This window comes from Raphanus sativus, chromosome 9 (genome assembly GCF_000801105.2).
Source record: "Raphanus sativus cultivar WK10039 chromosome 9, ASM80110v3, whole genome shotgun sequence".
NCBI lineage: Eukaryota > Viridiplantae > Streptophyta > Magnoliopsida > Brassicales > Brassicaceae > Raphanus > Raphanus sativus.
The window spans coordinates 34,459,942-34,600,855 of record NC_079519.1 but is presented as its reverse complement, the minus strand read 5'-3'; the positions used below and the strand labels follow the sequence as shown (position 1 = coordinate 34,600,855).

Genomic DNA, 140,914 nt, shown 5'->3' with positions numbered 1-140,914 from the left:
GCGTAGTAAGATTCTTATCAGACGAAAGACAAAACAGATAAACTATAAGTACTAGGTTTGACACATTTGTTATTTCAGTAATTCCACTCGCAAACAACACAAGAACCATAGAAGATAGCAGAGAGTGTCATGCTTTGTTATGTAGGTTCTGGACCACTGCTCGTTTTTTTTTTAATCTGTCGACAACCGCCGTTGTTTTATATGAATCGGACAGTCAATTTCATTTTGAAAAATTTCCATGTTACTATAGGATGCTGACTTCCGTTTTCAAACCATATTAGTGCTAGATGTTTCTATTCGTTCCTTCTACAGAGATTTGGTAAACTCAAGCATAAATATTAGATTGTTTTTTAAAACACTTTTGTGGAAGCACCGTGGCCTAGTGGTCAAGGTTTAAAGGCTTCTACACCCAAGTCTGGAGTTGGAATCCCAGGCGATGCAATTTCTATACCGACACCGCGAATTATGCAGAATATTGGAGACAAGTATTACAAAGGATTCTTATAAGGCAGGTAGAATGGTCAGCTGTAATATCATCTATGTAATGTTTCTTGTTGTTTCTAATAGCATAATAAACCCGACAAAAAAAAAATATTAGATTGTAGAAGCACACACCCTCTACATTCTCTCCAGCGAATACTGATGTGTTCCAGCATCATTCTGTTGAGGAGTTTAATCACAAGTTGTCTAGTCTTTCTTTCTCCTCTTGTTCCCTTAGTTGTGTTTATGAATTTGGATTCATGTAGCATCCTTTTATGGCTGTAACTTACGATTGGTGGATCTTGTCCAGGGATAACAGCTGATTTTGATTGAAATATTTTCTACATCTTCGTTTCTCTGCGTCTTTTGAAATTTGATCAAAATCTGAACGATGTGTTGGAGCTTCGGAAGAAATATGAGCACTGTTGCAAGTTTGCAACCATAGGCAAATGGGATAGTTTTTGATGTAATTATCAGCTTGATTTCTAACGCACAATGAGGGATCTCAATAGAGCCACTTAACATAGTTTCATTGAAGAAGTTCATTCAAGTTAGAAAGGAAGTTGGCCATCAAATGAACTTTTACTAGAATAAGAACATATATTGCAAAAAAAGAAAAAACATGTTCCCAAATACAATTTTCATCAAATCTCCAAGGTTGCTCTAGAGAGAACAAAAGCAGAAACAGTTAATTCAAGGTGTGAGACATTTCAGATGTCTACATAATCATCCATACAAAAGACAGATAGAAAGAAAGAAAAAGGGTTTGAGGCCACAAGGAATCCCAATATCAGTTACTATCAGTCTCTGGGGAAATTATATAAAACCTCATTTTTATTTATGATGTTTGGTCATATTACCATCATGCCTTGTCGTCATGGAACCACCATCTTGTATCTTTAGGAGACCTCCCGTTCTTGCAGTTCTTTACATATCGGTCATTATCAGCCGGACGTTGCTGAGACATATAAGGACTTAGTAAGATTTTGTGTGGCTTTCTGATTAATACAAAGTATGGGAGTTAATAAAAAGTAGAAACCTTTTCCGGTGAACTCGATAGCATGGAGAGAATGCTGATGCATACTGAACTAACCGTCATGGCTGGAGACCACGAGTCATACAGAATATCTGCAAATCCACAAAACAATTAGACCTTATTTTAGGTGCATTGAGGTCAGATTTATGAATTTCCCAAAACATTTCAATTTCAAATTGCTTTGTGAAAACAGAAAACAAAAAAAAGTGTAATCTATCTCTATATATGCATCAAATTCGTTTCCTGGTTTTACAAGAAAATTATTTTGATTTAACTTATAAGAAAATGTTGATGGGGAAAAAATCATACAGCAGAAAGAAGCATCCAAAAAAACAAAGAGCATAATGCAGAGAGTGAAGAAACAAGAGGAGATTGACTAAGAGATACCTAAACAAATATGTCCATTGCTGTAGATATGGGGATGTAGCGGTGCCGGTGGAACAAAAACTACCTGCTCAACATCCAACACACACAAGAAATTACCAACAGAAATCACTCTAAATCCACTGGTTAAGTTTACAAAGCCAACACTAAGCCCTTAATCACACAATTAAGAAACTTGGAGAAGAGGCCCGCCCTTAAGGTAGAAACTACAAAACACTAATTACGACATAAAAAGAGATGAGAAAAAATTGCCTGAGGAGATTCCATGGGGTAATGTTCAGGAAAATCAACCTGAAGCTTGTAAGTTTCATTCGCATAGAGCGTACCTGGTGCTCCTGTTACCTCTATTATCCATCTTTACAATCACACAAAACAAACAAACACAAAAGTCCATCAAAAGACGAAAACATTGATGAGATTTTTTTTTGTAATTTATTATATACTTTTGGAGATTATCGGTAACTTTGTGCTTAAACCCAGTGGGAGGATTGACTTGCCACTCTGATAACTCTTTCTGCAGCCTATTACACGCGATCTTGCTTAACGCCTACGCCATCACAAACCATTTTTTCTAAAAACTCCAAAAAAAAACAAAAACAAAATTGACAACCAAAATCAAAGAATACGAAATCAAAGAGAGACCTTGCGTGAAGGAGATGAAGAGCTGGTCATGGTCGTGGAGACAGGCGTAGAATCAGACACAGACAGAAGAACTTTGCTTCTTCTGCTTTTGTCTGAATTTTTCGAATTAAAAAAAAAGTGTTAAGAGAAAAAGGAACTTTCTCGGGAGTAAGTAAAGTCCCCAGACGAAAAGACACGTGAAAGAGTCATAAATTACGGAATAGCCATTTTCGATCGGACGGTTCTAACTCCTTCTCCGTGTCAGATATCGTTCATTGTCTTCAGCTTTAGTTGACCTTAATATACAATTTTTTTTTTTGTCAACGACCTTCATATACAATTTATACATTATTAAAGTTATATACCGGTTAGATGAAATGTTAGTTCCGGTTTAGTATGGTTAAGTTTCCTTTTGCTTAACCAGCTACATATATATATAGAAACTTGTACTGTAACAAACTTTGAGCTGAATAATACAAGTTTACACTTTCATCTTCATCGTTTTCTCTGAGATCGATTCATCACCTTCATCATCTAATATGGTATCAGAGACATTCTGATCTTCTTCCGCTTCGTCACTCCGATTACTCAGCTCCGACGATCTCGTTTTTCATTTCGATCATGAGTGTTTTCGTTCATCCGTTGATTTGCGATGTTCTTGAGCTCCTTTCTTCATTCATCATCGCGGTTCATCGTCTCGTTCTCCTCGTTTTGATCCTTTTGGTTCAGTAACCGTTCGTCGTTCTCTTCGATTCATCGTCTTCTTGATTTCACGATGCCTCCACTGGATCCGATTCCTCCTTCCTCTGCTTCAACACCATCTCTGACCGATCCTAATTCAAATCCTCTGTTCGTACACAATGCAGATCACGCTGGTATCTCTCTTGTTTCTGAGAAACTTACTGGCCTTGGGAACTTTAATAGCTGGCGTCGATCAATGCTTTTGGCTTTAGGTGCTAGAAATAAAGCTGTGTTAGTGACTGGTGCTTATCCGGATCTTGATGAGAATCATCCTGATTTTGGATCTTGGTCGAGGTGCAATAACATTGTGTGTACATGGATCGTCAATGCGGTTGATAAGCCGATTGCGAAGAGTATCATGTATCTTGATACTGCTAGGCAAATGTGGGAGGATATTCATGATCAGTTCAAACAAAGTGATGGTCCTCGTAATGCAGAGATCAAACAGCAAATCTATGCAGAAGTGCAAGGCTCTCATACCGTCAGTGAATATTACACTCGTCTCAAACAGCTTTGGGAAGAACTGAAGAATCATGAAGTTCCGTATACGTGTTGTTGTGGCCAGATGAATTGTGCGAGTCATCAACAACTTTCGAAGAGAGATGAGCAAGATCGAGTTCTTAAATTTCTTATGGGATTGAATGATACCTTTACTGCTACAAGGGGACAAATCTTGATGATGGATCCGAAACCTTTGTTAGCCAGAGTGTTCAACATGGTATCTCAGGAAGAACGTCAGCGTGCTATGAAGTCTACTAGCAATCTCACCTTTCAGGCGTCTTCTATACCTGTTGCTCCATCTTCTGAGTCTGTAGCTGCCGCTTCTGTTGGTGGTTATAATAGACAGAGGCCTCGTCCTATTTGCTCCCACTGTGGTCTTGCTGGTCATACTGTGAACCGTTGTTACAAACTCCATGGCTATCCTCAGGGTTATAGGACTTCTTCATCTTCTGCTCCTGGTTCTAAGCCATTACAACAACAGTCTCAACAATCTAAGGAACCAGCATCCTCACAATCTTGGAGCAAAGGCACTAATGTGGCAAATATGATTACTCAGGATTTTGGAAGTATTTCTATGCATAATCAACAGGGTACTCACTTGGGGACAGTCACAATGGATCAAGTGCAACACTTCTTAAGTGCTCTCCAAGCTCAACCAAGTCGTAACGAGAGTAATCAATCTCAGATTTCTGGTAGTACCCTTACACTTGCAGATGGCTCTACTTCTATCATCAAACCTCAACCCCACCTTATTCCCATTACATCCTCTGATCCTGCTACATCAGGTACTCCTCTCAATAAATCAAACTTTATTTGTACCGCTGGAATTAAAGAAAGCCTTACTTTTACGCCTTATTCATGGGTCATAGATACAGGAGCCAGTTGCCATGTGTGTTCTGACTTGAATCTTTTCTCACACACGCAGTCGATTACTGATACTACTGTTACTTTACCTGATGGTTCTAGGATTCCTGTTACTATGGCTGGTTCGATAGTCTTATCTGATAAATTGACTCTTGACTTTGTTCTCTATGTTCCGGTTTTCAAATTTCATCTCTTGAGCATTAGTGCATTGACTAGGAACACTTCTATTTCTGTGCTCTTTTCATCACATTCATGTCACATTCTATCTTACAATCCTATTGCATTTCTTCAGGAGCATACTCCGGATTACATGATTGGGAAGGGTAACCTTAACCAAAATCTCTATATCTTGGAATCGTGTGCTCCTGCTCATCATTCTTTGGCTCAACTGCATCAAGTTTCTCAAATCTCTTCTGAAATTTGGCACCAGCGCTTAGGACATCCGTCTCAAAACAAGATTCAGCTGCTTTCAAAATGTTTAGATATTTCAAAAGAAAAATTTACTCATGATCATTTGTGTAAAGTGTGCCCTCTTGCAAAACAAAAACGTTTGTCTTTTACTTCTTTGAATAATATTTCTGCTGCGGCTTTTGATCTCTTACATTTAGACATTTGGGGTCCTTTTCATGTTCCAACTATTGATGGTTATAGATATTTCTTGACCATTGTTGATGATTGTACTAGAGTTACATGGATATATCTTTTGAAGAATAAAAGCTTTGTTTCCTCTGTTTTTCCCGAGTTTCTTACGTTCATTGAGAATCAATTCCATACTTCTGTGAAAGCCATTAGAACTGACAATGCTCCTGAACTGCTTTTTACTTCTCTATTACGTTCTAAAGGCATTCAGCATTATTTTTCATGTGCATATACTCCACAACAGAACTCTGTTGTGGAACGCAAACATCAACATATATTGAATGTTGCTCGTGCTCTTCTCATTCAATCTCATGTTCTGCCTTTACCTGTTCCTGATTCACCATTTCCTGCTTATTTTGATCTTGGTGATAATTCTTCTGTGTTTCCTAATCCTGTGTCTGACTTTACTGATGATTGTTCTCATGCTTCTACTTCCCAAGATGTTTCTTCTCGTGTGGATAATGATAGTCAGAACACTAGAGTTCGAAGGCAAACTAAGGCTCCTGCATATCTAGACCAATATCATTGCTATCTTCTTAACCAAACCCCTACCTTTCCTGCCCATTCTTCCCATACAACCTCTTATCCCATCTCTGCTTTTTTATCCTATGACAAACTAGACCCTTCTTACCGGAATTTCCTCTTATCCATTACCACTGTCACTGCTCCCAAAACCTTTCAAGAAGCCATGTTACTTGATGAGTTTAAGGGCTCAATGAAATCTGAGATGAATTCTCTTGAAGCGACTGGTACTTGGTCCATCTGTCCTCTGCCTCCAGGGAAGCATCCTGTTGGTTGTAAGTGGGTTAATACTTACAAATTCAATCCTGATGGAACGGTTGAACGTCCTAAATCTCGGTTAGTTGCCAAAGGATACACTCAACTTGAAGGCTTGGATTATCTTGACACTTTTTCTCCAGTTGCCAAACTGGGTACGTTTCGGACACTCATGGGTCTTGCTGCTGCTAAGAACTGGGATATTCAACAGCTCGACATCAGCAATGCCTTTCTCAATGGTGACTTAGATGAAGAAATCTACATGGTCATTCCTCAAGGCTACACTGAGTTAACTGGCAAGACTTATCCTCCGAACTCTGTGTGTCGTCTTCATAAATCCCTTTATGGCCTCAAGCAAGCTTCAAGACAATGGAATCAGAAGCTCACTTCAGTCATATCTGCAGCAGGATTTGTTCAAGCCCCGTCTGATCATTCCTTATTTGTTCGATGTTCTGATTCTATCTTCATTGCGGCACTCGTCTATGTGGATGACATTCTTATTGTTGGCAATGATAAGTTGGCTATTGATTCTTTCAAGACATCTCTCAAGCAGGCTTTTAAACTTCGAGATCTTGGTGATGCGAAATATTTTCTTGGTTTTGAAATTGCCAGAAATGAAACTGGAATTTCGATCAATCAAAGGAAATATACTCTAGAGTTGCTACAGGAATTTGGATATCTTGGATGCAAACCAGTTTCTGTTCCCATGGAGCCTAATACGAAGCTTTCTGATACATCAGGCGACCTCCTTTCCGATGCTTCCGTGTTCTGCAAGATTGTTGGAAAGCTCCTGTATTTGACTCACACACGGCCTGATATTACCTATGCCGTTCACAAACTGAGCCAGTTTATGTCAGCTCCCCGCATGGATCATCTTAAAGCTGCTCACCGAGTTCTGAGATACCTAAAGAATGATCCTGCTCAAGGTCTTTTCTATTCTGCTTCTTCCTCAGTTACCTTGAAGGCATTTTGTGATGCAGACTGGGCGTCCTGCCCTGATTCTCGACGTTCCACTACTGGGTATTGTGTCTTCTTGGGTGACTCCTTGATCTCTTGGCGAGCTAAGAAGCAGCAGACTGTCTCTCGCAGTAGCTCGGAAGCAGAATATCGATCTATGGCTGATACGACATGTGAGCTGATATGGTTGGCTGCTCTGTTGCGTGACTTGCATTGTCCTTTGACTAGTCCTGCTACTCTCTACTGTGACAACCTCTCTGCTCTCCACATCGCTTCGAATCCAGTTTATCACGAGCGGACGAAGCATATTGAAATCGACTGTCATGTGGTTCGCGAGAAGTTGCAGAGTGGATTCTTGAAGACTATGCATGTACGTTCTGCACATCAGCTTGCGGATGTGTTTACCAAAGCTGTCCAACCTTCTCTTTTTCATCAGTTGATACTCAAGATGGGTCTTCACCATTTGTTTGTTCCATCTTGAGGGAGGGATATTAAAGTTATATACCGGTTAGATGAAATGTTAGTTCCGGTTTAGTATGGTTAAGTTTCCTTTTGCTTAACCAGCTACATATATATATAGAAACTTGTACTGTAACAAACTTTGAGCTGAATAATACAAGTTTACACTTTCATCTTCATCGTTTTCTCTGAGATCGATTCATCACCTTCATCATCTAATATACATCAAAGAGTCGGTTACATTTTTAAAATACGTATTTTTCTTATTTTGTATTCCAAACAAATAATCAGACATTCTCCCTACATTACCAATTCCACGTCCAACTCGATTGTCTCTCTGATTATAATCGTACAACGATTATAATCGTACAACTCAATCGTCTTTCAAAAAGGAAAAATAGTACAATGACAAGTACATAACAATATCATATGGTGTTGTTTCAGACAGCTGAGTACTTTATGGGCCACCCGTCATCAGGCCCAACATAGTAAGTTCACGTCTATACCAACTCCATCGCCTTGCTTCCAGTCCACTACCACCTCATTTTGTAAACTTCTTGCAGTGAAAATGGTCTAAGCCCATGGTTATGAGACACAGAAAAGTAAAATATGTTATCCAAATGTTACGCCCACATACAATAATGTTCGTTTTCTTAAATCCTACCAAAACCCAATTACAAAAATGGGCTTGATATTCAAGTGGGCCTTACCTTCTTCTCCTCTTTCCTCCCCTCTCCTCTCCTCATCTTCTTCTCGCGCTCTGATCTCTGTTTCCTCCATTAAATTTCTCGCTTCCTCTATCCTCATCCAAGCTGGTAAATTACATTTTCAAGTCCTTTGTCGATTTCATAATACATACATTGAAAATTAACTTTGTTTTAGAGACACTACTTGTTTAGTAAGTCGAATCCCTAATTTCAATTTGCGATTATCGATTACTATGTTCGAATTAAGATCTTTGTTTCTCTCCGTAGATAGATTGGATGGCTCATTCCCTGACCTTCAACACTCTACTCCTCAACCATCACCATCAGAGTCTCGGATCCTTTGCCTCGCCATCTAGATCCAAAAGGAGAATCTCGAGAGTCGTTAGAGCTGTGCAAGAAGAGGCTCAAGGAGGAGGAGGAGGAGGAGGCCCAAGAAGACTGATCGACATCATCAGAACGGTTCCCGACATCTCCAGGAACTACTTCAAGAAACCGTCGAGAAGGACGCTTTTCGGAGGGATCTCGCTGCTGGGTGGGTTCTACGTCGCGCAGACCATCTCCCTTTCGTTTGGAGCATTGGGAGTGAACGACGTTATCGCAGCGGTTCTGTGTGTTCTTTTGACGGAGTATGTGACGAGGTTCTACTACAGCCGCACCACCGTGACGTTCCCCATCGCTCTTCTCAATAATTTCAAGATGGGTTTCACTTATGGTCTCTTCATTGATGCCTTCAAGCTCGCTAGCTAGTGTAAAGATTTTAAAGTTACATTTAGTGTTATTAGTAAATGATTTTTTCACATCAGCTCTGATTGTTTGTTTGTGTTTGCTTCAATCATGTGAGATATCATTGAGACAAATGTACCATAACCGAAATGAGATTAAAAAGTCTAAAATTGAGGTTACACACTATTGAGTTTCGGATAGATTCATAACCAAAATGAAATTCACTGTGAATGGGGTTGATTGGTGGATCAGTTCGTCTCTAGACATCTTCAGGTACGGACCTTCACTAGATGAAGAATATGATATGAAAGTGAAATTGACTTTTAGAAAGGAAAAGTATAATTTATCCATAATAATAAACTGATAAATTACCAATGTTTTGAGATAAAAATTAACCAAAACCCATTTGCATGAGTTTGTTAATTTGACAGTGATGAAACTGAATGAAACTTAGGGAAGAGGTTTTATATGTACAGAAAACCCCCCAAACAGCAGAATCAGCAATTTTAAAATAATTAGAACAACAACAATAATGAGAAAGCTTTTTGATGTCTCATTGTCTTTCCTCTGTCAAGAGGAATGAATCTCTTCAGTGTTCTCTTAAGCAATGTTCTTTCTGCTATGTGCCCAGAACGGTTTTGCCGGTGTGCGCTTCAAGGCCTTAACGCTAAACGGACTGTTCTTGCTCTGCAAAAAAAAAACACAACATTTCCAAATCAGTAAAATTTTAAGTCAGTGCTTTTGAATCCCAAAAGATGTTAAGAAACTCACCATCAAACAGGTATCGCCATTGCAAACCGGGTACTCATGAGGACAGCAACTAGTGTTATCATCGCAGCAAGTAGCGGCTTCCAGAGGGCAACATCCCCAACCGAAGCAGTACTTACCGTACTTGAAGAGACAACAGCAAGTGTTCCCTTCGGGGCAAGAGTAGTATTTGTCACACTTGGTCGGTGGCTTGATGGGAGACGGTGGTGACGGTCCAGGGTGTGGCGGGTTCTGCCCCTTCTTGATCGGATACGAAGCCTCCATGGCGATTCCACACTTTCCAGTTGCCTCCGCAATGTTACGTGCCATCTTTATGTATCCGCTCTCTCCCCAGCTTCCTCCCCATGAGTTCCTCACAATCCAGTAGTCCTTTCCGTTCTCAGTTCCGTAACCAACCGCTACAACTCCGTGGTCTAGCTCCGTACCGCATGTTCCATCAAATACACCCTGCAAGAGGAAAGGCAAATTAACATTTTAAACTAGTTATCTAGGTAATATTAGTTTCGTTCCATTGGTAATAGTTATCTAATTTTTGTTATGATTTTATACACAAATGGGTATAGTTCATACCGAAGAATAGAGCTGGAAAGCGCGACCACCAGCTTCAATGGCAACACTAATAGGCTGGTTAGCCAAAGCTTTCTTAAGCGCAGCCTCGTTGTTCTCAGGCACATCTTCATACGCATCAATTGTGACAACCTTTGCGTTTTTCTGCAAAATTAAATAAAACAGAAGCATTAAAAAAACCATTGTTTTCAGATTTTTCATTACAGAACATAAATGCACTAGTTAACTAAAACTAAACTAACCCTGTTCTGATCACAACGACCATCAGCAGCTTTGTATGGGTAATCCTCTTCGGTATCAATACCGCCATTTTTGATGATGAACTCAAACGCATAATCCATCAAACCTCCATTACAACCTTGGTTGTAAGATGTATCACAGTCTACCAGTTCTTGTTCAGACAAAGAGATCAAGTCTCCTGTCACAATCTTATTTATTCCTTCCACTGCTCCAATCGTTGAAAATGCCCAACAGCTCCCTAATAAAACAAAAGATTTTATTTATAGCCCCACAACTTGCTTTAATCCTTGAAAAAGTTAAAAATATCATATGCGTCCATACTCCACAATAATAGGTCCAATTGTCCCACTATACCACTTTGAAGTTAATATGATAAGACCCCACTTAATTCATCTCTATAGATTTACCCAAACGTACACCTACCAGTCAAGTCTCGACTTTTAGACCAAACATCACCATTACACAAAACACAAGTACAGAAGAACAAGTACCACAAAGCTCGAGATTTTGTAAATCTATCCAGCATTATTTTGTTTTATTTTATTCATTGTAAAAAATAGAAACAAGGAAATAAATATTATTATCAGATTCGAAAATATATGCTTTATTTGATTTTTAATAACCGGAGATCGGAAAGAGAGCTTACCGCAGCTACCCTGATCTTTAACGGCGGCGACGGCACCTTCTTTCCTCCAGTCAACGGACTCCGGGAGCGCGTCACCAACACGCGGCTGATAACGATCGCTGGTTTTGAGGACTCTTTTCCTCGGTTTAGCACCGAGGTAGATAGATCGGTACTCTTCGTTGGTTAGATCAGCGAACCGGGTTAAACCGAGTTTGTAACTGAGGTTTTTGGTGTTGTGTTCGTCGATGAAACGGAGGTTGTCTCTGAAGATCTCGAACCTCTGGTCGGTGACAAGACCGTTGCTCTGCGTCGTCATCATCTTCTTCTTACCGTGTTTCTCCATCCACGCCTCGTAGAGTTTCGCGACCTCGGCGTCGCTCCGGCCGTTGACGGCGGACATGTGGTGTTTCTCGTCGTATGAGATGATCGACATGTCTACGGCATACGAAACGCCGATCATCATCGCTAGGAGGAGAAGGACAGTTGCTTTTATGAGACTCATTTTTTTGGTTTTCGAAAGGAAGAAGAAGACAATTGAAGGATTGACGAAGAGATTGATCGGGGGTGGTGCATATAAAGGAGAAAATCCAGTAAAGCATTACGATTTAATTATTCATATTAACTACTTTTCTCCCCTTTTGTAAAAAGAAAGAAATAATAAAGAAATATAGCTAGAATAGAAAAATTGCATAACAAATCTTGATACAAGATTATCCCTCTATTAAGAAAACACATTTCATTTTTAATAATAGAAAAGGTCCAAAATACATTATATATCACTTTATAAAGCGTAAAAATTTAATGATTTTTTTATATGGGTAAAGACATTGAAAAAATCATGTATCTATAATATGATAATACTTTTATTTTCTTAAAATGTAAGTTTTAGCAAATTTTATACATATATTAGTAAAGGTAAACCTTTCAAAAGGCTTAAAAATTAATTTTGACCAAGAAAACATGCAAATAAAAAAATACTAAACATGTTTCAAATGATAATTATATCCTTAGTCTATAGATATATAAATATAAATAATTATTTTAATAAATAATAACTTTTTGGACAAATCTTTATTCAATCTGATTTTTTCGATTTAACAAAATATATTTTGAAATCTGGATTACTTTTAAAAGATATTTAAAATTATTATTCTAAATTTTAATTATATTTTCTTAAGAAAATCCTAAACTCCACCCTAATCCCATCTAACTTATTGTGATTTTTTTCTTTAATTGTAGAATTCTCGTTTAATGAGGCTGTGGAGTAAATAAAATTTGGAAACCCCCCCCCCAACAAAAAAAAAATGGAATAGCTTCGCCAACATTCAAGTTCATCGTCCAGCATTTAGCATTAATGAAAAAAAATTGTGTGGAAATAAGATATTTTGCAAAATGAATCATTATCCTTTTTCATAAAAATGTTATATAATGCTCATTACTTACTGGTTTCTTATAAATATGTATAGTTTAAGTATTTCTAATTTTTATCTAAAAAGGATTTGTATCATTTTATTAAAATATATAACTTAGTTCTAATGAATAAATTTTAACAAAGAAGAAAATTAATATGTAAGTCAAATATGATTTGGATTGTATAGTTTTAGAACTTAACTTTTGAATTTGTTTATGCGATATTTGACTTTTTAACAAGTGGATTTGGTTTTACAAATTTGCAAAATAATTTTTAATATATTTCATTGGAATATACTTATTTTGTATACACTGTGTTCAAACCATAAAACACATAAAATTTATAAAAAATATATATATATATATATATATAATCTTTTAAAAAATATTGTTTACTAAATACAAATTTGTTAACAAATATATATACCCACCTTTTGAAAACACATACTAAAACCAACAGTATATATATTTTTAAAAGATAACCAATTTTAAATTTGAACTATATAAATGAAACAAACATTCATTTTTTTTTTTTTGAAACAAACATTCATGCAGTCGCATGGATCAAATATGTGACCAAACAAAGTGAGTACGAGTATCATAACGTCTCACTTGGCTAATACAAGCGAAGCGATGATGCAAGAACGTGTCACTATAATTCTGATTCCAGCACCGAAAAACTTATCACTTGATTTGGATTCAAGATTCTGTGAGATTGATTTTTATTGATCATAGCACAGTCCAAGTCACATTAGTTTCACACACACATCGATCAGTCTTCCAAGTTCCAACCATGTACATATCATATAAATCTGTAAGTTATGCACCTCAGCTTATTCATGATTAGAAATTTGATTGTTTCGTTGGTTCATTCGGCCGTGTCCCCTTGGATGGTTTGCAACTGTTTCCTAGTTGTCCCTTGGGTTCATCTATCACCTCTGCCTGTTCGTGCTTGCTCACTCATCTGGCTCCATTTATAGCTCATGCGCACCCAATCTTGGCTCGCGATCGTTCACATGCCTAAGCACAGCTCGCGATCGTTCACATTAATTATCTCTTCCTTCCATATGAAACTGTTCTAAAACTGTTCAAATATGTTTTATAGAAACTAAACACGGTCCTTTTGGTTCGTTAAGTTAGACATATACTGAGAAAAAAAATTGTACAGTATTGTCAAATCATTTTCCAAGGTATCAAAAAGGTTTCAGAAGTTTTAATTTCGAAGATACAAATAGAGTAGACCATGTTCGTGTGACGTCACGCAATAACGTGTTTGCGTAAATGCCTAGTCCCAACTCAATTCCAGACTTTTTTTTATTAACTTGAAGTATGCTAGACTTCTAAAATGCAGGAAATGCAGGATAATTCTTTTTGAGAATAGTGTTGATGCTGTAAATAATTAGAAGCATAGAAGCATAGTTGCATTTGATGTAAAAAAAGTTTTTGCTTGAATAAAATTTAACATTTATTCAAAAAAAAAAAGGGTTCACAATAATCTTCAAAGTGAGATACAGTCCAAAATAGAAATTCTCTTGAGATATTCATATAAATTGTAAGTAATGAAACCATATCTGCATGATAACATTATAGTTTTACATTTGAGAGAAATCGATTCATAATCTGAACCAACAAGACAACTTTTCATCCGATAAAAACCACTAAAACATTAGAATGTGATTAACTTTCTTTTGTTTGTTAAACGTTTTTAAAGTCAATCTCCGGCTTGTACAAGAAAAGTAGAATCAATTTGCATAATTTACGTTTCATCAACCAAGTGATAAAAGTCTCATGAAAAAACCAATCAATATACACAAAAATAAAATATATAATAAGAAAAATCATGTACAAAATCCGCCTTTTCACCACAAAATTGACAAGAAAAAATCTCCTAAATAGTTAAAAAAATTATTCTATAAATATCTCTTAAAGATCAAATTGACCAAATTAAGGTTCACTAAATGGGTAAATAATAATTATATCTTCACTTTTAAATTTATAAAATAAATAAATATTAAAATAGAAAATAATAAAATAAACGATAGAAATAAATATTAAAAATATAAAAATTAAATAAAATACAAATGTTAAAATATATAGAATAAAAATTTGCTTCCTTTTCCTAATTTTTGGGAAACATTTTTTTTTTATGAAAACCTTCTTGAACATATATGATATGAGAATTCTGAAATATCTTCATAAATGTGTATGTATATTAAGAAGATCTTCCTAAGTGTGTATGATATTTTATTGAATTTGACTTATATTCATATTTAAATATGTATAATGAATTTATAAAATTTAGATATTAAATTCAGGAAGATCTACTTAAAAACTGTACAAATATATTATATATATCGAAAATATTCATGAATATATTTATGAAACTCTTTCTAAATATACACTAAAACGTATTTTTAATACATATATACAAAATTTCCTAAATTTTGTGAAGAAATTATATATATATATATATATATATATCAATATCTTCCTAAATTTAAGAAGATATTATACTTATTCACAACGTTTTCCTAAATATATATTTAACTCAAATTCAGAAAGATGTTATGCATATTCTATAATATCTTCCTAAATTTTATAAAGAAAAATTGTTTGGCAAAAGATTATTTTTAAATGAATTATTTTTTTGAATTTAAATATTTAATTATTGAATATATTTGTAGGAAATGATACAATTTTCATTTAATATTTAAATAAAAATATTTTAGTCACTTTAACCCTTATGGATTAGCTTGGAAAAAAACACATTTGGAATTATTTGAAGCTATTTCTTAATCGATGATGCTCATTATATTTTAGAATGTAAATTGTTTTATTTAAAGTAAAAAAATAATAAAATATTTCTTTTTAAAATTTATATATAATGTTAAATATAACTTAGCAAAATATCAAAATATTTAAGTTATATAACAGATTTAAATACACAATATGTAATAAATATTTATATATAGAAACAATTTATATTTTGAAACAAAAATAGTTATAATAAATTATATTATGAAACAAAGGAATTATATAATAGGACAAACAATAAACGTTGAGGGAATTATTTGGTTGTGTTGATCAAAAACTATAAACAATTGCATATATACTGAAACTCCCCCCCCCCCCCCCCCCCCCCCCACATACTATAACTGTCAGATCCAAAGAGATATGCAAAATTAGAACTTACAAGTGGTACTGTTTTCTTTCTTTCTTTTCTGGTCGAAATTGGTAGGTTGAATGACAAGACGTTGTAGCCCAATGGTTAGGACGGGTCCCCGCCTGCACCCAGGTAGGGGGTTCGATCCACGCCGGAGGGAACTACCTTGCAACGCTCTTGTCACCCACACGGATATGGGCCATGCTTTCGGCCCATTTGAAAAACTGGGAGGGGCGTCTATCCGTGGGCATTCCTTCCCCTTGGGGATTAGTCTGGGCCTTCTGGGCCTGGGATACCCCCAGGTTAAACAAAAAAAAAAAAAAATTGGTAGGTTGAATAAACTGTTGGATCACGTTCATGCCCATCTCATTATTTATTCATATGATCCAACAAATTGCAGATATGCCCATCAACAAATTTAGTTGCGTGTTATAGATCACAAACCATGTGCAACTTTCAAGTTGCCATGTGTTAGAAAAAATAACTGCATATACATCTGTATCTATAAATTAATTATAAATGAAATTTATCTTATGATAATAGCACTTAATTCAAATGCAAACATAACTAATGGCCATATTCGTTTTTGTATTCAGCTGTACCATCTAAATACAGCATTTGAATATTACATTGAATGTTCAATCCAACTGTATTCCTTTTTATAATTTTTATTTGCATATAGATATAACATTTAGATGCTAAATTGTTCGTTTATAATAGCATGTGAAAGTACTATTAAAAAGATATGAAAGACACCACTTATACAATTGATGATTAATTAATTATTATATTTGAATAAATATGTCTAAATTATATTTGTAAAAAGGTAATTACTATAGTTAAATAATTTTGGGAAATTTTATTTTATGGTTCTGGCATAAAATCTGATTTTACAGTTTTGAATATCTGATTTTATGGTTTTGATGAAAAATATGATTCTATGGTTTCCGTTGGAAAATTCAGTTTACTGATTTAAGCAGAATTTTTTTTCTGGTTTTAGCAAAAATATGATTTAGTGTTTTAGCGAGAAAAAAATGATTTTTATAAATTCGGAAGTATTCTCTCGGATTTGAGTCTTTATATATTTTAACAAAGAAATTAATACAAAATCGATTCAAATCCATTATAAAATCAAATCTATTAATAAATTCGTATGATTATTGAACACTTGATTTGAATTAGAATTTATAAATCGTTAAACCAATAACACATGATTTTAATATGAATCGTAAAATCGTAGATTTAATAACACTAGATTTAATTTAAATTATTTAAATTCATTAAAATACACTAACTAATAATTCCCGCTAATACAATTTTCTCGCACCGCGCACCCTTTGAACTAGTGAAGACAGATACAAATATTAGGTAGAATGGACATGTCGATGGCAAATAATGAAACACACTTGTCTAATTTCAAGGGAAAATCCTGTAACATTCCGCCTACTAAAAACAAGATTGATTTGCATTTTACTTTCACGTGGAAAAAGTATTTATAAGAAATTGGTGTTTTCCACAGTTATTGTAGACCTTTGACATTTCGGAAAGATGTGTGTTAACTATTTAGTATTTTCTAGTTTCTGCCGTTGTTTTTTTTCTTTTCGGCTCAGCATCGAATTTTGACGTTAATCGGTGAAACACAACAATTTGACACTAAAATTCAAGGGTCAAAATTCAATTATAGAGACAAAGAAACATTCTAGTATCACCCATAAACACATCTATCTTATTAAAACAGAAACATTCTGTTGGACCTAACATTTATTTTGTAAGTTTTTAAATTAAATACACATCTATACTTTATAGTTAAACCTACATTAAATCACTAATGTTCCTTTCTTTATACTACTATCCATGTTTCCAAACAATATACTTATTTCTTTATACTACTATCAATGTTTCCAAACAATATATTTTTATACTACTATCAATGTTTCCAAACAATACAATAATTAATCTTAGTTATTTTATATCTATCATTTTCTCTTTAAAATTTTGTAGAAACGTTATAATTTCATAAATTGCAAAATAATGAACTTTAAACTTTGGATTATAAGACTACAAAATATGAAACTATTTCAATTTAAATCCAATTAGATTACATATCGGTCATCCATCAGTTCAATCGGTTAGTCTCGGGTTTTAGTGATTTTCTTTAATATGAATATTTTAAAAACCTAAATTGAATTGTCAGATCTCCGGATTAACTGGTATAATCACAATCGGGTTGAATTTAAAAACACTGATTTAAATGCAAAAATATTTTAAATACACACTCTTTAAAAATTACCAAAATATTTGTTAAGTTATTAGTGAAATTTTTCATCGTAAAATATTCCGCGCTTCCAAAGCGCGGGTCAAAATCTAGTTTATGGATTATACGCTATCCGTTCAACTTCCTTGTACCCGTAGGATCACAACAAAAACAAGATCATTATATGATCCATCATATTGACTAGTCTCTTAAACCATATAATTCCATATCACTTAACAAAATATTGCAAAAACTAGTTCTAAGCCTTCGACCTATAATAACTTGAAAATTCCAGCTGCATATCGTAGTAGTTTTTTTTTTTCATAATCCAGGGGTTTCCCGCTTTGCGGGTCATTTCCCTGAACCCGGTCAGGCAGCGGTCCACTTTACCCGGAAGGGCTATACCTGGACTAGAGCCCAGTACCACTTTGGTGTCCAGAAGAAGCAGGGCAGTTTCCGCATGGGGGGAGAATCAAACCCGGATGGTGATTGCCACCACAGGCCCGTCCTGCCACTTGGACTACCTCGTCCGGACAAAGATAGGAGTGATGAACGTGACCAACTGCATCAACACCAACATGTGCTTATTCTCAGTCCAGACATTCCGAGAAGCAAGGAACATGAGTTTCGAATCTTGCAGATGAACTGTACATCATAAAAGAAGACGTACCCAAGGCTCATGGTCTCTGCTTGATCAATGAAACTCACCAATAAAAGTGGGGTTGAGGTTTTGGCACCAACCACGATCGAGATTGAGAGCCTACCACATCACAGTAGAAACAAATGCATCGAATCTGACTATCATTTCGGTACTGTGAATGATTTGCTTCCAAACGTGAAACCACTGAGAATTAAAGGGCTCCCATCGACCAACTGAAAGGCTTGAACCTTTTCAAGTCCTGTCTCCGAGAACCAGAGAATTAGCTTTTTCTGCATGAAGCTATCTTGATACTGTTTATATGTTCAAGTTTATTCTTTGAGTTATTCTTCAATTTTATAGTGCTACATCGTACTTAGGAATCAAATCCACAAAGAGATTCGGATCACACAATAGACTATTGGTTTTCAATTAAGCTAGACAAATAATAGAGAACAGTAGATCATAGAAAGTAAATAAAGTTGTGAAACGGATGAAAAAACGCTAGAGCCAGAGAAATTCACATGAAATCAGTTGCAAATCAAACAATGTCATGGGTTTATGAATAATGGTTATAGAACTCAAAGCACAACAATCAGATCAGTCAATTTTATCGTAGAGATAATTTATGTTTAATTTGTAGATCAATTTCAAATTTCTTTGTAAATTCAGTCTGTTCAGGCAAGCATTAAAAACAAATTTGATAAGTTCACTAAATACAGAAGGGTGTCAAAATGATCTATAGCTCATGAGTTGGTTCAGCTCAGCTTGATTTTTTATGAGCACGATTTCTATTTTTAGCCTCATTCAATAAATGAACTTAACGATCGAGCATAAATTAGATCACAAGTTATATGAGCAATCTTTAGTGAACATGAGCTAATTTATGAACTTAGTCGTTTTTATACTATACATATATATATATATATATAGGATGACTTCTATTTTTCTTATGTAAGAAAATATAATTTCTATATCAATCATATTTATCTTCTAAAATTAAAATGTAAAAAAGTGTTATATATATATGTATATGTAAAAGAATATTGATGTGAATCCTCATATCATATATCTTTAAAATTAAAATGTAAAATAAAATATCTCTAACTCTCATGTGGAATATTTCTTTATGATTTGAATAGATGAAAACTTTGAAGATAGATCATCTCAAAACTCTTATGTAGAATATATTTTTGGATTATTGATTTAACTTTGATTTAATTTATTATTAGGTATTGATTTTATTCAGTATTTGATACTATTTTTTCGAATTCCAATATTTACATTTTAAAGTATATTATGAAAATTATTCACTTTATTTTTATTTTATAATTTTTAATTTTTTTATTTGATCGTGAATTGCCTCATTTAACCTCATGATCTATATGAATTGAATCCGATTATATATATTAAAACTCATATAATCAATAAGTATTATATATATCCACCTATGCCACATTTAGGTGTCCGCGTATACATCTATGCGATTATAAGTATTATATATATCCACCTATGCCACATTTAAGTGTCCGCGTATACATCTATGCGTTGGACAGAGAAAGAGAGCATAGCGTATTTCAGAACATTAGTTAATAGTAAGATTGTTGTTTCAATACCAAACCATATTGGCCACCTACTAACCAATAAAAACTCCATTTCTTACAAAATTTGCTAACTATTTTAATTCCTACTTTTTATTACTTTTAACTTTTTTACAAAAGGCTTTTTATTTCTTTTAAACAAATATTTTTTTCCAACCTTGTTAAGAAAGTCATAGAGTACAACATCATGTGTTGTGTAGAGTCTGGAAAAACTCAATTCATTATATGAATGCACATCGATTATTTTGACTCGCGCTTATAAATATTAAAAGCTTGAACTTGAAGAATTCAACTGAATATATGTAAAAACGTGATAACAAAATGAGATAGTCCAACATTCTTGGTCAAGAATGAATGCCCATTGGTTACACACGCACACACAAATGCATATATAAGCAAAAATCAAGGAACGATTCTCTTAAATCTGAAAAGAAAGAAAACAAGAAATAGAAGAAAAAGATAGAAGTAATTTAAAAAATAGCTATAACAATGGGGAAGAAGATTAATGTGTTTGTGTTATGTATGATCTTTTTACTGGTGTGCCCGTCTTTGATGGTTCGGATGGTTGATTGCCGAGCCTTACGATCGATGCAATTAAAAGATATCAACTGCCAAGATCAATCCACCGCGGCGGCCATAAAGGTGAAGAAAAGCTGGAGCAGTGAACGTCCTTTGGTGAGGAGCTATGGTTTCCGGTTAGTGTCTGGGCCGAACAGAGCAGGAGTTGGCCACTGATCTGACAATTACCACTTCCTTTATTTTGATCTTTTTCGGAATCACTTTTGGTTTTCTTCTATTTAATTCAAATGTGTGTAACTCGAAAGTTTTTGTTGAATGATTCTTTCAAGGAGTTGTAACATCCATCCCTCCATTGGACTATTTTTTTGCACGTATTAACTTATACATGAAGCAAAACCTAAACTAAAAAGAGAGAATTCTCTCTCGTTTTACTTTTTCCCCAAACCTTTAATCTAGCCGTCACCTTTTGTTCCTCCGACCTCCTACATCCTCCTTGCTTCAACTTCTGTGGTTTGGTTGGATTGCGGCCGGATATGTCAGATCTAAATGAATCTCGGGTGTGTGCTTGACTTCTCCCGAGGGTTGGAGATGTGGTGTTCGGTCGTATTCCAACAGGAAGCGCTGTCTCTCTAGAGGTAGATCTAGGTTCGGTTTGGGTTGCATCTAGGTTAGATTCATGCAAAGCGTTGCTGCCTTTACTCCTCCAGTCAGTTTTCTGCCTCCTCTTGCAACAGCTTACAATGGCTGCGTTTTGGAGATGGATATGTCTCTTCTGGTGCCTCTAGGTGGCTCAGAGTTTCCGTGCTTTTTGCTATGTCTTTAGCATTTGCACCCTTTGAAGGCTCCTTCTCTCCTTCGCAGCCTGCTGGTTGGAGTCTTTGACCCTCGGCTCTTTATAGTTCCAGAAGGATTACGACGAACAATTATGCCTTGCCTCTTAGATGTTTTGATGCCGAAATATTTTTTTGAGACGTGTACTTGTGAGAAGGGACCCGATTTGAGAGCCAAAATACTCCCGCCTGCTTCCACCAGTGTCGCTCCATTGTTCCACTGTTGGCTTCATCGTGTCTGATTTGGATTCTCAAATAAATTACTCCCTCTGTTTCGTTATAAGTGTCGTTTTAGATTTGTGCACACGGATTAAAAAAGCATTTAATTTTGCATATTTTCAATATAAAAACATCATTACCGATACAATTCAACCAATAGAAAAATAAAATGGAGAATAAAGTTAATAAATTTTGCATTGAAACTCTAAAACGACACTTATTTTGCAACGAAAAAAATTCTCTAAAACGACACTTAATATGAAACGGAGGGAGTAATATCTAACAATTTTTTTGGCAATTAATTACATTAGTTAATCTGATATCTCAAACAAATAAAATCCCTGGATATTCTCATAATTTTAAAAAAATACTAAAAGCAAAAAATTGTTAATCCAGTATATCAACCAATTTAAACTCCAAATTCAAATGAAATTAATTATTTTAACACGATGGTAACCATTTAACATTATAAAAATGAATATGTATCTTAATCATGTTTACGATTTGAAAGAACTCAATTAGTTAAGCCTAGTAATAATACTTTATAAAAATATTGAAAAATTTACCAATATAGAATATATTTATTAGAGACCAATTATTCAAGAACCAGACCAGAACCAAATTGAACTCAAAATTTTAATGGTTTTTAACATTAGTATCCAAATTGACCAAACCAAATTCATCTCTTATGAGGGTCTCTCATGAATAAATGTGTGAACTCAGAATATAATACATATGGGTGTCAATTCGGGCTGGTCCGGTCCTGCCTAAACCCGATAAACCCGTAAATATCTGATCCCAACCCGATCCGGTCCGGAAATATTTTAGGCCTATAATTCAAACCCCGGTCCAGCCCTTATAGGATTTTTCGGTTTTTTTTGCTTTTCGACAAATAATATGTGTTGTCGTTTCTAGCGTTTTAATACATATGAATTTTATAAAAAATCATTTTTAACATTTTAAAAAAATGTAAAGCGAGTTTAAACTTTTCTTCTTTATCAAAAATATTTTACTTTTTCGTATGCTTTTAAAAATATTATAAACTAACCAAATTTAATAAGATTTAAATTACCAAATATAAATTTAAACTAAACATATAAGAGAACAAAATTTATGATAAATAAGATCAAACGTTTCGGACTTTGTATGTTGAAAAAAACAATGTTATCAAAGAAGAAGTTACAATTGCAAATTTGATCAAATAGTAAGGTGCATTAACAACTTTTATATTTTTATTAGAGTTTAGATTAAAATTATTAAAATAATATATTAATACTAATTAAAGATTTTGATTACAAAAATGATAATACTTAAATTAAAATACAAAGTTTTGGGTTTTCGGGCCGGTTAATCCGAAGAGCTTAAATCCAAAATATCCAAAGTTCGAATATACTTATCTCGAAAAGCCCGATTTTTTGGGTTTATAAAACTAAGCCCAAACCTGTTAACTTTTAGGGCCATGCGGGTTCGAGCTGCGGATTTCGACCTAGTTGACATGTCTACTAATACATACTTCAAAATATCACTATCTTAAAAATTTAAAATTTGATAAATTTCAACACTAATGATTGATTTAAATCATTGATTGAATAACACATCATATTTGTATCACATGTCTCATTGTCTTGATAATGAAAACTCACATATTTATAAAAACCTTAAAATAAATATTTAAAAAATTATATTCTTTTGATATAAGTGAATGGTAACAAGAAAAAAATTTCTGATTACTTTATTTAGCTGATAATATTTCAAGATTTTAATAATTAACTCAAGATCATATGTAAACACTAAAACATTTCAAAGATGTAATTATTTACAACAATATATTTTTAATGTAAATCTAAACTACTTTAGTCTTTACCAATCGATGTACATAACTATACAAGATTATATTAATCTGTTACGTCAATCATTTGATTTAGATACTTAGAAGTTAATCTTTTCTAATTGTATTTAATATAATATAAACTAAGATTTTTTTTACCACATAATATAAACTAAGATTATATTTAGCTGATGATAATTTTTCAATATCTTTAATAATTATCTTTTTGAAATTATATACCTAGATCGCATAATTATCTACAAAAAATATTATAAAATAAGTTTATGGGAACTTCGATATTTCTCTGATTATTTAATGTGCATTGCATAGACAAAAACCTAGAGACGAGAGAGAAAAGCCAGAGCTAGAGAGAGACGGGGAAAAGAGTAAAAGAGATTTACAGAATTCAAAACGTATTTGGTTCAATCTTCTTAGATTTTTCTTGTAGATTTTGTTGTTCGTTCTTAGAAATCTCTCTTTACTTTACCTAAATCAGTATTTTTCCATTTATATCTTAAAATCTTTCTCTCTCTTTCCGTTATATTCTCTTACTTTTTTTTCTTTGTGTTTTTCTTGTTCAGCTATCATGGATTCGTCTCAAGGAAAGGGAGAGGGAGACAAAACAAAGAAAAAGGAGAATCCAACAACTCAGGCGAATCAACGTGGTGCATCTCAGCCGCAACCTCCTCAAACCCTCAACGAGATGTCTAGATACTACAGTGATGCTAATCTGCCAACCCTAGAATCTTATTTCTGTTCTCTCTCCGTTGCCGATTCAAGTGCTCGTCAGCAGAATCCGTTTCCTGATAACCGTTGGACCAATGGATCGTCTTCATCGTCGTCAATCAATGGCGGCGCTGGTGATGGGCCATGGAATAGTAACAATGGTGTTTTCCTAAACGGAAACTCGCAAAACGTTCCTTACTACTCAAGAGGTCGTTATTGGGCTTCCACCAATGGGTACAACAGTTCGTGGAGGAGGAGGAGCAACCAAGGCTCCTTGAACAGCCATGTGTCTTTTGGGAACCCTAGAATGAGATCGATTGCTTCGCTTGCTAAAGATCGGAGTTCGAGTGCTGAGTTACAAAGGAAGATCTCTGAGGGTTCCAAGGAGACCATTGATGTGATCTTCGAGGGTGTTATCTTTCACGTCTGTGACTTGATGGTTGACCCTTATGGTCATCACGTTATCATGAAGCTTATGGAGAGATGCAACTCTGAACAGATCAGTCGGATTGTTGATGTGATCACTCAGCAACAGTTTCGATTTGTTGACATTTGCATCGATTCTTTCGGGTACACACCTCTTATCAACCTTTGTTGAGTTGTCTAAAAGCATTAGGGTCAGTTTTATTATGTGTTCTTAGTTTGGATCTTTTTTCGTTGTTTTGGTATTATCAGAGCCCTTTCGGTAAGGTCGCTGTTGAAGTGGCTTCGATCTGAGGAACAAATTGTGCGAATAGTGCGAGCTATCAGCTTGGGAGCACTTGCATTTACAAGTAGCGGCAATTCATTTGCGATGATTCTCCAATGCTTCAAGCAGTTTCATCCCTTGCTCACTGAGGTAAGCATCTCATCCACAGTACTCTACCTTCTTGATATATTTTTTATGATATGGTTGGTTCTTTTTAGTCAATTTTTCATGTCTTTCTCAAACTTGAAGTCACTTCCTTGTATATATATATATAGTTGAAGTAATATACCGTAGCAACTCAAATTAGTTAAAATAGTTAGATGGACCAATTTAGTGTTCACTTTTGCTTCTTGTCAGTTAATTTTGTAATACGGTCTGTATTCTTCACTTCATGATTTTTTAATCAAGTCATGACCAAAAACACAATTCTAGAATATCTGTATGGTATGTTATGTAGCAGTTCTAAACTATCTACCCTTCTTACTTGTGGTACAAGTAAAATTAGCAATCATACAGGTTTGGTCTTGGAATATGACACTCCCTTGCGTTTTGTCTTCTGTTCTTTACAGGAACTTCTTGAGGTTATCGCTCAAAACTGTTTGCGGATAGCAACTGATGAATACGGCTGCCGCATGCTTCAACAATGTCTTGGCATTGGTTGTAACGTTGTAAAGCAACGATTGATTCAGGAGATAATCGCTAACGCGTTCAGACTCTGCGCTGACTCCTTCGGGTAAACATGAGATCGATGAATGATCATACATGCAATCGTATTCTTGTGATCTCATATCCTCTTTTGTTTACTCACAAGTACTATGTTCTCCTTCAGAAACTACGTGGTCCAGTATCTACTGGAGCTCGGTGATCCAAATGTGACATTTTCGCTCATAAATCAGCTGCTAGGGAACTTTGCGCACCTCTCCCGTAACAAATTTGCAAGTCATGTTGTGCAAAAGTTCTTGAATATAAAGTATATCGACCCTAGCTCGATCGTACTCGACTTGCTTAGGGATATTGATACACTTCTTTGTGACCCGTTTGGAAACTATGTCATTCAAACGGCATGGTCTGTCTGTACGGTAAGAATATCAAGGCCGTACTTTGATTAATACTGTGGTATATATTTATGCGTAGAGATTATGTTCGGAGATCATGCAAATTTTGTTTGGTGTTTGCAGGGCGAGTTGCGCATGATCTTGATGAGGCATATTGATCGTAATAAACCATTGATGAGGTGCAACATGTATGGGAATAAAATTCTGCAGAAACTCGATCTCTAGAGGAAAAAGAAAGAATGTGCTTGCTTCAGGTTTTCTTTAATGTCATTGGTTTGTATTTTTGACTTAATCGTCGTTGGTTTTTTTAGGTGAGGTTTTTGTTGTTTTGTGAAATCATACACCAGTATGTGTGTCCTGTATTGGGAGATTTGTGTTGGTGTGTTGTCTTCTTTAGCAACTGTCTGTAAAAGACTCCGACTGTTTTCTACATGTATCATGTGTTTGTTGTCTTTTATTCTTCTTATTTTCCATCATTGCTTATTTCATTCAACCTATTATTCATCGATTATTGTTTCTCTTTGTTTCTTTTACGATACGTACGTTATTGCTTTTGATGAAATTTATTTGTGAATGATTGAGCTTTTGTTTTTTTATTGTTATAAACAATATTGTTACTACTTACCAGAGATGGTTTGATAACAAACCCAAAGTCGTTTGTTAAAAAGGAGGTTCTTGTATTTTTTTTTCTTTTCAATGTTTTTTTTTTGTAACTGTTCTTTTCAATGTTTGAACAATCATTTAATACATTAATAAGTTCTCTTACAACTATAAGGTGCAGATGATCTCCTAGACTCGGCAGATACGTTTTTTGAGATGCACACAAATAAAGCGAATGAAAGCTTTCTTTATGTAGCGTCGGTTAGACACTAGTAAATCTGATGGATATCTATCTTATTAAAACAGAAACATTCTGTTGGACCTAACATTTATTTTGTAAGTTTTTAAATTAAATACACCTTTATACTTTATAGTTAAACCTACATTAAATCACTAATGTTCTTTTCTTTATACTACTATCCATGTTTCCAAACAATATACTTATTTCTTTATACTACTATCAATGTTTCCAAACAATATATTTTTATACTACTATCAATGTTTCCAAACAATACAATAATTAATCTTAGTTATTTTATATATATCATTTTCTCTTTAAAATTTTGTAGAAACGTTATAATTTCATAAATTGCAAAATAATGAACTTTAAAATTTGGATTATAAGATTACAAATTATGAAACTATTACAATTTAAATCCAATTAGATTACATATCGGTCATCCATCAGTTCAATCGGTTAGTCTCGGGTTTTAGTGATTTTTTTTTAATATGTATATTTTAAAAACCTAAATTGAATTGTCAGATCTCCGGATTAACCGGTATAATCACAATCGGGTTGAATTTAAAAACACTGATTTAAATGCAAAAATATTTTAAATACAACTCTTTAAAAATTACCAAAATATTTGTTAAATTATTAGTGAAATTTTTCATCGTAAAATATTCCGCGCTTCCAAAGCGCGGGTCAAAATCTATCTTATTAAAACAGAAACATTCTGTTAGACCTAACATTTATTTTGTAAGTTTTTAAATTAAATACACCTTTATACTTTATAGTTAAACCTACATTAAATCACTAATGTTCTTTTCTTTATACTACTATCCATGTTTCCAAACAATATACTTATTTCTTTATACTACTATCAATGTTTCCAAACAATATATTTTTATACTACTATCAATGTTTCCAAACAATACAATAATTAATCTTAGTTATTTTATATATATCATTTTCTCTTTAAAATTTTGTAGAAACGTTATAATTTCATAAATTGCAAAATAATGAACTTTAAAATTTGGATTATAAGATTACAAATTATGAAACTATTACAATTTAAATCCAATTAGATTACATATCGGTCATCCATCAGTTCAATCGGTTAGTCTCGGGTTTTAGTGATTTTTTTTTAATATGTATATTTTAAAAACCTAAATTGAATTGTCAGATCTCCGGATTAACCGGTATAATCACAATCGGGTTGAATTTAAAAACACTGATTTAAATGCAAAAATATTTTAAATACACACTCTTTAAAAATTACCAAAATATTTGTTAAATTATTAGTGAAATTTTTCATCGTAAAATATTCCGCGCTTCCAAAGCGCGGGTCAAAATCTAGTTTAATTTAAAGTAGGTTTTGGTTCTTGTTGTTTTGGAGTCCCAATAGATATGGTCGAAGGTCACTCATAGTTGGGCTGAAATGGACTAAATTATGCAAGATATGGCTCATCGAGTGTTATGAAGATTCTCCAACTACTTATAAAATCCATATATTTTTGGTCAGTGAAGTTTTTCCAATACTTCATATTTGGCATGATGCTTTGGTAAGTTGAGTGGCTAAGGAAAATCATTTCATTGCCTAAGTTCTCTTGGTTAATGAGATATACTCATTTGGTGAACCTCTATTGCAGCTAACTCCTATGTGTCCAGTGTAAATTGATGAAGGTCTAGCCATGGTTCTGATGTCGGCATCACATGAATGTTACATTTAACTTAAACATAAAAATGATCAGCAAAACTGAAAAATATCTGAAATTCAACGTAAATTCTAAGATGCCATGCTACCCTAAACCAATATCATCGTTCAATACCCTTGAAGAATTTGATGGTGTCATCCCTTATCTTAAGCGCTTGATTTTGTTTCTTAGTCCATTTTCAGTAGTTTGCATTGTAGGATCTACCGAGTTTCAATGCCGAGGCCCGCATATGCAATGTGCAAGCAACAATTTAATACCAAAGCCCGCATATGCATGTGCGAGCAACAATTTAAACTGAGAAGCATGCATTTGAAATTAAACAATCGTCGCTATTTGGTCCATCTGGAGTTGGGATTCGGTCCATATAGTTTACATGGTGAACAATAACAAATGATCGGTCTATTTCGTAGCATTAATCAGAAAGTATTACAAATTTGAATCAGACAATATGTTACGTTTTTGGGCTAGTCTATTCTTTAATTTTAAATCATTTTCTCTATGTGCCGACCAGATCAGATGATAGGATTTATCAAATAAATTAAAGAAGATATGGATGGTTTCTTTGTTTTTACCACTTTCTTTAATTTTGGAACTTTTCGAAGTTTCTTCATAACTCGAACTTTAGCCTTTATGGAGTTTTCGTTTCATACATCGACTTTATTTGTTGAGATAGTTTTATTATTATATAAAAGATATAAAAATAAAAGATGGTTGTTCATCTATCTTATTCAAGCATCTACCAAACTATTTGATTGGTTGGTTAGTGAAGTTGTCTGCCCCGATATCATATGCTACACATATTACCTAAAAGTTAAAAATACAATTATTTAAATAGAAGGAGAAAGAAAATATAACTACAATAAAGAACCCATACACTCACTCATAACAAAATGAGAATCATTTTTTTTTGTCGGCTACCCATCTAAACTAGTTCAAGTGGTGATCAGTCGGTTGATCCTCCGTAGAGCATCTCCGTTTGACCGTGTCTGATCTATATGGGAGAAGATTTGGCCCCTCGCCCGTGCTTCCTTTGCTAATGCATCCGCTCGAGTGTTCCGGTTCCGAGGAATATGAGAAAGACTCATATCTTCGAAATCCTCTTGAAGCCTCTGGAAGATCTCGATCTCTGTTGCGAACATTGGCCAGTCCGTCGGATTCACGGTCATGTCCACCAAGTCCGAGCAATCCGTCTCCAGTCGAATCGACGTAATCCTCATGTCCCTCAAACATGATGTCGCCCATAACAAACCTTCCATCTCAGCATGGAGCGCTGATAGGCTCCTGTTGCATGCTCGTAAGCCGAAAACTTCCCAGCCCATATGGTCCTTAAGACTCCACCCTAATCCACTTATCATGCCATTATCGATCCATGACGCATCAATTTGGCAGATAGGGTGTCGGGGTATCCCAGGGGGCATTGTCTCTACTTCTGCGAGAGGAGGTTCATCATGATCCTCATCGGCTTCCTCCTCCTCGTTAGCTTTCCTCCAACACTCGGCTTCGAGAGTCGCATGTTGGAGAGTATCCATCGGGGATACGACTTTCCCATTAAAGAGTTTACCGTTCCTCGCTTTCCAAATGAACCAACAGATCCAAGGGAAAGTATCGAATTGTGGACTCAATAGAGCCACCTCTTTTCTCTTCCAAAACAGGAGATACATGTTTTGAAATATAGATGTACTCGGGAAGTAACCCGGAGGGGACGGGTAGTCCGATAAGGCCCACACCTGTAGGGCTGGGGGGCATTCAAAAAGAAGATGATTTAGCGACTCCACTGGGCCAGCACATCTAGGACAACTCCTATCGGTGCCCATGTGTCTATAGGTGAGGTTCTCCGCCGTCGCCACACAGCCCGAGATAGCCTGCCACAGAAAATGTTTCATCTTACTCGGAGCTTTTATCTTCCACACGTGGCTTTGGAGACTCGTAATGCTTGGTTCTAGAACCCTCTCATGTGAGAGGCTCAACTTGATCGAATAGAGTAGATCATAGCCTGTCTTAACTGAGTATACTCCCGACTTAGTGTGCTGCCAAACATATCCGTCTGGAGAGGACGACCGGAAGGTTCCAGTCCCATTATCAAAGGAATATCCTGTGGATGAAAGAATTCCTGTAAAAGTTGTATATCCCATTCTTTGGTATCATTCCTAATAAAGGAATGAACAAGGAGTTGGGGTAGTCTATAGACGATGTGATCTGCGGGTCTAGGTGGTCGGGGGACTGAATCAGGGACCCACGAGTCACTCCATACCCTTGTTTCTCGACCTGTGCCAATCGTCCTTCGAAGACCCGATCTGAGAAGAGGCTGTGCTGCCATAATACTACGCCATCCATATGATGGTGAGTATGACCGCCGCTCATCCAAGGGAGAAGTGTCAGCATAATATCTTCCTTTTAGCACTCGTGCCAATAGTGAGTCTGGATAGTGTATGAGTCTCCATAATTGTTTTGCAAGAAGTGCTATATTGAAATCATGGAGATCCCGAAAACCTAGTCCCCCGGAATCTTTGGGGTACAGATTTAGTCCCATGCTATCCAATGCATGCCTCTACTGTTTTGTTTCGAACTCCACCAGAAGTTAGAGTTTGTACTCTTCAACTTGTCTGTAATGCCTTGTGGGAGTAAATAACATGACATCACATATGTCGGGACTGCTTGGGCCACCGATTTTATTTGGACTTCTTTGCCTCCTTTAGATAGGAGTCTTGATGACCAATTGTTCACTCGTCCATTGAGCCGATCTTGTACAAATGAGAAAACTTTCATCTTCGAACCACATATTTGTTCGGGTAGTCCAAGGTACATGCCCATACCGCCTTCAGAAGAGAAGCCGAGAACTTCCTTTATATCATGTTTCGTCGAGGCCGGGACTTTATTTCCAAAGAACATAGAGGATTTGGATGCATTTTGTCTTTGTCCTGATGCTTTCCCATATGTATTTAGTGTGTCCATGATCTCCTTGCATTGGCTTATATCCGCCTTACAGAAGAAAAGACTATCATCCGCAAAGAGGAGGTGAGATATCCTCGGGCTCGCTCTCGCAACACGGAGACCTACTATCTTCTTTTCGTCTTCTGCTCCTTTCAACAACGAGATCAAACCCTCCGTACATAGGATGAACAGGAAAGGGGAAAGTGGGTCTCCTTGTCTCAACCCTCGCGTTGGTAGAATTCGCCCTCTTGGTTGTCCATTGACTAGAACTTGATATGAGACCGACGTGACACAACACATAATGAGGTCAACCAGTCTTGCATCAAAGCCCATCTTTAACATCAAAGCCGCTATGAAGTCCCACTCGACTCTATCGTATGCTTTACTCATGTCTGTCTTGATAGCCATGAAGTCCTCTTTACATCTTTGATTCGTTCGTAGGGCATGGAAATTTTCCTGTGCTATCAAAATATTATCGGTAATCAACCGCTTTGCCACAAAAGTCGATTGTGTCTTCGATATCAGGCGCAGGATAATCCTTTTGAGTCTCTTGCATAGAAGCTTAGATATAATCTTATAGCTAACATTGCAGAGGCTAATAGGTCTGAACTCTGTCATATCCTGCGGCTTCTTTTTTTTGGGAGTCAGGCATATATTTGTTTGGTTCAACATCGGGTCAAAGCTGCCCGATGTGAAGAAGTATCTCACTAGTCTTATGAGAATCATATTTTAGTTTACAAATGTAATGATTTAGTAGATTTTGATCTGGACGTCCGCACGAGTGTTATTTTCAATTTTATATGCATATATATTTATTTAGATCATTAGTTGTATTTATTTTTAATTTTAGTCATATATTTAAATGTTTGTATAACTATTTAAATACAATAATTTATAGTTTATATGTTGTATATAATCAACTGCTTAAAACCTCACACATATTTGTTACTTTTATTATATATTTATTTTATTATATTTGCATTTAGATATTAAACATATTAGTATGTGCATGAAAACATATATTTTAAAATTATTTGTATTTAATTTATGTTACTCTTTTACCCATCTTTTCAAAACTGGATTTCCTATAGCAATATTTTTATGTTTATTCATTTTACATAATATATTATTGTATATAAAAAGTTTACAAGATGTTAACTTTTATACATGTGTTATATAGTCTCTTAATGTTAAGCCGTTATGTAATCATATTACATTTTAAATGAAAAATATCAAAAGATATTATGATTAAAATATTTCAAAAATTCTATATATTATTACTTTTATTAATATACATTTAATAAAAAAATTTAAGGGTGGTACAACTTAAAAATCACATAAGAAATGAAGTTGTGACTTCTATTTAATGCATACTAATAGTTCATTGCTAATTACAAAGTTAGTAAAAATATTTACATAATTATTTTTGAAAATTAAGTTTATTGTTAAAATATTTAAATCAACATAATAATTTTCTTTTAATATGACTGATTGTGATTATATAATAAATAAAACAGAATATAATATTTATTTTTATTTTATAAATGATAACTGAATAAATTAATGTATAATAATATTTTCAAAAACAATTACGAAATTAGTCAAAATATTTACATATAATTTCTGAAAATTAAGATCTTGTTAAGATCTTTTTAACAGATTTTTGAAATTTTTAATATATATATTATCTTTTAAATGAAAAGATATAAAAAAATATTATGATTAAAATATTTCAAATATTTTATATATTATTAGTCTTATTAATATAAATTTAATAAAATAATAGAACCCACAAATACATACACATATACAATATATACATACAACACATGTACAACTTTGGAACTCCAATGGGTAGAAATACAACACATCTATATATACTAATAAAGTTGGCTTTTTTATCTCCTTGGGGTAAAAAATGCCATGTGGCATTTTCCTTTTAATAATTAAAATATTTTATTAACTTAAATTTAATGAATTTTGGTATTAATTGTGAAATAAATGGGGGAGAGGAGGTTAAATTTAATAGATGTTTTAATTCTGGTTTATATTGGATTGAAAAATGTCTTGATTTTTTTAGATGTCATAATTCTTATGTTACAACTTTTTTAAATAATCTAAACTATTTCTTAATATTTTGTAAGTACACTTAAAATTCTTACCTTTAGTTTTTATATATATTTGTTTCCATAGCTAATATATTATTATATAATAAAACTAATTTATTTATTAACCCGCAATTCATCTGCGGTTAATCCAATGATTCGGTAAATCATCTGATTCAGTCGGGTTTCAAAACACTAGTTTATAGGATTTTTGTGTATTTGATGTTGACGATGGAGAATATAGCCTCTACAATTCTCCTTTTTAACGCAATAGACGTAATCATTCATATAATCAATCCAGAAATCACATTCATCACACCATCTCCTATTGAATGCTTCTTTAGTTTCTGCTTTCTCAGTTTCATGGTATATGTATAGATGGTGTGAGAGTTCGGACGATACTCCCTTTACTTTTTTCAATTCAATCATTGTCGAATTTCCAGTTTCATTGCTCGGAGTTAAAGACAAATCAGTGTAGAGATGTTCAAACTAGGCTACAACAATTTTGGCAAGCTTGAAATGTTAAGAAAGGAGAAAGATATTGGGGTTGATAGGTTGTTGATTAATGGGACGGTACACCGATTTCTTATTTCAGTTTACCAGCTAATGATTGCTTATTTTTAAAGTAGCAGATTTCTTATGCATCATCTCTTTTGTCAACTTTCTTAGGTTTCTTAAAAGAAAATTCAGTCTATGACATGAGTATTTAAGATTCCAACTAAAAAATACCTTTTTACGACTTAATTTTTATTCTATTTTTATTAAATCGATTAGTAACAACTACTTATGCTCTTTTACTTTGAACTAAATAACTTCAAACAAAATAATATATTACGGTCGCCAATCATTATAAAAAATCAGAAAATATTATTTTTACATATTTTCATTTTACATATTTTCTTTACTAACACCATATAATAAATTATTAATTTAAGTAAGAAAAAAACATACAAATCCTACGCGCCGGAATATCACTAGTATACAAATACAGTTGAGCTATTAAAATTGTTTTTTTTTTGTTAAATGCACATTGATCATTGATGATGAAACAAACAATGCCTAAAATTTAAAAACATTTTATTTCACCAAGAGAAACCAGAGATTGTAAGACAGGAAATAATAAGGAGATTCAAAATCGCCGGAAAAAAAAAAGAAAAGGAGATTCAAAATCAATATCAGATACAGACAAATAGATTGAAGACCAATCATATAAATAACTAAACAGAAGCAGACAAGCTCGGGACGAGAGAGAACCAGCGAAACCCACAGCTCCATTTCTCCGGCAACGAAGGACACTTGGGAACCCAATGCCACGTCCTCCTACCAACATGAAAGAAGAGAATCTCAGGCCAATTATAGCAACACACACAGATCATCTCCCTGTGCCAAAGACAGTACACATGCTCGTAGTTGTGGTAACAGACCGAAGTGAATTTCCGACAAACAATGTCCGGGAGCGTTTCAGCTTCGATCCAACTCTCTGTCTCTCCTTTAAACTCGTAAACCTTGATGCTCCTGCAGATCCCGTTGCTTCCGATGCCTCCCACCATGTAAAGAACCTTCCTCTCGGGATCGCTGACTAACCTAGCGAACGCGATCTCGTCGTCCGCCGGAAACACGACGTCTCCGGTGGTGGATGTCGTCCATTTTCCGTCGTCGAGGTTGACGCTCACGAGGAGAAAAGGCTCGGACCTGACGAAGTAGAGTGACCCGTTGTAAAAGACTCCGTCTTGAGTAAACCCACGAGGTAAGACTTGGTCAACGCCGCCGAATATTCTCCACGAGCGGTGCCCGGAATCGTAGAGACAGACGGATCTCGGCTCGGAGGAGGAGATGGTGAAGATCCGGTAGCTTTCGGGGGAAGCCACGAGGGAGAGAAGCTCGAAGGGGAAAGGGTAAAACGGGAATTTGATGGATCGGGAGGATCTGGTCAAGGGGTTGAAGACGGAGAGGGAAGAAGAAGAGGAAGGGGAGACGGAGAAGCAGAGGAGGCCGTGGGAAGAAGAGAGAAGGGAGGCTGCGCAGGTTAGCGAGAGTGAGCGGGGGAGCGGTAACGTGCGCCAGGAGATGAGGTTGGGGTCGAAGAGAGGGAAGGATTGGAGAGACTGAGGGTGAGAGAGGAGGAGGAAAGAAGGGAGGGAGAAGGAGTTGTCGGAGAGGAAATTGGGAGAGAGGATCAGAGACCGGAGATGTTTAGATGTTGTTCGGAGAGAGACGAGGGTTTTGAAAGGGAGGAAAGAGAGGATGTGGTCGAGGATGTGGTTAGGTAGATTGGACCAGATGATCGGATCCATAGAGGTTGGAGAGGAGACGGTTGTGGGGGAAGATTCCGGTGACCAGTAAAGGAAATTGGAGGCGGAGGTTGAAGTGGTTGTGGTGGTGGTGGTGATGGTAATGGGTTTCTTGCCGGGACCTCTGAGTCGGAACATGGTGGGAGATTAGAGAGAAAAAGTGGTTTGAATCAAGTGGTGCTTTACTTCAAGAAGGTTAGGAGAAGGGAAGACGTGTAATGAATCTCCGTTTGTTGACAATAGACGTTGAAAGTTCAAAATCGCAATTAATACGTAACAAAAGTTAGTGCAAAACCAAATTGAACGGAATTAAATAATTCAAGTGTGAAGTCTTTGATCGGTTTGAATGCAGATGCTGATACACAACAATACTAGTTTTAAATTTAATACATACTTCAAAATATTTTCGAAAAAAAACTATTCGAAGTTAGCAAAATTCTACTTTGCTTATGCAATTGTAATCAAGGCAAACAAAAAAAAATAGAATTAATGAAAGTTGTTAGCATTTATCAAGTCAGAACGGCGTAAGACCACCATCATGTTCATTGTTGAAAAAAGGAACAAGTGGGTTATAAAGATTAATCGCTTGATCAAAAAAAAAAAGATTAATCGTAGGACGTCTTTAGTTGACATCGACTTTAAAAATGATATCAAAGACAGTCATACTTACAGTCTATCTTGGGGAAACTTGAATTTGTAAAGAGATAACTACTAGTTTTTTTTTTTGTAAACTAACTACTAGTTAATAACTTAATACTAAGCTGTCTATCAGTTAATATGAAGTGTTTAAAAAGGAGCAGATCATTCAGAATAATTTTCTATTCAAATTTAAGCATCAGACTTGTTCAAAACAAAACTCTCGTGGTCAAGTTTAATTTGTTGCTGGGAGTGGGGAGCACATGTTGTGCTGCTTCAATCATTCAGAATTCTGTATGGAGATAAGAGGACATGATACACAAGCAGGTTTTATGATAAGATTGGGTTTCTTACATTCGGGGATGTTAAAATTCAAGTAAAATCACATGCAAACCACAAGTAGTCTGAAGATAACTAATCGAATTGAAGATAGTTGTCATTGGCAGATTGAATAGGCAGTCCGAAAATGGTTGTTTCAACTTTCAAGGTTGTTTGTTGATACAGAGTTTGATTTCTATACATTTAACGAAGAAATTATATAAGTTTGACAATATATCTGACTTGTTCTGTTTAACATATGTTCACAATTCGACCTAGATCCTAATTAGTAATTCGGATCCAACCAAACTGAGAAATGCCGTGCACGTTTGCGTTTAGCTTGGTGTATCTTCTTATTAATTTGGTATGTACTCCTTTCTTTATATACTTTAGAAAAATCTTTCAAATTTCTAATATAGAAAAATCTTCCAAATTTCTAATATAGAAAAATCATACGAATTATGTTCACTTTTCAACATTTTGAATTTTCATTTCTCATACACTTTATTTTTTATTCTTTTCTTGAATTGTATGTAAAATTAATATTTAAGTAATATCATTTTACATCAAATGCCTCATGACTTTGTGGCTAGAATTACTTTGAGATGTTTTAAAATAGGGAACGTAACTTGGAACACAATTCTTTTATTGTGAACCACTTGACAAAGCTTTCCTCGTATTTACTGTCCCATGGCTTGGATCGACTGTAAATTATTTCTTACTTGTTTTGCGACACTTTGGATAATTAATATGACTAGTCGTGGTCCTCGTGGATGGCTCAGTGGTCGGTGCCATGCCGATACATGTTTCTTTTTTTTTTTCAACTGATGTAGCGAGTGAGGGTGACTAACACATAGAGCTTCTTACTTGTTTATTAATATCTTCACGGATTCACCATTTTCAATAATTTCAAGCATTAAATATTTTCTCAAGTTCATCATGAATGGTGACTAACACATAGAGCTTTTAAATCATTTTTTTTTTTTTTTTTTTTTTTTTTATTATATATATTTATAGATCGACCCCGAGAACGGGAATTCAGATTCGGTTACAAAACTCGATTTGAACAAAAACTCCTAATTCAGTCTATTACATTCTAGCTTCGCCCACCCACTAAACCCGGCACATTCCACTAGTCCGACTTTTGAAATCCTTAGGAATCAGTTACCGTTCTCAACCATTGACAATGATCTCGGGAAGGTGAGGTTCTCCTTGTTTCCTTGGATGCCGGGACTTCCCTTGTCGTCTCTGGAGTAGCTGGTTTCTGATGATCACTTCGAGACAGTGTAACCGTCACTGCCATGACGCACGAGACAAACTTTAGAAGTGAGGGACCAAGACCTTACCGAGAAGCTCGAGAACCCTTACTGAACACACTTCCAAGCTGCCAAAAAAACTGAAAGAGCGGATTGTTATTGACGCCACCACCAACCCTCTGAACCTCCACAAACCTGCAAGGAAAATCAAAACCACTACCGCAAGAGAGCCAAACGTCTAAAGCGGCACCGGGATGTGGTCGAAGATCAAGTGGCGACTCGGAGGCGGTCAATGACTCCCCGAGAACCGCCTCCACACTTGTGGCCTACCGAGAACCAGTAGCCAAAACCCAGCTGAAAGAGCCCAAATCCGGAGTCGACGGAGAGAGCTGATCAATGAAAACGCTAAGAGGTCAAACCCGAGAGAAATAGCTGCCGCTAAAGCCTGGGAAGAGAAGGAAAAGCGGCCGTCACAAGGATGCTCAAGGTGATGCCGAGTTCAAGACAGTCTCCAGAAGCCATAGACGACCACCGGAATCCACCGCAACGGCAGATAAAACAACCTAGAAACAACAACGTAAAGCTTGATAGAAACCAGTTGTCAACTCCTCCTGCACAGTCTGGTTCTAGCTTCACCTCCGAAACAGAGAGCCGGAGCTCACCTCCAAACAGAGAGCCGGAGCTCACCTAACCACCGAGGCAAAGGAGCAGTCCGCTCCGACACCGAAACAGGACCCGCATCCAATACCCGAAAGAAGATCGATACAAACTTCACCACGGCAGAGACCACCGCAAGCAGAAGCAGAGATCGAACCAAACACCCTTAATAAACGACGACAATAATGGACCAGATCTGAATGGAAAACGAACCAGTCCCAACCCTAAACGACGACCGGTTGCCAGCCATCGCTGCTACTACGCGCTGAGCTACCAAAGAGAGCACAAACTTTACCCGACAGAAGATCCTTGCGCAGAGGACGACCGACGGACTCAGAATCGCAAACCCAGAAACTCAAGCAAGGCGGAGAGTCCGACATGGACAGACAAGCGGCAAAAAGAAACCAAGGAAGAGAGGAGAGAAGGACCCCCCGGAGCCGGGCACTCACGCGACGCTCACGCGCACGACGCGACGCCGGACCGGAGGGAGATCTGAAATCGCTTTGGAGGTCTTAGAGAGAGAAGGGATAAGGTAGAAGAAGACGACTTTTTTTTCTTTTTGGTAATCTAGAGCTTTTAAATCATGATTATTAAGAAGATTAATATTCAAGAACTGAATGCTCTGATACACACATGGAAGCATCTAAAATAACACACAAAGATTGGCCCGGTTTAATGAACAACATGAGTTTGTGTGACTGAAAATGTATGCACGAATCGGGGCAGAATTCACCGACGAAATCTACCACTTATTACCATCAAATGTCCTTTGGTTGATTCTTCAAAACTTTTTCTATATAAAATATATATAATCTTTCGATTCTTTTCTACAGTAATATCGCTCTTGAAATATCTCTAATCCATTCTATATTTTACTGCAATATGAAGTGGAAAATAAAGTAACAAACAAACAAAATAATCATTGTTCTATTTATAGAGTAATTATTTTTCTTTGTTCATTATTCTATTTTTTATTCTATTTTGTAGTAAAATATGGAATGAGTTTGGAGATATTCTAACAACATTTTCTATAAGAATAATAACAATATTCATATTAAAAAGATACTACTACTATTTTATTCAACATATTTTTTTAATTCCATTAGCATCAATTGCTAGTTCATGTAATATATTAGTTAGTTCTGATGGGTAGAATGAGTAAAATTTCAATACATAAAGGCAATGGTTATATTAGAGCACTCATGCTTTATATAATAAGAAGAAAAACAAATTTGGTGCAACCCACGTCCTATTCAGGAAGGTGGTTTTGTTTAGTACTCTCACCAAAACATGAACTCCATTACAACCCACAATCAACCCCCCCCCCCCCCCCCCCCTTTTAATAAATCATAATCAACAATCACTTTTTCATCCACATCCAAAACAGAAGAAATGTTGTTGGGCCTTCGAACAAAGAGCCGTAGAGACAAAGGAGTTTTCGTTGAGTATCTAATCTCAATCAAGGAGCTAAAGCCATGGCCAACGAGCCAAGTCCCCGCACAATGCGTCCTTCTCAAATGGGAGAACGGCGAAAACAGCTCAGGCTCATTCATCGCGGTCGTGGGCAAAGACACGATCATGTTCAACGAGTCCTTTAGGCTAGCCTTAACGCTAGAACCCAAAGGTGTGGAGGACAAGAAGTTTCATAAGAATCTTCTTGAACTTCATGTCTACGACGCCAAGAAGAGAGACAAGGGGGTCAAGAACAAGCTTCTTGGCTCGGCCGTGGTCAACCTCGCTGACTACGGCGTGTTGACCAATTCTGTTCCCGTGGGGGCTCCGTTTACTTTCAAGAAAAGCTCTAGGAACGATGCGAACTCTGAGGTTTTACCTAACCATCGAGCCGGCCGGAGAGGATGAAGGTTACAGGAGTAGCAGTTCGTCGCAGCCGAAAATGAGAGGATCTGTTGATAAAGAAGGTAGTGAGTTTAGTTTGGCGTCGTTGACGGATGACGACGATGATGCTTCGTCGCAGAGTTCGTCTTCACGCAGGGTTTCTTTCTCAGCTATGTGTGAAGCATATCCCATGGTACGCATTTCATAATAATTTGTGTCTATTTTTTAATCTTTGGATTAGGCACATTGTGTTTCGAATTGGATCTGAGGTACGCACGTCTATGCTCTAGATTCTTGGATATTTTTATGATTCTTGGTTACAAAAATTCTGTTTGTAATTCGAATGTTTTACTCTCGTCAAAATACAGATGGCAAAATCACAAGTAGTTTGAATCATTTATCACATATTTTATTTAAAGTGACAGTATGTATACTCTTTAGAAAACAAAGAACATGCTATTTTATCCGATAATACCTTATTTAATTGATAGTATATCTTGTTCACTAAAAAATACACGCAAAAGAAAAATCACACATCAGGTATCTAGCAAAAATCCCTTAGTATCTAATATTTGAGTTCCCTAGTTTTACTAGATAACTAGGAATATACAATAGAATTTCTATAAATTAATATTCGATAAATTAATAAAAATTCGATTTTAAATTGGACCATTTCAAAATATGAAACCAATCGATAAAATAATAAAATAATATTTTTAAAAAAATCTTATGTAAATATACAATCTCATTAAAATCATAAATTAATAATATCTATATATATATATTTATATAAGTACAAACTAAACATCATAAATTAATTATATTACTTTCAGCTCATTTTTTAACATTTCAATATATTTTGATAATGTTTAGTAAAGTTATATTAAAAAAACCATATATAAGTTATATGAAACATAAAATATAAACCAAGTAATATAATAAAATAATATGAAAGTCAAATTTCAAAAAATTTATAATTTTATATATTTTGTAAAAAAATTATAATTAAATATATTTTTATTTTATAAATAAAAATATTCAAAAATTAGAAAAATCTTAAAATTATTTTTTTTAAATTAATATCTTTATAAATTATAAAACTTTAAAGTACTAACATTATTAATCTGTAGAGGTTCTATGGTATATGTTTAGGCTTTCACCAAAACAAGATTTGATGATTTGTACCAAGTACACCAAAAAAAAATTTTGATGTTTTTTTTTGGAACACCAAAATTAGCGAAACAAGATTTGATGATTTGTTTAATTATTGGTATGATTGTTTTTACTTCATTTTTCTCTGTTCACTGAACTTTTTCTAAAAGATCAGTATTGTATAGCAAATATTTCACTTCATGATTGTGATAGGGCTATCAAGATCTGATCGTTGAAAATAACTAATGCAATATATGTATAGTAGTACTGTTTCGTTGGTGCATTCCTGAAGAAGTAAGACTAAATATTTCTGAACGGTTGAATCAAAGCAGAACGCAGAGGCTGAGATGAAGGGAGATGAGAAGAAAGGTTGGAAACATGTAACGCTTAAGCACAGTAACAACGAGGCAGCACTCGTCTCCGAGATCGAGAATCTACTAAGAGAAGAAGAGAGAAAGAGACAGAGCAATGAGTTAGTGGCTGTGAGCGCAGAGAGTGACCAAAAACAAAAGAACGATACAATTGCCTCAAAGCTCAAGAAACAGTTCTCTGAGATCAGATCAGTTCCTTCTCCGCTACCTCCAGACGCAGCGAGGAAACAGATGAGACTTCGGACGAACACTCTTGCCATAGGAAGAAAGACTCTAGGCATGGAAGGTGTACCAAGACTGAAACAGCTCAAGTCTATTCAGGTGCTTTTTGACGGAACCGGTACCAATACAATCAATGATGATATCCGGAAAAAGGCGAGTGGAGTGAGCAACACGTTAGGTTTAACAACAACTCCGCAAGAGCCTAGAACAGAGACGCTTGAAGATGAGCTGAAAGAAGCAGCAGCTCTTGAAGCAGCGGTTTACTCTGTGGTCGCCGAGCATAGTAGCTCCATGAGCAAGGTTCACGCACCAGCTCGTCGTCTTGCTAGGTTTTATCTTCATGCTTGTAAAGGAAATGGCTCTGATCATTCTAAGCGAGCATGTGCAGCTAGAGCCGCGGTTTCTGGATTGATATTAGTTTCTAAAGCATGTGGAAATGATATTCCAAGGTACACACATTAACCGTACCAATTTGATTTTTATTTCCCTCCATAATATAATACTTTTGATGGTTTATCTTAGCATATGATTCTAACGTTACGTGTTTTATATAAATATATACACAGGTTAACGTTTTGGCTATCAAATTCGATTGTGCTTAGAGCAACTTTAAGCCGAGGTATAGAGAAACTGAATCTGGTCTCTATCAAACCCGGTTCAGACGAATGGGAAGATCCTCGAGCTTTTCTTGCGGCTTTGGAGAAGTTCGAGTCTTGGATATTCTCTCGTGTTGTTAAATCAGTATGGTGGCAGGTAATTTAAAAAAACAAAATTTCGAAATGGGTTCTTATTTAAAAGATTTTTCATCAAACCTTTGATCTGAAAAAATGATCACATTGCAGAGTATGACGCCGTATATGCAATCTGCACCGGTTAAAGGATTGATGACAAGGAAAGTTTCGGGGAAAAGACGGTTAGGTCATAAGAACCAGGGACTCTATGCTATAGAGCTATGGAAGAGTGCTTTCAAAGCTGCTTGTGAAAGACTTTGCCCACTAAGAGGTTCAAGACAAGAGTGTGGTTGTCTACCTATGCTTGCTAAATTGGTAGGAGACATTAAGCTTTTTAGTTCGGTTTATTAGGTTTTCTTGTTATAGCTGCTAAACTTGCTTCTGAAAATCAGGTTATGGAACAGTTGATCAGTAGACTTGATGTAGCAATGTTCAACGCGATACTTCGTGAGTCAGCAAGTGAAATGCCGACAGATCCTGTCTCTGATCCGATCAGTGACATAAATGTTCTTCCAATTCCAGCAGGAAAAGCAAGTTTCGGGGCAGGCGCAGAACTAAAAAATGCGGTAACTCAGTTAGACTCCACATGAGTACAATGTTCACAACCACAAAAATATTACTCCCTCCCTTTCTTAATATATGATGTTTTGGTTGAGTGCACAAAGATAAAAAAAATCACATTTTTCTAAAAAATATTTTTAAATATATAATTTTAAAATCATTTAATCAATTATAAAAATACCAGTAAAATTTTATTGGTTAAACAGTTTTCAATAAATGTAAAGTTAACATTGAAACCTCAAAACATATTATATTTTGAAACAACATAAACCTACTAAAACATCATATAATTTGAAATAGAAGAAGTATTACTTTTACGTATGTAACATGTTTATTTGCCTTTTGCAGATTGGAACTTGGTCTAGATGGCTTGAGGATCAATTCGAGCAAAAGAAAGACATATCTGATGATAGCAATAATAAGGAGAAGCCAGAATGTGAAAATTTCAGATTGTTCCATCTACTTAACTCTTTAGGCGATCTAATGATGCTTCCATTCAAAATGCTTGCAGACAAATCCACAAGAAAAGAGGTAAATACACTACTCAGAACTCATTACTTCTTGTTCCAATTTCACTAATTTTTTTTTACTTGTTGTTCCTGTCTGAAAGGTTTGTCCAACACTTGGTCCACCAATAATAAAAAGAGTTCTACGAAACTTTGTCCCAGACGAATTTAACCCGCACAGAATCCCTAGAAGACTATTCGATGTTTTGAACTCCGAGGTAAGAATAAAAACCATCTCCACACTAAAAACAGTCACTGTGTGTGTTTTTGACGGACCCTTTTTGTCTGAAACTCAGGGTTTGACCGAAGAAGATAATGGATGCATCATAGTCTTCCCTTGTGCAGCATCACCAACAGTATACTTAATGCCGTCTACAGATTCCATAAAACGCTTCATAGGAGAGCTGAACAATCCATCTTTATCCGAAACCGGGTTATCGGTATATAAGAAACAGTACACGAGCGACGATGAGCTGGATGACTTAGATACATCGATCAACTCTATAATCTCTGCTCCTGGAACAACCAGTTCATCAGAGTGGATGCCGAAAGGACACGGACGTCGAAAGACCGTAAGATATCAGCTCCTTAGAGAAATATGGAAAGAAGATGGATTACAATAACAATTCTTATGTTTCTTGGTGACATGTATGAAAGTATATTGCTATTTTGCGAATTTTTTTTCTTAATATCCTAAGCGATTAGCGTAAAGAATCTAACATAATCTATCTTATTAAAACAGAAACATTCTGTTGGACCTAACATTTATTTCGTAAGTTTTTAAATTAAATACACATTTCTACTTTATAGTTAAACATACATTAAGTCACTAATGTTCATTTCTTTATAGTACTATCCATGTTTCCAAACAATATACTTATTTCTTTATACTATTATCAACGTTTCCAAACAATATATTTTTTATATACTATTATCAATGTTTCCAAATAATACAATAATTAATCTTAGTTATTTTATATCTATCATTTTCTCTTTAAAATTTTGTAGAAACGTCATAGTTTCATAAAATTACAAAATAGTGAACTTTAAAATTTCGATTATAAGATTGCAAATTATGAAACTATTACAATTTAAATCTAATTAGATTACATATCGGTCATCCATCAGTTCAATCGGTTAGTCTCGGGTTTTAGTAATTTTTAATATGAATATTTTAAAAACATAAATTGAATTGTCAGATCTCCGGATTAACCGGTATAATCACAATCGGATTGAATTTAAAAATACTGATTTAAATGCAAAAATATTTTAAATACACACTCTTTAAAAATAACCAAAATATTTGTTAAATTATTAGTAAAAATTTTCATCGTAAAATATCCCGCGCTTCAAAAGCGCGGGTCAAAATCTAGTAAATATTTATACCAAACACATAGTCTATGTACTAATGATTTGAGCCACCACCACAACAAAAACACAATCAAGAAAGCTATATAAAATTTATTCTGTATAATACATATAAACAGATTAAGATCATGCGCCGAACAGGGCCATATACTCAACTTACAATACAGACATAGAGAGAAGAGAAGTAATATGAAGATCATTTGGAATCAGAAAGGGCGACTAGGAGGCCGAACCGTGATTTGAACCGGTAAAGGGTGTACCGGTTTCCGGTTCCACCGCAATTGCTACAAGACGCACGACCAGAACCGGAACACCTACGACATCCGATATCTCCATCAGACCAACGAGAGCAGAAGCACGTGACTCGTCCCGTGCCGTTGCAGGTCGGACAGCGAGGGAACGGACCACCGGCCATAGGCTTTTGGTCAAGAACCGATTTGACTAAAACCGCGCCGGCTAAGACGCTAAGACCTGTGGCTAGCTGGGTGATGGCGATAGGACTCATGGTGTTGTAGATAGAGAAAAGGTTGCGAGTTTTGGGGATAACGCAAGGTAGAATCGTGGAGAGATTGAAGAAGAGAGACCGTCCAAAGGAAATATATTTTTTTTGGTTTTCAGACAAAAATGTGGTCTTACTTTACTTCGATTCTGTATTTATTTAAGAGAAAAGTTTTTTTTTGGTCAAAGGGTTTATCTAAGGGGAAATTGTATTTTAAATTTTAAAAGGGATTAGATAGGCATGGATTTTTCGGTGTCAAAACCTGATTCGGTGCGGGGATAAATTCAAGTTTAGATTTTTGGGAACACAAAGTTTAGTTATATTTGGATATTGCAGAAATTTTAGTTTCTATTTTGGTTTATTTGGATTAGTAAATTATGTGAAAAACATGTTTTTTTTAATAATTATAAGGTGTTTGGACCTTCAACTTAAATAATTCCTCTACGTATGAGATCCGGGCCATGCTAATAAAAATTCTATTTTTAGTAAAAATTAAAAACACAAAATAAAGAAAATTCTAAAAACTATAATTTTACACAAACGTAAGATGTCATATTTAATAAATTATGTTTACTATATGTAATCCCGAGATATATTAAAAATGATTACAAAATTATGAAAAATAAAAAATATAAAAATCGTATCGACACATTTTAATTAAATCTCTTAAGAAATTTATATAAAAAATTGCATTTATTAGTTTTTGAGATGAAAAAATTGTATATATTTGCTTATGGAAAGAACAACTCTTACAACAAATACATTTTAAAAAATCAAAAGAATGAAAACATACAACATTTAACATTATAACGAAAAACACAAAATCATATATACGCATATCTAATACAATAAAGTTAAATTATCTGCCTCCTTAAGCTATGTAGAGGGTGGGGTTTATCGACACGTGTCGGAACCATAGTGGATCGTCTGTGATATGCGTACTGCTCACTCTCCTCTTCTTCGTCTGTTATGTGTAGTGCACGCGATTTTGTGTACTTTATCATACAAACAGATTCATGGCTTTCTCCATCACATCGTCTCTTAGCACGCCTCTTCGGCGTTTCAGATTACTTTTTTTTCACAAAAACGACGTTTCAGATTTACCATTAATCTTCTCATCTATTGATGGTTTCTTTTCAGTCTTCGCGAATCTCATAAAAAACTTGCCTTTCCACAATCCTTTGCCACAATCCTATTTGGAAACATCTTCCGCTTCTCGCTTCTATGACGGGAAGGGCTTTGTCTTTGATGATTTCTGTTTTAAAGCCATGGTTGGAAGATCTACAGGTATTGGTTTATTTCTTTCTCTCTGGGTTCTGTTCGATTTCAGACATAAATAACTTACTCCTTAGATTTCTTTGAGCTTGTGATTTCTTGAGATTGTGTATACCAATTTTGGATTTGATTTAGTCTAAAGAGAATCTAGAACAGTACCCAATTTTGGATTTGTTTTCTCATTGTCAGGCTTGGTCGATGCTTGATCAACTATCTGACCTCAAAATAAAGGTACATATAAAGCCTCACAGTGTTCAATAATTCAATACAACACTCTCATATTGATTTATTTACAGGAGGAAATGATATAGGAAACCAACAGAGATCTTAGAGAAAGATAGTGCCATTGAAATCTTAATGCCCAAGAAATTGAATTCATTTGAGATCTTTAACGATATTTCTGGCCTTCTCTCTCAATCTATCTCAGTTGGAGGGAAAGTGATGCAGCCCTTAATCAATCATTAAGGGGATCTTCTTCTGCAGAACATCATCAACAACAGTAACAACAAGGCATGAGCTCTTATCAAGCAAACGTTGAGTTAAGAAGCAGGTTTCTTCAGGCCTTTACATGGCGATGTAGCATTGCAGATGACGTATTCATCACCGGAAAACAGTGAAGACCCAATGAATTGACCTGGTCAGCTAGACTTATAATTGACTTTTGTTTGTTTTTATGGAACAATCAGTACAATCAATGGTGTGACAAATGCAAGCAACTCTGCAACATCACATAATGTTACCAACGGGTTCTTCCCTGGGATGAATGGTCTGAAAAAAATACATAGCAATCTATAGGTATCATGGTTGTGCCATTTGGTTTCTCCAAGAAAACAATAGTTCATGATTACAGAACACTGATATATAACTAAGGCTGTCTGTGACAATTATATATATATATATAATATATATATTATATGTATATAATAACTAAGGCTGTAATATCACACTCCACATTCTTTGTTTTTCTCTTAAAATTCATAAATGTTTTTGAACTTCTTAAAATAAAAAAAATTTGTGGGAGCATTCTTTTAATCATTATAAAATATTGTACAAACTCAGTTGGATTATGATTAAATTCTCTGGATTTGTATATCTATCAAGGTATTCTTTTTAAATGTGTTTGTACATATATATTCACATGTAGTGAATAAAATTCCAAATTATTGGCTTCTAAAAGTTCCCATTACAGCATACCATTGAAATCAATTGGAAAGTAAATACATTTTGCCTTCTTTAACATTAATTTTATTTTATTTTTAAATTTTAACTAAATTAACTTTGTTACGAGTATCAACATTTTATTCTGTTTTTATTAAAATCGATCGCAACCATTTAATATATTCTACTTTGATCTAAGCAAATTCAAAACAAAGTACACTATGATCGCTAATCATTCTTGGATCGAAAAATATCACTTTTTTCAACATATTTTCATCGTCATATTTTTGAACATATATTCTTTACTAAAACCATAAAATAACATACAAATTCATCTGATAATAAACGTACGAACCCGGCGCGTAGCACCGAAAAACCACTAGTCATTTCATAATTTAACAATTTTTCAAAAATTAGTTTCAGTTTTCTCAGGAGACACAAACCTATGAACATCAAATAGGATCTTTTAAAATTTTATATGAAAAAATTCATTTATTAGTTTTAAGATGAAAAATTGCATCTACTACTTATGAAAAAAACTATTAAAACAAATTCATTTTAAAAAAAATAAAATTAAAACATACAAATTTTGACATTATAATAAAAAGAAACAAAATCATAGATACATTTATCATTTATAGTTTTACTTTTGACATCAATAGCGATAAGCCTAGCCTACCATTTAACGGTAAGTCTATCACCCAAATATAATTTACCACCATTGACTGATAAATCTACTTCTCAAAACAAATTTACCACATCGAAAAAGAAGTCTACAAAATAAATCTATCATTCTTTAATAAATATATCGGTCTTAACATGTCATATCGTGCGTTTGATCAATTTTGCAGTTAGCTACACCATCAGTACGAAATATGAAAATTCTAGTGTATAATAACATGACAAGATGATTTATAAGACTAATTGCCACAGCTTCCTCAATCAAACCCAAGAAAAATTAGTGGACAAAATAAAGAAGACAGGATTTGGCGTCTTAGCAAGTTTCACAGCTCCTACATTAACGTTAACACTATGCCTGCATGATCCTTACACGAAATCTTATCAGGATTTCAAGGCAATACATATTCAGTTTAAAAACTGGTTCAAGCCGAAGTAGTTCTCAGTAAACTTGCCCACCCCGTTTCTATGTAGACCAGTTGGACCCTCAACAGCTGGTGGGTCCGGCTGCCAATAGTCGGACACCGTACTGAGTTGAGTCACGGACCGGTGAGCCATGGGTTGGAGGTTGGTTGTGGGGTGGTGATCAAGGGAAAACCGTGTTGGCTGGTCAGAGGGAACCCATGATGTTGAATTTGACAGAAGAGAGAGAGCACCATCAAGATCTTGAGAAGCACCCATCCTTGAAGAGATTGTCACATTTTCTAAAAGTATCCAAACATAAAACAAACATCATCAAAATCATGAACACAAGAACCCAAGATCAATATATATATATATATATATATATAATAAACAGAGAGAGAAATAAACAAACCTTTACTGAACAACTCAGCTCTAGTCTTTGCAGGTTGCTGTATTAACCCTCTAGATGGTATAGGTTTTGGATTTGGCCATAGAAACTTCTCCTCACTTCTTGGATGGATAAGAGCAAATCTATTCCATACAAAATCCATCTGTTGTTTCCCTGCTGCATGCACAAAATTATTGTGAACCCCAAACTTCTAAATGGTATCAAATTTATATTTTCATTTAATAATTAAAGAGAAATGATGGTTATAAAAAAAAAATAGTAATTGTTGTATATACCATATGTCCTCCCAGGATTTGGCTTGCGACGTCTTGCATTGTGATCTGAGAGACGCCTGCGACAGCTACGCTTCTTCCCATCAAACTCAGAGAGACAATGGAATCTTTGGAGACCCAAAAAAAAAAACATAAAAGGTCATATGTTGTCTTTAATGCTTTACCTAACTGATCAAAAACCACTTTTACCTGCTACACTGTTGGCAGAACCGACGCTCTTCACCACTCACAACGACATTAGGGGACTTGGAATGGTTTCCACAGATCCTGTGTTTCCGATGATAGTCTTTAGCTGACGAGAGATCGAGGTTACAGCCTTCAACTTGGCAACGAGGAGTTTGTAACTTCTGAGCAACAGATTTCGTTCTCTTCACGGGAGAAGCAGAAGATGACGACACAAGGCTCACAGGAAGTGCCGAGCCTCTGGCCGCATTCTCCACTTCCCAGAAGTCTTCAAAGTATGTTCTCTTACCCAGCTTTAAACCAAGAACCGGTTCACCAGAGCCAAAGGAAAGATCAAGACTCGGAGAGGTATCCATTCCTTTCGCGAACTCTTCACTGCTCCCCAACTCTTCTGATGTGAAGTTGAGTGTTCTCGCTTCGGGTGATGAAGAGCTAATGGAGGTTGACTTTGAGCGTTTAGAGAAAGCATGAGCTAGACCAGCTGTAGTAAAGCTACAATCAAACTCATCAGCTTCCCAATCCATTGGTCGTAGCTTTCTTGGAATTTCAGCTGATGAAGTACCGAAAGATATTAGATTTTCCCATTCACAATCCATTCAGACAATGGCCACCAAAATCTGAAAGAATCACAAATTCTCATCAGAAACTAACTAGCAAATGTACGAAAAGGCGTTTACAAATAGCATATATAGTAATAATTTATTTCAAAACTTGGAACTTTTTGGTTACAATAAAATCAACCTTAACTCTGGCTTGTCAAAGCTAGTTTATAAAACTAGCATAATATTGGTCTACTTTTTTAACTCTCTTACACACTAGAGGCAGAGCAAGAAGAAAAAAAAAATGAAAAAGATAAAAATAGATATTACTAAAATTGAAGTTCCGATTAAAATGTGAACTGTGAGCTGTCTTATATAAAGTTTCCAAGGTTCTCTATAACAAAAGTCTTGGATTTTTTTAGCTTAAGTTCTCTGATTTGCTCAATTATCTATATACTTCATCCTAAGAGGAGAGAGTAGTTGTCTGATCAATAACAATAAGTATAAGAGAAATACTAAACACAGATCTCTAAGAAGCTTTCAACTTGTAAAGTCAAAAAGAAATAAAATACACAAAAACTTCAATTTGCAAAAAAAATACTCTTTACCTAGGAGAAATTTAACAGATCACATAAACACTAACATACCTTAAAACACACACTTATGGATCTCTTTGTAACGTGACAACAGAGGAAGCAGAAGTTGTTATTTCTTGTATTTTATTATTTTGGGTGTGTAAGAGTTTTTCTATCACAAGTTCATCCACATCTATAACAACCCAACAACAAAAGATACCCTCATCACAAAAACTTTTTGCTCACCAATAATTCACATTCATTGAGTTTGTGGGGGGCACAATCCTTCAAGATGTAGGCCCCTCCTTTACCATTTCATTATCAAAAGCCTTTCTCAGATGCGGATTAACTACTCAAAAGCTGTTATCACTCTTTTAAAATTACATTCCGTAACATTTGTCTACTACTTACAACCTCAACAAGGTTTTTTGATTCCTAAGATCTATAGGGCTAATGGAAAAGAGTAACATTTCTTGTTTAACCTTGTAGAGAAAGTGGGGTTTGAGGGTTATATATTCATCTATAGATGCAAAACCAATGGTAATTTTTTTTACTCAACCATCCCTCTTTTTTTTTTATGATGCTATCTATAAGTAGAAAAATGGAAATAAAAATGAAGAGTGAGATAAAGTTGATGTCTCACCATTTATGGTAAAGAATTTTTCTCCAATATTATCACAACTTTTTGTTTTAATATTTGTTTTAAGCTAAGTATATAACAAATCTCTACTTTAAGCTATAAGAACAAAAGAAATTAATCTGAGCAAAAGATGGGTTACCTGCTGATTAGAGGATTAGGGTAGGATCTCGTCGTCAATAGAGCAGAACTTCCATTTTTTGCTTGACAAAACAATGAGCATTAAAGAGAAGCAGCAGGGAAAAAGAGAGAGGAGGGAGAGATAAAGAAAGAGAGAGAGAGCATGTGGTGCGTATCAAGTTGGGAGATGGGGAGGAGTCAAACTGCTTTCATCAGCTTCAACTTTTTTGGACGATTCCTTCATTGTCGAGGAAAAAGCAAATTTTATTTATAAAAAACCTTTATAATATATATATTTAAAAGCAATTTGAAAGTTAAACAAGCATGTGGACTTTGGTAGATATCACAGAGCGTCGAAATCAAGAACAACCCATGATTTCCCCTTGCTTAAAAATTGATATCTATACTATTAAAGTACAAGCACATTTGGATTTTTTACTAAACATACCCTTTCTTTAACTCACATTGCTTATTTCATTAAGGGCAATCAAGTAATATTAATAGCACATTTTTATTGGGTCAATTTTTTTTGATCCAGCCCACTGCCCACATCATATCTCTTGGGCCATTTGGGCTGATTAAGAAATCAGATTCAATTCTTTTTTTTTTCCTAATTCAAATAATTTATTTTCAACAATTCTTGATATTTTGTGTAGTGAACAAAAATTAATAACTTAATTATTATGTTTTTTATTTTTAATATAATTTAAAATTCATAAAAATTTGAATTTTTTCATTGAAAAGTATAAGTCTTTATTAAAAGTATATAATTTTTATTAAAAAAATTAACCACATAATAAAATTAATTTATAAGAGTTATACCAACTTAATTGATTAAAAATAAAGTTTAATTTTCTAAACATAAATACTCATTAGACCTTGACGTTCGGGTATCCATTCGGATACGGATCGGTTCTTTCGGGTATCGGGTTTTGAAATTAAACTCCATTCGGGTATTATAAAATTTTGGGTTAGATTCGAGTCGGATCTTTCCAGGTCCGGGGGGATTCGGTTCTCATTGCATAAGAACCTGAAAATAACCAAATAACCAAAGTATCTAAAACGGGTTCGGTAATTTAGAACTCAAAGTAACCAAAGTATCCGATTCAGTTCAAATATTTGTATCTAAATTACTCAAAAGTAACCAAAAGTAACCAAAAATATCCATTCTAAACAGTTTTTTTTGGGTAATTTTTTTATCCAAACTATCATATTTTATCCAAAAATACTAAAAAGTACCAAAAATAACTACTATAGTTAACTTATAATATTAATTTAAAATATTAAAATAATTATAAATATAATTATAACATATATTTTTAGATATATATTCACATTTCGGATATCTTCGTATACTCATTCGGTTCTCGGTTCGGATCGGGTTCGAGACCGGTTCTTTGGATATAGTAATTTAGAACTCATTCGGATATTTACCCCGGGTCTGATCGGGTTCGGGACCCTGATTTCGGGTCGGTTTCGGGTTGGTTCTTCGGGTCCGGATATTGTGCTCAGGCCTATACTCTTTTAAAATGAAACACGATAAAGAAAGATAAAAAGCTTAAGTCTTTTATAAAAATATATATATGAAAATAAGACATTTACTAAATATTTGTCAATTTTAAAAAATAAAAGAAAATAAACCCGCGTTTTGAAAACGCGGATCAAAATCTAGTTCTAGTATTAAAATGCATAATTCGATACACCCTTTTAAGGTTAAGTTCTTGGGTTAGTAAATTGATATATAATAAACTAATAAGTTTTTGTTTAAAACATTTTATCATAGGAAAGGAAAAGTTGTTTAGAGTTATCATTGTACTTGAAGACAAACTGCTCATCAGGTATGGCTCAATTATATTATAACCCCCTTGTGATTTTTTTTTTAATTTAAAATTGTCTCTCCTGGAGAGCACTGAAAAATGCTCAGTTGGTCGAATATTTTAAATTAATTGATTTTCACCATCATACATAGTATGCGTAAATTAAATCTCCAAGTTGTTAATGATTTCGTAAATTTAACCCTAAAATCAACATTAATAAAAATGGAAATGTTAACGTGGATCTTTTATGAAACTAAATTTTAAAATCCATCGAAAACTGTAAAAACTATATTTATAAGTTGGATAGTTAATCTGCAAAGGTGAAAATATTCTCAAATCAAATGATCATTTTCAAAATATTTTCAAAATATAATATATTCTGTCAGCAATTATTAGAGTTTTTATAAAAACTTTAAAAGAATCAAATCATTAAAGTTTAAAACATTTTAACTGTTTTTTACATGGTGAAAACCCACTATGCATAAATAATATCGGATACCAAATAAAATGTTAGCTAACATAAATGCTATCTATAATAAAAAATGGCATCATAAATTTGCTTGTATCTTCTTTGTTTCCAGCTTCAACTCTTTAACAATTCTTACAAATATCCAATTGTAAGAAGAGACTTCATCAAACTACCTCGACTCAAGATCTGAGCAACTTTCACCTATGCTACAAACATTGTTTAGACTTTCATATGATTATTAAGTATATAAACAAAGAATGAAATGAATGAGCAGCCGGGTGACCTGTCAAAGCATGTTGCAAAGTTGACGGCTCATCTATTTGATAACCGGAAAACGGTTAACGTTAACCGTCTCCAATCAAATAAAAAAAGGTCATCGTTCCCAACGAACGAAATACATTTCCAACCTCGAAATCTCTTCTAAACTTATCACCACACCATCTTTTCTTCAATCCGAAGCTAATGGATCATCCCTACAAAACCCTAGAAATCGTTCGCGAGAACACTTCATCCTCCGTCTTCCACCTCATCCTCAACAGGCCGTCGCAACTCAACGCCCTATCCCTCGACTCCTTCGCCGAGCTCCCGAAAGCCCTATCCTCCCTCGACCAAAACCCAGACGTCTCCGTCATCGTCCTCTCCGGCGCCGGAAAACACTTCTGCTCCGGCATCGACCTCGCCTCCCTCTCCTCGATCTCGGCCCGAGCCTCCTCCGGCGGCGACAGGGGACGCTCGAGCGAGCTTCTACGCCGCAGGATCGGATCGATGCAGGCGGCGATAACCGCCGTGGAACGGTGCCGGAAGCCCGTCATCGCCGCCGTGCACGGCGCGTGTATAGGAGGAGGCGTCGATCTCGTCACGGCCTGCGACGTTAGGTACTGCTCCGAGGACGCGTTCTTCTCGGTCAAGGAGGTTGATCTCGCGATCGTCGCGGATCTCGGTACGCTCCAGCGGTTGCCGAGGATCGTCGGGTATGCTAACGCTATGGAGTTGGCGTTGACGGCGAGACGGTTCTCGGGTGGTGAGGCGAAGGATCTTGGGCTCGTTTCTCGGGTTTTCGGATCTAAGTCGGAGCTTGATAAAGGCGTCACGATGATCGCTGAAGGTAATTTAATTTTGATTTTTAGAATGAGGATTAAAGTTAATAATTTTTATTTTATTTTCAGGGATAGCGGCGAAGTCTCCTTTAGCTGTGACGGGGACAAAGGCTGTGTTGTTAAGAAGTAGAGAGATGAGTGTGGAACAAGGTCTTGACTACGTGGCTACTTGGAACTCGGGTATGCTTATATCGGATGATCTCAACGAAGCTGTGTCTGCTCAGATGATGAAAAGACAACCTCGTTTCTCTAAGCTGTGAAACAAGAGTCTCTCGGTTGCTTTCTTCTTGTGTCTGCCTGGCAACAAAACAATAAGGTCTTTCTTTCTTGGAAGAACTTTGAGAAAAAAAAAAGATTTGTTATATATAGTTTCTACAGCAGCTTGAATAAGTTTGATGATTTTTAGTTTGGGCTTTGATTCGAGTCTCGATCGTTCACATTTCCTGTAAGTTGAAGATCTCTTCGGTAATTCCTATTTATTCATCCCTTTATATCATGGCCAAGTCTACTGAACTGTTGGATTCACACTGAGTGAAGTTGATCTATACATATATCTCACATTATGTCATTTAAGTAGGAATCTCATATCATTTAAGTAGAAACATATATGTATCTTACATGCTATGTTGTATAAATTAACCATTTGTATGTAAGCCAAACTCAGTATGTAATGAGTTTCATCAGAAAAAGATTAGTTTGGTAACTGTCCCAAAGAACATCTTATTTTGATCCGGAAAGAGAGAGAGACGAACAAAAATCAATAATTTTCGGAGACATATTAACATATACTTAATACAAATATCATAAATGCTTGAAGTTTTCAAGATCCGATTGAACTCTTTCATCACTAAATCCGCTGTGAAAAAACTGGGAATCCAACTTAAAGAAAGATGGAGAAAGGGGTGGTGAATCGGTCCGAGAAAAAGAGCATGTTGAGGAAGTATAAGACGGTAATGAAGACCGAGAAGCTGCCAAACCACCATCATTGGTCGGAATATTTTTTATTGCCGTAGCCACCACATCTTCAAGAAGCCCTTGTTGCTGCCAGCCTTGAATAAGTGGGGGAAAAAAACCATCTTCCAGGTTTGCCGGTGTGTTTCCATCGGCTTCATAGGCCATACAATTTTGGTAGTCTGATTTGACTAGTTTAATTTGCTTGTTTTTTTCTTGGGCTTGAGATTTAGGATTGATTTCAAAATGGGCTTTATTTTGAGCTTCATTTTTTATTTTGGGTTTTTTATTGGATCTATGTGTGCTATCGGATAAGAAGAAAGGATAGGTGAAGTGCAAATGGAAACCCTCGTAGGTGATGATATATGTGTTAGGGTCATCAATTGATCTCTCCACTTGTTTCTTTGCATTGCATATTGAGTTTGTGCACTTGAAATAACTCCTACACATAAATCAGACATGGTAGTAACATTAGGCTTGTGACCAAATTTTATTGAACATATACAATATGCTTTGGCTGAACCATAGAAGTTTGAAAGATAAAGGATTCTGAATCAGATCATATATATATTATATACCTTGGATTGGGGCTATGTTTGATGGATTTCTGACCATACTTTCTCCATTTGTATCCATCATCACTCATTCCGTTAGAGTTGTTCTTCACCTTTAATGTATACCTATCCACCTTGCTCAAAGTACGCCTTCTCAATATTGGGACCCTTAAATTGATAAACAAGAGTCGTAAGTAAATTTTATGGAAGGCTGATATTAAAAAACAGAGTAAATAAGAGTTCTTGAAGTAATTCTCTATTCATTTACGTTGATTCCGAGATTTGTCGGACTGGGTGGGTTAGGGGTTCAACCATGGCCACAGCGTTTGCGATATCTTGGAGTCTTGGACCGGAGTCAAAGTTTGATGAGACTAACTTGTTGATGATGGAATTTTCCTTTGGCATGAGCCTAAGATGTTGTTCTTGTGGCAGAAATAAGAGATGTGGTTCATTAACAAAAAGCTCGTCAAGGGCGTGGCTTCCATAACTTGTCTTCCACCCAGAGTCTTCTTCTTCTGCCATATGAGTGTGGGACAAGAAAACACATACGAGCAGCGGAGCAGGTGGAGGGATAAAGAGGAAGGAAGGAGAGATTCTTCTTATTTAAAGATAAAGCTGTGTTGAATCTATATTTAAACTTTACTGACGGGTACTCGATACTAATTTTACATGAATAATACTAAAATGAATCGTCTCTGTATGATCCGTGTTTAGTAAGTTATTTGCAATATATTTTTGAGCTAAATGATCAAATTAATCACGTGTACTATAGTTCATTTTCAGTGGGGTGATAGCGGCAATAAAAACGGAGTTCAATGATATTCATTGGACAAAGTTTATACACATAAAAGAAAAGAGGAATTTGAGTTTCACGGATCTACAAGACTTTAATACGATTTTATTGACAAAAAAATTATGGCACTTAATAGATAAGTCGGGGTGCTTATTTTCAAGGGTTTTCAAAGAAAGATATTTTCGAAATACTAATTCTCTGGATAAAACACATATCTCATTCATTATCTTATGGATGGAGAAACATATGTTGATGTACACTTCTGGGTAAAAAAAACTAATCAAAAGAGTGTGAACTTGGCAATCATATCCGTTTGAAATGATCTCTAGATTTCTGCCACCCGATGTCAATACTACCAAAAAACCATATTAAATTTTTAAATCAGTCTTTTATGGTTGAAGATCTCATCAATCCGGTTGATTTCTCTTGGAATATAGATTTGCTTAACTCATATATTCATCCAGACGATATCAACATCATCAGAGGTTTGGCGGTAAGTTCTCTTTCAGCTATAGTGTTAATATTTAATTTGAACAATAAGATTTGAACAAGGGTAGGTGACAGAATATTATATATGGTGCAATATATATGTAGATATTTGGTAGTAACATGAATTATAGAGTTTATATTTGGTTTATTACAGAAAAACCACTAACATAAACTACTAGATAAATATTACTCTCATTTCAACAAATTTTGACTTTTCACACAGGTCAAAAATTGATACAATATTTATTATTTTATTAATTATATCTATTTAACCAATAGTATTTAATATATATATAATTATTTCTAAGATTAATGCAGTGTTCAATTAACATCGAATTGAAAATAAGTACAAAGTGCATTGAAATTCTAAATAATATTTTGTGTAATAAAAAAATCAAAAAACATTCATTATGAAACAGAAATAATATAATTTATTCTTAAAATTTATTTTGAAAAGATGAGGCAATAATGCGTTTTTGTCATTTTTGAACCGGCGACGACCTATAACACCATCATTATATGGGTCACCGTATCACTAGTTTTTAGTAGTTGTCCACACATTTTATGAATAAACCGTCGTGGCTAAATTCGTAAGCTCGTATCTTAGGTCCCATACATCAATAAATCGAGTCTTTTTTGTTGCTATGTGGCTTTGACTTTGCGATGTAAAAACAAAAAACTTTGTGTGACTAGGTAGCGGACATAGACATGTTCGGTTGACTTAGTGGTTTAGGTTTTGTCGTCTCTGCTATATGATGAATTGGTTTTGGATTTTTCCTTCTCAAATCATTTAACAAAGTCAACCTTGTAGTGCTAACGTATATAGACAGAGCCTATATTGCTTTGTAGTCGTAATTTGGGAGCCCATTTTGGGTCGATTTGCTAAGAAATAGAGAAATAATTAAGAAATTAACTATGACTCTGAAGCTATGTCAATTTGCCATATAAATGAACACTAAACCTCACACAATAATCACATTCCATTATATGGGTCACATTGTAGATAGTCTTATGAAATGTCAAGTACAATGGACTACTTTAAATGAAAATTTTAAATTATGTTTGGATAACAATAGATTTGTTATTTTAATACAAACTAGACCTTCATCCGTACAACCGTGCGGATGGTTATTTTTATTTTTACACACATAATTATTTGGTTGCATGATTAATTGTAATATTTGTCATTTTACAATTTTTTGATAATATTATATTTTTTGTTTCACATGTAATAATTTAATTTATTTATTTTAAATTTTCAGTGATATTTTAAATCATGTACAAATTTTTAAATTGAAAATATTATTCATTAAGGATCAAAATTTAAATTGAAAATATTATTCATATTTTTTTGTCACGAAATTCATATATCATATAAAATATAATTTAAGTAACTTTTGAATAGGTGGTCCAAATAAAAAAATCACACATGAATTAAGTCAAGACTTCTGTTTTAATAATATAGATCATATAAAACTCTCAATTGAATACACTATCCTTAAATTCCATAAAAAAAAAGTTCTGAGACATTTTTTCCAAGTTTAAAACCAAATTAAAATTTGTAACTAAATCACGCTTAAATTAGGGAAAGAAGGTTAGTCAAAACATTAGAATGATATCAAATGTTTTAGTGAGTAAAATAAAGAGTCCAAACACCGTTGCATGATTACAATTGATGATTCTTGGAACATATATAATTTTTTTTAGCAAAAAGAAAAAAAACATATATAAGTTTTGATTCGAGAGATTTATGCTCATGTTCTAATTTGGATCATCAACTCGTCTTTTAGTTTGTAAGGAAAATTATAATTGTTGGAGGGGGGTTTCACCCACTCTGAATCCAATAGTTTGGCTTAATATTTCAAAGATCTGATAAGAGGAAGATAGGGTCAAGAAGAATGAAAGGCCCATCTCGATCTCAGAACAAAGTTAACACCGACATGACCAGATCAGCCGAAACATATTGAATATCGGAACACTAAACATGGTTTTGAATACGCATGATATTCATTGCCATTACAATCTTTCTATAGAAATTTAATTGAAGGCCGTCAATAACTTATCTTTAAACTAGATTTATGCGGACGATACACCATTTCCCTTACTATTCAGTTGTAGAAAAGTGTGGAGCTCCTCAGGACGACATCCATGTCTTCATTAAATGTCCCTATGCAGAGAAGTGTGGAGTCACATTCCAGTATTATCGAGACCATCAAACTCCCTGGTATCTTTCCCAGAGTTTCTGAAATATGGAGGCAAATTTACTCCATTACCACCAACTGGTTTGTCAACTCCGTTTAGCCATGGGTGGTTTGGAATTGTGGATATTAGGCCCAAATTTGTAGCCTAATTCTTTGAACCATCTTTGTTTCAGTTTGCACAAAAAGACAAGTTAGTTACTTTGTGTTTCCTACGTCAATTAGAAAAAGGAAAGCACAAGTCAAAAAGGGAATTTGCTATTATGTAGATGTTCAAGCGGAAAAGGAATATGGAGACATATGTCGGTGATATCTTGTTATAAAAGAAACAAAGGACGCTGTTGATTAGAATCATCCGAAACACAAAGGAGAATGAGCTAGAGAGAGATCGGGGTAGAGAAGAAACTAAGGGCAAGAGACATTGTTCGAGTCATGTCTCTTCGGGATAGAGTTTCTTTGATTTCTCTTATTCTTTGTTGTGTCTTTCCATTGAGCGCTTAGAGCGTTTGTGTAAACCCTTTGATTGATAGTGAAGTTGTGGGAGACGGTTTCCACCCCAGAGGTACCGCAAGGGAACTGGGTTAAAAATCTTGTGTCGTTTAGTTAAGCAATCAAACGATCGATAAATTCCTAACAAGTGGTATCAGAGCAATCCAGGTTTTGATTGCGGGTATTGAAGAAATCAAGGAGTCTGAAAAGAATCGCAAAGAAGAAAGATAAAGGGACCTATCGATTCTTCAAGGAATCTGCGATCCATCGTCTCCAAGATTCAAGGTTGAAAGATCAAAGGGTAAAAGCACAAGGCATCGAAGAAGTAACATTCATCTCAAAGGAGTTGAACAAGGTCGGTATCGAAAGTCTTCCTAACAAGGTTGGAAGTTAGGCGGCGGGTTCCATTACTTATGGCGGTACAAAGTGTGTTCAAGGATCTACCGAAGGAGTTTAGATCAAGGTGGAGATGATGTTAGAGCTTCAGGTTATGGTTTGGTGAAAGGCAGTGGTGTTTCGTGATCGTTGTTGGACGTCGGAAGAAGTCAACGAAGAAGCATATGATAGCCTAAAGGATAAGGCGTAGGAGACTGCATGTTCTAGGTGAATTGGTTCTCAAAAGTTATCTAGCAAGAATATATGCAATGGGTTTTGTGTCGATAGTCTTTCTAACAAGGGAGTTAGACGGCGTGTCCTATTTGGTTTCAAATAGCGGTGCAAGACGGGCACATGTATCTTTGCTGGAGGAGAAGAACTCAAGTGAGAACATGAGGAAGACTCCAAGGTGATAAAAAAAAAATCAAAGAAGAGTAACTGGAAGCTGAAGTTTAACGTGTACGGCAATTACATGTTATGGAAGAAAAGCTGATTACTTTGAATTATTAAGACAGGGACACAAGTCAAGGTTTCAGAAAGAGAGAATTTTGTTGTAACGGAGGGAAGTTCATAGCAGCAAAGGTTACTGGTATTAATAATGATTGCAGGAAAATCAAATTAATATCAAAGGAATACGAAGAAGACTTGTGTAATGTTAACACCAAGGTTGGTGTATTTCTTATACAAGTAACTATAGGATGGAGTGTCAGCTAGGGAATGATATCATGGGGTCTAGAAGTGATATCAACAGAAGCTGTTAAAGAGCTGTGTCAAGAACGTCACCGGCAGTTGGCGTGAGGCAAATTAAAAGGAAACTAGCCGAGCGGTGCTAAGCGGTTAGAAAGGATCAGGTTAAACAAGAAGTTTGGACTGGGGTTTGTGTCGAAAGTCTGTCTAGCAGGTTGGCTTGATGGCGTGTTCTGTTTGGGATAACGGCGGTACAAAAAGGAGTCCAAGACTTTGTTGTTCAAGACACAGGGGTTGTGAAGCAGGGATTGCTTTAATATTTACAGAAAATACGGTTCTGTTTAATGCAACAGATTCAAGGAAAGTTTGATTCTAAGATCAAGTGCACATGATAAGAATCAAAAGTATATCAAAGGGAATCAAGTTGCAAGGGTACAAAGGATTTGTTTAATCACTATAACAGATTCATTGGCTTGAGGGCAGTCATGAAAGAGGTTTAGTGATTAATAGCTTGATAAGGAAAAATCAAACAAGGTTTCTCAATATCTCTGAAGTATGGTTAGTGAGAAGGTTACCTGCGACAATTATGAAGCTATGGTGAAGAGATATTGGCTTCAGGTGGAATAGCTACAGGAAAAGCAAAAGAAACTGCTTAAGGTGGAGTAGCCGAAAAAAAAAAATTCAAAAGAAACTAAGAAAAATGTTTCAAGGTTTGTGAAGTTACCGGAAAGCTTCATAAATATGAGAGAAGGCTGATCTCTCATTAGAAAACGGCTGGTTGCGCTGTGATGAAGAGAATCAAGTCACAGTTATAAGGGTCTCACGAGAGACAAGGTGGAGCTTCTGTCCGAAGAGATTGGACAAGGACGACGAGGCAAGAAGCTATGCAGTTTCAGGTGGAGCAGATGTGAGAGAAACATGACATTCGGGTTAGAATTTCTGTTTGTTTCTTTAACAGAGAAACAGAGTAAGGAGGAGGTGATTAAGGTTAAGAAGATTACCTAAAATCATCAGAATAGTGGAAAGATGAAGGTGTTCATCGGAGAAACTGTTATAAAAAGACAAGAAAATATAGGTTCAGGGAATTTGTAATCTCGAAAGGTACGAGCTACAGTCATCGGGAGAAGGAGTTGACTAAGAGCAAATGGGTACTTGAGATAACAGTGGCTAATGGCGTCGAAGCTTGATGCCGGAGGATGCAAAGACTCAAGTTGAAGTTGCATCAGGTTATATTCACTATCAAGAGAAAAGCAAAGGATGTTAGGGATGGACTGCTTAACGAAACCCAGAACTCCAGAGTTCATTAAATTGATCAGCAACGAAAGTCTCACCGGAAAGTGAAACGTATTGATCGGAATTGCGACGAGGTTGGTTATCTTGCCAAGAATTGTTGTGACGGCAATGGCGACTGTGGTGTCCGTATCTCCAGAGGTTGCGAATGATCAGCAATCAGGTTGTGTATTTCACCATCGGGAAAAACAAGCATGAGGGAGAGTCGCGAACTCTCTCAAGCTCATAAGCTCAAGGTGGAGTCACTTGCTATGGAGGTTGACAACAAAGGCAAAATTGTCAGAGTTGCAGGCTTAAAACAGAGATTCATCGGGACGCTGGAAGTTGTTGTCATTACTCGGAATCTAATCTGAGAAGTAAATGAAAAGGTTCAGCCGGAGCTAACAAATATGGACACCGGAGCTCAGGTAACTCCAATCGTTAAGCTTGCGGAGGTTGTCGTCGTCCCTGCAGGTGAGGAAGATGAAGACGTCGTACTCTATCAACGGGGAAGAAGGAAAGAAGAGAAATAGGAATTTGGGCCAGGTGGAGTTTGTTGATATTAGGCCCAAATTTGTAGCCTAATTCTTTGAACCATCTTTGTTTCAGTTTGCACAAAAAGACAAGTTAGTTACTTTGTGTTTCCTACGTCAATTAGAAAAAGGAAAGCACAAGTCAAAAAGGGAATTTGCTATTATGTAGATGTTCAAGCGGAAAAGGAATATGGAGACATATGTCGGTGATATCTTGTTATAAAAGAAACAAAGGACGCTGTTGATTAGAATCATCCGAAACACAAAGGAGAAAGAGCTAGAGAGAGATCGGGGTAGAGAAGAAACTAAGGGCAAGAGACATTGTTCGAGTCATGTCTCTTCGGGATAGAGTTTCTTTGATTTCTCTTATTCTTTGTTGTGTCTTTCCATTGAGCGCTTAGAGCGTTTGTGTAAACCCTTTGATTGATAGTGAAGTTGTGGGAGACGGTTCCCACCCCAGAGGTACCGCAAGGAAACTGGGTTAAAAATCTTGTGTCGTTTAGTTAAGCAATCAAACGATCGATAAATTCCTAACAGGAATTTATGGAAGGATAGCTACTTAGCTAGCATTAGAAAACAGAACTTTCACAGTACAAGAAACAGTCCTTAAGAGCATCATAGATGCTAAGGAGTGGAGTTCAGCCCAATCGGGTCCGCCGCTTTAAAGGCCAGAAAGCTCTGGTATTTATGGACCCCGTAGCAGATCACCTTGTTCATCTCCGACTTTCCCTCCTGCTGTTTTAGTTTGTAATGTTGATGGCTGTGGCATTGGAGGTTCTTTTTCGGGTGACAATCCTCTAACCTTACATACCTTATGCGAATCTCACTGTTATGTTATGTACCATCAGCACTTATGGCATACGCTATTGCTTGTCTGTCTTGTGGTACTCACTGCCATCTACTCAAATGTCTGATTCTTTGCGGTTCTCTCAGACTCCTCAATCCTTATCAACCTGTTGGAGAAAGGAGGGAATCAACATGAACGGTTCAGTATGATATTTGATATTTTATCATTCTATATCGTCTTTTGATATTATTTGATTCCATTTTATTTTTTGGAATTTTAATGTTAATTGTTTTAATTTGATTGGTCAAATATTTTTATTTTTGATTTATTTAATTCAGTTCTAAAAGAAATTAAATCAAGAATAATCTTATATCAATAGTTAAACAAATTATACTTAACAAAACTGGCTTTAACAAATACATATTTTAGGAAATTATGTCATCAATTCTCGGTTTTCCTATATTAATATATCCAATTATATCTAATCAGCATTGTAACATTTGGTAAGTTATAAAATATTAGATTAAAAACATTACAAACGAAATTACATATTATAACTAACTTTAGGATAAATGTTGAAATATAATTTGTGTAAAATATATTTTATTCATATGTTTAATATATGATTATAAAATATTAAATAACATATTTATAGTATAATACAATATGAATATATTAAGTAAAGATCCATGCCTTACGCGTAGTTAGACCATTCTTAAAATATCAACGTTCTTTAATAATCTACGACTTGCACATAGTGAGATTTTATAAAATATTATAAAATAAAAATGTGTTTTTAGAGTTTCTTTGTTAATAGAAACTATATGCAAAATATATTTTAATAATTGGATCAAACTATAATGGTAAAAATGTTTGATTTTATCAATATATATATATATATATACATGGCAAGGATATTAAAATATATATATATATATATATATTATTTTTTGAATGTATATTAAATGAAACTTCCTACTCATATAGATTTATGATCATTTGTATTTTGGTATAACAAAAAATTAAACTATTGAGCACAAAATTTTAAATGTAAGATTTTTATTGTTTTAATAATTTATAGCCGTTTTGTAAAATTCAAAGTATAACATATAGAAAATCTAAAAAAATTCTATATGATTAGTGTGATTTTTTAATTTATTTTGATAATATAAAATCAAACAAAATGGTAAATGATACACAAATTATAATAAAATCTTTATAATTCAAAATCATTAATTTCATATATATTTTAATCACATTAATTAATTCTTTAGTTTTTAAGCAAATAAGAAATAACTTTTTTTTTGTAGATTACTAACTTTTAATAGTTATTTAGAGAGAAGTATATTATATGTTTAGATAATTGACAAACTTATTTTTTGAAGATTGTAAGAGTGGTTCAAGTGAAGTGATGACACATATCATACCATATAAGCTATAATGATTCTTAAATAAGATATAAAGGATATTTCATTCCTATAGTTGGTTATGTAATATTTTACGATGATCAACTATATATTTTTAAATTGTATACCTTATTTTCTTATGATAATAGTATCACACTTTTTGGTGCACATGAACATGATATGATGTAATTGATTTTTATATTTTTATTTTCTTCTTTTTGAAATAATTATAATATTATTTTTAAGAAATTTAATTGTACATTTATTGGTATATTATTAAAAATCTGAGTTAAAATATAGTGAATAATATTCAATAGAATATTTCGATTGTATTTAGTTTATATGACTAATTATTTTATTATTTTTAATATCAAAATTTTTTTATCCATAAATGTAACATTTATTTAATCATAACTTAATTGCAAACAAGTAACAGATATCTATCTAATAGATTATTTTCTGCACTTAAAAATAAATTTGATTTGATGATGATTTTAATTTTTCATTTATTTAATTCTGTTCTTATAAAAAATTAAATAAAAGTCAACTTACATAAAAAATGTTATTTTATTTCGATTTTTTACAGCAACACAACATACTCATATAAACTCTGTAAACCAAACCGGGGGTTCTACATCCATATGGAAGAGAAAAGACGATTTCTTTCTTGCATTGCGTGCTAGATTATCGGTCTTTGTGTCATGCGTCCGTGATACATGGTTGATCGTTGAAGTATATATAAACTATTTTACTATAGTTGTTGATAAAAATCTAATAAACTATTATAAATGAGAAAATATATCAGACTGTTTATTTAGAGAATATATAAAAAATACTAGTGTTTTTAATAAAATTTTGTTAAACAAATTTAAATATTTTATTACAGATGAAAATAACTCGCATGGGTTAAAATCTAGTTAAAAACTAAAAAACACTTAGTCAGAAATTTAAATAGAGAAAGTATAAATAAATATTTAGTAGGTATTTTTTATGTTTATCCCATTTTTTAAAGACCAACTATGATTTTAGATTACCGGCGCGTGCATAAAAATTTCACATAGCTAAATATTCAGTGTTTTATGGAAAAGAATAAGATTCAAGGTTCATTGGTGTTTTAGCCTTATCAATGGCCAAATTCAATGTGCTTATATCGTATTATTCTATTAGAGATTGACTCATGCACACTGCCTGTTGTTGGTCAGTGGTGTTTATATATATTGCTTCTTTTATATACGTTTTAATGATAGTATTTTATTATTTTAAAAATAAAAATTAATTTTTGTAATTTTGTTGTGTTAACTCACGATGATTAAAATGGTTTTAGACTTTTAATAGTGCCTTTAAAAGCATAATTATTTTAAAATAATCAGACTATAGTTTGACCCTCTTCATATTGATCATAATTTATTTTAAAAACTTTTTGTTATTAAAATAAGATGATCCTCTTTTAATTTCCCGTGTATATGTGATGGAAATACCCACAGTTGAATTTTTTTTAAAAAGGAAATACCCATAATCACAATTGTTTATATAAATTTAAACCAAATTTAAAATGAAAAGGGAGTAATTATTAATGTTTTCATGAATCGATATTAGAGGACCAATAAAATATTTTCTAAAAATATAAAAATACCAAAAGCGATATAGGTAATTAAACCGGTAATACATATGTTGATAATAGAGAACCATACTAGGATCATTCCAACAAATATAAAACTACCTAAAACAATTTAAGTAGTCAGACAGAAAATATATACTACCTAAAACAATTTAAGTATTCAGACAGAAAATATATACTACCTAATACAATATTCTTATCTTTGGATGACATGTCTCATCTGTCCTTGTAGGATTTTAAGGGGCTGTGGTATTTTGTATATAAATATGGAGCTTAGGTTCATCTTAGTTAAAAAGCAGCACATATAAGTGAAAAACTTTTGAGATCTAGTTTTATGTATTGTGTTTTTTCTATTCCATCAAACTTATCAGGGATTAGATTTTATTATGAATCTTGTATTAACATATGCTTTTTATAATTGTAATAGATAAGTTTGATGTTGTGGGGTTTTACCATATTCCATTTGATTGTATTGGTGGTTATATTTTATTCTGTTATACTCTCATATTGGAACTAAAAAAGCAAATTTCTAGTTCCTATGAAATTAAAACAGAATAAAATTTAATCACTAAAAAGATTGAATGGAATAACATAAATCCACACAACATCAAACTGATCGATTAGAACAATAAAAATAAATTGCACATTATTACGTGATTCGGTATGAAATCTAATCATTGATTTGATTGAATAGAATAGCGTATATCCACACGACATCAAACTGGATGTCAATAGTTTTTCATTTATACGTGTTGTTTTTCACTAAAATAAACATAAGATCCATATTTGTATAAAATCTCCCAACGCCACTTAAAACCTCAGAAGGACAGACGATAAGGCGTCATTCAAAGATAAGACAACTAATTTATTAATGTTAAGTGGTATTTTTTATTTTGACTACCTAAATTGTATTTGATATCTTATATTTATTTATTACCTATTTGACTTGCTAAATGGTTTTGGTGTCGCTTATTTCAATTTTTTTTTTTAAAAATAAAGGTTAATTTAGATTTTAATGCATTTCAAAAAATCATAGTTAAATACTCTTACTAAGAGAAAGTAAATTATGTGTTGTACCAACAAAATTATAAAATGTATTTTAAACTGAAGGTTTTTAAATATTTTATATAAATTTTCAGGTAAACTTAAAATTTAAATAGAGTAACTATTAATATTTTTCATGAATTGATATTAGAGGACAAATAATTTTTTTTCCAAAAAGTATAAAAAATGTCAAGAGCGATATAGCTAGTCAACCGGTAATAGATATAATGATAAAATAGGACCATAATAGGATTATTTTAAAAAAATATAAAACTACCTAAAAAATGTAACTAGTCAAATAGAAAATATTTACTTAACATAAAACGATCAATAGACTTATCTTTGAATTACATGCCTCGTCTGTTCTTATATGGTTTAAAGGCGATATGGTATTTTTATATAAATATTGAGCTTAGGTTTATTTTAGTGAAAAAACAGCACATGCATCTTACATGTGTTCTTTAAGTTGGTGATAAAAAAAACAACACATGCAAATGAAAAAAATTGAGCTCCAACTTGATATAGTGTGTGTTTTTTTGCTATTCATTCAAACTTATCAGGGATATATATTTTATTCTGAATCTCTTAGTTACATGCACTTTTTTATAGTTATATTAGATAAGTTTGATGTTGTGGGGTTTTACGATATTCCATTTAATTGTATTGGTGATTATATTTTATTTTGTTATACTCTCGTATTTGAACTAAAAAACAAATTACATGTTCCTATGAGATTATAACAGAATAAAATCACTGAAATGATTGAATGAAATAGCGTAAATCCACATGATATCAAACTGATTTATTATAACTATAAAAACAAATTGCAAACTACTATGGGATTCAGTATCAAATCTAATCATCGATATGATTGAATAGAATAGCATATATCCACATGACGTCAAACTGGAAGTCAATAATTTTTCATTTATATGTGCTGGTTTTCACTAAAATAAACATAAGATCGATATTTGTATAAAATTTTCCAATACACCTTAAACCCCTAGAAGGATGGACTCTGATACATCATTCAAAGATAAGTAAATTGATTTCTTTTTGTTAAGTACATATTTTTCATTCTGACTGCCTAAATCGATTTGTGTAGTTTTATATTTGTTAGAAAGAACATGTAAGATCATCTAATATCAAATTATGTATTACCTTTTTTACTTTCTAAATACTCATTTCATATTTTTTTAAAAAATTTAGTTTAGATTTTTAATGCAATTTTCAAAAAAAAACTCTTACTAAGAGAAAATAAATTATGTGGTGTACCATAAGAATATAATAAATTTTAAGCTCTATTTTATATAAAGTTTAAGTTACATTTAAAATGAAAAGGGGGTAGCTATTAATGTTTTCATGAATTAGTATTAGAATACCAATAAAAACATGTTCCAAAAAAATTTAAAAGGTCAACAGCGATATAGCTAATCAAACCGATAATACATATATTGGTAATAGAGGACCAAAATAGGATCTTACCAACAAAAATAAAACTACTTAAAAAAATTAAGTAGTCAAACAGAAAATATATACTTAACATAAAGAGATCAATAGACTTATCTTTGAAATAATATGACTTGCATGTCCTTATAGGGTTTAAAGAGATTGTGTAGTTTTATATAAATATGGATCATAGGTATATTTTAGTGAAAAAGCAGCGCATACAAATGAATTTTTTTGAGATCTATTTTGACATAGTGTGCTTTTTTCTATTCCATTCAAACTTATCGTGGCTTAAATTATATGTTGCTTTGTAATCTCATGTCCAATAAATGAAATAAATATCAGCTAATTGTTGCATTTTAAAAAAAAACTTATATATGCATGAGTTTAGAACAATTAACCTTATATTCATTTATGTACATTTGAACTTAATTTTTTTCATTTGATTTTAGAGAATTCATCTGTTTATTTAGAGAATATAAATGAAATATATGCATGAGTTTATAAAAGATAACAAAAGATATCAATCTGTTTATTTAGCGAATATATAACAAATAAAATATGCATTCAATATTGAAAAAAAAATATTATAATTTGTCAAAAAAATAATAAATATTATTATTTTCAAAGTTTAAAAAGTATATGTATCAGCGAATTGGCGGACAAACATCTAGTTAATATTAAAACCGCCTAATTAACGAGTCTATTTCACATCAGATAAAATTGGAAGTAAAAAGAAAATATTAGCAAGGTCCTTGCCGAAGAATGACACGCACAAATAGAAAAAATGTAGTAAGAAATAGTCTATTTACAAGCCGAATAATTAACTCAAAAACTTCATTGTTGAACAAATAAAGTAGTCTTTGGTACGAACTTTGTTAAGATAGCGATCGCATCACTAGAAATCTTCACCTTTTTACTCTCCTCTCCGAGCAGAATCAGACACTTTCTTCCATCGTCTTCTTCATCATCTTCCTCATTCCTAGCCTCGATACTGGCGATAGCTTCAGAGATCTCCATGACCATATCAACGATCACTCCCTCCACACCCATCAGATATTGTAAGTAAACCACTTCCACGACATTGCTGAAATTTTTAATGATAATACATTTCAGGATAAAATAGAGGAGGCTAGAGATATAAGAACACAATATGAAACCAAAAGGATGTTTATTTCTGTGTACTTAAGCTGGCCATAGGATATAAGTGAAAGTTTTGAGTCCTTGACTAGAGTGACTGCGTTGGGGGTTCTTAATATGGCCTTAACCTCGGAAACAATCCCTTGCAAACCGCCTTCTTTGCAAATCTTGATGGCTTCGTCCAGTGAGTTCCTTCTTACATCCGCATAGATCTCACATCCTCCATTTGTTAAGAAGAATACCTAAACGTATATATGCATTTCAATAAATAACTAAACCACGTAAAAGATTAAGCCTCAATTATTTCAAACTTCAGTTTCTGGTTCGAAGTCACTGATCGATGGGATAATGGTATGGATTAGAGAAAAGGAAACTAAAGAAGCAATATTACAGGATAGGTCATTTGCAATTTCCTGATGAGTCGAGCCGCATCAGGATGAAAGCTCGAGAAGATTATGGGCCGGTTATCTGCATGCTCATCCACAACCTGTTCAATAACAGATTTATCTACCAAAGCAACACAACAAAACCAAAAATCAGATGAGTGAAGAATATGTTTTTTTTTTACGTTCAAGATGTTTTCAAGAGTTTGACGTAACTCTTCTTCTCCATACACAACATTATCATCGAATTTGAGCTCGATATTGAATCCTTGAGAGCGTTTAACTTTTACAAAGGCATCTTTAAGGGTGCACAAAGGATCATCCTTAACGACTTTCCACTGAAAGATTCTTCCATCTTTTGTCTTTCTGAACATAGGATTCACATTTGCACCATCCTTTTGGGGTCCATAAGAGATAAATTCATGTAAGGCCATTTCCGTTACTCTTTTCTCAATGATGACTCCCTGAAAAATTTAATGCCAACTTTGCTAATCAGAACAAAAAAAAATTACCAGTAACAAGATTATTTGTGTGGAAAATAAAGTTAATGGGAAAACCTAACCTGTTCTTGCGTGAAGATAAAGTTATCATGGAAAATTATAGGACAGCCATCTCTTGTCACCTACAAAAATAGTTACATTCCTTATATAGATGTCGTCATTGTTTCAAACGCAAGTTTATGCAATTTGCACTTATTTTCAAAATAAATGTTCCACACGAAATTTTAAATGTTTTTGCAAATGGAGTTTCTCCTTTCATTTTTTGTTTAGTGTTTGTGTTGGGAATTTGTGCTTGGCGTTTACATTTACGATTTTAAAAGCAATGCATTTTAACACTAAAACTTGTGGTTTGAATTTACCTGTGGTTTGTTGTTATTTTCTTGTAAAACAAAAACAAATTATGAAGATATTCTAGGTAAAAATCCAAACCTGGACATCAAACTCAACAAAGTCAATAGGAAAATCTGCCGCAACATTGAAAGAAAGAATAGAATTTTCTTTGATTGATTTCATTTTTTCGTCCGGAGATTGAAGCATGTTCATCCCAAATCCCCTATGACCCATTACGACAAATTTAGGGAAAAGAAATGCCTCCTGCTTCTTATCATCTTCAACACCTAAAACCAAATATTAGGAACTTGTGTTGTAATAAAGGTGCATTTTCAAGAATTCTTTTTATTAATACCTGTTGACAACTTGGAAGAAGATACCGACAAGGCCATAGTCTCGAGAGCAGTGTTCAACTTCTTTAACCCTCAAAACTTAAAGTTTACAAAAGAAATGTTTGTGAATGGAAGAATCAGAAGGAATCTCCATAGTGACAAGACAAAAATATTCCATTCGATACAAAAGAAGAGTCTAGAGATCGAATGGAATAATACATTCGCGGAATCTTCAACCTTTTTCTTGCGTCGAGAAGAACTTTTGTTGATTTTTGAGGTGAATTCTGTTCTCTCTGATTATTTTGATATCTTTTGTTGTGTCTTTTTCTGGACGATTCTATCTGGTTCGCCATTTATAGGACAGATGGAGACGGTTTAATTTAGACAAGTGGATAGATAGATACGTAGTAACATGTTAATTTTATTTTTAGGTAGCTTCTTCTTCCTTTTTGGTTTAGATTAAACAATTTATTTTCTTCTAAATCTAATCTACCCAATAAAGATGGAAGGGCAAAAACGAGAATTTCTGCATCCATACACTATTTTGAATGAATTTGATAAAAATAAAAGAAATTAAATTATTTAACTAAATGATTCTCCCTCCCTCTTGTTCGGTTTTAAATGACGTTTTTGAAACTATTTGTTTTGTTTCCAATATATGACCTTTTTCCAGAAAACTATGCAAAATATAATATCACAGACTTTTGTTTACCATTTTCCTCATCATAAAAAGTAGTATCTATTTATCTTTATATCGGTATCCCTTATTTTTGCAGATATAAAGTTTTTGCCTTCGTTTTTATATATCTATAAATGATAAAACTGTAAGTATTATCATAACAAAAACCATATATTTATCACATACAGTTTTTTTAGTCAAATGACGTTCGTTTTATTCCTTAAATTAGGAAACCACGCAAAGTAGCCATAGAAAATGTCACAGTTTGACCCACTCATTCATCGTAAAGGTAGGCCCATAGAAATGTCACAGCTTCTCACTTCCTCTTCCCATTCCCTATGGTGAGTAGCTCAAAGTTCTGGAGCGTGATGTCACGAGCGGTCCTCGATGGCGCAGCTCTGGAAAATGAAGAAGACGATGGTCTAGTAGTGGTCGGGTCAGGAACATGCTGAGTCCTTTGAGCGGTTGAGGAACGCCCATTGTTTGGAACAACTCTGCTCGAGCGGCTCTCTGTGAAGTCAGCTGAAGAAGTAGCTCGAACGCTCGAAACAATGGCGGCTTTTCTTGAAGAGCTTGCGTGTCTTGTTGAAGAGATTGGTCTTTCTATTCTCTCGTAGTTCTGCTAACCGAGAAGGATTGTATTGTTTTAAAAGTATTTCGAGAGCATTTATGAGAAGATTTTGATAATGTTTTAAAGATGACTCACTGGTGTTGTTGTGTCCTTTGATGATGCTAATACATTCTCTGAGGTTCTTGGTCTAGATCTATCAGTTTGAACCGCACCGCTTCCTGAGCCATTTCTTCTAGCATATGCCTCTAAAAAAGCACCCGAGAATCTCTCACGGCTGTCTTGTCCAGCTGTATACAATAAACAAATAAACTATGAGAAGAGAATGTGCAGCAGCAAACAATGTCTTTAACATCAGTATTCAATCAATAGATTCTCTCATATGATCTAACAACAGAGCTTAAGGAGGGGCTTACCTGAAGGTTTTTCTGGTCTCTCGGCAGAAGGCACAGGGGGATTCAGAGCTGGTCTGAGGCTTGACTGTTTAAACACAGAGACAATAGTGAGGGTTTGTTTGATAGTATGCTCTCTAGAGGAATTGAAAATGATTGTTACTTACTCTTGGTTTGGAGCTGGAGCTGGAGCTTGAACCGAACTGTGGATACTTCAAGATTGTCCAATCAAATACATAGTCAAACTGATAACCTGCAAATATATATAACATTTAAAAAAAAAAATCTTTTACTTTTTGTGTGTTTATGTGAAAATATTAAAGCATAAGTAGTTTTCCCCCACCTTCTCGGATGAACAGATCCCTGAAAAGCCTCTTTAGGTATGGATAATCTGGTTTGTCTTCAAACCGCAATGATCGTACATAGAGAAAGTATGATGTGAACTCAGGTGGAAAGGATTTACAGAGAACCTGTCAATGGAGATATAAATTGCATCTTTTGATAAATAAATAACACTTCAAGTAGCTACAGTTGCAAACAGATTAGAAAATAATTACCTCAACGGGTGTAAGTCTTTTCTTTTCGCTGATCTTGTCATACTTCTGCTTTTTTGTACCCGCGCGAAGGCCTTGCCAAGGCAGACTAGCGAGAAGAAACAGAGGGTAAGGTGAAATGGAAACCAAATAAAAGTAAATGGGAAGCAGATATATATATATATATTATACCTTCCACGAAGAAAATACATAAGCACATAGCCAAGGGATTCCAAATCATCCCTCCTACTTTGCTCTGCGCAAGAGATATCTCATTTTAGAAAAGTTCACAATATAAACGGAAGTATACAAGAGTAAAGAGCAAACAACACACTCACCAATACCAAGATGAGTGTTAACACTTGCATATCGAGCTGTTCCAGTAAGATTCTTGTTTTCTCTAACAAAAAAAAAAGAAATATCTCTCAGTATTCCTTCTATTCTAATTTATAACATTCCTAAATGTAACTGCAGCATAATATATGTACCTGTAGGGAATGTGCCTATGAGTTTGAAGATCTCTGTACTTTTTGGCAAGCCCGTAGTCGATAATGTACACATGGTTTGCTTTGCGTGCAAGACCCATCAGAAAGTTATCTGGCTTAATATCACGATGAAGAAACCCCCGGACATGCATATACTCAACTCGATTTAACTAAAACATATTAGAAAAAAACACAAAAATAAGTAAAGCAAATGTAATAACTCCAAGAGAAGAGAAGAATAAATTCATTTCATACCATCTGATCAGCGAGCATTAGAACAGTCTTTAGATTGAACCTCCGACTGCAATAATTAAACAAATCCTCCAGGCTAGGCCCCAGAAGATCAATCACCATGCAGTTGTATTCACCTTCGACCCCGTACCATTTCAGGTGTGGAATACCAGCTTTTCCACCAACAACAACAAGTGTAAGACATTATGATTAAAAAAACATTAAAAAAAGGAATGAAGACACAAAAGACAAAAAAAAGGAACTTACTTCCTCCTTGAAGGAGCATATAGAGCTTTGACTCATAATGAAGTTGAGGATGCCTCGCCCGCGCAGGTTCCTAGCACAAAACACACACAAAATCTTAATCAACACTGACAAAAAAAAAAGGAAGATAATAATAGTCAAAACGTTTGAGTGACTTACAAGCTTCACAGCAACTTCGTCTCCAGTTTGCACATTCTTACCTAAACAAAAAACAAAACAAGTTACTACTAAAAAAAGAAAACTTGAGAGATTCCCACCACAAAAGAAGAACACTCTCAGTAATACCTAGAAAGAGTTCACCGAATGATCCGCTTCCGAGTTTACGTCCCAGCTTGTACTTGCCACCAACCACACGATCCATAGTTTCGATCAGAAAAAAAAAAGTCGCCTCCTTTATTCGATCAATCTCACCCTAATTCCCCCTCGAATCAGACCAGATAATCCAGATCTTCAACTGTGCTATCCCCTAGCTCGATTGAATCTATAAACCCCCAACTAAGATTCGAATCAAGTAAAAGCCCTAATCGCTGAATTGATCGAAAGTAATCGAATTTGCGAATAATCAATCAATCACAAAGTAATCTAATTGATTGAGGAGCTACGCTTCTGCTAACTATAATAAATTTTACTCATTGACCACCATCGTCATTGAGGAATCTCTGATTCGGATCAGATTGAATGAGGAGAAAAAGGATAATGAAACGGAAGAGAATTGGGGGGAAGAAAAAAAAGGGTCTTCGGATTCGATTGTCGTCGACTGCTACGAGAAAACTGGATTGAGTATGTTTTTTGAAAAAGAGAAAAAACGAATTAGAGACGAAATCAAACGTTAGAAGAAACACGAGAGACGGCCTGACAGAGAGAGAGAGATTGCTGTCTTTCCTTATCCCTAATTTTTGTTTACTTTTGTTTTTATTTCTCCCAAACTTTTCTTTATTCTTCATTTGTGGGTTAATTATTATTTAATTAGAAAGTGGCCTCACCATTTTAAACTATATATACAGTATGAGATACTTATAATTTAGTTGACAAAAACAAATACTTATAATTTATTTTTAACATTGGTAGCTTTTTCAAAAAAAGAAAAAGATTAAACCTAGATCCGTCAAACACACAGATTTAACTTCCAATTGAAATATGCAAATGGATCAAATTACAGTAGTCCATATCGTATAAAATGAACAGAAAAATATAATTTAGTTTCGTATCACAGGTGGATCAAACTTCTCTAGCCCTTCTCTCTGCCATTGAGAACAAGCTCCTGTCAACATCGGTAGTTCATCTAAAAATGTTCTGTACATCTTTTATTAGCTACTGAAATTGTGAGGTTTGCTTATTTCATTCTCCCGGCAATAGCTTATTTTCGTTTTATTATCAACTAAAAGAAAATATATTTTTAATATAGTTCTCTATTATTTTCCTTCTTTTTTCACAATCATAAAGTCAAATAGTCGTATATTACTTGGTTGGGTTTCTTGGATTCTCCACGAATTGAATTCCCTTGTTTAACAAGAAAATTTTCAATAATTACTTGTAAAAAAAGAGTGCACCTGAACCGTGTCAAACATATATGTCAAACATATAATGACATGCATGTTTTACAAAGACAGCTATGAATTCGGTTTAAATATTAAGACACACATATAAAAATGTTAAACTACATTAAAGAGATTATATCCTAAAACTATCCTTTAAATATTATTCTTTTTTTGTTCAACTCCTTACAAATTTTTTTTTTTTTGCTAAACGGTAAATATCATTAATGAAAATGAAGGTTTGGTTACAAGTTAAATTAAAACCACAATATGCTGTTAAGCTCATTTGATCCTAGAGACCGCAAAAAATAAAAAATCTCTAGGATACACAAAGATTAATTTCAATCTCTTGTCGCAAGAACAAGCTTGAAATCAATACGCAATAAGAACAAGTAGAACAACAATATAATCACCCTAATCAAAGCGCTTCTTGATGTATCCGAACAAATCAGAGAAAGCAAGAGAATAGCTGGGAGAGGTTTAGCCGAGAACTCACCGAAGTGGCTCCGAGCAGGCATCGACGGAAGCGTCTGGCTTACGCCCCAGAGCTCCGCTGGAGGAGGACGCCGACCAACAAATCTTAGCTATCTCGACTGGAAGACAAAAGTTCAGACCAATAACAACGCTATTTACGCGGAAGCACAAGTCACGGTCAAGCGTGAACGGTACAACAGGCTCCCTCACCGTCCACGCGACACAGAGAATGCAGCAAAGACCACGGAAGAACAAAAGTCAAGCTGTCGGAGCTTTGAAGCAAGGACATGAAGCACGGAAGAAGATTTAACCCTTCTTGAAAACAAGCAGTTCAGAAGGCGATAGAGAACTCCACCTAAATGCACATGAGTCACCACATCGGGTTGTCCTCAAACCCTAGCAGACGACGCCGGTAGCAAAAATGGGAGATCAGACACACCACTGAAGGATGCCATGGCTGTTGTCTCTTGAACTAACCGAGAAGAAATTCCCGACGACAAGCCTCAGAGTCGAAAGAGGAGATAAGAGATGATGATGGAGGCAGCGTACTGGCCGAAACAGCGAAGGCACAACGTTTAACTGCTCCGACGAATCCTCCGGGCGAATCTGACCCAGATCCGCTCAAGATCAAACCCTAGATCTACTCACTTGACGATGCCTCCTTCTCAGATTCGACTAACCATGACCTCGCTATCTCTCCACGGAAGCTGAAGACACCCTCAGACACTGTTTTAAATCGTCAGATCCGGCCAAAACCCGACGAAGAACAGAGAAGATGAAGCAAAGAAGAAATGGGGAGATCGAATCACAAGAAGGGAGAGGCTGGACACGAGGGAGAAATGGGGTGGTGACCGACGGGAAGAGACCCTACGTCAGTCACCGGAGCGGAAACAGAGTGGTTGTGCCGAAGAAGAGGAAGATCTGGGGTAGAGAAGAAAAGAGAGAAAAGACTCTCTCACCTCTCTCTACTTTTTTTCATCCTTACAAAAAATTATATATTCCTAATATTATCTCCTGTCACACGGTTCATTGTTCATGTATAGACACGAAATATAATATATTATATAGAATTTACAATGAAAAGGTTTATTTTGATTTTCATTGTACAACAGTGTGATACGACCCCAAAATGAATGCAAAATATTGATCTATTTTCTAAAAAAAATGAGAGAAAAAAACAATACATATGAGAAAAAATCGAAAGAAAACGTATCTTTTGTATAATTACGATTAAGAAGTTGACATTAGTATTTTTGTAGTCTTTCTCTTCTATTTCTATTACACTTTTACATTTGTTTTCTTTTGCAGTATCTCTTACATTTCTTCATTTTAATTTTAATGCTATTTTCACCTCCGATATTTCCATTTCTAAAAGAATCTAGAGAAACTGCATCAAATAACCTTTAAAAACTTTAATTCACTCTATGCATATAGCAAAATAAGTGAAAATGTTGAATTTTTCAAAAAAAAATAAAATAAATAAGTGAAAAATGTTATGAATTTTATATTTTGTACAGAAATATAAGTAAAGTGACAAACAGAAAAAATATTTTATCTGCAATAAATATTTTTTCTGTATTAAGTTTTTTATTTAAATTGTATAATATATTATCTGTGTTAGAATTTAATGGTTAGATAACTTGTGATTTAGAAGAATTTTTTTGAAAAGGTGAATATTAAGCATGGATTGAGGCCTCTCAGCCCTACAAAAAGCTACAAAAGATTGTGGTTAAATATATGGGCTTATTTATGTCAACGTTGGGCCATTAAAGAAGCTTAAACGATAAACGTAATCTCCACGTTGGAGATATTCGACTGAATTGGCCGACGTGGCTAACACACCATGGATCTGAGCTTCATCATGACTAATAAATCAAACCTCAGCCCATCTTCACGCCTTCAAGCTCTTCTCTCTGCTACACTAACGACCCCTCTTCGTTCTTCCTCCGGCGATATTCTCACAAATCGATCACAGATGGCGAAGGATCCAGTTCGTGTTCTCGTCACTGGAGCTGCAGGTAACTTCACATCTCTCCGATCTAGTATCAGATCTCTGGTTTAGCGGCGAACTCTAACTTGATGTTTCGTATCGTCCGATCGTTGAATCATAGTGTAGTTCTCTAGCTCTTGAAATCTATTGGATCTAAGTATGTATTTGTTAGATCTAAGGATCGTATTCAAGTGTGTGTGTTTGTACGAATCTGCAGGACAAATCGGATACGCTCTTGTACCTATGATCGCAAGAGGAATCATGCTCGGGGCAGATCAGCCAGTGATCCTCCACATGCTTGATATCCCTCCTGCTGCTGAAGCTTTGAACGGTGTCAAAATGGAGTTGATCGATGCTGCTTTCCCTCTTCTCAAAGGTGCGTTTTGAGTTTTTTTTTGAGGTTATATTATTTAACTGTGGATCTTTTGTTTGTATGTACTCAGTGGCGTTTTTTTCTTTCTTCTCGTGACAGGTGTGGTGGCTACCACTGACGCCGTGGAAGGGTGTACTGGTGTGAACGTTGCAGTTATGGTTGGTGGTTTCCCGAGGAAGGAAGGAATGGAGAGGAAGGATGTCATGTCCAAGAACGTTTCCATTTACAAGTCCCAAGCTGCTGCTTTGGAGAAGCACGCCGCACCTAACTGCAAGGTGATGATGATGATGATGATGATGATGATGATGAGTCTTTTTTTTATTATTTTCTTATAGTTTCTGCTTTTTTTTTTGTAGGTTTTGGTTGTTGCAAACCCTGCAAACACCAACGCGTTGATCCTTAAGGAATTCGCACCGTCCATCCCCGAGAAGAACATCACTTGCTTGACGAGGCTTGACCACAACAGGGCCTTGGGACAGGTCTCTGAGAGGTTAAACGTGCCAGTCTCTGATGTCAAGAACGTGATTATCTGGGGAAACCACTCGTCGAGCCAGTACCCTGATGTGAACCACGCTAGCGTCAAGACTTCTTCTGGGGAGAAGCCAGTGCGTGAGCTTGTCAAGGACGACGAGTGGTAAATAAAAAAAAAATCTTTAAATCCCTCTTTTTAATTATCTCAATCTATACGATGTTTGTTAAAAGAGTAATGTATGTAGGTTGAATGGAGAGTTCATCACAACCGTTCAACAACGTGGAGCTGCTATTATCAAGGCCAGGAAGCTATCTAGTGCACTCTCTGCAGCTAGCTCAGCTTGTGACCATATCCGTGATTGGGTCCTTGGAACTCCCGAGGTTCTAATTCAATTTCGAACCAGTTGATTGTTTCTTTAACTAAATAAACTATAATAACTAAATATAATCTCTGTTTAATTTATCAGGGCACATTTGTTTCAATGGGTGTGTACTCAGACGGATCATACAACGTTCCATCTGGACTTATCTATTCTTTCCCTGTAACCTGCCGTAACGGAGAGTGGTCTATTGTCCAAGGTAGACTTATTTTTTCTCTTACCTAAGTATAAAAAAAATGTTTTTATGATTGCTGTTTTATGGAATGTTCTGGTGTGTGTTGTTTGCTGTTGTTTCCAAGGTTTACCGATCGATGAAGTGTCGAGGAAGAAGATGGATTTGACAGCAGAGGAGTTGAAGGAAGAGAAGGACCTTGCTTACTCATGCCTCTCTTAGACCGGTTTTTATCCTTGAAAGATGATAACGGAGCTTTGTTTCGAATAAGGATGCTTTGTTTATTAAAAATAAATACTTTGAATAACCTCATGAGGTTAGGAGCTGTACTTGTGTTTTCCAGTATTTTGAATCTTTGATCTCTTTCAGTCTGGGCTTTTGGCCGAAGTGTGCGGGTTTTATTTCGTTTTTTTTGGTCAAACTGTCCAAGATACAGTACATGGTTCATCCATGGATTTCATTGATAGGAAAATTCTCATGGACTATTTAATCAACTTCTATATAGCTAACCCATCTATAATACTATTGACCTTCCTATCAGTCTGTTTAAATATAAAATTGTCCGTTCAAAGTATCCAACGTGAAAACGTCACAACTTATGTTTTAATATATAGGAAGAACAATTTAGGATTCATATGATATATCTCGATACGAATATCGCCTTAATATACCTTTCTATTTTGTTGTATTTTTAATTTTCATGACTAACGATTTTATTAATAGCCGTATGGAAATTTTATTGGCCTAGAAAACATAATCAAATTTGATTGACAAAAGTGTGTTTTTTTGGCATTAGAAAGAAAAAGGAGGAAACACTCGATATCAATTTCGAATAGTTATTATCTTTTGAACTATTTGAATATGATAATAAAAGTAGGATAATTCGGAAGTAAACAAAAAATCTTTAGATTTAATTAAAAAACAAAATAAATATCCTAATAAAACATGATAATCAAGAGAAAATAAAACAAAAAACCAAAAGAAATCAAAACAATGAATTCTCCTAGATTTTCTCCGGTTGAGCTTCGCCGGAAAGCTCCTCAAGCGATTTTCCTTTAGGCTCCGGAACAAGAAACGTGAACAACAAGCCAACAAAACTGATTCCCGCCATGATCAGTAAGGTTACCCTCATCCCCACAGCCTTCACCAAAGCAGCAAAACCAAAAGAGCCAACCATTGCACCGGCTTTACCGGAAGCCGCAGAGATACCATGACAAGTAGACCTGAGCCTCGCTGGAAAAATCTCAGCCGGGACAATGAAAGTAGTTGCGTTAGGTCCGAAATTGCAGAAGAAAAACGTGAGAGTGTAGAGAATTATGAAACCGATTTGGTTATTCGGTAAGGTCCAATGGTGGTATGGTATGGCTAGACAAGTCAAGAAAACCGTCATCATGGAGAATCCAACAACCTGAATCTTGAACCGTCCCATCCAGTCGATTAAAAATACGGTCACCCAGTAACCAGGAACGGTGCCGCAAAGAGCAATTAGGGTTTGTGCCTTAGCGATCTTGTACAGCTCTTGGATTGCGTTCATTGTTTTCGCCGAGGGTAACCAACCAATGGTTGTGAAGATGTCTTTCTGGAAGAGGTTTTGGCTGTAGAAAGCAATGTCCAAGAGGAACCACGTGGTGGCTGTTCCTAGTAGGTGAAGTCCGTGACGTTGGAGGAATTTCTTGGAGAACAAGCCAAACTCGTCTGAAGAAACCCTAGCCAGGTCATGCTCCGCGGAAGCTGCTTCAATGTCTACATCGAGAACCTTGGACATATCCGAAGCCGCTTGCTCCGTGTTCTTAGCGACTAGAGCAGTGTAACGAGCCGTCTCAGGCATCTTTGCACGCCAGTAGTAAGTCAAGAGAGCCGGTACAGCGCCCAACATGAGAATGATCCTCCACACGTAATCTGCCTGCGGGACGGTCGAGGCGGACGGGTCGACCATATAGGCTGGAGACGGAAACTTATGGTCGAATATGGCAGACACGATTAACGAAACACACCCCGCGGCCAAGATCCCAAACCCTTGCATGGCGAAAACAGCCGCTACGAACGCGCCACGTGTACGTTTGTTGGCGTACTCGGACATGATGGTAGCCGAGAGAGGGTAGTCACCACCGATGCCAAACCCAAGCCAGAAGCGAAAGAAGCAGAGCGTGAACATGACGGTTTTGGGATCGCTGCCAAAGGAAAGACCAGAGCAAATCGAGCATAAGGTCATGATCACGAGAGTCAGGCCGTAGACTCTCTTACGGCCGAGCTTGTCACCGAGACACCCGAAGAATATCTGTCCGATAAACGTTCCGGCGAAGGCAACACCGCTCACGGCAGCAGAGATGCCGTCAGGGAGGCTTCCCGGAGAGGAGGAGCCAGGGTTGTGGTAGTAGATCCGGCCGAGGAGCTTCGTGACGAGAGATATCACAAAGAGATCGTATGAGTCCGTAAAGAAACCCATACCGGAGATTATAACCGTCGTCACGTGGAACCATGTAGCCTTTTTATTGTCAAGAGCTTTCAAGACGCTGCCTTGCTCTTTGTTCGCCATGTCGATTTTTTTCTCTCTTTTCTCCGCAGTCTGAAAACAGAACAAGTGAAGAAAAAATTGTTACAAATATAGGATTTGGACTTCGTGGGAATTTTGGTTTTAGAAAACAAACAATGTATCAACGAAACTACACCAAAAAATATATATACACAAAAGAGATTAAACACAGAAAGATCATGACATGGCTTCTCCGTGTTGAAACACCTGATAATAGTTGCAAACAAATATTATTTCGAAACAGAAGAATAATTAGGGACGGATGAGTGATTGATTACCAGCGAGGAATTGAGAGGCTTAAGAGTTTTGTATATATATTAGGGTTAGGCCCTTATATATATATATGAGAATACAATAGCATATTCTATTTGTATATGGGAATAGGATTAATCGCAAGCATAATGCCATTATTTAAAGTTTTTATTTTATTTTTGTTACTCCTGACGCATTCTATATTTTAAATTGTTATATATAAATCTATATGTGATAAATTCGGAAAGATTTTTGTTGATATCCGATGGTAAAATATTGTAACTGAGAATTATTCCTTTCAATATATCCCACCATACGGAACAAACTCTTAATTACCTCCAAATATATTAAAACAATACTCAAACCTAATTCGAGCTTTATAGATCAATCTTTTATTCAACTGTGAAGTTTTATTTTTAATTAAGAATATATCAATTTATTTATATTATTATTTGCAAATTGATTGATTTTTTCTCTAAGAGCTCCCACCTAAAAAGTTAGAGGGGTTACAATGTCATTAATACACTTAATTAATCATATATAAAATTTATTATCTAATTAGTTATAAATTAATATAATTAAGATAATAAAAATAGGTTATAAAGAAAATAAAAAAACGTGTTTAGAACGGAAGTTTGTGTTCGTACATAATAATGTAGACTGCTCTAAGAATAGGTTTTCTATCCTATTAAAAGTGAAATACAATTGGAAAATAACTCTGATTTTTTCTATTATTTACTATTTTATGCCACTAGTTTTAGTTCAAAGATATTTTACTAATTTATCACAATCATTTACGGCATTACGCAGAGCGACCAAAGTCTATTACGAAAAAAATGTCGGTCAACAATTTTATAGACTACGTTTTGTTTTCATTAACCTTGTGGATCTAATTAATTGCCTATCATTATCCTACAAAACCCATATCGTGACTTATGCTTTCTAAATATTATAAAAAAATATTTTACTTCATGCAAGTGAATGAGAATAAACTTATTTTGATAAAAATTTATCAAATATTCGTTGTACTAGCTATAAAATTAACAAACTACCACATACAAACTATATGATTAACAAAAATCTGTTTTAACCATTTAAATATAAATAACTAATGTAATTCATTTACACTTTTTATAACATTATATAATATAAGATATTTAGTATTATATAACCTATAATAAATATTATAATATTTCAAATCGAAAATGAACACCCGTGCGGACGCACGGGTTAAGATCTAGTTCCTCTTTAATTGTAAAACATTGTTGCCAAAAAAAACAAAATGTGTTCTTTTTTTTTCACACTAAAAGGATATTATATTAACATAACAAGATTACAGAGCCGGTGATTAAGAGAATCCCGGAAATCTAAGCCGGCGAACTACAACCAGTTCCCAGAGTCCAGAGCCCACAAATGGGAGACAAGATTAACTAAAGAAACAAAACTAAACTAGAAAAGCTAGGGACAGATCAATTGATATCCACAACTTAGAACAACTTTGCATGCATACAACAAGAGAGCACCTTTTTTAGAACCAGAACGATGGTGCCAACACAGAACACCAATCGTGAAACCTCCTATAGTGAATAGCCCAGACAAATGAAAGAACGCAACTCCATACACCGGTGGTAAAGAACATGATGAAATTCTGAACCTTTGACCAGAACCAGCGAAATCGGGCAGCCCGAAACATAGAACGCCAATTAGAGCAAGACAATAGAATAGATCTCGATCAAATCTTCAGGTTAATGACAAGGAGCGAATCAAATCGACTATGGATTCCACCACTCTCGACAAGCAAGAAGGGAAGAAGATCGATCCAAAGACGAAGCAAGGAGCACTCAAGGACGATATGCAAAGACAATCAGAACTAAAAATCAAAGAATCGATCTCATCCAAAGCCACCTAGTAAAGCTTGTACCAAAAGAAGATCACCACCCACCTCAAACTATTCGGAAAAGACAGAAACGAGATCATAGATCTATAACTCAGTCGCCGAAGAGAGAAAGGGGAAGGATGAAGATCAAACCATAAGAAACTGTTAAATCAGACAGACAACCCGACTCCGGCTCATAAGAGGCCGGCGGAGTCGGTGAACGTAAATCCTCTTTTTTGAAAAACTAGAGAGAAGGCGGAGGTTTTACTTAACAAGATGTGTTCATATTCAATATTTGTTAGATATATCTGTTGTTTTAGTCTCTTTTCACATTCGGATATGCTTCTCAATGTTGAACTCTACAAAGAGCAATAATAAAATGCTGGTGGTGATTGGGTGATGTCAGTCACGATGCTAGTGTTAATAAGAGGAAGCATAAGGATAGTTTTTTGTTTTGTTTGGCATTGGTTTTAAACATTATACTTGATTTTATTTTACTTTTATTTTTTACTTTCTTAAAAGTAGTGTTGATTTCTTTCAGTATACTAAATCTGAATATATTTATCGAGTAGAAAAGGAAGAATGGAACTCTAAATAAAAATACTTGGTGGTTTGATGATTATAAATATCAGGTTTGATAATCATAAATATCTAAAAGTTACCATAACCTAAAATAATATATTTTGTTATTATACGAAATTATATGTATAATCAAAACAAAGATAAATTTAAAATAAATGAAATAATAATTTAATCTGTGAAATATATTTAGCAAGTATAGAAGAAAAAATAAAACTCTAAATAAAAATACTTGGTGGTTTGACAATTATAAATATCTAAAAGTAACCATTACCTAAAATAATATATTTTGTGTTATTATCCAAAACTATATTTAAAATCAAAACAAAGCTAAATTTAAAATAAAATAAAAAATAATAGTTTAATATTGTTCGTGCTTACTTACTAGTATTTATTAGAAATCATAAATAGGCCTTGCCTTTAGAAAAGTGAGATAAAAAAATAAGAAAAAGATCCACTAATCAAATATGGAATGAGGCCGGGCAAATCTAAATAGGCCTTGCCTTTGGAGATTAGAAGCTCGGAATCGATTACATATGTAAAAATGATTCAATTAAATCGAAGAGATGCAGAAATAATGGATAACAGTACATTATACATTCTTCTTATAAGATCACAAAACGTTAGGATCGGCAAGCAAATATATTAAAAAAACAACACAAAAACAAACATCACACTTGAGACCAAATATGAAAAATAGAAATACAATGTAGTTTCATGGCGATCATTTCTCTGCCTCAGTCTCACCGGAGAGTTCTTCGAGGGATTTTCCTTTGGGCTCAGGGACAAGGAAAGTGAAGAGCATACCGACAAAGTTGATGACACCAAGCATGATCAATGAGTTCTTGACTCCAATGCCCGGTGGATATCCTGCGTCCGTCTTGGTCTTGTCTTGTGGCTGAGCTGCGTATAGGAACCCAAAAGCTCCCACGATGGCTCCAGCCTTACCTGTTGCAGCTGATATTCCATGGCATGTGGACCTTAGCCTAGCCGGAAAGATCTCAGCGGGTACAATGAAGGTGGTTGCGTTTGGTCCAAAATTGGCGAAGAAGAAAGTTAGAGAGTACATAACCACGAATCCGATACGATTGTCGGGTTTGATCCAATGGTCATACGGGAAGGCGATTGCAAACATAAAGACTGTCATCATGAAGAATCCCATCAGTTGGATAGCAAATCTTCCCATGATATCAATAAACGCAACGGTGAACCAGTAACCAGGGACAGTACTGCAGAGCGCGATGAGAGTTTGAGCCCTCGCAATCTTGAAAACCTCATGGACGGCGTTCATGGTGGATGCCTTTGGGATCCATCCGATAGCCGAGAAGATATCCTTTTGAAACAAGTTTTGGCTGTAAAATGCAATGTCAAGCAAGAACCAAGTGGTTGTACATCCGAGCAGGGGAAGACCATGTCGTCTAAGGAATTCTTTGGAGAACAAACCATAGTTAAGTCTGGGGTCCTTAAGGATATCTTCCTCCCTCTCCTCCATTTCAAGCTCCACTTGTAAGACCTTTGACATATCTTGTGTCGCCTGTTTGAGGTTCTTGGCCACTAAAGCGGTGTAACGAGCAGTTTCGGGCATCTTCATACGCCAGTAGTAAGTCAAGGCTGCGGGTAGAGCACCAAACATGACAATGATTCTCCAAATGTAATCAGCTTGTGGAGGCGTTGAGAGAGCTCTGTCGACTGCGTAGATCGGTGATGGAAACTTCTTGTCGAATATGGAAGATACTGCTAAACCAACAAAACCTCCAGCCAAGATCCCGATACCTTGCATAGCAAACACGGCGGCGATGAAAGCACCACGGGTCTTCTTGTTTGCGTATTCAGACATGATGGTGGCAGAAAGAGGGTAGTCACCTCCAATACCGAATCCCAGCCAAAACCTAAACAAAGTTGTTTATATGTTAATATACATATTTAAAAAGAAATAGAGACATAAGGCTAAATCATGAAAAAGTATTTCTGCTATGAAATTATTAGTAAATCATGCGTATATATATATGATGAGAATTGTACCTGAAGAAGCAGAGGGTGGTCATGACACCCTTGGCTTTGTTTCCGAAGGAGAGACCGGAAGCGACAGAGCACAAAATCATCATGATTAAAGTGACACCGTAGACTTTTTTCCTTCCGAGCTTGTCGCCAAGCCATCCGAAGAAGAGCTGACCAGCAAGGGTTCCACAAAGCGCCACACCATTGACAGCGGCCGCAACATGAGGAGGAAGTGATCCAGGCTTCTCTGACAACGGATTGAAGTAGTAGATGCGGCCAAGGAGCTTGGTCACCAAAGAGACGCAAAACAGATCGTATGCATCCGTAAAGAAGCCCATCCCAGCGATGACAATTGCCGTGAAATGATAAAGTTGCGTCTTCGCAACATCGAGTGCCTTGAGCACTCCTAGTTGTTCTTCAGCCATTGCCTTGAGTTCTATGACCAAACAAGAAATATAATCCAGTATTTCATTTAATCAAATCTTTATACGAAAAAAAAAACAAATCTTTAAAATTTTCTTTAAAAAAGATAATATGGTACGTTCTACTTTGTATGAAAAAAAAAAGACAAAACATTTGTAAGTTTTTAAAGATATAGTACGTTCTCCTTTTTATAACAAGTAGTTGACCTTTGTATGGCCAAACTTATGTAAAATACCCAAGAGTGAAATATACATATCCATTGGTGGGATATTTTTAACATTGAGGAAAAAAAGGCTAACATACTAACTTGATAAGGTATAAAAAAATTCGACCAAGGTAAGTAATATTCACCTTAATCAGCTTTGAATGAGATTAAGAACTTATGTGGAGAGTTAGAGGGCAGAATGTGAGAGAAGATATAAGGTGATTAGAAACGAACAATTATTGTGGCAATTTATACAGAAGATGAGAAAGAAATGCAAGCAACGTGATCGCCTGCATCCTCTTGATTATTTAATTTGCAAGTAATCCATTTGAATTTTAGACGATATTTAACATATTAGTTATAGCCGCAAAACAATAGCGTTTGTGTAATTCATAATTCTATAAACCACACCCGTTTATTACCATTATATCTTTTAATAATCAGTTATCAACATTTATCTACTTTAAAATCATGATAAATGTTTTAAAAAAGTCTAAGACATGTAATCATTTCTGTTTTTACAATCTTTTTCATATTCACTAAAATACAAAGTCAATATGTTTATATAAACTTTGCTGTGTGTTTCCTTGTAAAAGATATTATTTTATTTTTTTGTAACTTAAATATTTTTCATATTTTCATTTAAACATCGCTTTTACCTTTAAATCTCAAACAATAACTATTTGAGGCAAACATTTACTTTGATTTGGTTCGTACGGACCGGCCCCAAGGCCCCCAACCCCTTATGAAAAACACAAAATGAAAAGAAATCGCAGGCATTGATGATGCAAGTGAATCTAAGATGAAAATTAGTATTTGGGAAAGCTTATAAATAGTACTCTGTGTAATGGGACATGGGAGAACATTATTACTATTTATGGTAAAATATATTGCTATAAATAAAACTGCATGCAAATGCGATTAGTGAAACTACATAGAGTTATTCTTGCGTTTATCATATGAAGTGAATCTTCAACAATCAATAGTACATTGTTATTTCATATTCGACATCTTTTAAAAAAAATATTGTCAAATTATATTATATTTTTAAAATAAAAAATAAAAATAAATATAAAATAGTAGTTGCAAAAAAAGAGAGTTACTTTTTAGTTTGAGTTACATACATAAAATTAAAAGACATTAATTATGTTTTATATATATGTTTGATTCTGACTTTGAAATTATTGCTTCATCCATATATAATGAATTTTTTAAATTCAAATGAGTGATAAAAGTTCTTATAATATAAGTCGAGTAGTTACATATATCTTCATATTTTTATTCGGATGGAATCGTTCAACTCCAACAGTTGACATTTGAGGATTGACAATCTGGATACATATAAGCATGAAGATTAATTATAATTTAGCAGAAGTCAAAATCATTATTAAAACAAAGCATATTCGAATGGTTAAAAAAAACAAAGCATATTCGAAAAACATAGGATATTCAGAAGAACTTAGGGAGATGTATTCAATTTAATATATAAAGTTCATGTCATTGTGAACTTAGTTGCTATCATATATCCATAGTAAATTTTTTAAAACCATTTGATCCAACTCAGACCAATTATATATCTGTGTGTGTATGATATCGTTTAATTTATTAGTGTCTCTTATGTGTTTTTAAGACTTTTATGTGGAGATTTTTAAGCTATGTACAAATTAATCTATGTACAAATTAATATTTCAAATGGATTTATATGTTGTTATGCAAGAGGTAGAGACATGTATAAACGAAATATAAACATATGGTGTTACAAAAGTAAACAATCAACTCCATATAACAATACAATGACCACCAAGTATCACACAATTACAAATATCACATCACCCATTGGAAAAACAGTAAATTGCACAACCGGAAACAACAAAAGAAATTGACAATATGACAGTTTAATCATTTCTCAGTCTCAGTCTCACCAGAGAGCTCTTCAAGTGACTTACCCTTGGGTTCAGGGACAAGGAAGGTGAAGAGCATACCGACAAAGTTAATGACACCAAGCATGATCAGAGAGTTCTTGACTCCGATGCCCGGTGGATATCCTGCATCCGTCTTGGTCTTGTCCTGGGGCTGAGCTGCGTATAAGAACCCGAAAGCTCCCACGATGGCTCCAGCCTTACCTGTCGCGGCTGATATTCCATGGCATGTCGACCTTAGCCTGGCCGGGAAGATCTCAGCTGGGACAATGAAAGTTGTTGCATTTGGTCCAAAGTTAGCAAAGAAAAAAGTGAGGGAGTACATAACCACAAAACCAATACGATTGTCCGGTTTGATCCAGTGGTCGTATGGGAAAGCAATTGCAAACATAAAGACGGTCATCATGAAGAAACCCATTAGTTGTATCGCAAACCTTCCCATGATATCAATAAATGCAACCGTGAACCAATAGCCGGGGACGGTACTGCAAAGGGCAATGAGTGTTTGTGCCCTAGCAATCATGAAAACCTCGTGGATTGCGTTCATGGTTGCTGCCTTTGGGATCCATCCAATAGCCGAAAAGATATCTTTTTGAAACAAGTTTTGGCTGTAAAATGCAATGTCTAGCAAGAACCAAGTGGAGGTACATCCAAGGAGGGGAAGACCATGACGTTTGGCAAATTCCTTAGAGAACAAGCCATAGTTAAGTCTAGGGTCTTGAACAATATCCTCTGCTCTTTCCTCCACTTCAAGCTGTACTTGTAAGACCTTGGACATGTCTTGTGTGGCCTGTTTGATGTTCTTTGCCACCAAGGCGGTGTAACGAGCAGTTTCGGGCATCTTCATACGCCAGTAGTAAGTCAAGGCTGCGGGTAGAGCACCAAACATGACGATGATTCTCCAAATATAGTCAGCTTGTGGAGGCGTTGAAAGAGCCCTGTCGACTGCATAGGTCGGAGCTGGGAATTTATTGTCGAAAATGGAGGAGACAGCAAGTGCCACGAAACCTCCGGCTAAGATACCAACACCTTGCATGGCAAACACGGCCGCGATGAAAGCACCACGTGTCTTCTTGTTAGCATATTCAGACATAATGGTAGCAGAAAGAGGGTAATCACCTCCAATACCAAAACCCAGCCAAAACCTAAATCAATAAAATTGTATGTTAATATATATATTTTAATGACATATGTAGTCTAAACCACTATTTTTAAACATGCGTATTCACAATGAAATTATTATTAAATCATGTGTATGTATATAATGATAATTGTACCTAAAGAAGCAAAGGGTGGTCATGACACCCTTGGCTTCGTTACCAAAAGATAGACCAGAAGCCACGGAGCACACTATCATCATGATCAAAGTGATACCATACACCTTTTTCCTTCCAAGCTTGTCACCTAGCCATCCAAAGAAAAGCTGACCAGCAAGGGTTCCACAAAGGGCCACACCGTTGACCGCCGCCGCAACATGAGGGGGAAGTGAGCCAGGCTTTTCTGACAATGGATTGAAGTAGTAGAGGCGGCCAAGAAGCTTGGTCACCAAAGAGACGCAAAACAGATCGTATGCATCGGTAAAGAAGCCCATTCCAGCGATGACAATTGCCGTGAAATGGTAAAGTTGCGTTTTCGCAACATCGAGTGCCTTCAGTACTCCTAGTTGTTGTTCAGCCATCTCAGCTTTGCTTGTCTCTCCTGCTTTCACGTACTAAACGTTAATACTTATATGTTATATATTTTCTTGCAAAGATGATACTGTAATGTGGAGACATTCAGATCCTCTTGTCGGAAAGGAGGGGGGAAAACTAGTTTGACTCTTTATTAGGGGTTTCACGTCTGAAACAAAGATACTAAAGAAACGCATGTATTTAATTGAGAGACAACAACTACCTAAAGATTTCTTTTTCAAAAAAAGAAGTACCTAAACATTATTACAACATTAGTTTTTTTTTGTAAGAAAACGTGACTTTCCGTACAATATTATACTAGATTTTGACCCGCACGCCCGTGCGGGTGTATATTTCAAAAATATATTGTTATTTATTTTTATATCAATATCAAAACTGGATAAAAAATTCAAATCTGGAGAACCGAACCGATCACGATCCGAAAGAGTAATACCAAACCCGAACCAAAATTGATTAAATATCCAAATTATTCAAAATTTTGATCTTTAGACAACTGAAACCATAACCAATTCGAACCGAAGTATTTTGGATATCAAAATATATCCGAAAATATTTATATACATATATATATATTAATTATTTTAGTTTTAATGTATATAAAAACATCCATAATATATATGATACTTTTAGGTTGGTTTAATTACTTGAAAATATATAGAAATAGTCAAATATAAATATCTAACATAGTGGAAGTGCACTCAAAACACCAAAAATATTTAAAATAATTATTGATTTTTGATCCAAAATTTAAACCAAACCAATTTATATGTTAAGTTTAGGTATTCTGACATATGTTATTCAGATTTATATAATTATATACAATATATTATTTTATTTATAGATTTTAAGAAATTTAAAATATATAATGAATTTTAAAAATAACTTAAATGATTTATCTGAACCGAACTAAACCCGCAAAGATCCGAATATAATTCAAACTGAAATTTAGAAATATCTGAATGAGGCTGAAATCTTTAAATAAAAGAAATAATAAATATGTTATTATTGTTTTGTAAACAATTCTCGTTTATTATTAACTTATTGAAAATATAATGGCTAAATATGTAAATAAAAAAAGTACACATCTCTATTATCCATGTTTCCAAACATATCTCATTTATTCTACTATTTTTATTTTCAAACAATCCAATTGTGTAAATAATATAGATATAATATCTGGTTTAAAAAGATTCTTAAAACTACATAACTATTGACATATATTAGTTTTGGCATTTAGGTTATTCATTACATAGCCCATAAACTGTTGAAAAAGAAAACGTAATGGGCCTTTTCAGTGAGGATTACGTGAAATGTTGTTGAACAATTAAGCAAAATTTTGTGTTTAATGCCAGTGGCATTCTGTTGTAAATAAAGAAGAAAAATAAGGGTTATTTCTCATTTGTACTTCACTTTTAATAGGATAGATATGCTCACCTTGTCGCTAAATCAGAGTATATTGGGTGAGAGATAGAAGAGATGGTTTAATGCAGAAATCTTAGGGAATTTATAGAATGTGACGAGCGGCATCTTCTATTAGGTATATGCTTTTTTGACAACAAATTAGGTATATACTCTCTTGTTAGTTCTTTTTTTTTGAGAAAGGGCTTTCTCTTGTTAGTTCTTTATAAGCATATATCTGTTATTGATTAATACAAATAAATTTGGAAATATCAACATCCGATGCCAATATACCATCCATTATATTAAAAGAAAAATAATGGAGCTATAAACGGTTACTTGGTAGTACCATTGAGGAATAAATATGCACATACCATAGTTGAATATTAAATCTGTCAGGTACAAATACTTGAGGAATAAAATCTCACTTTCGCGTTATAATTCAGATAAGTTTTCAGGAGAGTTTGCAAGTCATTGTTCTTCTGATACAGAAATTATAAGTTAAGGAAACGTGTCTCTTTTAAAATTAAAAAATCAAGTTGTTGATAAGGCTTTCTCGGCTTAGCCTAGCCTATTTGCTAGATCGTTATACATTTTCGATATTTTTACTAGGCATAGAGATTTAGATATCCATTCGGGTTCTCCTCGAATATTTATGGATTTGCGAATTTTCTAGTTCATCTTCCTAGTTCCTATGAAATTTGATAAGTATGGGACGGACGGGCTTTGATTAATAACATTTGGGTTCAAATATAATTTATAAAACTAGATTTTTGACCCGTGCGTCCGCACGGGTGTTTTCTCCAGTTATAAATATTTTACATAGAATGGGACATATTCTAATATCCGAAAAATTTAAAGTATCCGAATCTGATCCGAAAATAGTATCGAATTCGAACCAAAATTGATTAAATATCTAAATTTAAAATTTTGGTTTCTACAGAATCGGAGCCGAATCCCATTGGAACTGAAGTATTTCTGAGTACCGGAATCTGAAATAGATATTTTTTTAGATATATTAATTATTTTTAGATTTAGTATATAAAAATATTTAAAATATATAAAATATTTGAAATTGTCCAAAATACATAGAAATATATACAGATAACAAAAAATAAATGAATAAAATAGCTGAATAATACCCAAAATAACAAAAGTACTTAAAATGTTTATTGATTATCATTACCTATTTAAATATTTAAACCAAACAAATTCACATGTTAATATTATCAATTTAAAATTATATAATTTATTTAAATTTTACTTAAAAGTAATTTAAACGGCTTATCCGAACCCGCAAATATCTGAACTAAACCAAGACAAAAATTTATAAATATCTAAATGGCGTTGAAATCTTTAATTTTAAAAACTGAATAGATTTGAACAAAACCCGGCTGGATATCCAATGCTAACCCTTTTTGTATGTTAAGTTTATATTTTACCAAACTAATTTATATATTAAGTTTATCAATTTAAAAGTATATAATACATTTAAATTTTACTTAAAATAATTTAAATGATTTATCCGAACCCGCAAAGATCTGAACCGAACCAAGACAACAATTTATAAATATCCAAATAGGTTGAAATCTTTAACTTGAAAAACCGAATAGGTTTGAACCAAATTCGACTGGATATCCGGATTCTAACCCTAATAGGAAAGTATTGCCTAAATCATTTACAATAACCAAGAATTATGTATTTTAATATAATTGTGTTTAAATCAAACGAATTTCAGTTTATAGCGATCTGTTGCCATATTTTAGATTGTCAAGATTAGTTACGATGCTAGCGTATAAATAGGTAAAATTTTCTGAACGTTATTGATTTAAAATACGAAGTTATCACCCTTTCCAATTTTTTTTGTCAATCTATTTTAATTAAATTTTAAAGCCCAAATGCTTAATACATAAGGATTGATTACATACAGCCCAAAAAAACTCAGACACTTGAGCAAGAATAATTTTACAAACAAATCAAGTGTACTATTGAAAAAGAAGATTTCACACGTGTCTTCTGATGGAAGAAGATGAATCGTGTACTATTGAAAAAAAAAACAAAACCTAGTTATGTTTCTCTCTTTCGTCGATTATACACCGACGGAAAAATTGGTTATGTGTGTAAAATTACTTTCTCCGGTTTACATATGTCCAGTCGATCTAAGTTAATTATTTTATGAAACGACTGTGTATAAAAGCCAGTGGCAATGTTTTGTAATTATTGAGGAAAACTCAGGGTTAAATACAATTTGTACTTCCCCTTTAATAGTTTAGATACATTCTTTAACCTATTTTGAGACTATATATCATTTTGATTTGGAGTTATATATATATATATATATATATATATATATATATATATATAGGTTCGATTTGGATATTTTAGATAATATAGTTAAATATACATAAAACTGAAAATTTAAAATACTTATTTATGTTTTAAATTTTTTATTTAATATTAATTTAGATTTTTAGATTGGTTTATTCAGAACTTTTTGGATATTTAAGTTATCATTTCGGATTCAGTTAATAATTTAGAATATGTTTTGTAATCCCATACATTATCCATTCCGGTATTATTATATCTCGGATCAGATGTAGATTTGGTGTTCCAGTTGGATTTGGTCGGACTTTATCAAACCCACACAATCAGAACCATTTGTTAGTCTCAAAGTGAACCGAAGACTTGGTCAAGAGAACGATAAAATGCTTTACTCTCATTTTTTCCTTTGATATTTGCTTTGCTTACTTCTTAATTTGGATTCAAACTCGTTGATATCCAAAAGATCATTCGATTTTCTTTTTATCTTTAGAAATTTATCTCTTATGTTATTCTTGTTTATTAAATTTAACAGTTATAATTAGGATTTTTAGTAGTTTAAACCCTTAACTAAAAATGAATCGTAAAATAAACCTTCAACTAAAAATCCTGTGAAATAAACCTTCCTGTGAAATAAACCTTTATCTTTATGTCTGTCAATGTTTTCGCCCCTCCGTAACATTTATTGTCAAACATCGACGGAAAAACGTTAATTGTTGACGATAAAGGTTATGGAGGTGCGAAAACATTAACAGATATAAATACGAGAGTTTATTTCACAGGTTTTTTAATTGAGGATTTGTTTTACGACTTATGTTTAGTTAATGGTTTAAATTACTAAAAATCTTATAAGTATTGATTATTTAGTAATTATTTCTTCAAACTTCATAAATTTTAGAATCGACTCTACTTTTAATACAAATTCACTTTTGGAGCTCCACAATTAATTGATGAAGACAATAAAGATGATGATTTCTCGGTGGATGTATATAGCAGTAGACCTAGTATCGGCCATCCAAGGGGAAGAGGGATAAGAACTAAGTCTCATGTGATGGTGAAGTTATTGTATTATGTACACAAGTATTGACCTAACACTTGACATGTTCATGTCCTCTCTTATTATTTTGAATATCAACTTGAAGAATCGACAAACAATAGCTCATTCACCATCCAATAGAACTTGTTTTTGAGATTAGCGTTTGGTTTGGGTTTTCCATTAATCAGTTCGTACAAAGGAACAACCTAAAATTGGAGTTCAGACTTCAGATAACCGATATTCATTCGGTGTGGAATCCAGATTAGCTCAGACAACAAATTAAGTTGACCAATCCACTTGATATTTATTGTAATAATATACGTTACTAATACTTTCAAGATGATTTTTTTTTAATAACTGAAAGTGATCTCCCTTTATGACTTTTATCTAGAAATATGTTGTACGGTTGGTTGCTTCAATCCATACAACATTACCTCGCATTGACTTTTGCAACAGCTATCAGATATTTGATAATAATGTGTGGGTGATGTGATCATTATATTAAAATAAACCCATACGTGGGACGCATTACCTATCAAGTTATTTCGTTATTTTCTTCTCTTTTTTATTGACAGCCTGTCACGTTATTTTTGTTAATATTGACATTGAGGATATTCTGTATCCGAAAGGATAGAATGTAAACTAAGCTTTCTTACCAGGAAAATAAACAAGACATAACAAGTTCAAACATATAAAAAAACAATATACACTTTATATTTACAAGGCATCTCCTCATATAGTGGGCGCCTTATCACATGGATAGTTTGACCTAAAGGTTCATAAATATTAACGAAATGTTCCAAAGGTGCTCATGGATTTGGTAAAATAAGCGGGCAAAATTTGAGTGTGGGACGGTTCAATTGCGGTTCGTGCATTTTGTGGGATAAGTGCAGTTTTGATAAAATTAGCGGTACAAAATTGTGTTGATTGGTGAAAATCTATAATGCGGAATTGAATAATTAAGAAAAACTTAAATAAATTTCAAAAATATATATTTCAATATAATTAATATAATTAAAAATAAAATAGTTTATTTGGTGTTATGGATATTAATTTTTACTTATTATTTAGAAAAATTTAAATACCAAAATTCATCTCAACTTTTTTTTGATATACATATAAACTAAAAAAATATTTTCATGTATATTTATAATCTATATTTTAAATTTAGGAAGACTGGGTATTTTCTTCGAACCATAACCAATTAGAAAATACCAGTTCTGGTCGGGGTCCAGATCTAGGCTAAAACACCTACTTATTGGGTATACTTTTTTTTGGATTCGTGAGTCTCGGTCCATGTTCGGGTTCTATCCAAGACCCGATCGGATGTACGAAATACGCAAAACTCATAGTATATATTAGGTATATTTGAATGTATGGGTGTATTTCTGGTACTACATATATATATATATATATATATATATATATAATATATATATATATTTAAATCAAGTTAAGGCTTTTGAGGTATAGTTTTGTGTTTAGGGTAAAATTTTAGAATTTTAGAAATATAACTTTGGTATTGGAATAATTATAACTAGATACTATTATTTTTAGTGTTTTAGATAACCAATTATTTTTGTAGCATATATATTAAAATAGTTAAACAGATGTGTAAAAATTTTCTTAAAAATAAAGTATAATAAATAGATTAATGATATAATAGAAACAACACTAGTTTTATGGAGTTTGACAAGATTTTAACAATTTTTGGGTTTATCCGAATACAGTTTTTAACACAAGCCGAACAAAAAGATGCACAAACATAAAATTGATTTTTAAAATTGTTTATAAATAATTACTTATTAATTTTATAGTTATTTTTAATTACTTTTATTTTATTAGTTTTAAAGAAATTATTTTTACAAAATTACACACAACTAACTTAAATGTGTATGTTAAGTATGTTTATATTAGAAACTGAAATTAAAACACTTATTGACATGATTTTCTAACAAAAAAGTTAGTGAATAAAATAAAAGGGTAAACTAATTGCTAGAAGAGCTTTAATAATATGCACAACACATCACGTAACATGACATATTTATTTCATATTGATGTTTAATTCTAAAGATATTTTTTGTTCAAAATGTCACTGTATAGTGCGTTATTGGACAATCGGCTGCTTATCACACACCTAAAATTTCAAGTGCGTTATTTTGTAGAATCAACCAGTTTACATGCTTTGAATTTCGTGTGCGCATTTCGTCCTGTTCCTAACAAAAGCATGTGCGCATTTCGTCATGTTCCCAACAAACTCCATCTGATTACATCAAACCTACACGATCCGCTACTTACGATATGTAAACTCGTGCTTTGTCAGACAATGTCGAATGCTCTCGACCATCCTAAGAAAATTTACAGCTTCCTTAAACTTTTGATAGAAATCACCTTGATTACAATATCAGCAGAATCTTTTGAAGTACAAAATTTTTTCACATTTGCATCACCTTTAGCGATATCCCTGATGAAATGTATTTTTTTGTTGATGTGTTTAGTCTTCTCATGATCTACATTGTTCTTTACTCAATGAACTTTGAGAGTCACACAATATCACCACAATGTCTTGCTTGAATCCAAGCTCTTCCACTAAGCACCTTAACCACATTCCTTCTATGACAGGTTCAATAATCGCCATACACCATGCTTCAGTCGTTTATAGAGTCATTATAATTTGTAGTCTTTATCTCTAGCGGATTATATCACCACAAATCATAAAAACATAATATGAGATCAACAATCTTTTGTTGAAAACAGGAGCAAAAGATCCGAATCACAAGATATTTTCAACCTTAAACACTTCACTCTTCTCTGAAGCACAATCTTTGATCTTGTGTTCTCGTGAGGTATCTCAATACCCACTGCAGTCTAATGAATCATCCCATGCTCACTCATAAACCTGCTAACCAACCCATATGCTAGATCACCTCGTACATGGAATATCCTCCATTCTCATCTCTGCTTCATCATCATCTACGTCAGACGATTTGAGCTGTACACTAACAGGTGCTGACACACTCCTCTTTTGAAGTAGACACACGTGATCTTCTTTTCTATTAACCTGAAATCCTTCTGATTGCTTCTTGTAAATCAATCCTTCAGCTGATCTATGAAGAAACTACAGTTTTACGTCAATTTTTTCAAAGTCAAGATTCTCTGTAATAGATAACATAAACCTTACAAATACATGTTTCATGATGGGTGATAACACATCTTTTTAATCAATACCCTCTCTCTGATAGTATCTTCTTGAATCTAAGCTTTTCAACACCAGGTATACCAGACTTCAGTTTAGTACATCCCCTTGCAGCCTCTAACTTTATGCTTCTCGGCCTTCTAATAAGTTTCCAGGTTTGGTTCTTATCCAGTGAAACCATCGCTTCACCACATGATTCATCCCATTTGACCACTTTCCCACCTGCTCATCGCTCCAGGATAGTCTTGAGGTTCTTCAGCACATATGTCATCAACTACATATAGCACAATCGCTGCTATATTCTCGGGCTCATAGTACTGTGCAGGTGGCACTATACTTCTTCATACTCTGTTCATTCCTAACCTGATATCCTGCAAGACTTTGACCTTATTTGACATCTGCCTCAACAGCTATGTCATATGTTTTGTCAACAGCTCCAACTGAAGTCTCGACTTGCGGTCTAATGCAGCATCAGCATTGATAATATATATAAACGTAGATAAACATCTTATAGCCACCTTCTCAAACAAAGGACCACTGAAACCATTGATTCATCACCTTCCAGTGAAACCTGATACCCATCTTGCACCACTGTCTGTACCAACGGAACACGCTGCTAGACTCCACATTGGTTAAGAAAACTATAGACAACAAGACCACATAACACCATTTGCAAGGTCACCTGAGGGTACCATCTACACCAGACTTGAAGTTACATTTGGATATCCACATAAAAGAACATGTACATACCTGAGAGTTTCACATGTATCATGTTTCTCAAAACTCCCACAGAACTCCAAAACTCTAGTCGTCCCCTTTATCGATCCCCTTCCAAGGCCAGAATCTATAGATTCTTCATGCTCAAAACATCTATGACACAAGACCGTGTCATCTATAGATGGTTTCTTCTTGCCAATGCTATATATTCTATTTGATGCGGTTTCTCTATCTAACATGTACAATGATCCAAACACTGTCTAAAGAGTTAGTTTCCCATGCTTAAAAAATTTAGTATTTCCTTGTCCACCACTGTTCTCAAAACCTAATATATCCAAAATTCTCATAGATATCAGGTTTCTTTTTATTTTCGGGATATACCTGATATTCGTGAATATCTTGACTAAATCTCCATAAGCTTTGTTAATTGTACTAACTCATTGCATTCCTATCACACAATCATTATCAATAAATTTTTGTCCTGAAGTCAGCTCTTGAAACATGTGAAAACAATCTAGTATACCTAGATTATGTTCTAAACCATAAGGAACAAAGAACATAATCGAGCTGAAATTTATCATTTTCCAGAGTATGGATTGATCGTTTTACATATGAGATAAATATACAAATGTCGACTGGTCGGTCATTAAGAAAAAAACAGTCAACTATTTGGATATAATTAGGACTGGGCCTTTGACCAAAAGAAAATTATAGAACTGGGCCTAATGAACTGCGTTGAACTGTACCGGGCTGGTCCCTTATAGATACTCACCGGTAAATAGACAAAACCTACTAGGTTTCTGCTTTGTAACTTCTCCGTCGCTGCAGTAGAGGGAAGAAAAGTGAGGAGACGATGAAGACGATCCTTTCTTCCGAGACGATGGACATTCCAGACGGCGTTGGCGTCAAGGTCAATGCCAAGGTGATCGAAGTGGAAGGACCAAGAGGCAAGCTCGTTCGCGACTTCAAGCATCTCAACCTCGATTTCCAGCTCATCAAGGACGCAGAGACCGGCAAAAGGAAGCTCAAGATCGACTCGTGGTTCGGTTCGCGCAAATCGAGCGCCTCCATTAGAACCGCTCTTAGCCACGTGGATAACCTCATAACCGGTGTTACGAGAGGTTTCCGGTACAAGATGAGGTTCGTGTATGCTCATTTTCCCATTAACGCTTCCATCGGGGGTGATAGCAAGTCCATCGAGATCCGTAACTTCCTTGGCGAGAAGAAGGTTTGTTTTCTTGATCTTGTTTTTTTTGTTCTTGATTTTACTGTATTGTAATTGCTTATTGGAACAACAGGTGAGGAAGGTAGAGATGTTGGATGGTGTAACCATTGTTCGGTCGGAGAAAGTTAAGGATGAGATTGTTCTTGATGGTAATGACATTGAGCTTGTCTCAAGGTCATGCGCTCTTATCAACCAGGTAATTATATACTCTCAAATTTAGTTAAGTATTTTATTGTTTTCAGCTTCTTTTTTTTTGGTTGGTAGATAAATGTATAACATTTTATATGTTAAGAGTTGTCTTGATTCATCTGTAAGGCTCGTACATTTTGTCGGTGGAATTTGGTATCTACATTTTGTGTAGACTTTTACAATGCTAACAGTGATATGATTAAGCTGTGGCCTAATTTAAATCGACAATGGTAAACGTTTTATTTTCTGTTCAGCAAGTTTTGTTTTTGAAAAAAATTTGGCTTATCCTTTTTTAAATTCCATTCGCCGCTTACCAATCATGTATGAAAGTACATAAGTTTAATTTGGTGTAGTTTGTATATTGTTTGTTTGTCTCCTTCCCATTTTTAGCCGGAACCTTGAGGTTAATACAAGAGATATCTTGATTTTGGATTACATTTTGCATAGTGAAACCATATTTGAATAACAATTGTTGTTTTTACGCATATGTATGGGCCTTTTTTTTAAATGGGAACGGGTTGTAACTTTGTATGTAATTTGCAGAAATGTCACGTGAAGAAAAAGGATATCAGGAAGTTCCTTGATGGTATCTATGCTAGCGAAAAGAGCAAGATCGTTGAAGAGGAATAGACATATTCTCGCTTTTTTTTTTTTTTTCTCGCTTTCTTTTTACATCTTTTGTATGTTTCCTATAATTTTGCGTACCAAAGTCCCTTCGGTGTTGCAGCAAAACCCAGCTATCCCTTGTTATTGTTACCTTTTGTATGAGATAATATTTACGTCGACCCAAATTTTTGCTCTTCACAAATGTCTAAACTATTAAAACAAAAGTACAATTTTAAAATAATCCTGGTTTTTCCTAAAAAAATTATAATCTCATACCTCTGGAATAATAAATATTAATTAATTATAAATCAGTTAATACATTTATAACAAAATAATTGGATTATTCACCTACCAAAAAAACTTCACGTGTACTTAGCTATACATAATCCTTCACAATAATAATAAATCGGTTGGTTTATAGATGTAGCTACTAATACCTAAAATACATTTATTGGTCATCATTTATTGAATATTTGAATAAAAGATCATTATTTTACCAAAAGATTCCTTAAAAATCGACAGTCACTTATTAAGAAAAATATTATTAGTGTATTCGGAAGAATTTATTTAAAAACAGAATAATTACACTATATTTATAGGAAGTTTAATCCGAATATCGGTTCGGTATCGATTTGATTTTTTTTTTTGGTTTTTTGATATTTTGATTTATAAAAATAGCTACCACATTAAAACATATTTACTTTGGTTTTATTTAGTTTATGTACCGTCAGTTTTTTGTTTATTCGGTTTTATACTAAAAAATAAATAAATTTATTTATCTTTTACAATAGTGATTTTACTTTATATGATTAGATATCAGACTTTATATAACATGAAGATATTTTATTTTTTAAATAGACCATTTTTTTATTTTACTATTTAAAATAATTAGTAAACCTATGAAGTTAATAATAATAATAGTTTTTTATAGAATGAAAATAATAAAATAAGTACCCCATAATACTATAAATAACTAAATATTAGCACAAATATTTTCAACAAAAGGTAAAAGATTATGTTTTAGTTAATTTGATAAAAAATATTCTAACTTAAAATAAAATATTAAATGACTAAAATCAACATTTAAAATGAACATCATCTCAATAAAAGAAATTATAGTGTAATAATTAATTATACTATATAATTTACATATGGTTATACTACTATATTCTAGTTGATCATTTTGTTCGGTTTGTTCTGTTTATATAACAAAAAATATCTATATACCATGGTTTCTTTAAAATAACATCAATTTGGTACGGGAGCGGACCCACGTTCAAAGGAACGGGGTAACATGACACTGGTATCGATTTGATTTTTTTGGTTTTTTGATATTTTGATTTATAAAAATAGTTACCACATTAAAACCATATATTTACTTTGGTTTTGTTTAGTTTATGTACCGTCAGTTTTTTTTCATTCGGTTCTTTAAAATAACATCAATTTGGTACGGGGGGGACCCACGTTCAAAGGAACGGGGTAACATGACACCGGTATCGATTTGATTTTTTGGTTTTTTGATATTTTGATTTATAAAAATAGTTACCACATTAAAACCATATTTACTTTGGTTTTGTTTAGTTTATGTACCGTCAGTTTTTTTTCATTCGGTTTTATACCAATAAATTTATTTATTTTTTACAATATTAGTGATTTTACTTTATATGATTAGATATCGAATTTTATATAACATTAATATATTTTATTTTTTAAATAGACCATTTTTCCTTTTACTATTTAAAATAATTAGTAACCCTATGATGAACATCATCTCAATAAAATAAATTATAGTGTAATAATTAATTATATTATATAATTTACATATGGTTATACTACTATATTCTAGTTGATCATTTTATTCGGTTTATTCTGTTTATATACCACAAATATCTATATACCATGGTTTCTTTAAACTAACATCAATTTGGTACGGGGGCGGACCCACGTTCAAAGGAACGGGGTCACATGACACCGGTAAAATTATAAATACTAGTTTTTACCTAGAACAACAAAGAATTCTCAGCTCATTTGGTGTAAAACCGGTTCTTTGACCCCCCCCCCCCACCCCCCCCCCCCACCCCCCCCCCCCCTAAATAAGCAGGTTTGATCACCCTTGACGCTATATGCTATTTATTTTTTCATATTTTACATTAGGTTGGCCAAAGCTCATTATTTATGACCTCAGTTAAAAGTGGGTCTGGGTCCGCCACTGATTCAGTATATATAATATTACTAAATCCAAACCACTTTTTCTATTTTGCTTCAATTTAAATTGGTTATGTTTACTTTGCAAGAAGAGTTAAATATGGTAACTACTTTTAAATTGGTTTTAAAATATTCTTTTAGAAATAATTTGTTTGAGAATATTAATTGGATGGTGTTAAATTGGTTGAGTTTTACCAGATTAAAAACCACATATATATTTAAAAATGGACTATTATCTTCTACTTGATCTTTGGAGCAACATTTCATCTTTTTAAACCTATATTCTACTTTTATCTATATATATTTCTCATCCATTTTTTCTCCACCCGCAAATCATAGAAATGATGACAAACACCAAAAATATGTATCTTCTTAAAGATGCCATTGAATCAAAGAACATAATCAATCTGCTTTTAATGAACAAAATTAAATATAAAATCATTTTACATTTAAAAATATTAAAATGTATATCAATCTTATCAAAAAATAATCCATTTATACTATATACTCCATATCTATTACACTACTAAAAGGAAGATACGGAGCTCTATGAGAGCAGCCACGTCGTTTAATTTATTCGGCCAATAGGAACATTTCATTAAAACATGTCAGATGGGCTTAAGTCTATTGATGGGCTTAAGATCGAAGAGAATTTACAACGAGTGGTGAACCGAAGCTAAAAGCTAAAGCGAAGGGGCTACCTGCGTCGAAGCGTAGTCAGCGCAATGGAGCCTCCTGGACATCGTAACCGCCGCCTCCTTCGGCATTGTCCTTCTCTTCTTCATCCTCCTCTTCACTCCTCTCGGCGATTCCGTGGCCGCCTCTGGTCGCCAAACGCCGCTCCTCTCCACCGCGACAGATCCGAGGCAACGGCAGCGTCTGGTGAATCTGGTTGAGTCTGGTATTTGCAGCCGATCGAGTATTGTCCCACGGATGACTCTTCCTCTTTCTGTATAAGCCGAAGAAGCTATCACGGTTAGGTCCAGATTCAACCTCATCCTTTTGAAAAGCTAGAAAAGGTTATGACCTTCATTGTTTCAAACTACAGTTTTCTCTGTAATTTTTTTTATCTATATAGAGTTCTCATAGATTTAATGTAATTTGAAGATTGATTTCAGATTTTCCCTTTTTGATAAACTCTAATAATCAAAAGCATGGTTTTTTATTCAGATGAATTGAGACAGGGAAGATTATAAACACTAATGAGGACAATGGAAAAACATGTCTGTAAATATATATGTATTTTTCCAAATAAGTACAAAGTATAATCTCTTTTCTATTAACAAGAATGCTAAGGTTTCTATTCTCATATGAATCAGCTTATATATGGGAAGCTTCTTCACGACATCTCTAAAGGCTATGTCATGTTTCTAGACTATGTTTTAGCTACAGGTAGCGATCTTTTTATCTTGCATGTTCGGTACTTCAGTTTTAGTTCTTTTTGAGGTTTTTACTACTCTAAACCATATTTACACAATTGTTCTAGCTTCTTGAAGGTAAATCCTCGAGGAGGAGCGCAAGAGAGAAGGTATCTTCTCTCTTGCGCTCTTTTAAACTTGAGTAAGTGTTTGTATCAGTCATCTCATTATAGGATCATGATCACTTATTAGGGTCAAAGACATATCTAAGCATGACTTTATGTTTTATTTGGAGAGACCAAGGTGAAAGAGCAAAGGCTTTGAGAATGAGGCCTGAGAGAAAGACAGGAGCGCTGCAGCAGGAGACTCCGCCAAGCTCCGTCACGAGGATATGGTCCTACAAAAACAGAAATACGTTAAGGTCATAGTTAGTGCCTTAGTGGTATTGGTTTCGTTCTCCTCGCTTCTTAAACCTGCAGTTTCTATGTAGGTTTGAATACTGCATCAACTTATTTCTTTGATTCTGCTCTTTTAATTTCACTGTATTTCAGACAATAGCTTTGGTGATAGAGTGAAAGCTGGCAGACGACAGTAATTTCTTATTTTTTCCAAATGTGTATCTTCTTCTTTTATTAATTTCTTCCCAAACTAATTCATATCCTCTACCTTATTCAATAAGTAAAATTATTGAATTTCTTCAAAAAGACCAATGCTGTGACTTAAGCTCTATTAATGGGTTTGCTGTTTTGATTCAGGATGATATTCCCCGCGTTGCTGATTTTCTGCACGGTTAAAAAGTGCTAGGAAATTTCTCTGCTCCTCTTCCGAGTAGAACAAATGTGAAAAAGTGCAGCTGAGTTTCTGTTGAGAGGATCTCTGAGTATCCGAGTGAAGTCACCATTTTAGCCATCAGACCTCTAACATAATCGTTAATCTTAAAGCACAATTTCAGTGGGTCATCATGGCAATTTGAGTACTTGGTAGAGCTTTCTTTGCATTAAGGAATGACAATCTCACAGCCGAAGCGAATGCACAACACCCTCTGAACCTCTTCTTGAATCTTATATTAATTAAAAGAAAATGCTGATTTCATATTGCGTAGGTTTTCTCCCCATGTATGCAGAAATATGGTGACCCGGAATCAGCTATGTTGTGTTCACGTCGGGAGCGGAGATCACTGTTGTGTGGATAATCATCACTTCCCAACCTAAACTAACATGTGTAGAAAACTTCCTCCTACTCTATCTCTTTAAACATTTTTGATAAGCAAATCTCTTTTACTGTTTCCGATGATGACCTCTTAGCAACATTGTTAGGTGACATGTGCAAATTGTAAAGAGATTGCCACGCCAAATCTGATGGTGTTCATGGTAAAGCAAAAAAAAAAAACTGATCTGAACATGGTTATGAAGTTCCAAGTTTTTATTCTTTTTTTTTTTGTTGTTGCATGTTTGTGAAGTGAGTTTGAAAAGAAGCAAGTATGTTTGGTGGGTTTTGTTCAAATTGAGAGTACAGGTGGTGAAACTGAGTGTTTTACGTTTGTTATATGAGAAATGAGACTACTGTTTTGGATTTAGTGGGAGATGAAGTGTGTGGTACTAATGAGGAGAATGTAGTATGCACCTTTTATGAGCCTGCTATTTTAACAGTGTGAACAATGTGTGTATTCATTATTTGATTTAAGCCTTTAACGTCATTTACACGTTCTCTGTAGAAGTAACAATTATTCGTTCTCTAATTGAAACTCTTTTAAAACTTTGATTAGAGGACTATACTTCTGTTTGCTGACAATAGAGTTTATATGGCTTAATAAAGCCATAGTTTATCCGTGAGAGACATCATCAAATATAGTTTCACACTCACTTCTATATCAACACAAACCAGTTGCTCAGGGATTTACGTGGGAGTCACATCATGAGTGATCTTCATATTGTCAACTGTTTACTCTCACATAGAAATCTAGAAGACAAAATTACATCTAAATGGGTATATTACCCTTGGTTCTATATGTAAGCACTTCATAAATATCATTGTAAGATACTTAATCAAAGATAGTGAATATATATAATCCAGTTTCCACTCTTAATTTCTATGTGAATTACACACTATTGGTCCGAGTTTGACCTATGGTTGACATGTCTATCATATTGCTATGTTAATTGCTACATGTTTCTTTTTCTTTTATGTATTTTAAGAACCAAAACATAGGAGAGACTTGCGCTCCATCCATTTAAGCGTTCTCCGGATGTAGTGACGCAGACTACTTCCATTACCACTGAGCCTGGTGTTTATGTCGAGGTCACCATTGTTGAGTCTCAGTGCATGTGGTTTAGTTTACAAATTGTCTCCAAATTACAGTTACTTATTTTTTTTTTTTTGCGGTTCAGAATTCGTCTTAGCTTCTTATTAGTGGATCTAAAAGCTATAGACAAAATATGTAAAAATGAAATATTTATCAGAAAGTTCAAAATTATGGCTGGAAGATTGACTAAAGAAAATAAAATAATAAAACCCCAAGCATTTACAGATAGCGTAAAAGCAGGTTTCAGTTGAACTTAAAGTTGATGATATAAAATAAATAACACAATACTCTCTCTGTTTTATATTAAGTATTGTTGTACAGAAATACTTCATTATAAAATAAATGTTGTTTCAGAATTTCGATACAAAATTTACGAGTCAGTTTATATTTTTATTAGTTGAAATGTGATCATATGTGTTGGTAAAGATGTTCTTATATACAAAATTATTTTTTTTCCTGTGTACACAATTTTAAAATGACACTTGAAAATAAAACGGACGGAATAATAACTAAACTAATATTTTCATTGAATGATATTAGCTACAGAATATTCATTTTAGAAGAGTAGTTTCGTGTAATTCCTAATCAAAATAATTTCTTTAATTTTTATTTACAAATTATTTTTTATAAGAAAATAGATATGAAAGATGAACTAAAAACATGGTAACATAATTACACATTTTTAGTACATTTAATATCATGTATTTCATATCTTATTGTTATTATGATGTCTCAAAGGTTATTCTTCTTACCAAAAAAAATGGGTAGATGACCATTACTAACTATCCCAAACTCAATAAGTTAAATATGAATTAAAAATCAATACTAAAGTTAATTTATTTTAATATATTATTATTTAAATAACAACAAAAATTTATTTGATGAACATAACTTAAATGTAGGTTTTAAATATACACGCATAATTCAAAAATCTATAAAATAATAAGACAGTAAAAAAAATATGATAAAAAACAACGGATACATTACAATATTTTTTTTATAAATTCATGTTAAAGAAAATAAATTATTTAATCATAAATATGAACATACAATTCTCAAATAACAAAGATGTTGATGCCAAAGGTTTTATGTCAAAATGTTCAAAAAAGGTTTTAAGTCATGCATTGAACATTTATTTCATTCACATAGCTTCAATTATAAATAAAACATTTATTATTCAGTCAATAGTAAGTTAAATTATTTATTTTAAAGTTTACAAATTATCATTGTTACCTAATAAAAAATATGATAAATTTTAAACTTATTTTTTTAAAACATAATTATTGTGAAACAGAGTAAATTTTGATGGGTAAAGAGAAAAAAGAAAAACTAAAAAAAAAATTAAAATTTTTAGTTAATATAAAAATAAATTCAAAAATTATACTTACAAAAATACAAACCGCGCGTAGAGCGGTTCAAAAATCTAGTGTATATAAAAGTTGAGGTTTTAACATCGTGAAAACATACTAAAAATAATAATAACTTATTTTATTTATCATTTTTGGTTTAAAACTTTTACCAATAATGTTCACCTTTCATATTTTTACATTTTATTCAATGTATAAATTTTTAAAACAAGTGTATTAGTTAAAACATTAATAATTTGAAAATAAATAATTTATATATAATTTGTTCTCAAAATTAGTTATTAATACAATGTAATTTCAAAATTTCAAACTTAATATTTTTCTAAATGAATAACATATATTTCTATACAAAAGTACATAGTCCATTTATATTATATATAAAAATTATTTCAAAACTCAGAATACTAGGGTATAAGTATAATATAAAATTAACATTAAAAAAAATACTTATTGTGTTACTATCATTTCTCTTTCCTCAAAAGTACATTCAATAAAAAAATTAATAATGTCTAAAATAGTACTCATATGATAAGAAGCAAAACAACATTCAAGACAATATGAGATATAATTTATTGTTTAAGACAATAATTAAATTAATTGGATGAAATCCGCTATTAAATTATTGTGTTTAAAATACATATTAAACAAATATTTAATATTGGTAATTTTCTGAGAAACATATATTAGATTATATTAATAGAAATTAAACAATAAAAAAACTAAATAGAAAACCTGTGCGGACATACGGGTCAAAATCTAGTTATAGATATTAAAATTGAAGTATAAAAATAAACTAAACTTTAAACTTAAAGAATCAATCATTATGATTAAAGCCATCAGAAGCTAACTAATCTTAATTTTTAGCATTGATTATCATTTCCTTGTGTATATTTCATATATCCTAACAAAATTTTCCTTAAAAATATACATCAAATTTGACCCCAAAAAAAACTGCACCGTATAGCACAAAATAAAATTATAATTAACTCTCTGAAGAGTTGACCTACCTCTCACCTATATTTTTTTTTCCCAAATTGAATTTATTAAAGAAAGGGTACAAGCCCAAACGGCCCAAGTCCGTAAACCACAAGTACCATACAAAAAGCCCATAGGCATAACGGGCTACAACAGAAAAAGACTAAAGCCCAAAAGAAACTAAACCGGCCAAAGGTCCAAACCAAACTCAGCCGACACTGCTTGTCGACGCGTCGAGGAGATTGGACGCGTGTGAAGATCTGAACCATTAGGACGACACGCGTCACTTCGCATCTCAACTCGACCGCCACAGCCAAGCACCGCCACCGGAGCAAACCACCCCACCGATGTCGTTCCGTCGGAGCTCAGAGTACCACAGAGCCTCCGTCGAAAACCTTACCAAACTTCATCGCTTCATCTTCTTCCGGAAAGCTTCTTCGACCACACGAGAGCTTCATCCGAAGAAGATAGCCGAGAAACACTTGAGCGCATGAATCGATAACCATCGCACCGCTTTCACCAAATCCAAACTAGTAACCAAACCCCCAACAGAATACGGGTGCCAAGCCGACAAAGTAGAGCTTTATGAGCCTCTACCCTTCGGAACCTTAACAGACGAAATCAGAGCATAGAAAACCTCCCCTTCCCAAGAACTCGAACCGGCGTCGGTGAAGCTAACTTAGCCTCCACCTCCCGGAGAAGAGCTGGCGTCGATGGATCTGTGTTAGCTTCCATCTCCCAGAATCAGACCTTCATCATGCAAGCCAAACGTCTCAAGCCCTGGATCTTCACACGAACGCGTTTTCTCTCCAGGCGAGAAACCATCGTGAAGGATGGCATCCGTCCAGAGTTCGGACAAGGCAGATCGGTGAGCAAACGGCGAAGAGAAAACACCAGAGAACCTTTAAACAAAAAGAAGAAAAGGTTTCGGCGACGGCACGGACGCTCACGCGCCGGCCGTACGCCGGAAAGAAACTCAGATCTCCTTTCTCTCTCCTCTGCTATAAATTAGTATATTTGTACCTCTCACCTATATATCATGTACTTTATCTAATATTGCTGTTTTACTCTTTCATACCACCTATTCAACCTGCAAAAGAAAATAAAAATATATTATGAATTAATTATCGTGAAAAGTAACGAACAAATAAACATTATTTTCTTCTTTCTTTACTCTTTCATACCACCTATTCAACCTGCAAAAGAAAATAAAAATATATTATGAATTAATTATCGTAAAAAGTAACGAACAAATAAACAGTATTTTCTTCTTTCTCTTCTTTCTTTTGTATCTTGATTTCTTGTTGATAGGTACCACGCATAAATTGTTGGTTACTCCACCTTAACTACCTATATCTATACAACCAGCACCACCATCATTTTCTCTTCATATCTCACCACTGTCTATTCTTCTATTCCATCTACTGTACCAACAGAAACATGCTTCCTCCAGAAGCAGATCTAGAAAAACTATTTGTATGGGGGCACAAATAAATAATAACTGAAATAAATAATATACCCAAAATACAAATAAATCAGAAAAAAGTTATAGCTATACATTTTATTCGGAAATAAAACTCAAACTTGTTTTTTTTTTTGAATTCTGAAAGAGTAACAATTAATCAATAAATAATTGAATTTGTTTATATATATTTACGCAATTTAACAATAATAAATGATATTTGACAAAAATGATATATTTAGATAATGATAAAATAAATTTTCTATAAAATCAGATCCTAAAATAATTATAAAAAAGATAAATCATGGAAGAAGTAGACAAAAGAAAAAAGAGATTTTTTTTTTTTTTTTGTAAACTAGAAAAAAGAGATATTGTTAGAGAAAAAATGATAATAAGAAAGAAACATGGGAAATACGAGACTTGTGAGTGGGAAAGTTGAAGACTTCAAGGGCTATCAATTCAACCAGTAACCAAATAACCCAAGGACCATTATTAGACTAAATATTTCAAAAATTCCTATAATCAGTATGGGGCATATGCCCCACCCTTTAGTCCACCCCTGACTTCCTCCATTGCATGTTACATGTACCATTTTTACCTCTACGGCCATATACACTTCTCTTTTGTCTTCATGAGATACCAAAAATTGACCGGAGAAGATGAACAACTTATCATGTTCTATTCTATTATATGTATATAGAATAAAAATATAAAACAATATGTATTATGTCTATGTATTATGCCTGTTACATTCCTATTATGTATGTGCTATGTTCTGTTATTATACTATTTTATCATATTACATTTCATTTGTTAATTACTAAAAGTGTTTTACTTTTTTTGGAAGTATAGTTTCTAATTTTTAACCATCGTTATATGTTTTGAACCTATAAAAATTATACTTTCATATACTATGGTTTTGTATCAAATACTTTTTTATGCGGTTAAATGATCAGATAAAATGAACATTTTTTTTATTTTCTACTATTCTATTTATCATAGTGTTAGAAGGAATGATATTCGGGATTTTCGTATGTTCATCTTTTTCTGCAGAGTTATCTTCATCTTTATATACTATTTATAGTGGAACTATACTGTTTTGTAATTAAAAACAAAATATTATAATTTCTATGTTTTGATTTTATTTAAAATATTGTAAGTATATTATCTAGGGTTTAGTGACTAGGGTTTAGGGTTTAAAGTTTAGGATTTAGGAGTTAAGGTAGTGTTTATTATTTAGGGATTGTGGATGTGGTTTAAGTTCCATACTACTCGGAGATATGTAATATAACGCTCTTGTCCTATCATCTGCAATCCCACAGAAGTTTAGACCATTACTATATTAACACTAATTATTATATTTTATTAGGCTAACCAGTCCATTGTGTTATTCTATCAAGAAATCCAACATATATATACATTTTGAAAAGGAACAGTTATTAGCATAAAAATTATATACTATTACATGTTCGAATCGGCTCCGCATTAACTCTTTTATGTATTCACCTTCTTTTTACAGATATGGAGCAATAGTATAATGTAAATGGAATCTATATTGAAAACATCATTAATTTCTATCCACATATTTTACTGTTTACAATGAGCAATTATTCGGTAAATAATTTGTTTCATGTTATCTTTGTTATCTAATATGATCATAAATAGTCCATAGACTCTCCTGTCTATACCCAATAAAACAACATATTATCTGTTTTCTTTCATTAACGGCAACTTGCACAAAGATGGAGTAGAATCAGACTAATGTTTGGCTAAATGTTAGAAAGCGAACTGTGTCAAAATCAGTGTTGTATACCTAATTTCATTTGCAGTTTTGGTTATACAAATACTCCTTTAATTTTGTAAGTTGTCAGCATTAATTATTTATTTCAAATGATAACATGGGTGATTGGTTGAGATTTATCTCCTTTCTTTAGCTTTATCTATTTTTTAAATCATTAAACTTTATTAATCATGATTTACTTTTATTTTTAAAAGTTAAAACCTACATCAATTTTCTATTAATTTGACCAATGATGTTTTATCTATATGTTTAAAGCTACAACAACAAAATTAAGGAAAACTTTTTACTTATGTATTTTAAGCAAGAAAACCTACATCTTTCTTTTATAAATTGTACAATCTGTAAAATGAAAAAATATATATTTATAATTTCAAATAAATTAGATAATAATAAAAAAATCTATAATTATTTTAGTTTAGTTTTGAGTGTTTTAATTTATTGAAATCTTTTAAATAACATAAATATTATTTACATATCACATTTTAAATAACAGTTAACTTTGATAATTTATAAAAATTATTAATATAAATTATTTAAAGAAATAATTCTTTTATATACACATTAAATATTTACATATTTATTTTAAAATATTTATAGTCTATATCTTACATCTACAACAAATTAACTACAGCAAAGTCTCTGCAAAAATATTTACGGTAACAACTTTACTTCTATAACCAACTTACCTACATCTTACTTTTACAGCTAAATTTTTACACCCACAGTCCAATTATCACCAATATATCTTAACAGAAATGGTTGTTTCAAATGAAAATCTATTTTTAATAAAAATCTTTCTTTAAATAAAATTAATAGTTTTATCCATAACAAAATGTATATATAAATTAGTACAAATAATAAAATTTAAATTGTTATAAAATCATTTTTATGTTTTCATAAATATTAAAACATATCAACTTTTCCTGTCTAAAAATAAGTAGTCCATTTATTTATATATAATAACTATTTCAAAATTTTAAATATTAATGTACATGAATAGTATAAAATTGACATAAAACAAATAAAATTTCAAATTATTAGTTAATTATTTTATTACTAATAATTTTATATGCGCTAAAATACATTCAATGCTAAAAAATATTCAATATAATATAAAATAGTAAATTATATAATAAAAAATAAAACAACATCCAATATAAATGACAATTCAACATTAATATAAAGATATTTACGTACAATAAATATTTAAGAGTTAAAACAGAGAATCGTACGAATGTACGGATCAAAATCTAGTTCTCTTTAAATTACATGACTAAACCTCTAAAGTTGGCTTTTAAATTCAGAAGATTGTTTTGTAGGAGTAACCAAAAACAGGATAGTTTCGCAACACAATGACTTTTGCAGCAATTGTACAACATGATGTTTGTGATCGTTACAGGCTTACATCTAACTGAATACTTCAAAATTTTGCGCTATACGTTAACTGTAAATTGTTTGATTAACATACAATACTATCACGCAACACATTGACTTTTGCAGCAATTATACAACATGATGTTTGTGATCGTTACATGTAGCTTACATCTATCTGAATACTTCAAATATTTGCTATACGTTATCTGTAATTTGTTTGATTAATGTTGATGTGGAGTATATACTCTGATGCAAATAATAAAAATACAAAATACGTCTGAATGCAAGGCCTCAACTTCTTTTAGAGGGAACCTTGTTACTTGGATTAGTTTGACTTTACCATTTTTTGGCTCTAATCCATAAATTTGACCGCTGACATAACTTGCAAAATATCCAATTTGTATATATATTAAACGCATTTCGCTTTTTATTCCTTTGTGGTCTTGTTTTTTTTTTGATAAAGGTCCTTTGTGGTCTTGTTATTTACCTAATTGTTCTCTTTATTTATTTAGTAAAAAACTAGCTGACTTTTGTAGAAAATGATGTTTTATTAATATAATACTATCACGGTATACAATAGAAAACAAATAAGGTGGACCTATCCATTTTAGATATATATAAAACACATTTCGCTTTTTATTTCTTTGTGGTCCTTTTTTTTCAAATCAAAGTGGTCTCTTTTTTTATTGAATAAAATAGCTGACTTTTATAGAAAATGATGTTTTTACTAATATAATACGAATAAGGTAGACTTTAATACGGAGATACGTGATAGGTTTTACAATAACTTTTTTTTTTCGGGTGAAAGGTTATACAATAGAGTGGTAAGGAAAAGAAAAGAAAATGTAACATGATTCTCATGAAATTATCTTTTAACGAATGTCAACTCGTTCTTTGAGAATTAAAATCGATTACGATTTGGTAGAAAAAGCTCGCGCACACACAATCAGACTGCCTTTTAGGCTTTTACAGTATAATTAAAATGGTCAAAACATTTTTTTTTAATTATACATGAATATCTTCGCTCTACATAAATAGTTAAGGAATAGTCATGTGTTATCAGGTATCAGTCTCCTGTCATGGCCTTGGTAATGTTAAAATATTAATTTCTTAGTTGCCGGAACTCGAATCCTGGTGGTTTCACCGTATTGGACTTGTCTCTAGATTAATTACCACCAGACTATAAATCCTAATTTAAAAATACGTTTTTTCTTATATATAATCGATTAACAACCGGATACATCTTTTCAAAAAAAACAACCGGAGACCCAATCTTCTTTTTTGGTTTGAGAAAAAGTGAATCTGATCAACGAGTCACTTGCCTTCACCCCGGCATGAATCAATAAAGGAATCATCCATCTTTAAGTAACACTAGAGAGTATAACAAAGGATCTTCAAATAACCAAAATATAGGGTAACTACAACCGACTCCAGTTCTATGAGAGCAGTGAGAACCATGATGGAAAGAAATAAAAGAGAGTTTTTGTAGAGAGAAAGCAGAAGTTACTTGTAAAGAGCGATTATAAAATTAATTTAAAACAATTATTCTTTTCTTTTATAAGAATTATTCAATTAATGACAAGTAAATTGAAATCATTAAAATGACTTTTCTTTTAATATATAATTAGATTATAATGCTTTATATTGAATATTATAGTTTATATTTAAATTAAAATATATTTTTTAGTTTCCATACATTATTTAAAATATATATATAATTTATGAATACATGGTTGATTAGAATAACTGATAAAATATTATGTATGCTTTCTACAAATTCTGCAATTAGTTAATATAAATTATTATTGAGTTGTTTGGCAACTAACATTAATTGGTCTAAATTTTTTTTTAAGAAAAAATTAGAATAGATAAATTTTAAAATCGTTAACCAATCAAATTGTAATCTTTTTCTAAACTTTTAACTATTTTAATTGACTTCTTTTTATTAACATATACAGGACAATAAGAAGACAAATGAGGGGGGGGGGGGAATAAATTCAAAATATATAGGATCCTGTCCAATCTTTCTATGGTATTTTAGTTCCCTGATATCTTTCCAGAAGATATTCCGGCTGGTTTACCACCAATAAGAGGGATAGAACACCAGATTGATCTAGTGCCAGGAGCTCCATTGCCAAACCGACCAGCATATAGAGTCAATCCGGAGGAAGCCAAAGAATTGGAGAGACAAGTACAAGACTTGATGGACAAGGGATACATAAGAGAAAGTCTAAGTCCTTGTGCAGTTCCAGTACTTCTAGTACCAAAGAAAGATGGGACTTGGAGGATGTGTGTTGATTGCCGAGCCATAAACAACATCACCATCAAGTATAGACATCCAATCCCACGGCTAGATGATATGCTAGATGAACTCAGTGGTGCCACTATCTTCTCAAAGATAGATTTGAAGAGTGGTTATCACCAGGTAAGAATGAAAGAAGGAGATGAGTGGAAGACTGCTTTCAAGACCAAGAGAGGTCTTTATGAATGGCTAGTCATGCCATTTGGTCTCACCAATGCTCCAAGCACTTTCATGCGCCTCATGAACCATGTTCTAAGGGAGTACATCTGTAAGTTTGTAGTTGTATACTTTGATGATATCTTAGTCTATAGCAACAGCTTAGAAGATCATCTTATTCATCTTGAGAAGGTTTTGGAAACCTTGCGCCAAGAGCATCTTTATGCTAATCTCAAGAAGTGTACCTTTTGCACTGATCAACTAGTTTTCCTAGGCTTTGTTGTTAGTTCACAGGGTCTAAAGGTAGATGAAGAGAAGATCAAGGCAGTGCAAGAATGGCCCACGCCAACTACAATAGGTCATGTGAGGAGTTTCCATGGACTAGCAAGCTTTTATAGAAGATTTGTCCGAGACTTCAGCACCATAGCAGCCCCATTAACTTCAGTAATCAAGAAAGATGTAGCTTTCAAATGGGGAAGTGAACAGGATGAGGCTTTTCAAAACCTCAAAGATAGTTTAACTAATGCTCCTGTTTTAGTTTTACCTGATTTTAACAAAACTTTTGAGATTGAATGTGATGCATCAGGGACAGGTATTGGAGCAGTGTTGACTCAAGGAGGAAAGCCAGTAGCATTCTTCAGTGAGAAGTTGCATGGAGCTACACTCAACTATCCTACCTATGATAAAGAGCTATATGCGCTAGTGAGGTCATTGGAGACTTGGCAGCATTATCTACTCTCTAAGGAGTTTGTGATCCACACTGACCACGAGACACTCAAGTATTTGAGAGGACAAACTACCTTGAAGAAGAGGCACGCAAGGTGGCTAGAGTTTGTGGAATCTTTTCCCTACATCATCAAGTACAAGAAGGTTAAGGAGAACTTAGAGAAGCAAAATGAGCAGAATAAGAAGCAAGGTGACAAGGGAAGAAAGGAGGTTTCATTTGAACCAGGAGATTGGGTTTGGTTACATATGAGGTCCGAGAGGTTTCCAAAGCAGAGGAAGTCCAAGCTCGCACCAAGAGGAGATGGCCCATTCAAAGTCTTGAAGAAGATCAATGACAATGCCTATCAATTGGAGCTGCCGGTTGAGTTTAATGTTTCTTCTACTTTCAATGTGTCAGATTTATCTTACTTTCATGCAGATGAAACTGTTCTGAGGTCAGAACCTTCTCAAGAGGGAGAGAATGATGAGGACATAGAACCAGACATCAACATCCCCACACTTAGACAAGCTCCAAGGACAAGATCAGGAACTAGAGGTGTTGCTGCCAGCTTTAACAAGGCCATAGAAGTTCTTCTCATCAAGAGCAACATCAACACCAAGCTAGAAGCCATCACAAACCGCATGGACCAGTTCACTATAACCGAAGACAAAGCAAATAAAGAAGAAGCTTATGTTATACAAGTTGGTCCAAGAGGAGATGATAACATATGGTCCATTCTTCCTTGCAAGGAAATGGTTTCCTTATTTACCATCTCCCCTAAGTGATACGGTGAGTTTTGAAGAAGGAAGAGCAAAGCCTCAAACGACAACACTTTGAACTAGATCAAGTTTGGCTCCTCTCCAACGGCTACTTCTTTCAAACCCACTCCGCATCAAAGGTAAGTATGGTAAGTTCATTTACATTTTATTTATATCCTATGGTTTTTCATGCAGGGTCTTGTTTGCATTTTATTTCATTTCTTTGAGTCAGGCATTGTTTAGCCTATGCTTTCTTAGGTCCAAGTATCGAGTCTTTGTATTGCTTTGTTTCAAGACCCCTAGAAGGGCACAACTGCATTGGCGAGTATATAAGCCCCTATAAGCAGTCATGTATCATTTTTAACCTTTATGAAATATATGAGTCAGTTTGCCCCTAGCAACTAAACCTAAGTCTTTGAGAGTTTGTGAGAAGCAGCCTCCAAGCAAATCGTGATTTATCAAACTCCTCTCCATAGAGTTTGTGGTTTCACCTCGATCCATCCCTTTGATTGTGAGATTCAATCAGCCTTCACTCCATCTATCCATCTCTATATCATTGTTGAGTTGTTTATACGAACAAGCAACAAAGATCCATCCTTCATCCTCACGCCATCTCTCATCCCTTGAAGTATCAAGTTGGTTATTCGACCAAGTGGTGCTTTCCAACCTCCATTGGTGTCTTTGCGAGTCTCAATACAACCGGATCCATCCCTCAAACTATCCTCTACATCAGATCCTTTCATCTCACTCTACTCCACCATCAACCGGTTCATTGAACCTCACCACTACCCAGCCAGCTTGAGCATGAGGACATAGAACCAGACATCAACATCCCCACACTTAGACAAGCTCCAAGGACAAGATCAGGAACTAGAGGTGTTGCTGCCAGCTTTAACAAGGCCATAGAAGTTCTTCTCATCAAGAGCAACATCAACACCAAGCTAGAAGCCATCACAAACCGCATGGACCAGTTCACTATAACCGAAGACAAAGCAAATAAAGAAGAAGCTTATGTTATACAAGTTGGTCCAAGAGGAGATGATAACATATGGTCCATTCTTCCTTGCAAGGAAATGGTTTCCTTATTTACCATCTCCCCTAAGTGATACGGTGAGTTTTGAAGAAGGAAGAGCAAAGCCTCAAACGACAACACTTTGAACTAGATCAAGTTTGGCTCCTCTCCAACGGCTACTTCTTTCAAACCCACTCCGCATCAAAGGTAAGTATGGTAAGTTCATTTACATTTTATTTATATCCTATGGTTTTTCATGCAGGGTCTTGTTTGCATTTTATTTCATTTCTTTGAGTCAGGCATTGTTTAGCCTATGCTTTCTTAGGTCCAAGTATCGAGTCTTTGTATTGCTTTGTTTCAAGACCCCTAGAAGGGCACAACTGCATTGGCGAGTATATAAGCCCCTATAAGCAGTCATGTATCATTTTTAACCTTTATGAAATATATGAGTCAGTTTGCCCCTAGCAACTAAACCTAAGTCTTTGAGAGTTTGTGAGAAGCAGCCTCCAAGCAAATCGTGATTTATCAAACTCCTCTCCATAGAGTTTGTGGTTTCACCTCGATCCATCCCTTTGATTGTGAGATTCAATCAGCCTTCACTCCATCTATCCATCTCTATATCATTGTTGAGTTGTTTATACGAACAAGCAACAAAGATCCATCCTTCATCCTCACGCCATCTCTCATCCCTTGAAGTATCAAGTTGGTTATTCGACCAAGTGGTGCTTTCCAACCTCCATTGGTGTCTTTGCGAGTCTCAATACAACCGGATCCATCCCTCAAACTATCCTCTACATCAGATCCTTTCATCTCACTCTACTCCACCATCAACCGGTTCATTGAACCTCACCACTACCCAGCCAGCTTGAGCAAGGCCCTCTTTGTGCCTATATCATTTTGGTATCAGAGCTAAACGCTCCACATCAGGTTGTCTCTTTTCTTATTAGATAGATCGTTTAGTTTTATAAAAGGAAAACCCATAAAAATTGTTCTTTGCTTTTGTTTTTGATTTCTGCCATTGTTGAGTTCTTATTGTTCTTGAAGTTTTTAAAACCAAAAAGAAAAAGAAAGAGTTCGATTTCCTAGTTGTTTGATCCGCATTTCTCAAAGAAAAACCAAAAGAAATTTGTTTTCGATTCCTTGCATCTCGAGTTGCCATTTTAGTTATATTCGCAAATCATCTTTCCTTTTATAGATCCAGCATTTGCATTTCGAGATTCTCCATATTTTTCTTTGCATATTTCTTTGCTATTCCATAGTTTTCATTTCGACCGCTTTCATTTCATTGTCATATTATTTCCTTGATAACTTCACTTGATCTTGAACTCTTTCAGGATAAGAAATGGGAGACAATAGCTCGTCATCAGCTGATACCGCAACCACTATGGCGCAACTCCTAGTTGCAATGCAATCCATTAGTGAGAGGATGACTCGCCTAGAGCAAGGACAACAAGCTCAAGCCAACCAACCGGCTCAAGGAGCAAACAACAATCCTCAACAACAACAACAACAACAACAACAACAAGACAATCCCCGAGCTGAGGATGATTCGGATAGTGACATGCCGAGTCTAGAAGAAGAAGAACAAAGACCCCCTCCTAGAAGAAATGCTAGAGATAGAGGAAGAAACCGAGGGAGAGGTCATGACCAAGAGCATGATCAATGGCAAGGCGGCAAGGACTTGAAGCTCACGCCACCAACCTTTGCTGGAAAGGTTAATCCTGATGCCTACATTGATTGGGAGACACGCATGGAGTATATCTTTGACTACTACCATTACTCCGAGCTAAGGAAGGTCTCTCTAGCTGCTGCTCAGCTCACTGACACCGCCTTGACATGGTGGGATCGAGAGCTATCCGAGAGGAGAAGGCTAAGGCGTGCACCCATTGATCTTTGGGATGACATGAGAGCCATGCTGAGGAGAAGATATGTGCCAAGTTACTACTACCGTGACTTGCAAAAGAGGTTCAGGAAGCTCACTCAAGGTTCCAAGACCGTTGAGGAGTACTATGAAGAGTTTGATGCTATGAGGAACCGCTTAGAAGTTCAAGATTCTGAGGAAACCTTGATGGCACAATTCTTGGATGGACTTCAAGATAGGATAACAAGAAAGGTGGAGAGACAAAACTATGAACACTTCCATGATCTAATCCACTTTGCTATCCAAGCCGAGCAACATATCAAGCGCAAAACCGCAGCTACAAGTAGGAGTAAGAACACTTGGACTCCACCAGCTCAAAGAAATGACAAGGGCAAGTCCATTGAGGTTGATAACCGATTCAAGAGGAACTCCACTGCTGATACATCTAAGGGAAACAAGGCTGAACAAAGCAAGCCTAGTGCACCTAGAAACCGAGACATCACTTGCTACAAGTGCCAAGGTAAGGGACATTATGCACGAGACTGTCCTAATCAAAGAGTCATGATCCTTAGAGAAGATGGAGGATATGAGACTCAAGAAGAGGAAGCAGAAGCGGATGCTACTGATGAAGAGATCACTGATTATCCAGATGAGGGAGAGATACTTGTGACAAGAAGAGTACTTAGTGCCATGTTTGAACCCGAAACCATTCAAAGGGAAAACATCTTTCATACAAGATGCACCATTGAATCTAAGGTATGTAGCTTGATCATTGATGGTGGTTCATGTACTAATGTTGCTAGCAAGTATTTGGTTGATAAGTTAGGACTCAAGACAACCACGCATCCAAGACCTTATAGATTGAAGTGGTTAAATGATGAAACCGAGCTAAAGATTGGTGAACAAGTGGAAGTTTCATTCAGCATAGGCCGATATGCTGACAAGGTAATTTGTGATGTGGTTCCTATGCAAGCTGGTCATCTTTTGCTTGGCAGGCCTTGGCAATTTGACAAGGAGACCATACACAATGGACGCACCAACTACTATAGTTTCACTCACAACAACCGCAAGCACAATCTAGCTCCTTTAACTCCACAACAAGTCTTTGACTTGCAAAAGGATATGAGCAAAGGAAGCAAGGTAAGTAAGACTAATCTCTATATTAGTCCATCTAAAGTGTTAAAATCTTTAGAGAACAAAACACAGGTGCTACTAATGATCTTTAAGGAAGGTGTTTTGACAGATTACAAGGATCAAGAACTTCCACCAGAATTTGTGCAACTACTTGAGAAGTTCCCTGATATCTTTCCAGAAGATATTCCGGCTGGTTTACCACCAATAAGAGGGATAGAACACCAGATTGATCTAGTGCCAGGAGCTCCATTGCCAAACCGACCAGCATATAGAGTCAATCCGGAGGAAGCCAAAGAATTGGAGAGACAAGTACAAGACTTGATGGACAAGGGATACATAAGAGAAAGTCTAAGTCCTTGTGCAGTTCCAGTACTTCTAGTACCAAAGAAAGATGGGACTTGGAGGATGTGTGTTGATTGCCGAGCCATAAACAACATCACCATCAAGTATAGACATCCAATCCCACGGCTAGATGATATGCTAGATGAACTCAGTGGTGCCACTATCTTCTCAAAGATAGATTTGAAGAGTGGTTATCACCAGGTAAGAATGAAAGAAGGAGATGAGTGGAAGACTGCTTTCAAGACCAAGAGAGGTCTTTATGAATGGCTAGTCATGCCATTTGGTCTCACCAATGCTCCAAGCACTTTCATGCGCCTCATGAACCATGTTCTAAGGGAGTACATCTGTAAGTTTGTAGTTGTATACTTTGATGATATCTTAGTCTATAGCAACAGCTTAGAAGATCATCTTATTCATCTTGAGAAGGTTTTGGAAACCTTGCGCCAAGAGCATCTTTATGCTAATCTCAAGAAGTGTACCTTTTGCACTGATCAACTAGTTTTCCTAGGCTTTGTTGTTAGTTCACAGGGTCTAAAGGTAGATGAAGAGAAGATCAAGGCAGTGCAAGAATGGCCCACGCCAACTACAATAGGTCATGTGAGGAGTTTCCATGGACTAGCAAGCTTTTATAGAAGATTTGTCCGAGACTTCAGCACCATAGCAGCCCCATTAACTTCAGTAATCAAGAAAGATGTAGCTTTCAAATGGGGAAGTGAACAGGATGAGGCTTTTCAAAACCTCAAAGATAGTTTAACTAATGCTCCTGTTTTAGTTTTACCTGATTTTAACAAAACTTTTGAGATTGAATGTGATGCATCAGGGACAGGTATTGGAGCAGTGTTGACTCAAGGAGGAAAGCCAGTAGCATTCTTCAGTGAGAAGTTGCATGGAGCTACACTCAACTATCCTACCTATGATAAAGAGCTATATGCGCTAGTGAGGTCATTGGAGACTTGGCAGCATTATCTACTCTCTAAGGAGTTTGTGATCCACACTGACCACGAGACACTCAAGTATTTGAGAGGACAAACTACCTTGAAGAAGAGGCACGCAAGGTGGCTAGAGTTTGTGGAATCTTTTCCCTACATCATCAAGTACAAGAAGGGAAAGGAGAACATTGTAGCTGATGCTTTGTCAAGAAGGCATGCGCTTATATCTTTGATGGAGGCCAAGGTGATGGGGTTTGAGCACATCAAAGAGCAATACCAAGAAGATCCAGACTTTGGTGACATCTACAAGCAGTGCAAGCAAGCAGCATTCGGATCCTTCTATCAACATGATGAGTTTCTATTTAAGGATAAGAGGTTGTGCATTCCACAAGGTTCCATGCGAGACTTGATCTTGAGAGAAGCACATGGTGGTGGACTTATGGGACACTTTGGACGTGACAAAACCCTGAGTATAGTGGCAGAACACTTCTATTGGCCACACTTGAGGAGAGATGTTGAAAGGCTATGCGCAAGATGCATTGTATGCCTCAAAGCTAAATCCAGGTTACATCCTCATGGTCTTTACATTCCTTTGCCTATTCCTGACCTACCTTGGGTAGATATTTCCATGGATTTTGTTTTAGGTTTACCAAAGATCAGGAACAAGGACTCCATCTTTGTTGTGGTGGACAGGTTTTCTAAGATGGCTCATTTTATTCCTTGCAATAAGACTAATGATGCCACTCAAACTGCTGATTTATTCTTTAAAGAAGTGGTTAAGCTTCATGGTATTCCTAGAACTATTGTTTCTGACAGGGACACAAAGTTCTTGAGCCACTTTTGGAGGACCATTTGGAGGAAGCTAGGTACCAAGCTCTTGTTCTCTACCACTTGCCATCCTCAAACTGATGGACAAACTGAGGTTGTTAACCGCACCCTATCCACTCTCTTGAGAGCCACGGTTGGTAAGAACTTGAGGAATTGGCTTGATTGTTTACCTTTCATTGAATTTGCTTATAATAGAGTTCCTCACTCAGCTACTAAACTTTCACCTTTTGAGATTGTGTATGGTTTTAAGCCAATGACTCCTTTAGATCTCTCTCCTATTTTACCACAAAAGGATCAAATGGTGAATACTGATGGTGAGACTAAGGCTGAGCTGATGAAGAGAATCCACCAAAAGGTTAAGGAGAACTTAGAGAAGCAAAATGAGCAGAATAAGAAGCAAGGTGACAAGGGAAGAAAGGAGGTTTCATTTGAACCAGGAGATTGGGTTTGGTTACATATGAGGTCCGAGAGGTTTCCAAAGCAGAGGAAGTCCAAGCTCGCACCAAGAGGAGATGGCCCATTCAAAGTCTTGAAGAAGATCAATGACAATGCCTATCAATTGGAGCTGCCGGTTGAGTTTAATGTTTCTTCTACTTTCAATGTGTCAGATTTATCTTACTTTCATGCAGATGAAACTGTTCTGAGGTCAGAACCTTCTCAAGAGGGAGAGAATGATGAGGACATAGAACCAGACATCAACATCCCCACACTTAGACAAGCTCCAAGGACAAGATCAGGAACTAGAGGTGTTGCTGCCAGCTTTAACAAGGCCATAGAAGTTCTTCTCATCAAGAGCAACATCAACACCAAGCTAGAAGCCATCACAAACCGCATGGACCAGTTCACTATAACCGAAGACAAAGCAAATAAAGAAGAAGCTTATGTTATACAAGTTGGTCCAAGAGGAGATGATAACATATGGTCCATTCTTCCTTGCAAGGAAATGGTTTCCTTATTTACCATCTCCCCTAAGTGATACGGTGAGTTTTGAAGAAGGAAGAGCAAAGCCTCAAACGACAACACTTTGAACTAGATCAAGTTTGGCTCCTCTCCAACGGCTACTTCTTTCAAACCCACTCCGCATCAAAGGTAAGTATGGTAAGTTCATTTACATTTTATTTATATCCTATGGTTTTTCATGCAGGGTCTTGTTTGCATTTTATTTCATTTCTTTGAGTCAGGCTTTGTTTAGCCTATGCTTTCTTAGGTCCAAGTATCGAGTCTTTGTATTGCTTTGTTTCAAGACCCCTAGAAGGGCACAACTGCATTGGCGAGTATATAAGCCCCTATAAGCAGTCATGTATCATTTTTAACCTTTATGAAATATATGAGTCAGTTTGCCCCTAGCAACTAAACCTAAGTCTTTGAGAGTTTGTGAGAAGCAGCCTCCAAGCAAATCGTGATTTATCAAACTCCTCTCCATAGAGTTTGTGGTTTCACCTCGATCCATCCCTTTGATTGTGAGATTCAATCAGCCTTCACTCCATCTATCCATCTCTATATCATTGTTGAGTTGTTTATACGAACAAGCAACAAAGATCCATCCTTCATCCTCACGCCATCTCTCATCCCTTGAAGTATCAAGTTGGTTATTCGACCAAGTGGTGCTTTCCAACCTCCATTGGTGTCTTTGCGAGTCTCAATACAACCGGATCCATCCCTCAAACTATCCTCTACATCAGATCCTTTCATCTCACTCTACTCCACCATCAACCGGTTCATTGAACCTCACCACTACCCAGCCAGCTTGAATTTTCCTATGCATTCAAATAACAAAAAAGTGTTTTATATATATTAAACACTTTCTAAATTGATTTTATATTTATTAAAGTCTTTGTTGTTATCTAGTTAGTTATTTGAAGGGTTTAGAAGAATTTTTAAAAAGTCTTTTTTGTTATTTGAATGCATAGGAAAATTTTAGGGTTGGAAAGTTTTTTTGAACAGATAGTAATTTAGGATTTACAAGATTTATAATTGCAATTTATGTTAGAAAAATAAATCTTTCGGACCGAACCAAACTTTGATTTTTACCTTCAATCTTACGAAATACAGAATAAGTCCATGGTAATAGATCACATAGAGTTGTCATAATAAAATATACTAATAATAGTTTTTTTATTTTAAAAATAGACTATGTGCAGACCATAATGGCATAACCCGCATAACATACCGAAAAAGAAAGAGAAACTAAGAAAGTGATGGAAATTAAAATAAACTAAAGTAAAAATGTGGATATACCCTTAAGATGCCTGAGACAAGGCTTCTCCGACCACCGCTATAAATTCCCGACGTCTGTGAAACCACAATCACAACCGTAACCACTTTTGCCTACCTCTCTATATCAATACATCTCTCTCTCGCCAACGTTAACACAACGTGACGGTAAGATTAGTTACAAGTTTATTGTATCTTCATTTACAATTTTTTTTTTATCTTCATCCAAATTTCGCACACACATAAAACGTATGATATTTTTATATATAATCAAAACCTTTGTTTGCACTCGCTTAAAAATATATTTTAATAATCTTACAATATTAAAAAAAATCATACTACTACGTTTTGGTTATATTAGCATTAAATAAAATACAATACTTACAAAACAAAACAAAATATACAATTTTAACACTTAACTGTATAAAAACAGGAGAGGCAAGAGAGGCTAAGATGGCTGAACAACAATTAGGAGTGCTAAAGGCACTCGATGTTGCGAAAACGCAACTTTACCATTTCACAGCGATTGTCATCGCTGGTATGGGTTTCTTTACTGATGCCTACGATCTCTTCTGCGTCTCCTTGGTAACCAAGCTTCTTGGTCGTCTCTACTACTTCAATCCATTGTCCGAAAAGCCTGGATCACTTCCCCCTCATGTCGCGGCTGCAGTTAATGGTGTGGCTCTCTGTGGAACTCTTGCTGGTCAGCTATTCTTCGGATGGCTCGGTGACAAACTCGGACGGAAGAAAGTGTATGGTATCACTTTGATCATGATGATTGTGTGCTCTGTGGCTTCCGGTCTCTCTTTTGGTAACAAAGCGAAGGGTGTCATGACCACTCTTTGTTTCTTCAGGTACAATTATCATTACGACATACACATGATTTAATAATAGTCTCATAGTGAATACGCTTGTTTCAAAAATTATTGATATGGACTAATTATGTAGTTAAAATATACATTAACATATTTAAACAATTTTGTTAATTTAGGTTTTGGCTGGGATTTGGCATTGGAGGTGATTACCCTCTTTCCGCTACCATTATGTCTGAATACGCTAACAAGAAGACTCGTGGGGCTTTCATCGCTGCTGTTTTCGCCATGCAAGGTGTTGGTATCTTAGCCGGAGGTTTCGTAGCACTTGCTGTCTCTTCCATTTTTGACAAAAAGTTTCCAGCTCCAACCTATGCAGTCGATAGGGTTCTCTCAACCCCTCCACAAGCTGACTATATTTGGAGAATCATCGTCATGTTTGGTGCTCTACCCGCAGCCTTGACTTACTACTGGCGTATGAAGATGCCTGAAACTGCTCGTTACACAGCTTTGGTTGCAAAGAACATCAAACAGGCTACACAAGACATGTCCAAGGTGTTACAAGTGGAACTTGAGATGGAGGAAAGAGCAGAGGATATCGTTAAAGATCCTAGACTTAACTATGGCTTGTTCTCCAAGGAATTTGCCAAACGTCATGGTCTTCCCCTCCTTGGATGTACATCCACTTGGTTCTTGCTAGACATTGCATTTTACAGCCAAAACTTGTTTCAAAAAGATATATTTTCGGCTATTGGATGGATCCCAAAGGCAGCAACCATGAACGCAATCCACGAGGTTTTCATGATTGCTAGGGCACAAACACTCATTGCACTTTGCAGTACCGTCCCCGGCTATTGGTTCACGGTTGCATTTATTGATATTATGGGAAGGTTTGCGATCCAACTAATGGGATTTTTTATGATGACTGTTTTTATGTTTGCAATCGCCTTCCCGTACGACCATTGGATCAAACCAGACAACCGTATCGGCTTCGTTGTTATGTACTCTCTCACCTTTTTCTTCGCCAATTTTGGTCCAAATGCAACCACCTTCATTGTACCGGCTGAAATCTTCCCAGCCAGGCTAAGGTCCACATGCCATGGAATATCAGCTGCAACAGGTAAGGCTGGAGCCATCGTGGGAGCTTTTGGATTCTTATACGCAGCACAGCCACAGGACAAGACCAAGACAGACGCAGGATATCCACCAGGCATTGGAGTCAAGAATTCTCTGATCATGCTTGGTGTCATTAACTTTGTCGGTATGCTCTTCACCTTCCTTGTTCCTGAACCCAAGGGAAAGTCCCTTGAAGAGCTCTCTGGTGAGACTGAGGTTGAGAAATGACCACGCCGTAATATTTTCTATTGTATGTGTTAATTGTTTGTGATGATCTTCTTATACTTGTTACCTTTTGTGATAATTGTAATGGAATCCATGCTTTTGTATAATTCGATCAATTCTCAAAGATATGATAAGAAGTAAATTTGTGGAAATTGATTCTCTTTAGTTTGTTACTTACACATCTGTTACTATTTTCTTTAATAATGCGTAGATTATGTTATAAGAAAAATGAATATTTACAACTTATAAATCAACCAATTTTTAAAATAAAGAATAGAGCCAAACTGCAGTTTTAAACCAAACTCTCCCTTAGTTTTGACAAAACCAAGATGTACACTCATAAAGAAACCTGATTTTAACAACAGATTCATGTTTTCATTTGTATATAAGTAATGTACATTACAAATCATTTTTGAAGGTGATTGATTTTAACATTTGAAGTTTCACTCTCTCATAATTTGTATATAATCTTGTGTAGTTATAGATAATCAAGTTTAATCCCTGTAAACATCTTAAATAAATGTCTACTCTATTGAAATATAATCACTGAAAAATATACTGAAAAATCATGGTAAGACCATTTAATTAATAATTAATATTTGATTATCTACATCAATTAATCTAACATCTACGGAAAATCTGACAAAATATATTTTTTAAACTCAACTACACACTCTAATATGAAACCCTAAAGTGGTGCAATTCAATCATATATTTAATGGAACTTAAATCTAAGCAAAATCCACAGTTTTCGGATGATAATTCTAATTTTTATTTTAAAATCTAGTGTTATTGAATATGGTATTTATAAATATTATTTTAAATACGGTGTTATTCAATGAATGAGTTACATCCATTTTTAAAAAAATTCAGTGCTATTCAGTTTCAAAGGATATTAAAATTCTTTTTATTTAGAACTGATTTCAAATCATCGGTTGTGTAGTCCATGAACAAATTATTAAAATAAAAATCTGATTCATATTGCAGAGATTTTGGAATTCTTTCACCAACTAAAAATACTAGTTGTATAGTCCCCGCGCAAGCGCGGGGCCGAAGACATTGGCGATGTGTAGTGTAATTTTGTGTTTTGTCATTTGATTAGTTCATTGAAGATTTACGGGATGTTGTTTGATGATTATATTTGAAATAGTAAACAATGAGAAAATGAATTATTAGTTCAAAACATGATAATGTTTTTAATTAGTAGCTCATATGGGTTCATAAATTACTTTTCTGACATACTGGACAGCTTATATTTGTACGAAAATAATGATCAATGCAAAGAAAATGAAATTTATGGCCACATGTGAGAGCCGAGATACTGATTACCTTGCTGTAATTCTCGAGGCAGATGGTGCATATATGGTTTTTCTCTTTTGTTGTCGGAGGTCTATTAGTTCCTTCTAGATCTGTGATGATTAAATCAACGTTAAGTCTTGTGGTTGCATTTAGATTGTAATCTATGATGGTTAGAGTAATTTGAAGGTCTTGAGCTATACTATCATGATTTTTCTCAGTATATTCATCACATATTGGTTAGTTTCCTCAATAAGAAATGTTAAGTTGGCGTGATGAATGTTATGGTACGAAAACATGAATTCCATGGATTCAGAGACTGAGTCATTTTAATTACCTCTATTGTCAAAAATTGATGGTACCTAGAAATTTATAGCAGATTGTGTGTATATAGACCTGGAGTAATTGTCTTGGATTTCCTCTTAACACATTTAGCACATTTTGGTATTAGACATCCCGCATTTGCAGATTGATTATCACTTATGAATTAGGTCACTTCTAGTTACCAATTAGAGGAATGAAAGATAATTTAGATGATGAATACTTACACTTCCATAAACATAGTTGTGGCAAGTAGTGCATTAACAAAAAATTGACTCGTTATTTTACAAACAAAAAAAATTGCCTCGTCATATCTTTTTGGACCCTTTTAAAAAGCTGATGATACACCTTCCTTTTAACGTTTATTCATTTCTTAGACTATCTTTGTAAGTGCTCAGAAAAATATTATCTTTGTAAATTGGAAGATAATATAGAAACATCTAACATTTGAATGAGCATTTGAAAATGTTAATCTGATTTTAGTTATTAATGTAAGTTTCACTATTTATTTGTTAGTTTTATTACAGATTATAAATTTCTTTTGATTATGATATTAAATAAAATAATAATTTTAGGATGAAAGTTGGTTAGATTCTATATGCCAAATATAAATATTTCTTATTTTGTATGTTTAGTTATGAATTTTTGGTACTTTAATTTATTTTTTCTAAGAATACGAACTCAAATGATATGGACTCTGTTCAAAAGAACTAATGCATTAGAACTAAGCACATCTTCCATCTCTTTTTTTTTTTTTTCAGATGGCATGGTCTATTCCGACTTTGAGCCTTACATGACATTTGTTATTCGACAGCTTGGAAAATAATAGTAACCGAGTCAATGTGTGTTCATGTTCTTTAGAAAATTTGTTCCTAACATAAAGTAATGATTGCCTTGATAAGGTTCTCGAGGGAAGACATACAGGCTGCAAATCCTTGGGTTTGGATCGTGAACCGTTCGCACGCATAATAATAAGTGTTGCAAGAAGAAAATCACATGAACATTATGACACCACTAAGAACTCTTTTCAGCTGCGCCTTCATCACTTCTGCCTCTACACCAAAACTCTGTCCACATTGATTCATCGTGCACTATATATTAAGCTGGTAGTCAAAGAGAGAATGACGGAAAGAAAACCTGTTAAAATTGCAACAGAAATCGATCTTAGACCGATGTGTTTTTTGCAAATAACATACAAATCAAAACAAAACTGAGACAGAGAAAAAACCTCTATCAGTACACAACCCAATGCTTCTAAGCTGAAGATCTCACTCCAGAATCAACACCATCTTCGAGCATCTCGCGGATGGACCCCCTTTGCCTCCCTTCAAACTGGGTTGGATTCAAAAGAATTAATATAGAGAAACTGTGACTGGAACTCAGGTACACCATGTACTAAGAAAAGATATATTTGGTTTCAAAGAACTTTCTTTATGTCTATATTACAATGCACAACACCAAACACAAGCCGGCTTTACCTGTTTGCTACTCGTGGATTCAACCCTCTCATATCCGGAGCGCGCATGAAGAAGCATCCCAGCATCAGCAAACAAAGAGCTAAGCAACCAATGACATCCAACGAAGATGCATATGCCATTGGTCCAAACATAGAGACACGACCGTAAGTTGGCTTAAGACCACAACACCACAAAGCGAAGCTAGCTATCTCACACTCCCACCAGTATCACTACCATGAGACACAATATTGCTGCAACAGCTACTGCTGATCCTCCTGATGAACTTCCCGCTACACGTGTCAAGTCCCAAGACTCTGCAGTTACCTTTAAACCAAAATCGAAACTCAAGTATCAGAAACTACCCATCAATAAAGACTTAAGATTTCTTCATCACAAGACAAACCTGAAAGAACGAAAGCTTCAGTTGGGCTTCCCATACCGAACTGATCCATATCCATCTTCCCAACAACAATCGTCCCAACTATTAACCTTCTTCACCGCTGTGGCATTGAACAGTCGACGATAATGGTCTGTGATGCTGAGAAGAAGGCGATAAAAACTCCGGAGAGAGGACTTAGCTCCTCGCCTCTTCGAGATATCTGAACTGCTTATGGATCGTGAAAAAATATCGTGAAACCAATACTAAGGAACTATAAAGAATGGAGTCATGTGCTAATCAACAGTAGATGGTTCAATGATGTAATACCTATTTGAGGGTTTCCTCAGGTTTAGCTAAAAGCTCATTGTATTTTATTTGAAATCAAACTTCTAGGCTTGAAGCTTCTCGTAGTCAGACTGAAGAACCGCCTAGCTTATGCTGAATGAATCTGAAGCAAAACTAAAAAAGGATCATAGGAAAACCACTCAAGAGCTGGGATTGCCAAAAACCAAAGTATCATAAAGTGTGAATCCAATATTTTACAGAGACAACATTTTATATCTAACCCAAATTTCCATCAATTTTTTAGAGGACATGATTTACTCTAAGACCTAATTTTATATTAGGATTTAGTTAGTTCATAAAAGCTGGTATCTTGTTCACAAAAAAACGGGGAAACCTGGATTAAAGATTGTGGAAGTCTCTTAGAAACTAATACATAAAAGTTAGAAACAAAGTACATGTCCAGTAACTTACTCTAAAGTAGATGAAGGCATTCGTCCCTCTCAAAGCAACCAGAACTATATTGGAAACCCTGCGTTGTGTTCCAGAACATGCAAAAGATTAGAAATCGCATTATTTGTCAAAGCTAGATCAAATTGTTCGATCGCAAAAAAAAAGAACAAAACTATCTGCAAAAATCAATTCTTTGCAGATAGCAACAAAACTATCAGATAGATGAGACAAATAATTGATTTTTTTTATCAAACCCTAGCTGGCTTAACTTCAAAGTGGTGAAAGTAAGGATCTTTAGGGTGAATGATTTACCTGCGCTGCAGTTAGAGGGAGGATCCTTCTGCAAATCGTTGAGCTCTTTCAAAATCTTCTTCGAAGCCATGGCTCAGACACGAAAGACCTGCACCAAGGAGACAAGCCGAGATAACTGATATTATGAACAGAGGAAGGTTAAACCCTTGAAGATGTAACACGAAAGATCACAGAGAGGAAGGAGAAGATCACGAACCGAGAAAAAAGCGATCAGACAGGGAAGACGATGCGGTGCTAAGAGAGAACGAATGGGATCCTCGCTCTCTCCTACCTTTTCTTTATAAGTCAAGAGAGAATGTATTCGAGACGGCAACCCGAAGCTTCTGATTGATCCAGCGGCTCCGCGTGACCTATTTCTACCATGGAATGAAGCTTAATCTCATTCTCCGCAAGATTCTCTCCATCACCTTGCTGCCTATCGATCTAAACTACGACGTCACTGATGAATCTGCGAGGATGATACAGAGTGGGGCGAGTGGGATGTAGATGTTACTGGTCAGATTAAATGAGAAAATTAATGGGAACTGAAGTTAGAAGGCGTTGCAGAAAGTTAATGAGAAGCTTAGTCGGGATGAAAAGAGACGGCTTAAATATGTGCTCAGACATTATACAAATGGGCCCAAACAAACAAATCTCACATAAGCCCAAAACAATACGGTCTTGATGTCATGTGCTTTACTTTCATAACCAAACAGACGTAATAGCCCATTAGTTAAAAAAGACACGTGTCCTCCATATGGGGAGTGAAGTCCGCCATTATATTATAGATTTTCTAAATAATAATCACTAAACCCCATGACTTAGTTGAAATATCTTGTTGTTAATAATCTTGTTATTATTTTATAACATTTTTAAGTAATATGAAGCTTCAAATGTTAAATTTAAAATTTAAAAATATTTTATTTTATTTATTAATAGATTATTTTAAGTTATTTTGTAAGATTTTAGATATATATGACGGGTTTCGACTAAATTTGATGGATTTGTGTATTCTATGTCATTTTCAGATCCTACATACTCGAACCCGATCTGGATCTGAAAATTACGGGTATTTAAATTATATATCCTTTTTGATCCAGATCCGAGAAGAATTGACTCGAATCTGAATCAAAACATTTACAAATACCTCTTAATTAGGTCCAACTTTCTAGGATCCGGGAAATCCAAACCCGAAAAAAACGATCTGATACCGACCCAAAATTCCGAACGCCCAGGTCGAGTATCTTATATCTAATATTCTAAATATATTTTTCTTTCTACTTTAGTATTAAATTAAGACTTTTTCTTGGGTTCAACCCCTAAGGGTATATGAATTAGTTATTTTAGATTGATTATCTTTTGAAAAAGGAAGTAAAATAATTGTCAAGTTATATTATGTTTTAAAATAAAAATGTAAAAATAAATAAAGTAATAGTAATTGTATAAATGTATTTAAAAAACTATATATAAATCTTAAGGTTTAGAATTTATCTAAAGGTTTAAGATTTAGAATTAAAAAATTCAGTGTTTTTATGATTTAGAGTTTGATATTTATGAATTAGAGTTTATGATTTATCCAAGGGTTTAGGGGTTACCCAAGGGTTTAGGGGTTAGGATTAGGATTTAGGGTATAGTTTTTTGCTGGCGGATTTAAAATTATTTTTCAAAAATTCGTTTTTTGTTAATTACTATTTTTATTTATTTTACATTTATTTTAAAAATATAATATAATTTGACAATTATTTTGTTTCCTTTATACTTAATCTAAGATAATAAGTTTTTATTGGTTGGTAAACTTAAAGGTTCACCCTAGGGGGTGAACCCAAGAATAACTCTTAAATTAATAAAGCTAAACCAGGATTTTCTTTGAATTATGAATTAAACACAAAATGATAATTGTGAAATAAGATAAAAAAAAATTGAATAGCTCGTTTAGTGAAATGAATAGAGCAATTATTTAAAAGGCATATTTACTTCTCCCACCTTCTCGGATAATAATCCACAAGAATATAGAGAAAGATATTAGGGATAACTAGAAAATGAAATTACTCGATTATGACAGTGTGTTGTGCGGATGCACTAATCAAAAAATACTATCACGCAACACACTGGATTTTTGGCAATTGATGTTGAGATCGTTACAGCGATCAAAATACTCCACATATTTGCTGTACCTTAACTGTAAAACTGTTTGACTAATATTGATGGGGAGTATATACTCTGATGCAAATAACATAAATATTTTGCACCAAAAAGAAAAGTAACATAAATATAAAATACGTAGGACACAGATTGAAAACATATCCGATATGTATATATATGAACACAGCTTTTGACGATATGGACACAGCTTGCAAACATATCCAGCATGTATATATATGTTCAACATATGTCGGTTTTTATTTCGTAGATTAATTCTTGTGCTCTTTTTATTTATTTTTAAAATAGCTGACTTCTATAGAAAATGATGTTTATTTGTGATATATGTAGGTACCTTTCAAAACAATACAAAACAAATACGGTTGACTTAGTACGGAGATACGTGATAAGATAATTTTTGTAACATCCGAGTTTTGATATGTGAAAAAACTTAAGAAAATTGAGTTGGCTACATATGTCACCAAAGTTGGCTTACCTTTTCTGTCACACATCCGTTTAGAATTCTAAAGTTAAGCGTGCTTGGGCTGGAGTAGTAAAAAGATGGATGACTTATTGGGAAGTGATTCGAGATACCGTACGAGTGAGAGCACAGAAAAGGTCGGGTGGTGATTGTAGGATCAGTAAACAATAATTTTGAGCATTTGAAAGATTAACGGACCGACCGTCGGATGGGATGGATCCATGGGTCGAGTGAGCGGGCGTGGGTGACCTATCGGAAATTGATTTGCGATACCGTGCGTAAAGCACGGAAAAAGGTCGGGTGGTGATTGTAGGATCAGTAAACAATGATTTCGAGCCTTTGAAAAAATTAATGAACCGACCGTCGGATGGAATGGGCCCATGGGCCGAGTGAGCAGGCGTGGGTAACCCATTAACCATAGACGAGTCGGGGAATTACAATTTCTTAGATGGTTTCCACATTCAACTAAAAGAAGCGGTAAACGAAAGAAAATTGTACAAAGTTATACTAAGTATTGACAAAATATCTATAAAATTTGGTTTGGTCTGTTATCTATTTTGATTCGATCCAAAAATTTGATATCCATAATATTTATATTCAATATCCGTTAAAGACAAAATAAATCGAAAATGTAACACTTTTAAAAATGTTACAAAACAAATAAGGTTGACTTTTGTACGGAGATACGTGATAAGATAACTTGTAAGATGGTTTGAACTAAGGGATAAAGGAAGCTGGTAAACGAAAGAAAACTGTACAAAATTATACAAACAACGGACAAAATATCTGTAAAATTTGATTTGGTCTATTATTTGTTTTGATTCGATCTAAAAATTTTAGTACCATGATTTTAAGAATCAAATCAAATAATAATATTTAATATCTGTTAAATATGGAAAAAATCGCAAATGTTAACACTTTTTAAAACGGATATCCAATCCGATCCATTAAATACATGTATATAAGATTATATATTATATAATTTTATACTTTTATATAAATTTTATAAAAAATTATCCATTAAATTAATTATTTAGTTATTAAATATTTTGAAATTATCTAGTATTTTAATTTTGTAATGAATTTTTGTTATTTTACATATATTTTATTACTATTTTTAATTTGTTTTATTTTCACAGATCGGATATCCGGTATAAAATATGGATTTTCCAGATATCCAGAAAATTACGGATCAAATCAAATGAAAAATTAATTATATGTGCATAATATAGAGGATCACAGACATCTTTAAGAATGTTTCTCAAGAAATCTGCTACTAAAATACTTCTAAATAAATCTGCTACTAAAATATTTTTGAAGAAGTCTGCTAGCAAATAACTTTTTGGTATATTTTTCAAGAAGCAATTTCTACCCCTAAGCTCAAATCAAATATTTTAAGTGAATAGTAATATAAAATTCATTAAACACAAAATAAATTTGATCAAAAATAAACATAAAATAAATTTACTTTTTTTAATATATATAAAATAAATATTTATGTCAAATTTAATTAATTTTTAAAAATATTTAAGATTCCAAAATCTAATCCTAAGACTACTAATATTACTTGAACATATGTTACCAAACTTTAACTAATAGACAATATTCACTCATCTGTATTAAAATAATTCAAGTATATTAAATTAAAATTCACATGATTTAAAGTTGTTTATATTTATATGTCTTTAGTTTATTTTTCATCAAGACATTTTTCATAATTTTATAAATTAATTTTTAGGATTAAATACACGAGTAGACTTCTCGAGATCCGTAGTATTCTTGAGAAATCTTCTGTGGGAAGACTCCATTATTTATGGAATACTTAAGAAGGTTATAACCATATCTTTACAGATTTTTTTGTTTGGTCATTAAGAGATAACTATAACTTTTCTACTCTCATAAGCTACTCTTGCATTTTACTGAATTTGGTGTATAAATTATATTCAAATTCAAGTTTTGGATTATTTTTAGCAAATCTTCTTAAAATTTATAAGGAATATCAACAATAAATTATCATGAAAGATAATACAAAAATACAACAAAATATTCTCTGTACGTATTCAAATCATAAAAGTAAAACAATTTTTTCTATAGATCTCTAACAGTTTGAAAAAAGCTCAAAAATTAAATACACTGTCTAATAGATTTGATATCTTTTTTACAACACTACTTCTTATTGATCTTAAACTGATTGTACATACTCATCATGTAATAATTTGTAATAGATATTGGAACATAATAGTGATATATAAAAGAACTGGAATCATGTATCATCTCTTTATTTCTTATTGGTATCATTTAGTAACTACGAAAGCCATTATCAAATTATGTACAGGTTTCAAAGGATCTTACAAATTATAATGTAAGCTCAAAAACATTACCATACCAAAATAATATTTTCATGAGGAAATAAATTATAATAGATTTCAATGCATTATAAAATCATACAAGCTTTACTATTATAAAATAAATAATTAGATCAAGTAGACATAAATCTAATACTCTAAATTCTCTCTATTATTATCTTGATAGATAAAATTTGCTTAATGTTTGTTAAATTAGTATTATTTATTTTGTTATTTATGTTATTTTAGAAAAACTATTTAGTATTAGTAAAAGTTCATCAAAATAATATTTATCGTGATTAAAAATTTAATATAAATCATTTAATATCACATACATATTTATTGTGATTTATTTTTAAATATAAATATTTTGATATCACATATATATATATATAACAATCACACATTAATTCAAAGATTTTTATAAGTATAAAGCAAAGGTAAGTGTTAAGCTATATAAATAAATCTTATGTAAAATTTATGATTAAATATCTATAATAGTTTATTAACATTTTACATGCATTTAGTAATCTATATAATATATTAAAATAAAATAAAATAGTT

The 140,914-nt window shown here is 34.2% G+C and overlaps 18 protein-coding genes and 3 long non-coding RNA genes across 30 annotated transcripts; 8 read left to right on the top strand and 13 right to left on the bottom strand.

Annotated features, from left to right (window-relative positions):
• Positions 1 to 1,060: 1,060 nt before the first annotated feature.
• Positions 1,061 to 2,746, bottom strand: LOC108826201 (probable ubiquitin-conjugating enzyme E2 18). The gene is given in 6 exon segments (XM_018599587.2): positions 1,061 to 1,438; positions 1,520 to 1,608; positions 1,904 to 1,967; positions 2,153 to 2,255; positions 2,344 to 2,447; positions 2,543 to 2,746. Coding segments are annotated over 6 exon segments (645 nt in total). The 5' UTR covers positions 2,732 to 2,746; the 3' UTR covers positions 1,061 to 1,342.
• A 5,416-nt stretch (positions 2,747 to 8,162) lies between these two features.
• LOC108826199 (uncharacterized protein ycf20) lies at positions 8,163 to 8,968 on the top strand. Of its 4 annotated transcripts, none has more exons than XM_018599582.2 (2): positions 8,163 to 8,274; positions 8,434 to 8,968. In XM_018599582.2, exon 2 carries the CDS (start codon positions 8,443 to 8,445, stop codon positions 8,911 to 8,913), a length of 471 nt encoding a protein of 156 aa, XP_018455084.1. In that variant the 5' UTR covers positions 8,163 to 8,274; positions 8,434 to 8,442; the 3' UTR covers positions 8,914 to 8,968. The 4 variants fall into 4 exon arrangements, with proteins under 4 accessions (XP_018455084.1, XP_018455087.1, XP_018455086.1 ...); XM_018599585.2 differs by having other exon boundaries at positions 8,190 to 8,274; positions 8,438 to 8,968; XM_018599584.2 differs by having other exon boundaries at positions 8,229 to 8,357.
• Positions 8,969 to 9,210: 242 nt separating this feature from the next.
• Positions 9,211 to 11,655, bottom strand: LOC108826198 (probable cysteine protease RD21B). Its single transcript, XM_056994546.1, has 5 exons — positions 11,111 to 11,655; positions 10,467 to 10,702; positions 10,228 to 10,368; positions 9,661 to 10,104; positions 9,211 to 9,576 (listed from the first exon to the last, which is right to left on the bottom strand). Exons 1-5 carry the CDS (start codon positions 11,589 to 11,591, stop codon positions 9,490 to 9,492), a joined length of 1,389 nt encoding a protein of 462 aa, XP_056850526.1. The 5' UTR covers positions 11,592 to 11,655; the 3' UTR covers positions 9,211 to 9,489.
• Positions 11,656 to 23,837: 12,182 nt separating this feature from the next.
• LOC108833546 (pumilio homolog 14) lies at positions 23,838 to 26,449 on the top strand. Its single transcript, XM_056993599.1, has 6 exons — positions 23,838 to 23,963; positions 24,132 to 24,846; positions 24,952 to 25,114; positions 25,534 to 25,697; positions 25,794 to 26,043; positions 26,143 to 26,449. The coding sequence occupies exons 2-6, from the start codon at positions 24,137 to 24,139 to the stop codon at positions 26,242 to 26,244; spliced, it is 1,389 nt and encodes a 462-aa protein (XP_056849579.1). The 5' UTR covers positions 23,838 to 23,963; positions 24,132 to 24,136; the 3' UTR covers positions 26,245 to 26,449.
• An 8,207-nt stretch (positions 26,450 to 34,656) lies between these two features.
• Positions 34,657 to 36,138, bottom strand: LOC130494654 (F-box/kelch-repeat protein At5g43190). The gene has a single exon (XM_056993406.1). It carries the CDS (start codon positions 36,020 to 36,022, stop codon positions 34,811 to 34,813), a length of 1,212 nt encoding a protein of 403 aa, XP_056849386.1. The 5' UTR covers positions 36,023 to 36,138; the 3' UTR covers positions 34,657 to 34,810.
• Positions 36,139 to 40,105: 3,967 nt separating this feature from the next.
• LOC108823357 (uncharacterized) lies at positions 40,106 to 44,935 on the top strand. Its single transcript, XM_056994386.1, is given in 9 exon segments — positions 40,106 to 40,578; positions 40,580 to 40,780; positions 42,072 to 42,781; positions 42,899 to 43,085; positions 43,175 to 43,378; positions 43,456 to 43,629; positions 43,973 to 44,155; positions 44,235 to 44,348; positions 44,427 to 44,935. Coding segments are annotated over 9 exon segments (2,535 nt in total). The 5' UTR covers positions 40,106 to 40,143; the 3' UTR covers positions 44,754 to 44,935.
• Positions 44,936 to 45,564: 629 nt separating this feature from the next.
• On the bottom strand, positions 45,565 to 46,124 carry LOC108823359 (uncharacterized). Its single transcript, XM_018596541.2, is given in 2 exon segments — positions 45,565 to 45,755; positions 45,758 to 46,124. Coding segments are annotated over 2 exon segments (297 nt in total). The 5' UTR covers positions 46,004 to 46,124; the 3' UTR covers positions 45,565 to 45,704.
• An 885-nt stretch (positions 46,125 to 47,009) lies between these two features.
• On the top strand, positions 47,010 to 48,148 carry LOC108823360 (uncharacterized). The gene is made up of 3 exons (XR_001945040.2): positions 47,010 to 47,284; positions 47,462 to 47,503; positions 47,569 to 48,148. It is a non-coding gene; the product is annotated as an uncharacterized LOC108823360 (long non-coding RNA).
• Positions 48,149 to 49,297: 1,149 nt separating this feature from the next.
• On the bottom strand, positions 49,298 to 52,478 carry LOC130499756 (squamosa promoter-binding-like protein 2). 3 transcript variants are annotated; one of them, XM_056994128.1, is made up of 5 exons: positions 52,271 to 52,478; positions 50,384 to 50,994; positions 50,198 to 50,301; positions 49,926 to 50,075; positions 49,298 to 49,812 (listed from the first exon to the last, which is right to left on the bottom strand). In XM_056994128.1, the coding sequence occupies exons 2-5, from the start codon at positions 50,971 to 50,973 to the stop codon at positions 49,517 to 49,519; spliced, it is 1,140 nt and encodes a 379-aa protein (XP_056850108.1). In that variant the 5' UTR covers positions 50,974 to 50,994; positions 52,271 to 52,478; the 3' UTR covers positions 49,298 to 49,516. The 3 variants fall into 3 exon arrangements, with proteins under 3 accessions (XP_056850108.1, XP_056850106.1, XP_056850107.1); XM_056994126.1 differs by having other exon boundaries at positions 49,926 to 50,078; positions 52,271 to 52,476; XM_056994127.1 differs by lacking the exon at positions 52,271 to 52,478 and adding an exon at positions 51,564 to 51,966 and having other exon boundaries at positions 49,926 to 50,078.
• A 2,252-nt stretch (positions 52,479 to 54,730) lies between these two features.
• LOC130499757 (delta(3,5)-Delta(2,4)-dienoyl-CoA isomerase, peroxisomal) lies at positions 54,731 to 56,127 on the top strand. The gene is made up of 2 exons (XM_056994129.1): positions 54,731 to 55,639; positions 55,701 to 56,127. Exons 1-2 carry the CDS (start codon positions 54,997 to 54,999, stop codon positions 55,889 to 55,891), a joined length of 834 nt encoding a protein of 277 aa, XP_056850109.1. The 5' UTR covers positions 54,731 to 54,996; the 3' UTR covers positions 55,892 to 56,127.
• A 251-nt stretch (positions 56,128 to 56,378) lies between these two features.
• Positions 56,379 to 57,744, bottom strand: LOC108826626 (probable WRKY transcription factor 49). The gene is made up of 3 exons (XM_018600012.2): positions 57,405 to 57,744; positions 57,161 to 57,304; positions 56,379 to 57,024 (listed from the first exon to the last, which is right to left on the bottom strand). Exons 1-3 carry the CDS (start codon positions 57,656 to 57,658, stop codon positions 56,433 to 56,435), a joined length of 990 nt encoding a protein of 329 aa, XP_018455514.2. The 5' UTR covers positions 57,659 to 57,744; the 3' UTR covers positions 56,379 to 56,432.
• Positions 57,745 to 60,367: 2,623 nt separating this feature from the next.
• Positions 60,368 to 63,975, bottom strand: LOC108838443 (uncharacterized). The gene is made up of 5 exons (XR_008938624.1): positions 63,499 to 63,975; positions 63,320 to 63,403; positions 63,169 to 63,215; positions 62,743 to 63,049; positions 60,368 to 60,781 (listed from the first exon to the last, which is right to left on the bottom strand). It is a non-coding gene; the product is annotated as an uncharacterized LOC108838443 (long non-coding RNA).
• A 7,034-nt stretch (positions 63,976 to 71,009) lies between these two features.
• Positions 71,010 to 73,272, bottom strand: LOC108827925 (glycerophosphodiester phosphodiesterase GDPD3). Of its 2 annotated transcripts, none has more exons than XM_018601443.2 (7): positions 72,982 to 73,272; positions 72,726 to 72,913; positions 72,359 to 72,418; positions 71,982 to 72,260; positions 71,805 to 71,900; positions 71,459 to 71,655; positions 71,010 to 71,360 (listed from the first exon to the last, which is right to left on the bottom strand). In XM_018601443.2, exons 1-7 carry the CDS (start codon positions 73,016 to 73,018, stop codon positions 71,111 to 71,113), a joined length of 1,107 nt encoding a protein of 368 aa, XP_018456945.1. In that variant the 5' UTR covers positions 73,019 to 73,272; the 3' UTR covers positions 71,010 to 71,110. The 2 variants fall into 2 exon arrangements, with proteins under 2 accessions (XP_018456945.1, XP_056849647.1); XM_056993667.1 differs by having other exon boundaries at positions 72,726 to 72,904; positions 72,982 to 73,266.
• Positions 73,273 to 73,722: 450 nt separating this feature from the next.
• On the bottom strand, positions 73,723 to 77,010 carry LOC108827924 (casein kinase 1-like protein 8). 2 transcript variants are annotated; one of them, XM_018601441.2, is made up of 13 exons: positions 76,396 to 77,010; positions 76,270 to 76,310; positions 76,114 to 76,183; positions 75,871 to 76,019; positions 75,619 to 75,785; positions 75,469 to 75,530; positions 75,323 to 75,386; positions 75,155 to 75,239; positions 74,941 to 75,067; positions 74,765 to 74,850; positions 74,622 to 74,685; positions 74,344 to 74,495; positions 73,723 to 74,259 (listed from the first exon to the last, which is right to left on the bottom strand). In XM_018601441.2, exons 1-13 carry the CDS (start codon positions 76,469 to 76,471, stop codon positions 73,954 to 73,956), a joined length of 1,449 nt encoding a protein of 482 aa, XP_018456943.2. In that variant the 5' UTR covers positions 76,472 to 77,010; the 3' UTR covers positions 73,723 to 73,953. The 2 variants fall into 2 exon arrangements, with proteins under 2 accessions (XP_018456943.2, XP_018456944.2); XM_018601442.2 differs by having other exon boundaries at positions 73,723 to 74,256.
• Positions 77,011 to 79,947: 2,937 nt separating this feature from the next.
• On the top strand, positions 79,948 to 81,990 carry LOC108828327 (malate dehydrogenase 1, cytoplasmic). Its single transcript, XM_018601983.2, has 7 exons — positions 79,948 to 80,137; positions 80,327 to 80,485; positions 80,582 to 80,757; positions 80,839 to 81,116; positions 81,199 to 81,334; positions 81,421 to 81,532; positions 81,633 to 81,990. The coding sequence occupies exons 1-7, from the start codon at positions 79,963 to 79,965 to the stop codon at positions 81,725 to 81,727; spliced, it is 1,131 nt and encodes a 376-aa protein (XP_018457485.2). The 5' UTR covers positions 79,948 to 79,962; the 3' UTR covers positions 81,728 to 81,990.
• A 518-nt stretch (positions 81,991 to 82,508) lies between these two features.
• Positions 82,509 to 84,341, bottom strand: LOC108826070 (probable inorganic phosphate transporter 1-6). Its single transcript, XM_018599447.1, has 2 exons — positions 84,317 to 84,341; positions 82,509 to 84,071 (listed from the first exon to the last, which is right to left on the bottom strand). Exon 2 carries the CDS (start codon positions 84,039 to 84,041, stop codon positions 82,509 to 82,511), a length of 1,533 nt encoding a protein of 510 aa, XP_018454949.1. The 5' UTR covers positions 84,042 to 84,071; positions 84,317 to 84,341.
• Positions 84,342 to 87,312: 2,971 nt separating this feature from the next.
• On the bottom strand, positions 87,313 to 89,582 carry LOC108827298 (probable inorganic phosphate transporter 1-3). Its single transcript, XM_018600674.2, has 3 exons — positions 89,518 to 89,582; positions 88,768 to 89,179; positions 87,313 to 88,634 (listed from the first exon to the last, which is right to left on the bottom strand). Exons 2-3 carry the CDS (start codon positions 89,166 to 89,168, stop codon positions 87,470 to 87,472), a joined length of 1,566 nt encoding a protein of 521 aa, XP_018456176.1. The 5' UTR covers positions 89,169 to 89,179; positions 89,518 to 89,582; the 3' UTR covers positions 87,313 to 87,469.
• A 1,615-nt stretch (positions 89,583 to 91,197) lies between these two features.
• LOC108826328 (probable inorganic phosphate transporter 1-3) lies at positions 91,198 to 92,973 on the bottom strand. The gene is made up of 2 exons (XM_018599714.2): positions 92,568 to 92,973; positions 91,198 to 92,435 (listed from the first exon to the last, which is right to left on the bottom strand). The coding sequence occupies exons 1-2, from the start codon at positions 92,966 to 92,968 to the stop codon at positions 91,271 to 91,273; spliced, it is 1,566 nt and encodes a 521-aa protein (XP_018455216.1). The 5' UTR covers positions 92,969 to 92,973; the 3' UTR covers positions 91,198 to 91,270.
• A 9,459-nt stretch (positions 92,974 to 102,432) lies between these two features.
• LOC108825803 (60S ribosomal protein L9-1) lies at positions 102,433 to 103,852 on the top strand. Its single transcript, XM_018599156.2, has 3 exons — positions 102,433 to 102,875; positions 102,946 to 103,068; positions 103,605 to 103,852. Exons 1-3 carry the CDS (start codon positions 102,501 to 102,503, stop codon positions 103,689 to 103,691), a joined length of 585 nt encoding a protein of 194 aa, XP_018454658.1. The 5' UTR covers positions 102,433 to 102,500; the 3' UTR covers positions 103,692 to 103,852.
• Positions 103,853 to 128,818: 24,966 nt separating this feature from the next.
• LOC108826437 (probable inorganic phosphate transporter 1-3) lies at positions 128,819 to 131,052 on the top strand. The gene is made up of 3 exons (XM_056993625.1): positions 128,819 to 128,921; positions 129,187 to 129,607; positions 129,745 to 131,052. The coding sequence occupies exons 2-3, from the start codon at positions 129,207 to 129,209 to the stop codon at positions 130,907 to 130,909; spliced, it is 1,566 nt and encodes a 521-aa protein (XP_056849605.1). The 5' UTR covers positions 128,819 to 128,921; positions 129,187 to 129,206; the 3' UTR covers positions 130,910 to 131,052.
• A 2,189-nt stretch (positions 131,053 to 133,241) lies between these two features.
• LOC108844932 (uncharacterized) lies at positions 133,242 to 135,950 on the bottom strand. 3 transcript variants are annotated; one of them, XR_001948515.2, is made up of 8 exons: positions 135,603 to 135,950; positions 135,407 to 135,494; positions 135,116 to 135,173; positions 134,687 to 134,818; positions 134,384 to 134,587; positions 134,002 to 134,304; positions 133,752 to 133,855; positions 133,242 to 133,660 (listed from the first exon to the last, which is right to left on the bottom strand). It is a non-coding gene; the product is annotated as an uncharacterized LOC108844932 (long non-coding RNA). The 3 variants fall into 3 exon arrangements; XR_001948514.2 differs by having other exon boundaries at positions 134,384 to 134,584; XR_001948516.2 differs by having other exon boundaries at positions 134,384 to 134,584; positions 134,687 to 134,807.
• Between the last annotated feature and the right edge of the window lie 4,964 nt (positions 135,951 to 140,914).

Bases quoted from the DNA above. Each gene is read 5' to 3' on its own strand.
- LOC108826199 (XM_018599582.2), top strand. From the start codon at position 8,443: ATGGCTCATTCCCTGACCTTCAACACTCTACTCCTCAACCATCACCAT.
- LOC108826198 (XM_056994546.1), bottom strand. From the start codon at position 11,591: ATGAGTCTCATAAAAGCAACTGTCCTTCTCCTCCTAGCGATGATGATC. The intron at 10,369-10,466 runs GTTAGTTTAGTT...TTAATTTTGCAG, and splicing joins GTCGTTGTGATCAGAACAGG to AAAAACGCAAAGGTTGTCAC. The intron at 10,105-10,227 runs GTATGAACTATA...TTCCTCTTGCAG, and splicing joins CTTTCCAGCTCTATTCTTCG to GGTGTATTTGATGGAACATG.
- LOC108833546 (XM_056993599.1), top strand. From the start codon at position 24,137: ATGGATTCGTCTCAAGGAAAGGGAGAGGGAGACAAAACAAAGAAAAAG. The intron at 25,115-25,533 runs GTAAGCATCTCA...TGTTCTTTACAG, and splicing joins TTCATCCCTTGCTCACTGAG to GAACTTCTTGAGGTTATCGC. The intron at 25,698-25,793 runs GTAAACATGAGA...GTTCTCCTTCAG, and splicing joins CTCTGCGCTGACTCCTTCGG to AAACTACGTGGTCCAGTATC.
- LOC130494654 (XM_056993406.1), bottom strand. From the start codon at position 36,022: ATGTTCCGACTCAGAGGTCCCGGCAAGAAACCCATTACCATCACCACC.
- LOC130499756 (XM_056994126.1), bottom strand. From the start codon at position 50,973: ATGGATTGTGAATGGGAAAATCTAATATCTTTCGGTACTTCATCAGCT. The intron at 50,302-50,383 runs GTAAAAGTGGTT...GGGTCTCCAAAG, and splicing joins TTCTGCCAACAGTGTAGCAG to ATTCCATTGTCTCTCTGAGT. The intron at 49,813-49,925 runs GTTTGTTTATTT...GGATACTTTTAG, and splicing joins AGCTGAGTTGTTCAGTAAAG to AAAATGTGACAATCTCTTCA.
- LOC130499757 (XM_056994129.1), top strand. From the start codon at position 54,997: ATGGATCATCCCTACAAAACCCTAGAAATCGTTCGCGAGAACACTTCA. The intron at 55,640-55,700 runs GTAATTTAATTT...TTTTATTTTCAG, and splicing joins CGTCACGATGATCGCTGAAG to GGATAGCGGCGAAGTCTCCT.
- LOC108826626 (XM_018600012.2), bottom strand. From the start codon at position 57,658: ATGGCAGAAGAAGAAGACTCTGGGTGGAAGACAAGTTATGGAAGCCAC. The intron at 57,305-57,404 runs GTAAATGAATAG...TATCAATTTAAG, and splicing joins CGACAAATCTCGGAATCAAC to GGTCCCAATATTGAGAAGGC. The intron at 57,025-57,160 runs GTATATAATATA...ATTTATGTGTAG, and splicing joins AAACATAGCCCCAATCCAAG to GAGTTATTTCAAGTGCACAA.
- LOC108827925 (XM_018601443.2), bottom strand. From the start codon at position 73,018: ATGGCCTTGTCGGTATCTTCTTCCAAGTTGTCAACAG. The intron at 71,656-71,804 runs GTAATATTGCTT...ATATACGTTTAG, and splicing joins AATTGCAAATGACCTATCCT to GTATTCTTCTTAACAAATGG. The intron at 71,361-71,458 runs GTACACAGAAAT...TAAAAATTTCAG, and splicing joins ATATCCTATGGCCAGCTTAA to CAATGTCGTGGAAGTGGTTT.
- LOC108827924 (XM_018601441.2), bottom strand. From the start codon at position 76,471: ATGGATCGTGTGGTTGGTGGCAAGTACAAGCTGGGACGTAAACTCGGA. The intron at 75,786-75,870 runs GTATGAAATGAA...AATATGTTTTAG, and splicing joins TAATGCTCGCTGATCAGATG to TTAAATCGAGTTGAGTATAT. The intron at 74,686-74,764 runs GTAAGTAACAAT...GTGTTTAAACAG, and splicing joins GCTCCAGCTCCAAACCAAGA to TCAAGCCTCAGACCAGCTCT.
- LOC108828327 (XM_018601983.2), top strand. From the start codon at position 79,963: ATGGATCTGAGCTTCATCATGACTAATAAATCAAACCTCAGCCCATCT. The intron at 80,138-80,326 runs GTAACTTCACAT...ACGAATCTGCAG, and splicing joins TCTCGTCACTGGAGCTGCAG to GACAAATCGGATACGCTCTT. The intron at 80,758-80,838 runs GTGATGATGATG...TTTTTTTTGTAG, and splicing joins ACGCCGCACCTAACTGCAAG to GTTTTGGTTGTTGCAAACCC.
- LOC108826070 (XM_018599447.1), bottom strand. From the start codon at position 84,041: ATGGCGAACAAAGAGCAAGGCAGCGTCTTGAAAGCTCTTGACAATAAA.
- LOC108827298 (XM_018600674.2), bottom strand. From the start codon at position 89,168: ATGGCTGAAGAACAACTAGGAGTGCTCAAGGCACTCGATGTTGCGAAG. The intron at 88,635-88,767 runs GTACAATTCTCA...AACTTTGTTTAG, and splicing joins ACCACCCTCTGCTTCTTCAG to GTTTTGGCTGGGATTCGGTA.
- LOC108826328 (XM_018599714.2), bottom strand. From the start codon at position 92,968: ATGGCTGAACAACAACTAGGAGTACTGAAGGCACTCGATGTTGCGAAA. The intron at 92,436-92,567 runs GTACAATTATCA...TTATTGATTTAG, and splicing joins ACCACCCTTTGCTTCTTTAG to GTTTTGGCTGGGTTTTGGTA.
- LOC108825803 (XM_018599156.2), top strand. From the start codon at position 102,501: ATGAAGACGATCCTTTCTTCCGAGACGATGGACATTCCAGACGGCGTT. The intron at 102,876-102,945 runs GTTTGTTTTCTT...TTGGAACAACAG, and splicing joins ACTTCCTTGGCGAGAAGAAG to GTGAGGAAGGTAGAGATGTT. The intron at 103,069-103,604 runs GTAATTATATAC...TGTAATTTGCAG, and splicing joins CATGCGCTCTTATCAACCAG to AAATGTCACGTGAAGAAAAA.
- LOC108826437 (XM_056993625.1), top strand. From the start codon at position 129,207: ATGGCTGAACAACAATTAGGAGTGCTAAAGGCACTCGATGTTGCGAAA. The intron at 129,608-129,744 runs GTACAATTATCA...TTGTTAATTTAG, and splicing joins ACCACTCTTTGTTTCTTCAG to GTTTTGGCTGGGATTTGGCA.